This window comes from Pinus tabuliformis, chromosome 1_1 (assembly GCF_031772625.1).
Source record: "Pinus tabuliformis cultivar Carrire ecotype Pingquan chromosome 1_1, CPIR1, whole genome shotgun sequence".
Classification (NCBI taxonomy): Eukaryota; Viridiplantae; Streptophyta; class Pinopsida; order Pinales; family Pinaceae; genus Pinus; species Pinus tabuliformis.
Genome location: NC_142297.1, coordinates 545,296,101 through 545,440,279, shown reverse-complemented (window position 1 = coordinate 545,440,279; position 144,179 = coordinate 545,296,101). Strand labels below are relative to the sequence as shown.

The 144,179-nt window shown below is 37.8% G+C and overlaps 2 protein-coding genes and 1 pseudogene across 5 annotated transcripts; 1 reads left to right on the top strand and 2 right to left on the bottom strand.

Annotated features, from left to right (window-relative positions):
• Positions 1–27,375: 27,375 nt before the first annotated feature.
• Positions 27,376–28,170, top strand: LOC149214262 (uncharacterized). The gene has a single exon (XM_089389347.1). The coding sequence runs from the start codon at positions 27,376–27,378 to the stop codon at positions 28,168–28,170; it is 795 nt and encodes a 264-aa protein (XP_089245473.1).
• A 25,247-nt stretch (positions 28,171–53,417) lies between these two features.
• LOC149214260 (polyubiquitin-like) lies at positions 53,418–109,708 on the bottom strand. 4 transcript variants are annotated; one of them, XM_089392234.1, is made up of 3 exons: positions 109,571–109,708; positions 108,280–109,267; positions 53,418–54,983 (listed from the first exon to the last, which is right to left on the bottom strand). In XM_089392234.1, the coding sequence occupies exons 2-3, from the start codon at positions 109,237–109,239 to the stop codon at positions 53,886–53,888; spliced, it is 2,058 nt and encodes a 685-aa protein (XP_089248360.1). In that variant the 5' UTR covers positions 109,240–109,267; positions 109,571–109,708; the 3' UTR covers positions 53,418–53,885. The 4 variants fall into 4 exon arrangements, with proteins under 4 accessions (XP_089248360.1, XP_089248361.1, XP_089248359.1 ...); XM_089392235.1 differs by lacking the exon at positions 109,571–109,708 and adding an exon at positions 89,456–89,468 and having other exon boundaries at positions 53,418–55,013; positions 108,308–109,026; XM_089392233.1 differs by lacking the exon at positions 108,280–109,267 and having other exon boundaries at positions 53,418–55,061; positions 109,571–109,593.
• On the bottom strand, positions 81,050–82,118 carry LOC149214261 (microtubule-associated protein RP/EB family member 1A pseudogene; annotated as a pseudogene).
• Positions 109,709–144,179: the final 34,471 nt, after the last annotated feature.

Genomic DNA, 144,179 nt, shown 5'->3' with positions numbered 1-144,179 from the left:
ATGCATGAAATTGTGCAAGACCTAAGAGCTTCAAATCATTAAGTGAAAGTCCCAAGATACACCATTACAATGATATATCACTAGCTCCAATAGTGGAATATTAAGCTACTACTTGCTCCTCAAAAGGATGATCTAGCTTGAGAATCCAAGTTGAAAATTCCTTTTCTTGAGCGATGAGGGTGTATTTATAACTAATGAGGTGACCCTCCACCTCCCTTGTGACTTTTGACCTCCCTCATAACTCTTGAGTTCCCATGTGAATTTTGAACTTCTATGTGACCTTTGAGCTTTTACATGACTCTAGGACTCTCTAGTGACTTTTCAAATTCCATGATTGACCCTTCGGCTTCCAGACCTTTTACATTTTCTCATTTTTGAAAATACAAAATTACATTCCACAAATTGTGGCAAATACATGGACAACATAAGACTTTTGTGGTGACACTTTGAGAAGCCATGATTTGGCGATTGTGAGATAAAACTTCATTGTGGTGTATCAATTCCAAGTTCTTATATTTATTGTTATGTCTTCAACTCTTCGTGAAACATATTTATTGTACTTCATATTCACCCTCCAAAGGGTTTGCTTATAATATCAGAGTTTTCCAAGGTCTTCTTGAGTTGTCATATATTTTTCACAGTTCAAAGTTCTTATATCTCTTTGTATGATGATTTCTTGGTGCTTTGTCTCCTCAAGTGTCTTCTTGCAGCCTATCCTTGATGATCCCTTGAACATCATCTTGCCATTCTAGGATGATATTACCTGGAAATGAAGTTCAATCATGACAAGAAAATATCAGTTCTGAAATCACCTAGTCTAACTTGTTTCTCATGAAAAATGTTGATTGTGATGGGACAGTGTGCAAGGGTTGAGGAGAGAGGCCTCCTTGGGCATAGTGTGTAGGATCAAGAGACAAGGAGTGAAGGACTGGGAACTGTAATTGTGTAGTGTGTAGCATCTAAGGGAGAGGCAAGTCAAGGGTTACACCTTGGGCAAGTCTAAGAGGTAGGGAGGCACGTTTGGGCACTGTGACTGCATAATGCATAGTGGTTGAGAGAGAGGCTCAAAGGATTGCGTAGTTGAGTACTATAAGGGTCTAGAAGAGACTTCATTATACACTATGATTGAGCAGTGCATGGGGAAAGGAATATCTTATCAGAATTGTGCATCAGGCAAGTGCAGCCAGCAAAACTTGGTGATTAAGCACTGTAGTTTCTCAATTCGCAGTTGAAGCTAGATTTCCTCTAGGATAGCACGGTGCATAGTTCCAGGAGGCAAGGGATTCAAAATTGTGGCTTAGGAATGCATAATGCGTGGTAGTTGGAGGCTAAAGGTTGGTCATATTGAGCAGGTTGTGAGGATAGAGAAAACTCCCAAAATGACTAAGTGTGAGATCAGTGAGACAGGAAGGTACAAGTATATAACAAGTATTGAACATGATCATGTATGCATAGATGATAAACCACATGACAAGAAGATACACAGTACAAGTAACATGTATTCATTGAAACAACAACAAGATGACACTTATCTCTCCAAGTGTAAGACTTAAGATTACCTTTACAACACAAGTGTTGACTACAAAGAGAAAGTGTGCAATACCTTGGGAATGTGTCCAATGCATGTCCCTATGACAGATAGGGTCCATTAATGAAAGAGAATGCATTGTAGTTGCCTCTTAAAGGTGTCCCAAAACTTCCTTTCACAGAGGAAAACACTTCCCCTAACAAAAGGCAACACTTTGGATTATTTTAAAGAGGGACTTGAAAACTTAGAGAACAAGTATTAGATCAATTTAACAACTTCAAATGATAGTTCACATGAACAAATGGAGGCTCCAAAATTTCAAAGTAGGCAAAATTTGGAGGGTGCTGGAGTAGCGACAATGGGACTATATGTGTTTCTTGCTCTAATTGAGGGATGTGAATATATATGGTCTTCTTCAAGTCATTCTTCACTAAGTTTAGAGACCATTCCACGGGATTCCACAAAGATAAACTTGTTACTCGGATTTTTCACAATGATTCAACTTCAAACTTGTTTCATTGACCCTTCATTCTTTCATAGGGATCTATTTCTTCAATGGTGCTCCTGCCTTTACCATAGATTTGATACCATGTTGACAAACCAAGAGTAGAGTAGATTAGGTTTGATTTCTCTTCTTGATAATTACTTGTGAATGTTATTTTATTTCTTATTACTTATTATGTTCTCTTCATCAAGAAAGTATACAAATTTGCAATAAAAAAGATCACAAAGAGACAAAGAACACCAGAAATTAGGCTCCAAGCCAGGGCAAAACCGCACAAGGGGGAAAACCCAACAATCCTTCCCTTATAGAATCAAATTGAAATGGGATATCCAAGACCCAAGACCAAAACATTAAGTCCAACCCTCCTTCAAGTCACCTCTAAGCATCAAATTCAACACAAGTCAAAATTGATCCAAATTTTGTCATCTTCCCAAAATTTTAGGTCTACAACAGAGGGGTCAAAAATAGATTTGTAGTTGCCTTAAAAAAATCATCCTCAATTCTAGAATCTATCCTCCACATGTGTGAAAATCCCTCTCCTTTATTTGATCTACTTTCTTCTCCGATGGTTCAAAAGAGACTTCTTGTTATGTGCTTGAATGAATGTCCCAAATAAGTAAAATCTATCTTCTATATATACATATGTCCAGGAGGTCAAATTGGTGGCTTTTGGAGAAACAGGCCAATGTGTTCCCAACAAGGGCCGACTTAACAATTTTTGTGGGCTTTGACTCAATATAAAATTCAAAATTATTTTTTTATGTCCAAATGGGACATGAATCAATTACATTTTCTTTGACTCAAAATAATTTATTTTGACTCTTTTTTACTCTAAGAGCATGAAGAACATGATTTAACGAAAAATAAAAATATAATAATATTGAATATATTAAATACGTCAATGATGAAATTGCATTATGAAGACTGGCACTAGTCACATTTTTAACATAATTGAGGCTCTACACAGAAACAATATGTTCTTTTTACATTAGGTGACTTATACATAATTAACCAAAATTTGGAGACATGAATGGAAACAAATCGAGCTTCTAAGTTTGGGAGGTAGATATGTTAAAGAATGGATAAAGTTCATACACAACTTTGGATCTAGTCATCCTAAAATGGAAGAAGGTGAAGATGAACTCAACTAGAGGAAAAACACTACAAATGTGTTTACACTTCTAATTAGGTCACTAGATCATATATATAATGAACTAAAGAGTGGATAGGATATGGTGGTGGAAGGATATATGGAAACTCTAATTTCCTTTAAAGTCTTGGATTTTCATATGGTTAGCATTGAATAATTAAACTTGTATTTGTAATAAGCTTTGGAAAAGAAGTATGAGAGGCCCTAGTTGATGTAATGTATGTAAAGAATGGAATGAAGATATTGATAATTTAATAATTAAATTCCCATATATAGAGAGATGGTTTGGAAGGATTTGAAGACCCTCGCAAAATTAATGGAAATATGGGGAGGAGGAAAAATTCAAAAGGGTTACACAAGTGGTGTACTAATTCTATTATAAAACGTTCAAATATTTACCTTTTATTATAGCTTGGGAGGTGTTGTGGCCACAACACCTCCCCATAATTTTTGAAAAATATGGGGCCATCCATATAAATTTTATTAATATGAGACCTTGAATTTTAGAAATCTCCTTACACATGAGAAACCTCATTGGAAGCTTGGTTGAGCCTTTATGTCATCTTAAGGATTTTTTTCTTGCAAGCTAGTTGCAAGAAGGTAAATTTCATTTCTTTGTTCTTGTTGATAATTAATTAGAGAAATCACAAGTTAACAGGGAGAATGAGGGGTAACCAAACCCATTTGAACTAGTTGGAATCACCATCCCAAACAAATAAGGGTCTAATTGGGGCCATGACCATGTGATCTCCCTTTTATTGATTTTGGTCATTTTAGGCCATCAATAGGAGGATAACTCACAAATTGCAAAATTTTGAATGTAAAATGACTTCACATACATGTTATATTTATAGTATGATTAGACTTGATGGTTTCACATAAGATTCAAAACTCAAAGCCCCACTGGTCTATAATCGTCGTGGATATTTCACTAGACAGTCTATTACAATAGATCAAATAAAATTATACTTAAAAAAATGAAATACTGAGGGTTTATTTCTCTTTAGATTTTTTTGATCTATAAATTGTTGTTTACTATGTGGGAATGCAAATTATAATTATGCAAAAATAGATAAAAACTAAATAAAAACTCACAAACCAAAATGTGACACGGGATATAACCTAGGAAAACCTTTCGAGAGAAAACTCAGTTGGAAGGTGAGGTTGCTCTACTCTCTTTCTCTAAATAGAAAATTGTTGTCAATACAAAGAAGTATGGCATGTGGCATGTGGGTTACTATGGTGCACAAATCCTCTCAGTGTGCTCTCTCCCTAGCCCTATCGACTCCTCTTCTCTTCTATAGAAAAATGCACTAAAAAAGAATGGAACCTCTTTTCCCCCTAGTGGGCCAGTTATAACACATTCGAATAGTGTGCTAGTGGTTAAGATTGACTCCTTAAAATATTAATTGGAGTTACAACAGTGACTCTTTTAGAGTCCTCTTCATCATGATCACATGGATAGCCCATTTTCCATGAGTAATGGGGTTGATGTGGAATCCTCTTAGATTATATTAGACAAAACAGGAAGATCAACTTCTGAGTGGCATAAATTTTGCATACTGACTCTAATTGAGGTTATTTTTGCACCATTAGAAAGGTATATGTGTGTAGAATGGGATTAAAAGATGTTGTTTTAAATAAAAAAAGGTTTTACCTCCAAAAAATAATGTTTCATGCCTCAAAATTCTCCCAAAAGGTTTCAAACCCCCAATTTCCAAACTGGGTCCAATGGTAAAAGTGGTCTTGTGAGATTATTTTTCCATCTTTTCCACTCTAAAAGAATCAAATGGTTGACAAACAATATAATGATACAATCTAGATCACCTAGATTAGTTGTGGAGGAACAAATGGATAAATTGTTGCATGGGCCTACTTCAACGGATCCTATTAAGGAGATCCACTATTATGTGGTGTTGGTCGTGTGATTCATATTAATGATCATCATGTAATCACTTACAATATATCCTTAAGAAAGGGTACTAACAACATGCTGACGTTAATGGCTTTAAAACTACTACTAAATCCGGTAGCAGAAAACGGCACATAGAATTTTCAAATCTTTAACAACTTGCAAAGTCTAATAAAACTAGTTAAATGTACCAAATTCCTTTGAAAATGATATTATTTGGCTTCTTTTTTAGGAGAAACAACTTGCATGTGCAATTGGTACCTCTTTATCCCTCCATCATATGTACAAATAGAACTAGGACATTGAGGGACCCTCAAAAGAGGGAGTACAAATGGAAGTAAGATCTTCAGTCATCAAGGAGAAAGTGGAAAGCCATCATTGAATATATTCATACACCTTTCAATAAAAAATTATCATATAAATTGTAAAGATCTAAATGTGTTTAACTTGTGGAATATTTACGAACATATTTTATGAGAAAATACTAGTTTTCATACTAATTATTATGTTTAGAAAGAGAATTATGGAGTTTTTTTATTATTATTAATGGAGCAAGATATAGTTTAAGATGCTCATATATAATGATCCCTCCACCAGAGGATATATCTGAAATTCAGAAGTGCAACTATTGGATCTAATTTTGTTTGTTGATAAAATTATGAATTGTTTCTTGAGAACTCTTCACGCATTGTCCATGAAGATTCTTATCTTCACAAACCTATTAGCCATCACAAAAGTTGCATCATGATCATGGCATGTGGTTCATATACCTATAATATAACCCATTAAGATAAATTCCCATTAGCATGAACAAATATTATGCAAAGGCATGTGTAAGCCTTGATTCTTATTGATTGTTTTGGAAATTGTGAAAGTAATACATTGTTTGATATATTTATCGACAATTGAAAGGATTTATGACAAGCATAAATATTTTTGTAATATCTCCACTATCTTATGGATGTTATATGACTTGTTTTATTGGATTAATGTTCCTCATAGATAAGCATGTTGTGTTCATGTCCAAGAAAAACATAGTTTCCCAAAGTAAAATATTAAGTTGTCATGGAAATGAAAAGTTTATGATAATTATCCTTAGAGATTATTTGCATAAATACGAGAAAAAACTATATTTTCGTCATGGTGGCTTGAGCAACATTTTCTTTAATATCCATAGGTGTTCATAATAGACAATGATGTGTGCACTAGTGGTTAAACAACCATTTTCATATTCAGATTCATAATTATTATGCTTATTCAACCACTATGTATAGATCATCGACTTCAATGAGCATGAAATCTACAACTTGATATGTCTCTACACAAACTATAAGGGCTCATGGTCAAATTGTATAACAATACCATTATTGCAACAAGAGGCGCTCTCCAGCCTAGTATGGAAGAGATGTTGTAATATCTTGTCCTATTATGCTATGTAAACATTTTGACTCGGTATAATTACATAAATAAACAAATTAATTAATTAATTGAAAAAAGAAAATAGAATAGAATAGTAAAATTAATCATTAAAATAAAATTGAGGTAAAATAGTCAATTTACCGTTGATAGTTTTGAGCTCTAGGTTTTGACTACCCATGGTTTTTCCAATGGTATTATTATGTAAGAAGAAATATTATACATATACATGCACACACACACACACAAACACACACATATGAAATATCTTAGAGAGGGGCTATGGAGAAGAAGCATAAGACCATCAGATTGGATGATTTCGCGTCCCCAGTTTCCAAGAAAATGAGAATGACAAACTTTATTGAATATTCATTCTTCGCCTTTAGCAAAGGGGTTGGTGGTGGTGATAGCAAGGATGAAGAAGAAAAATATCTTAAACCTCGCAGAAACCCCCTAAGTCCTTGCCTCCTCCTCTTCCAAGGACTCATAGTATCATTAATTCTTTCTCTTCTAAGCCACAAGCCTAGTGCGATATATTTTTGCAGCACATGTTTAAAGTACAAGAGAGCCCCATATACAACATAATGCTCAAGGTGTGACCCTTCGTTGAAAATATCTAGACAATCACATCTCATGAAATATCAAACATGTTTTATGAGTCAATGTACAAATCCGATTTAGATTTGGTTGGCATTGGTTCATTTCTTTAGTATTCTTGGGTCGTAAGGCCCGATATAGGTCTACATAACTCATGTAGCTATCCAAATGATGCATATCTACGGGAAAAAACCATTTTTACTAACTGATATAAACTGGGAGAAGGGTCTGAAGAATTGAAATGGGGGGAGGACTTTCCGATATTCATTAGAACACTTAATTGTAAGTCCTCCCTTTTTGGGTTTCGGGTCTAGATTATGTTGTGAATATCAAGCAACAGATAGAGAATCGGTTGGGATATCTTGTAGATACATAGCGTCTCCTTCATGAAGAGAAGCAACTATAGGATCATCTTCAGTTACATGATTACAATATCATAAGAAATTCCACCATCAACTTGAATATAAGGTTGTGAGGGGGTGCTTTGAGAGCTAGGAACCCCAAAGCATTCATGGGGTTCATGGGGTACATGGGGTCAATTATTAGGGAAGATTCAGAAGTGGTTCCTGGAAATGGGAATTGGGGTTACAATAAGTAGATAGGTCCATAATTTTTTAATAAGGAAAAAAAATATTTGTTAATTAAAAAAAAACATTTTAAAAATGGATCAAAATTATTGAAACAAGGCAAAGTTTCATTGTTAAAATTCCTAGGAATGAGGTGGAACTATGATTTTCAATGAAATTTCCATAGAATTTGGAGGAGAATTCTCCCAAAAGAGAGATTAGTTTGGTTGACCAAAATAATATGGAGTTTCAAAGGCATTAAGATTGGGTGTGAAATTTATGTATCACATTTTTTGTTTTTCAATCACTTTTAATTATTTAGTGATGGATTTACAAGAGTATTGTAAAGTTCAAATAGATTTTATCTTTATACTACACTACTACAAGTATGTTGGTCAACATCAAGAAGTCAACAGTTTCTTTTTCCAAAAGAGATGAAGAGGAAGTGAGATTTCTTTTTAGTTATTCCCCTATCAACAAGTGGATTTTCACGAGGTCCTAAACCACTTAGCCTTTTACGTCAAGCCTAATGACTATGGTAAAAATCACCATAGTCATATGGAGTTTCAAAAGGCATTAAGATTGGGTATGAAGTTGAGGAGATTTGAGGCACAAGTTATGGTTGTCTTAGCTATTGAATGAGGCTTATCTAACCAATTAATCAAGGTACGATTTAGAGTCTCATTTTGTTGTTAGATTGCAGTTTTGAGGATCACTACAACAACATATCTAGTGAACATTTCAAGATTCAAGTAGAAAATCTAAAGAGTAACAAAGATAGCAGTGACAAGTCAATGGCACTTAGACAAGTTTGACATATATTGTTGATTGACTTAAAGGTTGAAGCTTGTTTGATATTTGTGACTAAAGGTGGACCTAAGGGGCATGAGCTTGTGTAGTTCTAGAACAAGTTTGAGACCAATAGAAACTGGTGATAGGGAATACTAATGGAACATTGGTTTGTTCCTCGGGAAGCAGGTTAACTACAAGAGTTGTAGTGACAGTAGAATTGTGAATGAATCCAAGTAGTGAGTGTTCAATGACATAGTTTCCGTGGAAGTGTCTTTATATTGATTTGATGAAGAGGACTAAGCATTGTTGTAATTGGGTCATTATCCCTGGTACACAAACCCAAGAGTTTTTTGTTTTATCTTTTATTCTAAAGGGTGGCACGGTGGTGCTAGGAAAGGAATTTGTAGCTTCATTTAAGAGGTTGTTTCCTCCTTCCAATGGGAGCTAGTAAACCTAGGGTTGTATCCCTTCCAATTGTAGATAGTAAACCAAAATTTGTAGCTTCCCTTGTAATATAAATAAAGTTTTCATATAATTATTGTGTACTCTCAATGTGATATGAATGGTTAATGCTTATGATACTAAATTGAAAGAAAAGGTGAAATATTGATTCACCCCTCCCAGTATTTCCAATAGTTGGTATTAGAGTAGGTTCCTTCATCATATTTTAATAGTTGGAAGGGAGATCTTGGGAACAAAGATGGGAAAAGAAAAAAGACTAGACATCCTCCAAGGATGAAAAACTTCATAATAACCTCATGGTAATCCAACTCATCAAGGTACCCAAGTATATTTCTTGGTCGTAGTTATTCATGTGCAAATTTTTGGCATAAGGTTATCGATTGAAAAGCTCATAGCAGGGTTAACTACAAAGGATGTCATCAAAACCCTATAAGCATGTTTACAAGCAGACAAGTCAACAAATTCTCTAGCAAAAGGTACACAACGTTTGCTCCATCATTTAGGTACAACACAACATGTTTTAAAAGCCACAACTTTGGACACATTCCATGAGACTACATATGTGACATGAAGTGTACTCCTAAGCAGACTAGGCAACAAAACAAGCCCACTAGAGTCAAGCAAGAAGAAGAAATATTGTTAGGGGGAGAAATATTGTTAGGGTTCCTTTTCCATTAATGTCAAATGGGGAGAGAAAAAACAATCCAAATTTTGAAACAGGAACCATACCGATACCCATTTTTTTTAGGTAGCAAAGAATCATCCAATTTTTAAAAGCGTTGATTCATAATACACCTCTCTTTTTTTAGCATATTTTTGACACTTTAAATTTTCTTATGTATCAAGTATGAACATTATTTTTAAAATGTTAGTGATTTTCATGCAGATTTTGAAAAGTGTTGATGTAACATCAACCCCTTTTTTTAAAAGACTTATTTTCGACACTTTAAATTTTCTAATGTATTAAGTGTGGATAATTATTTTTTAAATTTAACAATTTTTTAAGTAGTCATCTTCTTCTTCTTCTTCTTCCCTGATATATTTATTTTGAAGTGTTTTTCATGTTTGTGTTTTTCATTTTTCTTTTCATCTATTTTTTAGTGAGATCTTTGTTTTTTTCATAGTATATTTTAAAGTTACGATTTTCTATATATTTATCTATCGTTAATTAATATTTCAATGCACATCAAATAATTTTCGCTAAAATAACAATAATTTTTAACATTTCACATTAAAAAAAAAAAAACAAAACAAAAAACCCACACATTTTGAATATACATATAACAAAAAAAAAAAATACACATTTTGAGATGTTTTTGCTAACAATGACATGTCAAATAAACGATTTTTATGAGATAAATTTAACAAAAGAAAAAGTTTAAAAATAACAATTTTTATTAATTTTATGTCAAAAATAATAATAATCATAGCTTTTTTTTTATAAAATAATGATTCACATAAAAATTAAAGTGAAAAACACATAATACAAATACTAAACATATAACAACAATAATTGAATACTTATTCTTCTCATAAAATGTCAAAATCAAATCATTACAAGTATAATTAATGAATAGTTCCAAAAAATGAATTTGATTTACAAGCATAGCTTAAATTTAATCAATAATATAATATAATACATGCTCATCATCTTCTAGAGTTTCATTATTCCCTTCTTACATAATATTTTATGCTTCAGTTTGGTCATTTTTTACTTCTGACGGATCTTTGATGGATGTGAATCTCTCATGTATCCCTTCCAATCATTCCATCAAACGATGGTTAAGGTTCCTTTATCTTTTTTGCCACACGTGATTCATTATAATCTCCTTTCCAAAAACCAAATTCTTGCATTACATCAGGAAGAAATTGAATATCATTAATCCATTGTTAAATAAAATAGCATCGTAGTGAGTTTTTTTCAATGACAATGCAATTTCTTTATTTTTGTAGGCAACATGCTAATGTCGTACTTAATCATCACGTACAAAAGAAAAAATTAAGTAAATTGGTATAAACACATAAAACTTTAAAAAGAAAATATTGCAATTCAATTTTATATAATAAAACTTACTTTAACTTTAGAATAGATCCAAAACCCAATCTCTTTCATTTGAACATAAATATTTAAGATAGTTAATCAATGACTGTGGTTTTTTATAAATGTTAACTATCTCTCATTTTGCTCCTTTATTTTCATATGTTAGTTTTTTTACAACATCGTGAACTAGCACTTGGCTATGACTCTTTCCATCTACTTGATTCAGAAGCATAGGCTTATAGCTATCATCTTTTGTCCAACATTCAACATGAATGAACTCACAATCACTTATAATTGGCTGATCTCTGCAACCAATAAGATTTGACTTTTTCCTGTAACATGAAATAGTAAAAGTTCAATTAATCTGTCCATAAATCATTTTTTAACATTAATAAAACATAAAAATTCAATGTATTACCATGTAAGTTGCATCCTTGAGTTTGCTTTTCCTTTGAAGCTTGTTAATAACATTCCAAATTGTGTGTGAATGAAATGTCACAAATCTCCAAAATGGTGATGTTGTGACTTCTAGAAATCTTGTAACCACTTTACTAAAAGCTTGATAAGTATAAGGCTCACTATCATATTCAATGTTTGGGATATTGAAACCATGAGGAATATTTGTAATAACTAGGGAATAATCCCTTTTAGGTATGAGTTTTGTAATGTCTTCACAGTCACCATGTATTATTTGATATTGGATAATGTTGATCCCATTCCAAATGAAATGAGTAAGACTAGGATCAAGTTCAACATTCCTAATACGTTGTTTTTTCAGTGTTTCCAACTTAATTTTTTCAATAAATCTTTTGAAACTATCTAGTACTTCATTTGCATCCTTCTTCAATATCTTTAATGAAATACATAAATATATGTACAAGTTATAAAATAAAAATAGTATACATATGAATAAAAATGAATGTATAAATCAACATACCTTTTTAAATGCAAGATAAAAATATTTTAGTGTTGATGTAGAACTTGAATCTGGGTAGTTGTGTACAACATCATCCCAACTATATTCAATTTAATCATTTGTTCTTGTATTTTCATATAAACCTTGTGACTAAAAGATAATGTAAAAAATGTTAATATAGTGATATGTATAACAAATATTCCGGCCAACAATATGTTATATTTAAAAGAAAATTATAATCAAAAAATAAGTAAAAATAATTTAACAAACTTACTTTTGAAATTTCTCGCACATTTCGTTTAATGATAATTCACTTGACTTCACACAGGATAATATTGATTTGACAAGTTTGTCATCCTTCACTCTTTGAATTATTCTCCAAGGTGTGATATTCATATCATCTAGAAGGTGCTTCATTTCAGGACCTAATTTACTGCTAGTACATATCACTGATTTAGACTTTTTAACCTTCTGGTTTTTTATGGCAATGTTCTCCCACATGTCAAAAATATCATTAATAAATTCCCATATCTCTCAAGTTCTAAATGCCAACTGGAAAATGTTATCCATACCTCTGAATATATTTGAATTTACTTTTCCACCTTTTGAATTGATTTTTTCTTCAATTTGATAACCTATTTCCATACAACATTCCTTCTGAAAGGCTAGACTAACCTTTGTCTTATCCCCACCACATTTTTATTCAAATTCACTATGAATAAATATAACCCTTTGGATGAAATTCATAGACATCATATACTCATTATCTGTATTATGATCCCATGCTATTAACTTTACTTCTATATCTGTTAAACCAGTATAAATGATACATCTCATTGTTTCAAAACGTGATTTATTGGGATATTCTTCCATCAATTGTCTTCTAGCCTCTGGAGAATGGTTCCCCCCCAATTACATGTTAGGATATTCCGACACATAGGATATAGTTAAGTTCAACTTGGTCTAGTATAGAGTTAGGTTAGAGTTAGGTAAAGTGTGTTTCTTTACCGTTGTACATTTTGTAACTTACAATCCGACGGTCACGATATGTAGTGATCCGACGGTTCACTCTCACCTCGGTATTACCGACACTTGATCCGTGGCTTGACACCCGATTGGTCCATGAGTTCTATTTAAAGCGCATGGAGGGTCATTGTTCGGGTAATCCGTGCATGAGAGAAGCTTATGTAAATTTTCATTCTTTGATTAATAAATTGCCTGTAGTACCCACGTTGGGACAGGCCGTGGACTGTTTCCCTCCTTGCACTCTGAGGGTTTTAACCACGTCAAAAATACTGGTGTATTGATTTGAGATCTGGTTGTGAGCGGTGTCCTTTTGGTATTCTTTCTGTGGAACTTACCCTGTAAATTCCTACATGGTATCGGAGCTATTTGAGGGCCGCGTCCGTTGGTGATCCAAATCTGAAGCCGGTAGAACTGCATGCGGCTGTCGTTTCCTAGATCTGCTGTTTCTGACTGCTTTCGGGCCGAGAGGACTGCTCTGTTGCGTTCGGAGCATCTGTTCCAGTGAGGAACCCCTTTCGTTTCACGCGAAAAGGTTTCCGGTAGCCCTAGTTGCGTCATTTTTCAGATCGGGAGGTATACAGTGTTTTTTTGCAGTTTACTGTTATTTTCTCTCTGCTTATTTCGGTCTCAGTTTATTTAGCCTTTTTTTAACCGGATCTATACCTTTCATTTCTGCGTATGCTCTTTGCCCTGCGACTCTGTGCGATCTGGGCAAATCAGAAACAGAAAGGAAGGATTTTTCTCATGCGTATGCTCTTTTCCCTGCACCTTAGTGTGATCTCGGAAAATCAGAAACATTGAGAAAAATATTTAGTTTTTCGGCTAAAGCTAACTTTGAGATTTTTTTTTAAAATTTCTAGTTTTTTGGCTAAAGCTAACTTCGAGCCGTAAGGTTCGTTTTTCTTTGCATATTCGTGTTGGGTTTTGTGTTTTGTGTTTTGTAGGGAAAAAGAGTTTCTCAAGGCAAGCACGCAAACCAAGACCCCCCCCCCCCTCTCTCTCTCTCTCTCTCTCTCTCTCTCTCTCAAATTTTTTGTATAGATCAATTGGTTCAAAGCTATTTTAAGAGAGTAGAGGTCTTGGGTTCAAGTCTCCATTTTGTGGGGGCGGATTTTTTCATTCCCGCACATTCGCGCACTTTGCCGGCAACGTCAACATTTTTTTTCAAAAAGCCATAACTTCTTCATCCGGAAGCCTTTTTCAGAGCCGTTTTTTTTAAAACCGCCTATTTTTTCGAGATCTATCCATTGGAACACTTACTTTCAGCATCTTCAGCTTCAGTTTTTTTTAAAATGGAAAGTCCATGCCAAGTCATTCTTGACAGCACTAACTACTTCCAATGGGTAGCCTACATGGAGATTTACTTAGAAGTAAAGGTCTCTACAGAATAGCCACAGACCAAGAGAAGAAACCAAAAGATGAAGACAAGGCGGCAAAATGGGAAAATAGACAAGATCAAGCACGTGGTTTGATAGGGATGTCTGTTTCTCCTGATCTTAGATTCCACATTGCAGAACTTGAGACTCCTCATGAAGCATTAGAAAAACTTGCTAAAGTTTTTGGAATTAAAAATGAAATTAGAGCCCATCAACTTGAAAATGAGTTGCTTACTTTGGATCCTAATAATTTTTCTTGCATTGAAGATTTCTTGTCCAAATTCAAGACCCTTAGATATCTCTTGGAAGGTGTTAAAGTTAAGAAAGAAGATGGTAACCTTATTTATTCCATCCTTACTAAGTTGGGACCAGCCTACTCTGTATTTGTTTCCACTTTCCATTCTACAAGGGAAGCTTTCATTTGTCAAGGACAAAAATACAAGGCCCCTTCCTTTGACTCCTTTTGTGATTCCTTAATAAGAGAACAAGAAAAACTCTTACACCTTGGTCTTCTTAATCTTGGAAACTCTTCCACGAAAGCGTTAGCCGCCCAGCAGCAACCAAATTCAAAGAATCCTAAGAAGTCATATCCTCAAAAGAATGGTCCTAAACCATCTCAGCCTCAAAATGAAAGATCATTTCAGCAAAATGATAAGACCAATAAAAACAAATGGAAGAAGACTGATAGACATTGTAACTTTTGTAATCGAGATGGCCACTTAGAATCTAAATGCTTTAAGAAGATGGAAGCCTTGGAAGCCGCAATGAAGAAACATAACATCCATGTGGAGCCTACTTCAACTTCAACTTCCGGAATGGCACTTTCTGCATGTCATTGTCAATCATCTCAGTCTGGTTATGCATTAAATGTATCTTCTTCTTCTTCTCATTCTCATGAGTGGCTCATTGATTCTGGAGCCTCTTGTCACATGGCCAAAAACAAGCCATGTTTTCTTCTTTAAATGATTGTAACACCAAAAATATATATATTGGTGATGATAGATCTCTTAATGTTGTAGGGACTGGAACTGTTCATCTAGACAATGGTCAGTTTAATGATGTATTATGTGTTCCAACCTTATCCTGCAACCTTCTATCTGTCTATCAGATAACTCATTCAGGTGAAGGTAAAATTGTTGAATTTTCACCTCATGATGTTGTAATCAAGGATCTAAAAGATCCTAAACAGATTCTAGCTACTGGTCTTGCTGATGATTCCAAAAGGTTGTATAAGTTTCACAACTTTGGGTCATCCAATCTTCCCTCAGTATTTGTTGCTCATAATGATGAAGTGAGCAAACTTTGGCATGAGCGATTTGGTCACTTAAACTATCGCTCCCTTCAGCATCTATGTAAAGAAAATATGGTGACAGGTCTTCCTATGGTATCTTGCAGAGATGGTGTTTGTTCCGGATGTGTACTCGGAAAACATCATCGGGACAGTTTTGACAAACGTGCCTCTTGGCACGCCTCAGCCCCTTTACAGCTTGTGCACAGTGATTTATGTGGTCCTCTTCCTGTTGCTTCATTCTCTGGCTGCAAGTACTTCTTAACTTTCATTGATGATTTCTCCAGACGCACTTGGGTATACTTCTTAAAACTCAAGAGCGAAGTATTTAACACTTTTTTGGCCTTCAAAGCCTTTGTTGAAAAACAATCTGGACATCAAATTCTTAAGCTAAGAACTGATAATGGTGGAGAATATGTTAAAAACACATTCATCAACTTTTGCACCGAAAATGGAATTCAAATGCAACATACTGTTCCATACACTCCACAACAAAATGGTGTAGCTGAAAGGAAAAATCGCACCTTAAAGGAAATGGCTAATTGTATGCTGCAATCTAAAGGACTCAGTCTTAGTTTTTGGGCCGAAGCAATTAATTGTGCAAATTATATAATCAATCGCACTCCTACTAAGGTTCTAGAGAATATCACTCCAGAAGAAGCTTGGAGTTCCATTAAACCAGATGTAAGTCACTTTCGTGTGTTTGGAAGTGAAGCATGGGCCCATATTCCAGATGAAAAGCATAAAGCTTTAGAACCTAAGAGTGAGAAATGTACTTTTGTTGGATATTCTGAAGATGTAAAAGGTTATAGACTTATTCCATTTAAGTCCAAAAATGTTATCATTAGAAGAGATGTAAAATTTGATGAAAATAAATCGGCCTGCGAGCCTAGTCCGGCGGATGTGCCACCTCTTCCTATCTCTTCTACTTTTGAAAACATTTCTTCTTCAGATGATGAAAGCGAGGATGATAATCCTCCCCCACCTTCTCAGGATCCTCAACTTCCAAGATGGGTCCGTGCTACTCGGGATGCAGCAGGTGATCTTGCCGGTGATCCTACAGATCAGCGACGTACACGTTCTCAGTTTGAAAGAGCCTCTTCTTTACTGGCTCAAGCTCCAGTAAATCATGATCCTGACACTTTTGCAGAAGCTTCAGGCCATCCACATTGGGAAGCAGCTATGAATGAAGAATATCATTCATTGATGACAAATGATACATGGGATCTTGTTCCTCTACCAAAGGGACGCAAACTTGTTAGATGTAAATGGGTTTACAGAACCAAGTATGGACCAGATGGGAAAGTTGATAAACATAAAGCTCGTCTCGTTGCTAAGGGCTTTTCACAGGTTGAAGGCATTGACTACACTGAAACCTTCTCCCCTGTTGCCAAAATGAACTCTATCCGCCTTGTTCTTTCCCTTGCTGCCTCTTTAAAATGGGAAGTCCATCAGATGGATGTTAAATCTGCCTTCTTGCATGGGGACTTGCAGGAAGAAATCTATATGGAACAACCCATTGGCTTCATACAAACAGACTCCAGCCTTGTTTGTCGACTTAAGAAATCCCTTTATGGCCTCAAGCAAGCTCCTCGGGCTTGGTATGCCAAAATGGATAGCTTTCTTTTAGAATCTGGCTTTTCTAGGTGTCATTCTGACAATACTGTCTACACCAAGAAAGTGGGCAACTCTCTTATCATCCTTGTTCTTTATGTTGATGATCTTATTCTTACTGGTAGTGATCCCAACCTTATAAACCATGTGAAGTCCAGCCTTAAAAAGAAATTTGAAATGACAGACTTAGGACACTTACACTATTTTCTCGGTCTTCAAGTCTTGCAATCCCAAGAGGGTATTTTCCTTTCCCAGTCCAAGTATGCTTGTGATATTCTTCGTCATTTTCACATGGAAGACTGTAAGCCAGCCCCTTCTCCCTTTCAGTCTGGAGTCAAACTTTCAGTCTCTTGTACTTCTCCTGAAGTTGATGCTACCTTATACCGTCAACTTGTCGGAAAACTCTTGTATTTAACCCATACTCGTCCTGATCTTTCCTTTGTTGTTGGCCTTGTTGCTCGTTTTATGCAAAACCCCCGTGAAAGTCATTGGAAAGCAGCTAAAAGAATACTTCGTTATGTTCGAGGTACAGTACAGTTTGGGATTCATTACAGTGCCAAAGCAGCTCCTCTGTTAGTTGGTTTCACTGATTCTGATTGGGCTGGTGACCCTGATGATCGGAAGTCTACTGCCGGTTATGTCTTCACTCTTGGTTCAGGACCTATTACATGGGCTTGTAAGAAACAGGCTGCCATTTCTCTTTCGTCAGCAGAAGCAGAGTATCGTGGTGCCGTGGAAGCTAGTAAGGAAGCCTTGTGGCTTCGTCAGATCCTATCAGAGTTTGGCTTTGAGCAGCAGCATCCAACCACACTTTGGTGTGATAATCAAAGTGCCATTCAGCTATGCAAAGATCCAGTCCAGCATCAGCGCAGCAAACACATTGAACTACACATGCACTTCATCAGAAAGCTCATTCATGACCATGTTCTTGAAGTGCAATATTGTCCAACAGATGATCAGGTTGCAGACATCTTCACAAAGGCTCTCACAGAGGCGAAGTTCACTAAACTTCGATATATGCTTGGAGTTCAGGAAGTTGTCACTAAGGGGGGATAGGCTCTAGTGCCTCCTTCCTTCTCCTATTGTGTCATATTTGTAAATCCTTCAATCCTATCCCAAGTTGTTCTTAAGGGGGGATGTTAGGATATTCCGACACATAGGATATAGTTAAGTTCAACTTGGTCTAGTATAGAGTTAGGTTAGAGTTAGGTAAAGTGTGTTTCTTTACCGTTGTACATTTTGTAACTTACAATCCGACGGTCACGATATGTAGTGATCCGACGGTTCACTCTCACCTCGGTATTACCGACACTTGATCCGTGGCTTGACACCCGATTGGTCCATGAGTTCTATTTAAAGCGCATGGAGGGTCATTGTTCGGGTAATCCGTGCATGAGAGAAGCTTATGTAAATTTTCATTCTTTGATTAATAAATTGCCTGTAGTACCCACGTTGGGACAGGCCGTGGACTGTTTCCCTCCTTGCACTCTGAGGGTTTTAACCACGTCAAAAATACTGGTGTATTGATTTGAGATCTGGTTGTGAGCGGTGTCCTTTTGGTATTCTTTCTGTGGAACTTACCCTGTAAATTCCTACATTACATAATATTTTTATTCAAAACATTTTTACTTTTCAAATGATTATTTGTTAGGAACTTGAATTGGATCAACAAGAACCACATAAGCAACCACATGTGCATATGGATTGTACCTGAACAATGTTTTCAAGTTATGAACATGCAAGTGGTGTGGCTTTCTAATTTGATATTTAGATTTTCCTTCATTTGGCTTATAGAATTGGCTGACATTAAGTTGAAATGTATGATTGCCCTCAACTAAGTTTGTCTTTGTCAAACGACTTCGAATGGCATTTTATTTTTTTCATAATGTCATCCTCTAAATCAGCACCTGGTGTTATGATTTCCCTGCTTCCCTTTGAGCTTTCACTTTGATCTTCATTGTTGCCCACGATTTTTTTAGAATGACCAACTTTTGATTTCTTCCTCCTATGGGTTATCATATTTTCTTCTACATAAGCAATCTCCTCATCATCAACTAGAAGAGAGACATTACTAGGCATTTTTATTTTTGGTCTTTTATGGCTTTTCTCCTTTCCAACATCAATTCTAATCTCATTCTCAATAATGGAAACATATTCTTCAACTTCAACTTCCTCATCTTCAAAAGTAACATGTCTACCTTTACTATATTGATCCACTATAAGCATTCTTTGTTGATCCTTTGTATGTAGTCTTGTAGCATCATGAAGTATTTTTTTTACTTCTTTCTCATATATTCTTCTGACTCTATGTGGAAACCGTTGACCACATCCATAATATCTCGCTCTATAAAATAAACTCCCCCCAACATAATTGAGAGACCCTCAACAAAATTTTGTCAAACAAAATATAATATGTCAACAATAAGTAAGTTATAAAAAATATAATGATACAGTTACAATAACGCAAAACACATAAATATAAATAAGAAAACTTACTTTTTTTGTGCAATGTCGTTTACGATTTGTTTACATATCTTTGTAGAATTTTCATCTGTGTCATACATCGACAATGCAAAATGATATCTAATATTTTCATGTGACTTGGACGGTTTGTAAGTACATAAACAACTTTTGTATTCGACACCAAACATATGTTTAGTACTTTTCCCAACACCTCATAACTTCCATCATCGTAAATCATACCAGCATATAGATATATCTGAAATCTTCTTCACTTTCTTTATCTTTCACATACCATGCAAATTTTTTACGACTCATTTCTGGTGATTTCATCCAATATGAAATCATCTTCTTTTCCTTTGAGGAGCCACTTGTTAGACTTTTCCCATGTGGCACAGGTCGGCTTCATTCAACAATATTCATTGAGGGTCCACTTGCAACTTTAGATGATGTAAATGTTTCCTTTGGTCCAGAAAGATTCACATAGACCTTCCTTGAAGCCATTTTCCTACAAAAGGTATATATATATATATATATATATATATATATATATATATATATATATATATAACTCATATTTTAAGAATAAACAAAACAAAAAATTTAATTAAAAAAAAAAACAAAAAAAAACCCACCTGATTTTGAAATTTTAAACTTTAAAAAAAAATAAAAATATATATATATATATATAACAATTTAACTTTCATATTTAAAAAAAAAAAAAAAAAAAAAAAAACTTTTAACATTTATAATTTTTATATCTAGACCAGGCTCATCCACTGCAGGCATGCCCATGGCATAGCGGCCCCCTGCCTGCTAGGGGGTCGTTGTGTTGCGGGCACACTCAGGCAGGCGTGCCCGTGGCACAGCGGCCCACTTCTTGCCAGGGGGCCACTATGCCATGGGGCGGGGTATGCTTGTGGCACAGCGGCCCCTTGGCAAGCGAGGGGTCGATTCACCCCACCCACAGCATAGCGACTCCCTGGCAGAGAGGGGGTTGATTCCCAGAATCGGTCCACTGCCTTCCAGGGGGTGATTCCCGGAATCGTCCCCTTGCCTTCCAAGGGGTCATTATACCGTAGGCGAGGTGTGCCCATGGCACAACGGCCCCCTAAATACCAGGGGGTCTGCCCGCAGACAGGTATGCCTACGGCATAGCGGTCTCATGTGGGTGTGCATGCAGCACAATGCCCTGCTAGGGGGTCATTGTGCGGGCAAGCGTTCCCACAGCAGCATGCCCGCCCGCACAACAACCCCCTAGTAGGTCATTGTGTTGTGTGCATGCCCGCGGCACAATGGCCTGTTAGGGGGCCACTATGCGGGCAGGCATGTCGATGTGCCACGGGACACCCGCTCTTACAACAACCCCCTAGCAGACCGCATAGCGACCCACGCCCACAGCACAACAGCCCCCTGGCAGGTGAGCCTGACCCAAGTACAAACTTTTCTAAATTTTTTGTTTTGAAAAAAAAAATCTAATTCTTTAAATAAATGTAAAATAAAAACAAAACATTAGGGAATAGGTTTTTTTTTTGGTATCTTGGAGGAACCTAGCAGCCTGCTTGACACATAACTACTAGTAAATCTCTGGGGGTTTATGACCTGTACTCAATGGGATTTGAACTTAGGTCTACCTTGTTTCAACAATTTCCTAAATTTTGAATTAATGAATTGAGTTGTCCCCCAAGACAAAGAAAAATAAATTGTCAGCATAAAACAACCTATTTTCCCCAAATTCTTCTTTAAATGGTCAAAATAGAAGGGAAACTAACCTTTGAAATGCGAAAATATCTCGTTGAATGTCTTATCGATGACAATGTAACTCCTCTACAAAATCGCTCCAATTTATTTTACGAAACCTCCAGAAGACTTGATGTAAGGTAAGGAATAGTAACAACGAAAGTTATTATATAGCGAAGATTATGGGATTGTTTTATCACTTTTTGAATGTGGGATTAAAATTAAAATTAGAAAAAATTAATATATAGTTAATATTATGATGATACACTAACTTTTGTTAAATGTGGGATAAAAAATATAATATAAATTATAAAAATTAACTTAATTATCTAGTAAATGTTAAATAATTTAAGTAAAATATTTATTTTAATTTTGAAGGAATATGTCAAAGGAAAATTTGTGTGGAAAATTTGAATGGAAAATAGAGTCAAATTTTTCAAGACAAAATTCTAGTAGAATGTTTCAAATAAGTTTTAGAAGGAAATTTTTGAGGGAAATATTTGAAATGAAATTTTTGGAGGGAAAATTTTAGCGAAAAATTTTGGGGGAAAACTTTGGAGGGAAATTTTCATTCTTTAAGTTATAAGTTGTCATTGAAAGAGAGTGCATTTGTATCATTCAACATCTTCTGTTTGAAAGTCATGGATTATTTTGATAGTAAAGTTTCTCTTTTTGGAGCATTGTTAGGTTCCTATAATATTAGTGTATTCCCTCATTGTTATTGTCAATGTATCCCCCTTATTGTTATTGTTATGCCCATGTAGTACCCATATTGTTATTATTGTACCCCATAGAAGCCACTATTGTTATTATTATGCCCTTACATTATTATTGTTATGTCATCTCTGATTATATTGTGGCCCCTTTTCCTATATATAGAAAGGAGGTTTTGTCATTTGAATCATCCAAGAATTGTTCATTTATTCATTTATGTAATGTAAAGGAGGTTTCCCCCTCGAAGATGCTAACTTTGAAGTCATTGATCTATTTCTTATTCTATTTTGTGAGTTGGTTGCATAACATTTGGTATTAGAGCTTTAGATTCTAGGGTTTCGCTGCTTCAAACAAGCCATTGTGGCATTTTAGCTATAACTATTTTTCTATGAAGCTTCAGAAGCTGAAATTGAAAACACATGGAGCTAAAATCTTGATGAACCTTGTGTACGAATTTCAGATATTTTATCACTATATTTTCGTAGATTTGATCCGAGGAAGTTAGGGTTTTTGCAAGCTCCAGAATTCCATTTCAAACAAGTGACCTTGGAAAAATCGTCATAACTTCCTCTTTGAGCATTGGATTTAAATTTCGTAAAAAGTGATAGAAATGGGACAGACTATAATTTTTTGGGTATCATTTTCAGAGCCGAATGTCAAAACAGTGACATGTGGCACTCCGTACAATTTTGCTTTATTGAACTAGTCTATAATTAGGTCATCGTGGGAGATTGGGCATAACTCTTTCTTGAAGAATCCAATATCAATCAGAATGTGGGATTGGAAAGAGGACTCAAAGGGATGCATTGAAAACTAAAATGACGGAATACACTAGTATTATAGGGACCTTACAAATATCCCTATGCCCCAAAAAGTGAAATTGAACGTATGGTTGCAGAAACGCTAGAGGCTGGAATAATTCAACCTAGTCAAAGTTCTTTCTCTACTCCAGTAGTATTGGTGCACAATAAGGATGGATCATGGTTCATGTGTTCATATTATAGGAAGATCAACAAGTTCATATTAAAAATAATTTTCTCATTCTTGTCATTGATGAATTATTGGATGAATTATATGGAGCAATTTACTTCCCAAGTTGGATTATTTTTCAAGATATCATCAAATAAGAATTAAGACTGAAGACATACCGAAAATCACATTTAGAACTCATGAGGATCATAATGATTTTTTGGTCGTGCCTTTTTGCCTTACCAATGCACCTTCTACATTTCAAAGTTTTATGAATTCCATTTTCAAACCCTTCCTTAGAAAAATTGTGTTAGTATTTTTTTATGATATACTAATCTACAACATGTCTTGGAAGGATAATTTTCAACATGTTTATAGGGTGCTCAAACTATTGGAGGAGAAACAATTATATGTAAAAACATCGAAATGTTTCTTTGGAGAACAGGAGGTGGAATATCTAGGTCATATTGTATTTCATGACGGTGTTAAGGGAGACCCTAACAAATTTAAAACTATTAAGGAATGGAAAATCTCCACATCCATAAAGCATCTGCGAAGATTTCTTGGGTTGACAGGGTATTATTGCAAGTTTGTTAAGAATTATGGAAGAATAGTTGCACCTCTAATAACATTACTGAAGAAAGATGCATTTTCTTGGACTCTAGAAGCAACTAAGAGTTTTGAACATCTTAAAGAGGCAATGTGCCAAGCACCGGTCTTAGCTACGCCATACTTCACAAAAGCATTTATTATGGAATGCGATGCCTCAAGAAATGGAATTGGTGTTGTTTTAATGCAAGAAGGAAGACCCATTGCTTTTTAAATTCGTCCAATCAAATGAAAGTATTTACACAAATTTATTTATGAGAAGGAAATATTGGAAATACTACATGCACTTAAGAAACGACGACCTTACCTAATGGGAAGACACTTCAAGGTAAAAACGGATCATGATAGTCTTAAATACTTTGTAGACAAATATTATCTTCAGAAGAGCATAAAAAATGGGTTACGAAGATGCTGGCTTATAACTTTGAAATCATCTACAAAAAATGGAAGAAAATGTTGTTTCCGATGCACTCTCAAGAAAGGATGAGGATGTGGAAGCATTTCTTTGTGCCATTTCTATCATCCAACCAGATTGGATAACTAAAGCAAGGGATGAATGGAAAAATGACGAAGAAGTGTGGGCGCTCATTCAAAATTTGCAGCAAGATCCTAGTACATCTGATACATTTAGCTAGGAAAATGATTCATTATGGTACAAAGATCATTTATACCTTTGTAAGAATTCCCAACTCAAACAAAAGATTCTTCTGGAATTGCACACCTCTCCCTTAGGAGGGCACTTAGGAATTTTAAAAACTTACCACAGGGTTAAGAAAGAATTTTTGGGATGGCCCTAAATCTGATATTCAAAAGTTTGTGGTAGAATGTTTGGTTTGCCAACAAAATAAAGTTGAGACAATTAAGACCCCGGTCTATTACAACCTTTAACATAGTTACCGATCAAACAAGAAAATGACCTAGTACCCATCTTTTTGAGGAAGCAAAAAATCACCCGATTTTGAAAAGTAGTGATGCAGAATACACCTTTTTTTTAAACATATTTTTGGCACTTCAAATTTTTTTATGTATCAAGTATGAACATTTTTTTAAAAACGTTAGTGATTTTCATCTTGATTTTGAAAAGTGTTGATGCAACATCAACACATTTTTTTAAAGAGTTTATTTTGATACTTCAAATTTTTTTATGTATCAAATATGAACACTTTTTTTAAATGTTAGTGATTTTCGACTTAATTTTGAAAAATGTTGATGCAGCATCAACCCTTTTTGTTTAGAGGACTTATTTTTTACATTTTAAATTTTCTAATGTATTGAGCGTGGATATTTTTTTAAATGTTTGTGATTTTCATGTTGGTAAAAAATAAAATAAAAATAAAAACATGACCAAAAAAACACCCATAAAAATGTTTAAAAAAAGACAATTAAATTGTAAAAAAAAAAAACAGAAAATTATATATATATAAAGCAAAATATTTCAAAAAAACATATAATTTAAAGAAAAAAATTGAAAATTAAACAATAACAACAACAAAACACATCTATAAATATTTTTTCAGCTAAAATAATAATAATAATAATAATAATAATAATACAACCACATAATAATAATAATAATAATATTTTTTTCATATTTACTATAGAGTTATGGACTAATATTGGGCTCATAAGATTTCGGCTCTGCAACCTGCGATCCGCACTTTGCGGGTTCTGAAGACTGCGATCCCGCTCGCTCTCAGAGATCTCTGATCCCTGCGGAAGAGCCCGCAGAGGGCTAGACTTCGAACTGCGGCCGACCGCCGAGGGCTGGACTTCAAACTGCGGCCGATCTGGTTGGATCTACTGGCTCCCCATGGAGGAGTTGACTCCCCCCCAGGGGTCTTCCCGTCCTCCTCCGCCTTCCGCTACTGAGGCCTTCAGATCCTTGTTGGCCTCTCTGCCCAAGAAGAAACATGTGGAAGCAGCCAAGTTCGTGAAAAAGCTAGAAGATATCCCCGAGATCACCCTTCCGCCTGAAGGTCCGATTCAGGTAGCCTTATCACTGGCAGATCGTGCTCTGGTCGGTCAGTTTACAGGTCTTTGGCCTTCCCCAAAAGCAACGGAGAACTAGGTTGCTACGAACTGGGCTCCTCTGATAAAGAATAAGGTAACCTCTTACTTCCTCGGAAGAGAATACTTCTTATTTGAATTTTCTGAGAAAGAAGACAAGGATCTCATTTTCAGAAATGGCCCCTACTTCATGGGCCCTCAAGGCCTGTACCTAAATAATTGGACGCCAGACTTCGATCCGGCGGTAGATGTGCCCTCAGCAGTCCCGATGTGGGTAAGACTCCCCAATCTTCCCGTACACTGCTGGAACTGGGATTCTTTGAAACATATAGGAAACACTCTTGGGAAATTTATAGACAAAGCCAATAGCAAAGACCAGTACGATTGCGCTAGAATTTGTGTGGAGGTAGATCTGGAGGTAGGGTTACCTGAAGCCATCAAAATCATTGTAGGTCCCTGGACGCACGAACAGAAACTGGACTATGAATAGCTGTCGTTCAAATGCTGGAAGTGCCATGTCTACGGCCACTTCGCCAGAGACTGCCTGTCCAAAGGGGTACAAGAGAAAGGGAAGGAAGAAGGATGGCAACAGGAAAAGCAGCCAAAAACTACACACAGGAATAATGCAAATGCAAATGCTAGAGCTCCCCAAGCGGAGCCTGCTCAGAAACCACCCATGGAAAGCCAAGGGAACAAATTTGAGATCCTTGGATCTGAAATCATGAACACGCAGGAGACAGAAATCCAAAAGGAGATCTCCCCTTCCAAATCCAAAAGTGTACCAGAGAGATCTAAAGATAAGATGTCAGAAGAAGAAGAGGAAACCAAAGAGTTTGAGGAATCGGAGGAAGAAGGGGAAATAGGTGAATCACAGTCTACCCCCAAAAGATCTACAAGAGGGCACATGTCAGCAAAGGAAAAAAGAGACCAAGAAACATACAAAGACAAGCTTCAAGGCAGCCATCCAATGCTAGAGAAACTCCTATCAAAAACCCCAAAGATGAAGAGGATCCAAACCCAGAGCTCCAAAGGAGCTCACCGTAGAAAAAGTAAATAATGAAGATAGTCTCCTGGAATTGTAGGGGAATGGGCACCAAAGTTAAAGAAGAAGCAATGAATAGTTTAATAAGACTGGAAGCCCTGGACATTCTTCTCATCCAGGAGACTAAAATGGAGGATTCAGCCTTCCTCCAGGCAAGAAATTTTTTTTGGAAATAAGACGGAGCACAAGCAACCTCTACTCGTGGAGCATCGGGAGGACTTGGGTCGCTCTAGAATCCAAATAAGTTCTCTCTAATCTCTGAGTCCTTGAACACTCATTGGATTATGTTAAAAATGAAAAACTTAGAATCTAAAGAAATTATCTACATGTTCAATGTATATGCTCCTAACAATGCAGGTGAGAAAAAACTATGCTGAGACTCCATCAAAAGCTTGACAGATCTAGAAAATCTGGAGAATATAATCATAGCCGGAGACCTCGACCTCACCCTCCTCTCGTCATAAAAAAGGGGAGGCAAGAGAATTAGTGGAAGACCTCATGCAAGACTGGGATCTGATAGACATTAAGCCGACCACGGGTAAGTTCATGTGTTCAAACAAAAGAGTAGGCCCGAGTCACATAGTGGCAAGACTCGACAGATTTTTGGTGCAAAGATCCTTTCTACTTCTTGGACTAGAAGCTAGAATGTGCATTCTGCATAGTAGTGTATCAGATCATAAACCTATTAGCCTAGATCTGCTGGCAACAAAGGATCTGGGGCCTATTCCTTTCAGATTCAGCTCTCTCTGGCTTAAAGAGACAGACTTCATGGAAAAGGTCAGAGACTGCTGGAAAGACCCAGTCAAGGGATCAGCCTTCTTTGTTTGGGAGGAGAAACTCAGAAGGGTTAAAATCATGTTAAAAAATTGGGCCAAGACCTTGCCCAACCCTACTACAGAAAGGAAAAAAACTCAAATCGCTCTAGAAAGGCAGCACCTCCACCTTGAAACAGTTGAAATCACTAAAGATGAGTTGGAAAAGGATGCCAAGCTTCAGCAAAGTTTTCATAAGGCATGTCTAGCAGAAGAAGAATATTGGAGGCTCAAGTCCAGAAGTCTCTGGCTCAAATCTGGGGATAGAAACTCCTCCTTCTTTCATAAGCAAGCCCAGGCCAGGAAAGGACGTAATTCCATCACGGAAATAAAAGAAGAAAACAGAGTGCTGAAGGACTTTACAGACATAAAAAAGGCAGCCTCAACTCACTTTGAGAAGCTGTATAGAGAAGACCTAGGAGCTGAGCAAAACGGCATTCTGCTAGATGTTGTCCCTAGCCTTATCACCTCCAAAATGAATCAGGCACTTGAAAGCAAAATCACACAAAAGGAAATCAAGGAGGCTCTCTTCGCAATGGATCCCGACAAAGCTCAGGACCAGACGGCTTTACACCTAGATTTCTCCAAACTTGTTGGCAGATTGTGGAGAAGGAGCTCTGCAAAATGATCCAGAAGTCCCAAGACTGTCAGAAGATTGGAGGCTGCACAAATTCATCCTTTCTCGCCCTCATTCCCAAAGAGAAAGGAGCAAACTCTTTCAGTAGATTCCACCCAATTTCCCTATGCAATATTGGGTATAAAGTGATAACTAAAGTGATAGCTAACAGGTTGAAAAGAATTCTCCCTAAAATAATTCCAGATAACCAAGGTGGATTTATTCAAGGCAGGCAGCTGGTGGACAATTTCGTGCTGGTTCAAGAGGCAATTCATTCCAGCCTACACCAAAAGGAAAGAGGTATGGTCATTAAATTAGATCTAGAAAATGCTTTTGATCGTGTTAGATATAGGTTTTTGTTTGATGTGTTGCATAACCTGGGGTTTGGGCACAATTTCATTAAGTGGATCATAGCATGTATTTCAGAACCTTGGATTGCCCCCCTAGTGAATGGTAGGGCTGCAGATTTTTTCAAAGCCTCTAGAGGGCTGAGGCAGGGGTGTCCCCTTTCACCCCTCCTATTCGTCCTTCAGGCCTCTGTCCTCAGCTTTTATCTAGACAAAAAGCAGCAAGATCAAGACATTGTTGGGTTGTGCATTGCAAGAGGGGTTAAAAGCATCAACCACGCCCTCTTTGCAGATGATACACTTTTTCTAGGCGCAACTTATCCTCATTTAGCTATCAAATTCAAAGAAGTTCTGGATGACTACTGTAAGGTCTCAAGCAGTGTACTAAACAACGAAAAATGTCATATCTACTGCTGGAATGCCCCTGCTTCAACTGTAAGCTCCATTGCCAGATGCCTCGGATTTGTAGCGTCATCCTCTTGGTCCTCATTTAAATATCTTGTTATGCCCATCTTTCACAAGAGGGCTTGGAGCAAAGACTGGTATCCTCAGTTAGACAAATTCAAAGCAAAAATGCAAGCCTGGGGATCCTCGTGGCTCAACATTGCCGGAAAATCAGTGCTTATTAAAGCAGTGCTCAACAGCCTTCCGATTTTCAAGTTCTTTGTCCTCTTGGCACCTGTGGGAATCATCAAAAGGATGGAGGAACTGATCAGACAATTTTTCTGGAAAGGAGGCAAACAAAATGAAAAGAAATTTTCCTTAGTCAATTGGGAAATAGTTACCAGACCAATCCATGAGGGAGGACTGAACTTCAAAGATCTCAGAGCTCAAAATCTAGCCATGGGAGCCAAATTGATCTGGAAAATCATAGCTCCTAAACCAGGTTGGGTACAGGTTGCATTGTGGAAGAAATACTTCAGAGGAACGAGACTCAGATGCCTGGAGCAGCCTAAAAACCAATTCAGAACCCCTTTCAGCATGTTCATCAATAGAATTGGCCCACTGATTAGAAATCACTCCTTCTGGATACCAGGAAATGGAAAGAATATCCAGCTATGGAAGGATAGTATTCTAAACAGACCTCCGATAGCAGATTCTAGAGAAACAGAGGATTTGAAATGCTGGATGTCTACAACGAACATGAACACTCTATGGGACATATCGAGTTGGAAGGATGATGCGTGGGTGGGATGGAAATAGCCCCCAGTTCCTCCCGCCTTGCAATCTAAGCTGAGAACTCTCATCACCAATCTACACGGGTTGGCACCTATACATGCGTGCAGGCTGGATGCGAGAGGATGGGGATCAAAGCGGGTAGGCTACACTGTAGCTCAGGGCTACGCAAAATGCCTGGAACGACCCAACGTGCCTCCCAACCCTGCTCCGTGGGTAGGCATATGGAAAATCGCCTCAATTCCAAAAGTCGATTATTTCTGTTGGCTCCTCTGCCATCAAAAAATCCTCACAAAAGACAGGCTTCAAAAAAGGGGTATTCATGGACCCTCTAGATGCATGCTCTGCAAGGAAAACTCAGAATCCACCTTCCATCTCATGATCGAGTGCAAGTTTGCAGTCTCCACATGGCAGGAGCTTCTTGTTGACTGGAAATACAAATTCATCTTCCCCTCCTCAGTTTTGGAGCTGTTCGCGGGCTAGATAGCCAGATATCCAGGTCCAACTCCAAAAAATAAAACAATCAGGGCAGCGTGGAGCGCTCTGCCTAAATTCATCAGCTGGAAAATTTGGCTGGAAAGGAATAGAAGGATATTCCAGAATAAGGAACAGGATTACAGACTAGTTGTCAACTCAGTGAAAAGCCAACTAGTCGAGTGGCTGGTTGACAAAGGAGATGACTCAAATTTAAGCCAGCGGGACAGAGATTTGGGAACCGCCCTCAACTTCAAGTTCCAAAATTCGCACAGCTCTCCTCCTACCCTCAAAAAATGGCAAATCAGGAAAAACGAAGAAGAATTTAAGGCCTGGTTATCCAATCAACCGCTTCCCTCTCTCTTCTTTGATGGGGCAGCTAAAGGGAACCCAGGAACTGCTGGAGCAGGTGGGCTCATCATTACCCTAGGAGACACTACTTCGCATAGATTTCCTTGGGGATTAGGCCATTCCTCAAGCATACAAGTTGAAGCAATGGCCCTTTTTCAAGGAATCAAAATCCTCAAAGAACTGGGCCTTGAGGAGGCAAATGTTTTTGGAGACTCCCAGGTTATCATTAAAGCAGTGGTAAGCAATTCTAATCCAGAGGACCTACAACTAGCAAGGATAATTACGAGGATCAAAGGCATTACAAAGTCCCTAACTCTGAATTACTTTCATGTTTTGAGATCAAACAATAAAGAAGTGGACATTGAGGCAAACAAGGCAGTTAAGTTAGAGGCCGGTAATATTCTCAGAGACAAGGAGATCCATTGGGAACCAATCCCTTAAAGAGCTATGTTTTATTGCATTCTTTTGCTCCAGTTTGTTTGTATCTTTCAGCTGAGGAAATTAGCAGCAAAAGTGCAATTTACTAAATGTAAAAAGAGGAATCTGTTAAGAGTAGGAGTAATATTCCTCTTGTGGGAAAGCTGTGCATAAATTTGCTCCTCCTTTTGTAACTGAATTTGTGGCTTTCAGCCAATCAGTTAATGAAAATCCCATAACCGTTCTTGTTAATAATAATAATAATAATAAAATCTAACCTGGATGCGGGTGAAATCCAAGATCATTAATGGCAACCCAACGGACCACCGGCGCTCAGACCTGCCAGACGGTGGGTAGCGCTCTATTCCATGCTCACCTGAGACGAACGCATGCCAACCTGCATGCAACATTAAATGGCCCCTCAGGTCGAGATCCGGATGCAGTTGGAAATAATATGGAGCCTCTCGACCCCTCTGTTTATCCTCCCTCCCTCAGCATCTGTCCGCCTCAGGCTGGAAATTCTTGCAGTAGAACTGCCACTAGGAGCCAATGTTGGCTTCTTTGCTATATTGACCTCGGAAATGGGCACCATTACTCCCATTCCAGGCACTGCCCTTTGAATCCTGCACAGGAGCCCTCTGTTCACAACCTGTTCTCCTTCCGGGCCTCTTGTCCAACTGAATTGCATTCCAACCACACTGGTATGGTCCATCACCGCATGAGGAGTCGCAGAGGAGGCACCCGCGGTGGCAGCGCAGAGCTCTATTCCTACCTCTCCCCTCATTCCCATGAGAATTCACCTCCTCCCAGTTTGCCTCACAGACACTATCCCCATACGCGCATTGGACGGGGGCAAGGGCAGGCCCCAATGGCTGCGCACAGTGATTTCCGGCTCCACACTGCAATTTCTCCTCTGCATCCCAGCTTTGTCCCTCACTCGACCCAGTTCAGGTTCCAGAGTAGCCTGAACAGGCCCATCATTACAGCCAATGTGACCATAGTTTTCTCTGAAGAAAATGAGTAGAACAGTGCTCAGGCGAGAAATTCTGAAGAGCCTTCTCAGGAGGAGAGAAATCAGGGAGTGGGTCGTGGTTCGGACAATCGCTTGAAGGATGATAGCAGGGGAGATAGGCATGGCTGTCTGCAGGGTGAAGGAGTTCACGTTGGTGACATTCAGCAAACTGGTGGCAGATCAGCCGAAGCTTCAATTACGATGGAATTAGCTAGCAATTCGAGCAACACCCAGCATGGAAGGGAGCCTCCAGGTGGCGTAGCAAAAGGTGACATGGCGGAGGAGGATGAAGACTGGGACCGGTACGCTTGCCTCATTGTCGAGGAGACACCTGACCAGGATGATAACAAATGACGACACGTGGCATCCGTTGCCACCCACGCGCCTACTCAGACTTCTGCCGCTGACGGGTTTGGTCCAATCACTTGTTGTTTTTGCTATTTGTATGAACGATAAGCGAGTTTGTCATTTTGCAGTCGCATTAGGTGATGCTGTGTTGAATCTTCTTTTGGTTTTTGCCTTAATCATGGGTCCAGGTCTTATGCATGGTTTTCCTTTGGTGACGGTCTCGGGATATATGTATGGTCTTTTTTCCATGTCAAACTGGTTTCCCCAAATCCGGGGCAGTTTAGACCTTCTTGATGAACTTCAATAACAACAGTTGAGGCAGGGCCTCTTTGTAATCATATTTTTGCTTTTATTAAGAGAATTAGCCTTACATAGAAAAAAAAAAAAAAAAAATCTAAACAAAATTATAAAAATAAAAATAAAAATAAATAAATGAATAAATAAATTGAAAAATACAAATAATTAAAAAACAAAAACAAAAAAATCAAATCAAAATCACACAATTAAAAAATATATATAATAATAAAAAATAATTCTAGCCACCCATGGATAGGTGCGGCCAACCCCACCCATGGGTGGCTGGAATATTTTTATTTGTATTTTTTAATTAATTTTTAAACTTTTTTTCTATTTTTTTTTTAATTTCTTTTTCTAACCTTTTTTTAATTGTTTTATTTTGATTTTTTTATTCAATTTTTTTTATTGTTTTTTAATTTTAATTTTTTTAATCTTTGGGTTTCCATGTAGCTTTTGAATTGTTTCCATAAATGCAGTAGCAACTGTACTGACTTTAAATGGATGAGATCATGCACAAAAGTGTGTATACTTGGTAAGTCTATCAACTACCACCATGATGATGCTCTTTCCTTCGGACTTGGGTAAACCTGTGATAAAATCCATTGAAACCTCCTCCCAACGTTGAATTGGAATGGATAAAGAAAATAGTTACTGATCAAATGAGAACTATTACCTTCAAACGGGTATTCTAGCCCAAAAACCCCCAAAAAACATGAAAGAACAACCTAAAAATGAAAATTGTGAATCGTAGAACGATGTTTTTTTGGGGTAAATTTTCAACATTTTTTTTAAATGGAAGTAAAAATACATTTTTTTTTTTTGAAAAAACACCTTTAAAAAAAAATGTTGATTATGGAATAACAAAATAAAATCGGGTTACAATTTTGACATTTTTTTAGCAATGTAATTAAAGATAAAATATATGGACTTTGAAAAACTGTAAAATTCCAAGAATTTTCGGACATGATGTTAAAAATAAAATATCATATCTCAAATCGTGATAATTCCAACAATTTTCATCCATGTTGTTAAAGATAAAATATCCTTTAAAAAAGCCTGAAATTGTAGTTGTTTTCAACTATAGCATTAAAGATAAAATATCATGGATTGGAAAAACATTAAAATTTTGACAATTTTTCAACCATGCAATCGACACCGACCCTATAGAAAAAAAATAAAAATAAAAACCAAGATAAAAAATAAAAGTATAAAGAAATAAAAATGAAAAATACAAAAGAATACAAAAATTCAAATATTGAAAAAAATAAAAACAATAAAAAAAAAAACACAAAAAGATAATACAAAAGAAAACCATTTTTAATATCGATAAAAAGAAAAAAAAGAGAAAAAATACAAAAAATAATAAAAAGAAAAGAAAAAATTAAATATTAAAAAAAAACAATAAAAAACCAAAAAAAAAAAATCAAATATTGAAAAAAAAATAAGGAAAAAAAATCAAATATTAAAAAAAAATGGAAAAGATATCAAAAATTCCAAAAAAAAGAAAAAACATGACAAAAAAATCAACTATTAAAAAAAAGACCAAAAAAAAAACTAAAAAATTAAAAAATAAAATAAAGTAACTTATAAATATAAAAAATAAAACCGAAAAATCATAAAAAAAAAAATAAAATAAAAAAACAAAAATAGGAATAATTTAATTAAAAAAATTAACAAAATAAAAATAAAAAACATTATTATTATTATTATTATTTTTAAAACAAAAAAAATACATAACTAAAAAATAAAATTAAAAATTAAACAAATAATTTAATTAAAAAATAAAATTAATAATTTAAAAAATAATTAAAATCAAAATCAAAACAAAACAATTAAAAATTAAAATAAAAAACTTGTAAGTGACAAACATCCCATTTTCACTAGAAATTTTTGGATGGAATTATTTTCTTGTCTGGGTACTCAATTAGCTCATAATTCATCTTATCATCCTCAATCTGATGGAAAAATTGAGATAGTGAAAGGATATCTTCGTTTCTTTGTATCTAATAAACATATATAATGGGTCAAGTAATTACTTCTGGCTAAATGGTGGTATAACACTTCCTTCCATATTACAGCAAAAATGACCCCATTTATGGCACTTTATGGATATCATCCACCGTCCATCACATCATCTTTAAGAGAAAATTCTAAGGTTCACACAGTAGAAGATCACATCGAGCATCAACAAGTTCTCCAACTCTTAAAGGATAACTTCACTTTGGCGTAAAATAGAATGAAACAACAGGTAGATCAACATCGCAGCGAAAGAAGTTTCGATGTAGGAAACTAGATAGTCTTACGGCTACAACCATACAATCCCTCAAGCAAGCTAAGAAGAAAAATAAAGTATCACCAAAGTATTATGGTCCTTACAAAGTGTTACAAAAGATTGGTACTATGGCATACAAATTGGAGCTTCCTACATCTTCCCAAGTGCACCCAGTTTTCCATGTTTCATGCTTAAAGAAGGTTATAGGTGAAAAGCTCTTAGTTCAAACAATATTGCCAGAACTTGACAAGGAAGGAAAAATCATATTGGACCCTGAAGCAGTCATGGAAACAAGAACTCGACAGCTACGAAATTGATTAATTTCAAAGTATCTCATCAAGTAGAATAACTCACCCGCTGAAGATTCCACATGGGAGAATGAGAATATTATACAGAAGCATCTAAAACTACTCAAGCGTTGAGGACAACACTTTTTAAAGGAGAGGGGCATGTTAGGTCCCTATAATACTATTGTATTCCCTCATTTTTATTATCAGTGTAGCCCCCTTATTGTTATTGTTATGCCTATTTAGTATCCATATTGTTATAATTGTGCCCCATAGAAGCCCATTATTGTTATTATTGTGCCCTTACATTATTATTGTTATGTCGGCTCTGATTATATTGTGACCCTTTATACTCCTATATATAGAAAGGAGGTTTTGCCATCTGAAACATCCAAGAATTGTCTGTTTATTCATTCGTGTAATGTAAAGGAGGTTTCCCCCTCAAAAAGGCTAATTTTGAAGTCGTTGATCTATCTCTTCTTCTATTTTGTGAGTTGGTTTCATAACAAGTATCAACATCTTTGTCGTGTAACAATTCTATTTATATTGATGAGTATAACTGGAATTCTTTCACTATGAATATAGAGTCAAATTTTCCACTTATTCCTAATCCTAAGGACTATGAGAGCAATAGTGACGAAAGGCATGATGAAGAATTTCCAGTAAATAGAGAGTCACGTTTTCCATATAGTCCTAATCCTAAGAACTATGACAACAGCAGTGACAAAAGGCAGGATGAATAATTTCCATTAAATAGTGATGAAGGGTAGGATGAAGAATTTCCAGTAAATAGAGAGACACATTTTCCACTTAGCCCTAATCCTAAGGACTATGAAAGCAGCAGTGAAAAAGGGAAGGATAAAGAATTTCCAATAAATAGAGAGTCAAATTTTCCACTTATTCCTAATTCTATGAACTATCAGAGCAGGATGAAGATGATGAAGAATATCCTCCAAGTCAGTATTTCAAAAACACAAATGATGGTAGTGAATAATTTCCTCCATGTGAGGATGGTAATGAATATTTTCCAAGCAATGATGGTGACCAATTTCCTAACTATGTTCAGAATGATCATAGTGAGGATAATATTCCTCCTAATGATGATGAAAATGTTTAGAGAGAGGATGATGAAATGATGGAGATTTTGCCAGCAAATAATGTATCTAGGAGTAGGATTAGACCTTTTCATATCAATCCAAAATATCCTAGTTATACAAGGGGTGGGACAAAACATCTTATGAGAAGAAGTTCTATTAGTGCTCTAATTTCAAGTGAATTTTGTCAAAAGGATTGCTTGAAACATATTGATTTCAAGTTTTCTTTGGAGAAAAGGAAGAGATATTTTTGAATGAATAGAAGCATGCAAAATTCATATTTAGTGGGGTGCATGCAATATACATTGTTACGTTATGATTATCATCTTGGGTCTTTATTGCTCTGTGAAAAGGCTTTCAAAATGTTTCATTCAATTGGTAATTTTCATCTATCAAGAATCCAAAAAAAATGGAAAAATATCCCACATTTTATTAGAAGTACATCATAAACGAGATTTTGGGCCATTAGAAAACACTGTATCGTCATGGATGCAAGACTTATTTTTAAGTCATGGAGAGTGTATGCCAAATGAAGACATAATACATATTCCAAATAATTTCTCAAGACGAGAAGTCTACAATTTTATACAAAGAATATGTCGAAGGTATTAAAGGAGATGGTAATTTTAATACATGTAAATATTTTATGAAGTTTTGGAAGACACAATTTAACAATGTTCGTGTTCCTAAGATGACAAGGATGGGGGTTTGCAGTACATGTGGTTCTCTTAAATAAAATAAAAAAAAGGGATAAAAGTCAAGGGGTGGAAAGAGATATGTATTCATAACATTATTTTTAAAAATTATAGAGTTATCAACTATGAAAATGTATTTATTAATAAGTTTATTTTATGTTATGTGCAGATTCCATGGTCAAAGCACTTCAAAAGTGTTATGATAATACAAATAAATATTTGGGTTTGAGAATTGATGGTATGGACTAAAATAAAACACTTCTACCACATTTTTTCCGTACAACAAAAAATTTACAGGAGGAAAATTATAGTCAATTTCACATGGTCGGTTGTATGGTCTTTAATGGAAAAATGTTGCAAAGGGTTTACTTCACAACTCCAAATATTCATAACGATGCAAATCTGACAATAACCATAATTCATGATGTGCTCTCTCATTGGTCTCATAATCTTCTAGAAGTTTTGTATTTACAATTGGACAACACTTTTCATGAAAGAAAAAATCATATTGTTTTTGGATATCTAAACATGTTTGTTGAATTGATAATTTTTCAGAAGGTAAAGGTTGGTTTCCTTCTTGTTGGGCACACTCATGACCATATTGATCATATGTTCAATGATTTTTATGTAAGATCGAGGAGGAAGGATGTTCGGATCCTGTCATCATTAAGTGAATGTATTAGGAAATCATACATTCCAAAGCCTATTTCTCGTGTGTTGGAAGAAACTATTGACATGCGAAGGTTTATTCTAGGATCGCATAGTGAGGAGATATGCATTGAACAACTTAATGACGTTAGCTTCCAACATCAATTTCGTATCAAAAAATTTGTTGGGAAAACACTTATATGGGGCAAGAAATATTCAACTACTGCATAATGGGGGTCATCATCAAGTTTTGCATTTTTCAAGTTCATTCCAGATCATCCAATATTTGCATAAAAAATAATGTTATTACAATCAGTCGCTGAAATTCATAATGCACGAAGGTAGAAGAGAGATATAAATTATTCGAAATTCCTGTGAAAAAAAAAACTACTATTAGATATACATATGGAAAATATGATGGATGAGATATTGTTGATTGACATAGGGTGGAAGATGTTAGCTTCCCTATACTATGGCTCTTATTGCTTGATATAGGGTGGAAGATGTTTTCTCCCCTATGAAATGAATGGGGGTGTGATTTTCTCATAGGACTTTCCTCATTGTCATTTTATTTTGGGTTGATATTGAGCTCTCCAATGTGGTTTCATGTTGAGATGTGCTCCCTAATGATAAGCTCTATGATGTTTCCTAGGTGGCAGCGTTGGGCTCCTGCTGGTAGTGATTCTGGGTGGTAGCAATGGCTCCCCGATAGATAGAGAGTAGTAGCTTAGGCTCCCCTCCGATGTCAAATTCTTCTTTTTTTAGATTCAATAATGTTCAGCATATGAGAGACACAATCAAGAGATAAGTAGGGATAACCAGAGATAGGTCGAGATGAGCAATGATGTCACTTGATGAGGAGATACTTGCAATTGGATATGATTTGATGACAGGATTCTTGCGATGCTTACATGATGTAGTTAGAATTTTTCCCTAGATGAGAGGGAGTGTTAAATTGGAAGCTCGGTGAAAAATTCAAACCATGGGATGAAATTCCTTTTTTCAAGAGGGCCAATTTTGATTATTGAAGCACTCAATTTGGACAAGGGAAAGTGTATTTTCGAATTAAAGCCCACATGTGCACATTTTGATCATGTTGGCCCTAAAGCAAAGTGGACACCCATTGGAGGCTATAAATACAAGTCAATTGACCCTATTTTGGACACCATCATGAAGCGTTATTCTATTCTCTTCTTTGTTTTTGGCTTGCACAAGCTTGGGGCAGTTCACATAGATTGGCTCGCACAGGTCTGAAATTGCATGGTTTGAAGCTCGCACATGTGATATAGAGTTTTTGGTTCCCAACCACATGTATGCTACAAATAAATTTTGATAGTAACCGCAGTCATGCTACAAATAAATTTTGATAGTAACCGCAGGCATGCAAGCCTATATGTGCGGCTAAAGGGTTTCAGTCGCACGCACAACAATCTCTCTGTGCGGTTGGGACCTAAGGTTTGAATTTTATAGTTGACTGAAGATTTCAGGAGTTGACCGCAATGTTCGGTAGATGACCGCAGACAGCGACAGTTGATTGTAGGATTTTGAATCTTTGTTTTGATTATTAACATTTTTGGGTTCATCTCATGGATTTTGTTTAGTTGATTTTGTTGGATAGGACTATGGTTGAAGATATGTCTCATGGTACTTTCTTTTGTTGAATCATTCAATAACAATCTAATAAGAAGAAGAATTTGAAAGGGTTTTCCCCGTAGTTGGTTTCGCCTTGGTCTCCAACCAATTTTGGTGTCTCTATTTGTAAATGTTTTTATTCTCTTCTTCCTTTATGTTATGTTGCATTGATGATGATATTATTCTTTCTATATAATTGCATATGTTGTTGAATAATGTTGTAAATCTGAATAATGTTATAATGTTGTGGGGTGAATTTAATATGTAAATGATGAAATGCAATTATTTAAAGCAAAGAACAATATAGCCTAAGAAAATTTAACATCTAGAACTATATTGAATCATCCGATTTTATCTCGATTGAGGAGTTGAGTTGAGGAAATTTGAGGCCTAAGTTAGGGTTGTCCTAACTATTGAATGAGGCTTATCTAAGTAGTTAATTGAGGTATGAGTTAGAGTCTATTTTGTTGTTATATTTCATTTTTTAGAATCATTATAGTAGTATATCTAGTGCACATACCAAGATTCAAGTAGAAAAACCTGAAGTGTAAAAGAGATAGCAATGACAAGTGAACGAAACTTGGACAAGTTTGATAGAGATTGTTGACTAACTAAAAGGTTGAAGCTTGTTTGATATTTTTGGCTAAAGGCGGACCTAAGGGGGATGATCATGTGTAGTTCTAGAACAAGTTTGATACTAGTAGAAGTTGGTGATAGGGCAGACCAATGGCACATCTTTTTGTGCTTAAGGAAGCAGGTTAAGTACAACAGTTGCAGTGACAGCAGAATTTTGAATGAATCCAAGCAATGAGTGTTAAATGACATAGTTACACTGGAAGTGTCTCGATAGTGATTTGTTGAAGAGGACTAAGCATTTTCGTAATTGGATCACTATCCCTGGTACGAGAACCCAAAAGTTGTAGGGTGGCAATGTGGTGCTAGGCAAGGAAGTTGTAGCTTCCTTCAGGAGGTTGTTGCCTCCTTCTAGTGGGAGCTGGTAAACCTGGGGTAGCATCCCTTCCAATTATAGCTAGTAAACCAAAAGTTGTATCTTCCCTTGTAATATAAATAACTTGTTCATATAATTCTTATGTACTTTCGATATTATATGAGTGATTAATGCTTATGATACTAAATTGAAAGAAAAGTTGAAATATTGATTCACACCCCCATAGTATTTCCAACAACGCACATCCTTTCCACACATTATCCTACTCCACACTAAAATCTAGAAAACCAATGACCATATCCCGTAAAAGTGGTAGATCCCTATAGTGTGGATGCCCCATCCTCCTATGCTAAAGCTCACTCTAGCTATTACTATCATGTACAAGGGCCTTCGCCGACTATCCTCTCAAGAGATACAAGTTTCTCTCTCTATTTCCTATCATTTTCCTCATGCTAGGATCATCTCCTTTCAACATGGTAGATACCTCACCTTCCATGAAACTGACCTCAGGTCCTTTATCCTCCATAGTTGATATAGAAAGCAAGTTATTCTCCAACCTAGGTACTTACAATACTTCCTTCACCTCCATAGGATTCAAAGGGTCCAGCTGGAAATTTATGCTACTAATACACTCCAATACATACCTGGTATTATCACCATACTCCACATGAAAATCATGGTATTCCTTAGCCATATTGGTGAATAGGTCATGATATCTTGTCATATGAAAAATAATTTTTGTTGTCCATAAACCACACACCACGTGTCATGGTGCCTGAAGGACATGACACCAATGCAAACTCCTCAAATTTCTCATCTAACTCATCTATTTGCATAGATGCAGTTGTTGATATCTTTCCTTTTCCTTTCTTCTCGTTGGTGAATTATCCAACATAGTTACCATACTTTTGACATGCAAAACATTTGACTTTGCAATGTCCTTCTCTCTCCCTATGAAGACCCTCCTCCACTATGATTCTACTTAGCTTTAACCTTGTCCTTCATTAAGCTAAGAATTACTAGAAAGAGATAAATTAAATTTACTTAGAGAGGCATTAAACCAACTAGCAATAAATGACAAAATAGAAACACAACCTTTTGTCCTAAAAAAAACCCCAATTTGAGAATAAACTAGCTAACAAAATTATATTAGTGTGCTTGGCTAAGACCCTGCCAAGTCAACCAAGTGAGCCCTCACCACTCACCTATGTGGCACATTATAATGAAGTCTTCCCAACCCTTTTAAATGTTTTATCACATGAAATCCACAAGCACGAAACCATGTATGAAAAACCACCATTATTGACCAAGTAACTTTGACTATGTAACCAAGTCAAGTTCTGCATAACAATCCCCCTTTAAAACTTGACTAGGGGTCTCCCTTGGCTAAATCTAGCCAAACCAGCCAAATGAGATAACACTAATCACCTCTAGGCCCTACACCCCTCAAAATGTATATCCAAGGTATTCGATAATTCAACATTCCCAGCCCCCCTATCACCTAGGTCTAACTCCATACTTTACTAGTAATTGTTGAGGGGTACGCATGCCTTATCAGGTCTTCCAATCGTATGTTGATTTACATGCAATTAAAAAAAATTGACTCCATTATAATAATTTACTTATTTTTTAAGTTTTTATCCTGACACTTATAAATGTCATCATCCTCTCACCTTCAACAACATACTCTCAACCAATGTTTTCAAACATGTTTTTTTCTATTAGTCCACTTAATTACAATCTCTTTGATCCAAGGGATTCTCTTCTTACCCCACTATAGTAACATTTCAATTGTTTTATCCATGTAAAATTTCTAATGTGCAATAGAGAAACCATTGCCTGCTACTAATTCTCGATATTTCATAATCATCAGGAAAAATAAATCCTTAGAAATAGAGGCGTCCCCCTAAAGCCAACACTTGGCTTTAATACCATGTTAAAAATATCAAAGAGAGATAAATTAAATTTACTTGGAGATACATTAAACCAACCAACGACAAACCACAAAACATAAACACAATGTTTATCCCAAAAAACCCAATCTAGGGAAAAACCAACTAACAGAATTCTATTAGTGCCCTTGGCCAAGACCCCGCCAAGCAGACCAAGTGAGCATTCATTTCTCACCTCAATGGCTCATTAAAATGAAGTCTTCCCAAGCCTTTTAAGGGATTCATTGCATGCAATCCACAAGAACAAAACCATGTGCCCAAAACCACCATTTTTAACCAACTTTGACTCTTTCACTAAGTCAAGTTTTACCTAACACTTTTCTTGTTCAGGAAGAGAAAGTTCCTCATCTCCACCTCCACCTCTATATTGTCGACCATATATTGAACTCTCGCATATCTCCTTTTAGATGAAGTCATCCCACAACTTGGTCCAATCAAGAAGCTTGTCTCTAGCTAGGATACAAGGATACATGTTACAAAGGTATCCCACCATCCGGTACGACCACACAAGGCTATCTCGGCAAGTTCACCCTCATCCATGACTTCCCAAATAATTAAAATTTCATCATGATCCTATTGGATTCTTGTGAAATATGAAGCTACAATTTCAAATATGTTCATTCTTATGTTTCTTGATTTCTCTCTCAACACCATCTTCTTATTTTTGTTGTGACATTGGTACAAGTTCATCAATGTTGACCACATTTGGTGGGTTGTATGCTTCTATGATATGTGAGGGATTATGTAATCATTTGCAACTACCAATATGATCCCTCTAGCCTTCACATATTTAAAATTGTATCCAACTACTTGTGTAGGGTACAAAGGAAATTGGATCACTTTTTCTACAAGTTCCCACAAGTTATTTTCCATCAGAAAAATGGTGATCCTCTCCTTCCACAGACTAAATTTTGCATCATGCTCCAACCTATCTTCAACTCTCCAACTTGATGATGTCATCTCATTGGATTGGTTTTAGCCACAAAACCCTTGTTGCAAAACAAAAATTGTGTTAAAACCCTTGTGTTATATGATCTCCCCCATAGATTTTCTATTTCTTTGATACCATGTTAAATCTCTAATACCATATATGATTTATTTATACCTCAATAGTTGTTTTATACATGAAAATATTTACTCAATAAAATATGAAAACTATTGGAAAATAAAATCATTAGTATTTTAACATTTATAAATTAAACTTGCAAAAAAAATAAAATAGGGAATCAATAAGACACACTACAGCAGAAAATTTATGCTCAAAACAATTTTCCTTCATTTATATTACTCGAGAAAGTTAAGGCCCGAACCCATAGAGGATATAAAGAAAATTTATATGTGTTGAAACTTGTAAAATCATCCTTAAGGAATTCAACCTTCTTGGAACTCAACCCTCCTACAAATTTTCGCCCCAAAAAATCAACCTCATCTATAAGCTAATTATGCCTCTCGTTCTACTCCATATAACCCCTACACACTAGATAAAAATTGGCCACCAAATAATTTGGCCTACCTCCATAATTCAACCCTCCTCTTCAGTGATTTGTTCTCTCTCTCCTAGACTTAGCCTCTGTTATGAAAGGATATGATCGTTCATAAAGGGACACTTACCTAGGTATACAAAGAAATCCCTCATTGTAACATTCATATCCTTGTACATTCATCTTATTAATAAAAATATTACTACAATACATTGTGTATTTTACATTTTAAAAGCACAAAAACTCTATTTTTTGTCACTTCAAGTGGTATGAATGACAATCTAAGGCTTTGACACAAAGTTTCTAAGGTTATAAGGCGATACTTAGAATATTTCCATGGCTTTCAACATCTATTTCAAAAGAAATAATAATAATAATAAGGGTGATGTTATGTGCACCGCCTTCTATTTCAACATTTATTTTAAGGTTTTTGTTTGCAACTTTACATGTGACAATTGCAAAATTTTGTAATTTTAACTCTAAGGGAAAGAATAAAAATGAGTGTTATTGGTAGCACCATTTTTTGAAATTAGGGTAAAGATAGCAACTCAATGTAACATCTAAAAAATGAGAACTCTAGAGGGTTCTTGTTAAGTTGGTAATATTGTCTTGCCCTTAGTTTTTTTATCTATTGAAAAGTTTGAAGTCAAACATAAAACTCATTTGTTCAAGTAGTCTATGCATTGAAGCAATGATTAATCTCTCTCATAATCTTGAAATTGTAGATGAACTTGTGAAAGTTTAGCCCAAAATAGCCACCCATCCATCACCTTCGCTAACCGAGTCATACTTGATTCTAAAATACTCTTATTTGATTAGCATTTTTTGTTTTACACATATTAGCTCGTCGTATTCTTTGTTTTCGCATGGGTGATATTCATCTACATTCAATTTTTTCTTAGTTCAAATTTCGTTAACGATTTCTTACATCACTAGTAGAGTTCATCTTTCAACCCTCGAAATTACTTGCATGACCCCCACCTTCCTTGGTGGTTTCCATGCAAACTAATTTTGAGAAACCCTACCTTTTACAAATCCTAACTAAAATTCAAATCTCTATTATGATAGCATATGCCTTAATTTGAGGTTAATATCACCATCCTTAAAACTAACCTTCATTTCAAATTGCTAAAAGGTAGTTATTAATTCATTTAATCTAATTTTTTGAGCTAAACATCACATGCCCTATTTCTATTTTGTCCTAACCTATAAGAATTTATATGGGAACCAAAGGATAATTGTGGCAAAGAAAGGTGCACAATAGAAAGTGATAGTGGGCCAACAAAAGAATCCAATTGACATCATAGATGTTAATGAGGAAACAACAAAATGTGTTTTCATAGATAATGAACATAATGAGTCATTAAAGTTATGTCATTGTATTTCATTTCAACTTATAACACAATATAAAGAGGGGATATGCATCTTTCCTCAAACTAAATATTTCCAATGAATTCATTTTTCCCCAAAATACAAAATTCCGCTCTAATCAACTCTCTTTTTTTCTTTTCGTTTTGAAATTTTGACAACCTAAGATTTTTGTGAGAGAATTTTTAGAAGAAAATTGTGCTTATGTTTTTTATTTTTTGATGTTTCTAGTGGACACTCCACACATCATCAAGGACAAGAAAGCATTTGATGATAATGGTTGGTTTCCCTTTCTTCTCTTTACTCCCTTTTTGTCTCTCTTAAGAGTTTAATAGTTTTATATTGATTTCAACCCTTTAACCCCTAATCTCTTCAACAAGTATTTTCTTACGCTACCTTATTTTATCATCTTCTCTCAACACTCATTTGAATTATCAAAGGAATTCTTGTCCCTAATGATGGGTGGAGTGTCCTCCCAAAGAATTGGACAATAAAAAACATAACATAGTTTTCTTCCAAGAAACTCTTTAACAACATGCCTAACCATGCAAATTTGCATGCTTTGAATCTAGGTTTTCTTTGAATGGGCTAAAATCCATAAAGACAAAGTTCCATAGTCAAAGCTACCATCAATCAAGTGGAACTTTCACTTCTAATGAGATCCCTAACAAAATTGGGGATGAATTTTGACACAAAAAAGAATGAGATTGTTCACTTATTAACATACTTCTATATTAATAAATAATTAATTGAAAAATATATTATAAAAATTAGATTATATATAAATATATGGTGTCTTGAATGCAATGATAATCAACATCCATTTGGATTTGGGATAAGAAAAGACCCCTCTTGAATATTCTCTTCACTCGTTATCTTATATGGTTGTGAAGTTTGGGGTTGCAACATCTCTATACAATCAAAAAGAAAGAAAGAACCCAAAAATGTTTTATAACTTATAGTATTAAAATTAGAGGCAATACACACTACCATATCCTCCTCGTAGAAGTGATCGTTTCCCCTATAGATCGTTGCTATGACTAAGTACTTAATGTACAAAAGAAAAGATATAAATATGGAAGGTAAGAGGATTCCTCGGATTGGTTCATACTCTATCAAAAACCACCTATGACTCGAGCAATGTTGGCATAAAAATGCCAAGGCCTGCAGAAATCATGAGGAAATAAAGGAGGATATTGCTCTACATATTTATGAAAATATTAAAAATATATCACATCCAAATTTAAAGATAAATTGTTGTGCAATAAGATTTGAAGGATCTTAAAAAATTGAGATATTATAAAAAGGAGATCAACCCTAATCTAGATTATCAAGGGTGTATCTCTAACTTAAATAGCCTAAGGAAAAAAATCAACATTATTAAAACAAGAACAAACTTTCATGAGATCCATCGTGAAAAGTGGCATTAGAAAATTCCTAATACATCATAGTTGAAAGAATTTGTCATCTTTCTAACACTAATAGGGTCAAATATGAAAAACACTATAATTTCCTATAAACACCCACATTTTTTTGAGTTCTTGAAGCTTTCTTCATGAGTTTCATCTAGGACTATAGAGTTTCTTGTAGGACGATGGAAAAAAAAAAATGTTGGACTATTCAAAGGACTCACGGAAGGGGGTCCTGATTTGGTCTACTCCACCTACTGTCTCATCATATCATTTCCCTCCAGTTATCAATCACCATATATAAGGGTCTACTCATGATCACATTTCCATAGTGGTTTCTTTAACTCCATCGTGCCCTTACCCAATCCTACAATCAACAGTTGTCAAGGAATTATTTCACATTCCCACTTCCAAGGAAGGGCTCGATACCCAAGTTACCTCGATGACACTTCCTTTACCTGGAATTGCACCTTCTTCATTTGCATCTTTTCCCTCCCTTCAGTCACCTATGGATGCAGCCTTTACCCTTGGCAATTTTTTAATGGCTCCTACCTCCTCGCCAACCTATTGTTAGTTTGTGTAGCATCAGACAAGTGTTCTACTCTCAAATGATGCTAAGAGGCTAAGAAACGCTAGATCTCCAAAACCCAAAAAAGGTTTTGCGAGATAAGCTTGGGAAACACCTTAATTAAATTAAGGTGTCATAATTAAATTATTTCCTAAGTCTAACTTAGAAAAATGGTAAACTAAATATAGGTAATTAAGGATGTACGAGATTGCTCTAGAGACTTCTATTGATGAAGTCTAATTGATCTTAGTCATCTATGAAAATTAAATTGTGGTCGTTGAGACTCCAACGAGAGATTATAATAGCAGGTCAAACGGCGTGGAGATAACCTCAGTCTGATCGAGTTGTAAGAGGTAGATCGAGCTACCCACTTTGTATTCTTCATCAAGGACGTTTTTTGAGCTAGGGAAGAGCATTAGAGAGAGGAAGCAACAAATAATTTGGGAACAGAATTCCAGAGAGTTTCCGAGTGGTTTTCTAGTGTCCAAGAGGCAAGAAAGGGGAGGTAGAATACATCTGTAGAGGAGGTCACACAAGCAGTGTGAATTGCCAAAAACCCAAGTACAAGTTGCCCGAAGAGCCACAGATCAATGGCCAGAGGTCGGATATATTTCCAGAAGGAGGTGCAAGTGGTTTCCAATAACAAAGGGAGGCAAGATGACTCACTTTGAGCTAATTTCTAGGCAATGTGAGTTATCCAGAGCCAGCAGTGCAAGTTCCATGCTGCAGTGTGAGTAGCCAGTGTGGAGTTCGAGTAGGTCAAAGGAGGCCAAGTTGATTAGTAGAGGATATCTTTGATCTCCATATTATTTTGCCAGTTTATTTGTCGTAGCATTGCCAATTGAGCATCCATATTGTAATTATTCTCAAATTGTTGCATAATAAAATAAACCCTCATCTGTGGCACCGATTTTCCATTCAAGCTTTTGTTGGGGACATTTAATCTGAAAATATCGGTGTTTATTTTATGTGTTTGCATCTATTTTTCAATTCCTAATTCTTTATTCTGCAACGTGCTTTTATTATGAAGACTGCATAAGTGATTTATTTGTTATTTGTTGTAAACAAATAAACTGCTAATCAGTTATAAGAATAAACTCCAATTAGTGCATTTAAGGAAATTTCACATGGTATTAAAGCTTTATTGATCAAATCATAGGCTCAGGGGCAAAAGGAAGAGAGATCATGCAGTTTTAGAGGGAGATTTGAAGAACTTTCTCCAAATTTGTGCAAGTTAGCTAGAGAATGTGAATTGTTGGGCAAGAAAATTGATTTTTAGAACTAGAGAGGAGGAAGAGTTTGATTTGTCCAAACGCAGTAGCAACAGGGAGTGGATTTTTCGGATAGAGGCTTCTTATGCGCAGATCAGTGATTTCACAGAGTAGAAACAGGCACAGGGATTTGCAACAAGGGTTTGCAATTGCAAATCTGTGCAGGGAAGGAAGAGAAAAACACACAAGCGAGATTTCCAGACATTTCTCAGTGGGTCTCAAGTTTTCTAGTTACAGGGAAGGAGGTTGTGATATCAAGCAGTAGATGGTCGTAGTAGACTTGTCAGTCTAGTCAATTCAAGTTTTAGGGTCAGTAGTGTGTGTGCCACATTTCAAAGGACTTCCGAGAGGTAGAGTGAGTTACCCAATAGAAGAAGCAATGAATGCAAAATTTAGGAAGGACATCGGAGCCAGGTGCAGGAGAAAATCTGTGCATTTCCGGGGAGAGTATGAATGTAGTAGAAAGGCCAAGGTAGGCTACCAGAAGGGGGAGATTTATAGCAGATATTTCTCCAATTTATTTGAGTTTCGCAGAAATGGCCACAACAAGACCAACGATCATGATAGAATTGACGGAGCCTCTAATTTTGGCATCTGGAAAAGCCATAATGCAATTCCTACTGGATGAGCATGGCTTGAAGGAGTTTGTGACAAATGTCATGGCAGAGCTAGCAGATCCACAACAGTTTGTAACCTTCAAGAAAAAGATGGCCAAGACCAAGAGGATGGCCCTAGATGGAGTTTGGGATCACATTGTCCCACGTATTACAAATAAAAATACAACAAAAGAACATGTGGGATGTCGTCGTGAAGTTATAGGAAAATGATTCTCAAGGAGAAGCTAAGGACAATTAAAATGCAAGAGGGAGAGGATTTTACTTCCTACCTCACCATGATTTAAGGAATCATATATGAACTTGCAATTGTAGGAGAGAACCCTGCAAACAACGAGCTAATGTGTACATCTCTCAATGGGTTCTCCAAAGAGTGGTTTACATTCATCCAAGTCATTTCTGTGTGAGACACACTTCCATGATGGGTGTGCCTATGGAGTGGCTTTACTCAGGAAGAGCTAAGGATCAACCTCACAAAAGGTACTATTAGCAACAATAACATGGGACCGAAGGTGGAAAAGGAATAGGAGAACGTAGCCCTTGCAGATAAAGGGGAGGCAAAGAAGGGTCCCAATTAAGGACAAAACTCAAAAGGAGGAGAGGAGGACCCATCAAAAGTCAAATGTTTCGAATGTGGTGAATTTGGTCACTATGTCACCTAATGTCCCAAGAAGAAGGACATGAAGGGGCAACATCAGACAACAACTTTGGCAAATATCGATGAGTTGACCTCTAGATTGGAGGAATTCACATTGATAGCATCGATACCTCCAGATGGAGTATGGGACTCCAGTATGCCAAATTGGGCAGGGTTCATGGGTGAGAAACATGCAATCTAGTTCAAATCTAGTTGTTTTTCACATGGATCAACACATTTGCTACAAGAGACCACAACCAGAACTATAGCAAGAAGATCAAGATGTTAGCAATGTGCAATCAGAAATTGAGGGATAGTTGTAGAGTTATTTGTAGTCAAATACTTGAGAGGTAGTTACAAGGCCAGTTGGGTGTAGTCATATCCTTGATAGGCAGTTCAGAGAAAGTTGCGGTCAAAGACTCAAGGGAGAGTTACAGTGCTAGTTGCAGTGGCACAACAAATCAAGAGGGAGAGTTTCCAATTGCAATTGCAAGAAATTACAAATAAAAATACAACAAAGAACATGTGGGATGTTGTTGTGAAGTTGTACCAAGATCCATCTAAGAGTAGGAAAATGATTCTCAAGGAGAAGCTAAAGACAGTTAAAATGCAAGAGGGAGAGGATTTTACTTCCTACCTCACCAGGTTTCAAGGAATCATAGATGAACTTGCAATTGTAGGAGAGAAACTTGCAAACAACAAGTTGATGTGTACGGCTCCTCAATGGGTTCTCCAAGGAGTGGTTTACATTCATCCACATCATTTATGGGTGAGACACACTTCCATGATGGATGTGCCTATGGAGTGACTTCACTTAGGAAGAGCTAAGGATCACTTTCGCAAAAGGTACTATTAGCAACAATAATAAGGGACGAAAGGTGGAAAAGGAATAGGAGAACGTAGCCCTTGCAGGTAAAGGGGAGGCGAAGAAGGGTCCCAATTAAGGACAAAACTCAAAAAGAGAGGAGGACCCGTCGCAAGCGGAAGGACATGAAGGGTCAGCATCAGACAACAACTTTGGTGAAGATCAATGAGTTGACCTCCAGATTGGCAGAATTCACATTGATAAAATCGATACCTCCAAATGGAGTATGGGACTCCAGTATGCCAAATTGGGCAAGATTCATGGGTGAGAAACATGCAGTCTAGTTTAGATCTAGTTGTTTTTCACATGGATCAACACATTTGCTACACGAGACCACAACCAAAGTAGCAAGAAGGTCGAGATGTTAGCAAATGTGCAATCAGAACTTGAGGGATAGTTGTAGAGCCATTTGTAGTCAGATACTTGAGAGGTAGTTACAAGGCCAATTGGTTGCAGTCATATCCTTGATAGACAGTGCAGAAAAAGTCGCAGACAAAACTCGAGGGAGAGTTACAGTACTAGTTGTAGTGGCACAATAGATCAAGTGGGATTGAGTTTCCAATTGCAATTGGAGGAAATTCGTGCGATTGGTGAAGTGTGAATTGGCCAGATACAGGTGGCAGGGACAGTTCTAGACAAAGAGAGACTCCATGAGAGAGTTTTCAGCCAAGGTGGCAGTGCGAATTAACCAATTGCAAAGTGCAAGTGTAGTTCTAGCTAGAGAGGGACTCCATGAGAGGGTTTCTAGCCCAAGAGGGATTTCCCTATTCTTATTCAAAGGGAGATCATGACCAATACACAGTTGTAGTGGTGGCAATAGTGCAAAGGCATTGTAGTAGCAGTAGCACAGGTGTACCAGCAGCGTGAGATCAAAGATTGATTCAGAGTATGCGCACTGATTAATGAACAGTTTTTCCAGGTTGACTTTGTCACAATGATTACCAGTGACAAGGAGTAAAATCAGTTTGTAGATGTGAAGAAAGGAGGTACAACAAAATTCATACATCAACATTGTGGAGTAATCTAGTACAACATGTTACCACAAAGCAACAAATCACAGATATACTCAAAAAGGCTCTAGGGGCAACCAAGTTCGTCTACTTTGGAGAACAGATGGGTGTAGTGGAGAACACCTTCCTCACTAAGAGGGAGTGTTAGTTTGTGTAGCATCAAACAAGTGTTTTAGTCTCAGATGATGCTAAGAGGATAAGAAACACTAGATCTCCAAAACCTAGAAAAGGTTTCACGAGATAAGCTTAAGATGTTAATTAAATTAATTTGCCATAATTAAATTATTCCTAAATCTAACTTAAGTAAAGTAAATTAAAGATAATTAATAAGGATGTTCGAGATTTCTCTAGAGACTTATATTGATGAAGTATAATTGATCTTAGTCGTCAATGGAGGTTAAATCATGGCCATTGAAACTCCAACAAGAAATTATAAGAGTAGGTTGAAGGGCTTGGAGATAGCATTAGTGTGATAGAGTTGTGAGAGGTAAATCAAACTACCCAATTTGCAATCTTCAACAATGGCATAGTTTGAGTCAAAGGGAGAGCATCGGAAAGAGGGAGCAGCAAATAATTTGGGAGCAAGATTCCAAAGAGATTCCCAATGATTCTCCAGTGCCAAAGTAATAGGAAAATGTATGACAAATACATCTAAAGAGAAGGTTGTACAAATAGTGTGAATAGCCCCACAAACCCGTGTGAGTTGCCAAAAGAGGTTTGATTCGGTTGTCGAAGGTCAGAGCAACTTCCTAAAGGTAGAGCAAGTCATTTCTAGAGGCAAAGTGATAGAGCATGTCATTTCTAGAGGCAGAGTGAGGCTAGACAGCCCAATTGGAGGCAAATCCAAGGTTGTACTAGTTGCCAATTTTGGGTGCTAGAAAGCCAAAGGAGGCCAAGTTGATTTGCAGAGGAAATCTAGGACCTACAAATTATTTAGCTAGTATATTTCTAGAGGATAGCCAATGGGGCATCCAATTGTAATAATTTCCAAATACATTAGTCTTCTTATTGCCTAATTTATAATTTCGTAGCATTTTTATTGTGAAGAATGCATTAGTGATTTAATCATTATTTGCCAGAAAGAAACTAGTAATATAGTGGTCCCACTCTAAGTGTGCTTGCTTTATTGGTTGTTGATATTACAACTCAATACAAAAGAGATATGTTAAAAAAAATTCACTCAACAATGAGTTATAAATAATTTTATATCAACTTTTACATGTAAGCCATTCCTTATGAAAATAAACATAGAAGTCATTCCTAATGAAAACATGTTGAAAGCTAAATGAAAACATGTTAAAATAAAATGAGAAAGCTAAATGAAAAAGAAGTTTTGCACTGCTTACCCCTCAGCCCCTGAAACTTATATTTTCTATAAATAAAAATTTCTAGCTTTTTCCTCTGGTTAATTAAATTAAAAAGAAAGGAAAAAAGATTTAGATTTTTGCTCTTGAAAAATTAAATTAGTAGATAAAAACAAAAAATGAATCAATTTTGAAAGTAAACTGTTTACTGGCTTGGTTATAACATTAAAATTAAATGAAAAATAAATCAATTTTGAAAGTAAATTGTTTACTGGCTTGGTTACATAGGTCGAATAAATTTACAACTTACTAAACAGGAGATGTAATCAGAGCTGAGATTCAATTGGGGTTTGATAGTTTGTCATGACCTCGAACAAATTTCTTTATGGAATTCAACAATTCGACTTTCATAACTGAGCTTTCATTGCAGGTTTTTATCCCTAGTTCTGAATATTGTAAAGAAAGTCATGTAAATTATTCACTAAGAGTGTGGAACCTTATTCCGAACTTTAATTTAGACTTGACCAAGCTTTAGTATAAAACACTTCCAAAATCACCCTGAAAATTAAGCACACATGTTGTAGCATGATATTTGGAGATGATGCATGCGAGAAAATGAACACTGTAATTAAGAGAGCACATATGTTGTAACACGGTATTGCAGATGAACACTGTCACAATAAAGCAACATACAGTGTGCGGAGAAAAAGGACATAATGCAAAGAATGCTAAATATGAAACAACCAGAAATGAAAACAACCTTTAAAGACAACAGAAGGGATGGAATTTCTTGAAAAGGCAGCTTTTATTTGATTCAAAGAAAATTTACTTACTATAAAAACGCACAGATGACAAAAGATTTCAAAGGAGTCGCTATCCCTGCAATTCGAATCAACTTTTTAACACTCCAAAGACAAACAAAGCACAAAACATTTGAAAGGAGTACCTATCACTGTAATTCGAAGCCAACATCTAAAACCGAATACACGATGACATTACAGGGCAAGGCTTTAACGATCACTTCAACAATCCCCGCAATCTCAAGGGCGACGCACAGATCACAAAAGATTTCAAAGGAGTAGCTATCCCTGTAATTCTAATCAACTTTTTAACACTCCAAAGACAAACAAAGCACAAAACATTTGAAAGGAGTACCTATCACTGTAATTCGAAGCCAACATCTAAAACCGAATACACGATGACATTACAGGGCAAGGCTTTAACGATCACTTCAACAATCCCCGCAATCTCAAAGGCCACCACGCAGACGCAAGACAAGGTGGAGGGTTGATTCCTTCTGAATGTTATAATCCGCCAGGGTTCGACCATCCTCCAGCTGCTTCCCGGCAAAGATGAGTCTCTGCTGATCTGGAGGAATACCTTCCTTGTCTTGAATCTTAGCCTTCACGTTATCAATCGTATCAGAGCTCTCAACCTCCAGTGTTATGGTCTTGCCTGTCAACGTCTTCACAAATATCTGCATACCACCGCGGAGGCGAAGGACAAGATGCAGTGTAGACTCCTTTTGAATGTTGTAGTCGGCTAGAGTCCTCCCATCTTCAAGTTGTTTCCCTGCAAAGATCAATCTCTGCTGATCCGGAGGAATCCCCTCTTTATCCTGAATCTTCGCCTTCACGTTATCAATAGTGTCTGAGCTCTCAACTTCGAGCGTGATTGTCTTGCCGGTCAGGGTTTTGACAAAGATCTGCATCCCTCCTCTGAGTCGGAGAACAAGGTGAAGAGTCGATTCCTTCTGGATGTTGTAATCGGCGAGAGTGCGTCCATCCTCGAGCTGTTTTCCAGCAAAGATCAGCCTCTGCTGATCGGGAGGAATCCCTTCCTTGTCTTGAATTTTAGCCTTGACATTGTCAATTGTGTCAGAGCTTTCGACTTCCAGAGTGATTGTCTTTCCGGTCAGGGTTTTGACAAAGATCTGCATCCCTCCTCTGAGGCGTAGGACAAGGTGAAGAGTCGATTCCTTCTGGATGTTGTAATCGGCGAGAGTGCGTCCGTCCTCAAGCTGTTTTCCAGCAAAGATCAGCCTCTGCTGATCGGGAGGAATCCCTTCCTTGTCTTGAATTTTAGCCTTGACATTGTCAATCGTGTCAGAGCTTTCGACTTCCAGAGTGATGGTCTTGCCAGTTAGGGTTTTGACAAAGATCTGCATTCCCCCTCTAAGACGAAGGACAAGGTGAAGAGTAGATTCCTTCTGAATGTTATAGTCAGCGAGGGTTCGGCCATCCTCAAGCTGTTTGCCAGCAAAGATGAGCCTCTGCTGATCAGGAGGAATTCCCTCCTTGTCCTGGATCTTGGCCTTCACATTGTCAATAGTGTCCGAGCTCTCCACCTCAAGAGTTATGGTTTTTCCGGTCAATGTCTTCACGAATATCTGCATTTTGAACTCTAAAATTTACAAACAAAACACCTGCACAAAGGAAGAGCACAATCAGACAATCCGCAAAACCCTAGATCCTTATAATATAACATATAATCAAAGAATCATACAGAAAAAGAACACAAAAACATGAAATAAATAATGGAGCTGGGGAACTCCCTTAAAACTGCACAAATCTACAAAAGGGTTTACACGTTTTACGCATTTCAGGAAGAACACTCAGATCTGCAACCCTCGAAACAAATAATTTCAAGAACAAATGCAACAAACTGAAATCTTGCAATAAAGACAGACCAATCGATTAGGATTCGCGGAGGCGAACGATAAGATACCTGAAATAAAAGCGGTTCGCCTGTGTTTATGAAAAATCCCTCAACGCTCGATTGAAATCACAATGAGGTAAAGAGGAGGGCAGATGGGTATTTATATGCATATAGCCGACTACCCTTCCATAACCAACCAATTACAACGCGATACGTGTCAGTCGGTCAGATGAAACCAGATGTCTCCAGAAGTGGAGTTGGCGGGTCAAAGGCAACCGCACACCATGAACGAAGAGTCCGCCAAAAGAAGTCTTCCCAACCGCTTACCATGAACGAAGAGTGCTAAAAGAAGACTTGACCAGGCGTGAGATAAGGGTTAAGGGTTACATGCAGCGCGATTCCTAAATCCAATACTATTTAAAATTTATTACGCCCTAACATGCGTCGCAGATAGGCAGATATAACACGCGCCCGGATGACTATAGAAAAAAAAAAAAAACGCCGTGTTACACGGGGCTATCTCCGGCGCATGTCAGGCGCAATAAATTTTCTATAGTGTTGGATTTAGGAATTGCCTACATGCAGGCTTTAAAATTGACACCCATATACACGTTTTCATTGTCTTTAGTCGTCATATATGGTTTATTTCAAAATAAACACGTCATTGGTAACTTGCCAATAATTTTAAAAAGTGTCATAATGACAGGCACATCGGAAAATGACTAGTTTCAAAAATAAATATATATATAAATAAATAAGCTAACAATGACATGTTGCATAAAAATTTTAGAATAATATGACCGGGCCACCCAATTGAATATAAAATTATTATACGAGCAAGTGGCTACCACTCAAATCAACTTTCTAGATGTCAGCATGAAAGGCGTGGCGAAGAGAAACGCAGAGGAAGCATGTCCATAGGATTCACATCTCAAACCATGCCCACAGGAATGTACGATTTTACGTTGACTACATTTACTGTTTTTATTTATTATATATAGCTAGAAACATCCTACATTTATTGTTTTTATTTATTATATATATAGCTAGAAACATCTCCTCCTCACTAAGGAGGGGTTTCGATGTAAGGTGCGCCACAGCTATTAATCTATTAATCTGCTATTTATATTCATGACTAAGGAGGAGGACTTTCGATGTAAAGTGAGCCATAGCTATTAATATGCCATTTATATTATTTTATGATACATGAGCAATGGAGCGCACCATGGAGAACTTATGACGTTTATTACCTAATCGACGTTATGAAATCAGAAATTATTTTGATAATATCCATCCTTTCACAAACTTCCAGTCATAGTTTTAAAACTCCAACTCCGACTCCGACTCGGCCGAGGATCGACTCCGACTCCGACTCCGAAACGGTAATGACTCGGCCGGCTCGATTTCAATGACTCGGTCGTTGTAAAAAATACATTAAATATTTATTTTTTTTATAAAAAAAACATAATTTTAAAGATTTTAAACATAATTTTAAAGATTTTCATTCATGTTTCCAAACACACAGCATTATAATATAGATGGAAGACAACATATGATCAAAGTAGGCTCATGAACCAATCCATTATATCAAGATGGTACCCAATGGCAATACATAATCAACTGTCATACATGATCAAAGACTCAAACAAAAAACACATAACCAAGGAGGCTAGAAATGGCCTCTACAACAAAAGTAAATTGTGACGGTGACCAGACTCCAGTACTAGTACTACTGGCTAGTAGCTACTGCCAGAGGAGCCAAGATCATGTCGATCAATCTCTGGATCATCATCATCAGAGTCAGACAGGGGGCCCCATGGCTCCTCCTCATCATCATCATCTCCAACTGCAACTGTAGAAGTGGTACCACTAGCAGGCTGTGCAACTGCAGCAGATGCAAGCTGAGATAGAGTAGATATGCGGCTACGCTTCTGTCGTGGCTGAGCAGAGGAAGCACCTACAACTAGAGTCCTTGCTGGCTGTGAGACTGAGGCTGGTGGATTGGGATCTGCATTCAACTGAACAGGCTGAAGTTGAACAACATGTTCAAGTTCAACTGATGTCTCCATATCTAAATCTAAATCAAGATCCTCATTAGGATCAAACTCTGCTGGACGACTCTCCACTACCCAATCTGATGTTGGATCAATGTCTTCCAACACAATGGGATCTGAATCAGGTCTTTTGTTCAGCAAATGGTTTCGTCTGAGCCGAAGGTTGTATTGGACATAAACTAGATCATTTAACCGTTTTTTATCCAAACGGTTTCTCTTCTTTGAGTGAATCCTCTCAAAGACAAACCAATTTCGCTCACATCCAGATGCGCTGCAAGTTTGACTCAAAATACGAATTGCAAACCTTTGCAATTCAGGACAATGGCCACCAAAGGCCTCCCACCATTGTGCTGCAAAAAACATAGGAGTGTAATGAGTTAGCTCAACAAAATTACAAATTATATCTAACTTTCAAATTATAAACGATTTAACAAACTTTTAAAAAAAAAAGTAAAACTATTAAGAATTTGAAAATTGAAATTTTTGTTTACCTGGCTCATCTACTTCTCTTGCAATCTTTGCTAGGTTCTTCCCAAAGGTACCTGATGCATTGCTGAAGATATTGGCTTGTCGGTGTATCTCCAGTTGATCAGACTCTAATGGGATCATGCGATCAATGCAATCAATCAGTGCATCTCTGACCTCCCCCCTCAAAGCTCCTGACTCCTTAGCTTTATAATGATATCGTGGGTTCAAAAAATACCCAGCAGCATGTATAGGGCGAGGGAGTTGATTGTTCCATCTTTCATCAATGATTGCCCAAATGGGCCCATACTTTGCCACTCTATCCTTGTATACTGTCTTTATTTGCTCCTTTGCTTGATCCATAGCCTCATAAATGAAGCCCATAGCCAACCTTTCCCCATCCACCAACCGCAACACCTTAACTAGTGGCTCAGCAAGCTTCACAATCTCTGTTGCCTTTCTCCAAAAAGTTTCTTCGTGGACTTTCCTTTTCAATTCTTTGCCTTCCGGATTGTTAGACCAATTGCTTTGATTCGTTTCATCACTGGAAAACATCTTTTGCAAGTTTCTATGTTGGGAAAGCATAGATTGCAATGTCAAAAAATGTGTAGCAAATCTAGTGATGGCAGGCCTAATAATATCCTTGCCCCCAGTGTGTTTCCTCATGAGGCTCAAAACTAATGTATGATTGTAGATAAATTTTGTTATGCTTTTGGCATGATCTATAGTGTTTTTGACCCAATCTAATTTTCCAATATCCTCAAGCATGAGGTCTATGCAATGTGCAGCGCATGGGGTCCAAAAGATGGTCTTGTGTTTTTCCTCTAACAGTTTACCAGCAAGAACATAGTTAGAGGCATTACCTGTGATGATTTGAACAACATTAGCCACCCCCACCTCCTCAAAAACCTGATCCAATAGCTTAAACAACAAGTGGCCATCTTTTACCTTATCAGATGCATCAACTGATTTTAAAAACATGGTTCCCTGTGGGCAGAAGACAAGAAAGTTTATGATGGTACGGTTTCTTTGATCAGTCCATCCATCTGACATGATGGTACACCCTGTGCTTGCCCATGAATCCATGAACTCTTGCAAATACTCATTAATGGATTGAATTTCTTTCTGCAAACGAAACCCCCTTAGCTCATGCATAGTAGGGCCTTTGAAGCCTTTTCCAGCAGCATGTATGGCATCAAACATACGCTCATAATATGGTGAACGAGCAGCATTAAAGGGGATATCAGCATCATACCACCATCTAGCTATGTACTCACAAGCAGTCTCCCTCAATTCTTTCTTCCAATGGTCATCTAAAGTGGGTTGCATTTGAGTTTTACTAACTTCGGGACCATGTGCATCTGATGGAGAGGAGGGAGTGAAATAACTTTTGATAGTCACATCACCCTTTTTCATTCTACCCTTTCCCTTATCTTGAGCAGAACCAAAAGAGGGAGGAACATATTGGAAAGGGTTGGATGTATCAGTTTGAGGGATAGAGGAAGAACCCTCAAAATCATAATGGGGGTTGGTAGCGATCATTTTTTGTATCTCCCTCTTCCTCCCAATTTCAGCCTGTATGTCTCTTTGCCTAGCCTTATCTTCTTTAAATTTCTCAAAGCTGGCCAACAAATTCTTCCTAATCTCCCCAATTTCTGGTGAGGTACATGGGGTAATTTGGCCTCTAATCCCTGCCAAGTGTTGTTTCAGCCTATTAATGCCCCCAGGACCTTCCTTAATTTTCCTATGGCAAAATTTGCATTGCATTTGACTATCAACCATTTCAACATATGCCAAAGCAGGATCTCTTGCTCTAGGTGCCATTTTTTGACTAGGAAATGAAAACAAACAATCTGAAAATGAAAAATAAAAAAAAAAAAAAAAAAAAAAAAAAAAAAAAAAAAAGAAACCTTGATTCAATGTTCATTTATTTGACAAAAAACACTCTCTAAGCTTTCTAGATATGCACCTAAAATTTACTAAGCAAAAACAGATTTATAGAGGTGAAAAAAAATACCTCACTCCAGCTACAATGTTCCTCCAATACTCCTCACTGCTGCTCCAAAACAAGCTCAAGAACTGCTCACTAACTCTCAAAGAAGACTCTGACTCAAATGCATAAGATTACTGTGAGTGAATGAGAGCACTTGGGTGTGTTAAATAGGGTTTGGGAGGGGGAAATGGACCCCAAAAATCATTTAGCAAATTCATATAACTGCTTGGAGTCCAAACCAACCAAAAAACAATTTAAAAATCCATTAAAATTTTATTAAATCGCAGTTTGACGTGATGTTAGGTGTTTTTTTGCGACTCGGCGGAGTCATAACGGAAACGGCCGAGTTGGCCGAGTCATGGCTGACTCGGCCAGTGGAATCGTTCCAAAGGCCGGGTCATAGAAAAAGGTATTGGCTCGGATCAACCCGGCCGTTTCGGTTTCGAAACGGCCGTTTCTTAAAACAATGCTTCCAGTTGCTTCAAAACGCCCAGCCGCTTTCAACATTGTTTGTCTGGAAGGCTTGTTAAAATGCGTGGGAGTTTGAGAATCTGAATGGGAATCTCGAATGTAAGGTACTGTGAATCTCGATCGAAAGATACTGCGTTCATAAAATAGCTTATGATATTTTAGTGTGTATGCCAGGACCATGTGTAAAAGGTGACAGCAAAATTTGCGAAAAAAATCTGTGAAGAGTGTGAAAAAATTCTATAACATGTACAAATTTTCACGCTTTATTGAGTGCTTGGTATATCTCATTACCGAGCATAAACCCTTTTGATTTATATTTTCAATCGTCAAGAATCTCAATTTTACAAAGTTTATATTCTTCTATCATCACGGTTGTGGACTTTGCACTTTCATGGCTTGACAAGTGATTAGGAGAAGGGAGCATTCTATATTGATTGTGAAAGGAAGAAGGAGGAATGCAGTTTAAGAACCGGATCGAAAAGTATGAGCTAGGATGGACTATGGGAGGGGAATTTCGCCAAAGTCAAGTGCACCATTGTGGAAACAGGACAGAGCTATGCCGTGAAAATATTGGACAAGCAAAAAGTTTTCCATTACAAGATTGTTGATCATGTAAGAGAGTTGAATATGTCGATTCCCCTCGTGTAACAGGGAAAAGAAAACATTATTTTGTTTTCTTTATTTTCTTATAATAAGTCTCCACAGTTTTGTCGGCATTTTGGTGATCAATATCATTCATGTGCAGATCAAGTGTGAAATAAGCACTTTGAAGCTCATCAGCCATCCATATCTCGTGAGATTATACGAGGTACGCCACTTCAGATTGGGAAATTCTTGTCTGCAGAGGTTTATTCTTGAGCTTAATTTAACTAGGGGTTTGTGTATGAAACAAACAGGTATTGGAAAATAAGGAGAAAATATACATGGTTCTTGAATTTGTCACAGCCGTGAATTGCTCGACAAAATTGAGAGTGTGATCTCCAATGGTATTACAATAATTGTCTACAGTTTTTTCTTGTCATGTGATGTTAGTCTCCCTTTTCCGGGCATGTGCAGTCATGTAACGATGAGCTGGAGGAAAGCCAAGCAAGAAAATATTTCCAGCAACTTACTGATGCCATAGGATATTGCAACAACAAGGGTGTTTATCACAGAGATTTGAAGGTATAAATATGCAGCAAAAACTTTAGTCTCTCTGTGACTCTTCCATAACATAAAAGAACTAATTCGTGATGCTTCAGCTCGAAAACATTTTGTTGGATGCCAAGGGAAATGTCAATATATCTAACTTCGGCTTCAGTGCTCGGCCTCAACATTGTAGGGTATGTCTGGACTTCAATAAAATGTGGGAACTGGAAATAATTTCGATGCAAAGTATTGAGAAGGTTATTTGATGCCAGGAAGACGGGTTGCTGCATAAGACTTGTGGTTCCGAGGTACCTGCATAGCCATGAACCTATAATAAAGATGCCAAATTAATTTAAATTGCAGTATATTTTGTTTTCCCGCTTGTTAAATTTTAGTACTTGTGAGTTCTTGATACAAGAATTTGGTTTCTTGTGCAGGTGATTGCTGGCAGAGGGTATCATGGTGCTACAGCCGACGTTTGGTCTTGCAGAGTCATTCTCTTTGTTCTTTTGACCAGTTGGATGCCATTCGAGGACAAGAATCCAGCAGTGTTGTACTCTACAGTAATTCATTGAAACATCAGGTTAGAGAAATTCCCAAGTCTGTGTTTGTATATGTTTTAAAGTTAGAGATTTTTTTGTTCACAGAAGAATCTAAAGCTCAGTGAAGTATTAACTTGCAACAATAACAATATTCACTATTTTCATGTGAGTAATTATGGATATGATTTGACTAAAGTTAAATGACACTGGTAAACGCAAATTTCATGAGAGTAATTATGGATATGATTTGATTAAAGTTAAATAAAACTGGTAAATGTAAATATTAGAAGTTATATGAAGTGCACTTTAAAAATAAAACCGTGACGAAAAAATCACTTGATGGGTAGGGGGACCCGTCAAATTTAACTCCTGGTTACATGCAAGGTTGGCATTTAGATTCTTCTGGGCTTATTATATAAATATAATTTTATGATTTTTTTGGTTTTTATTTTTCTTTCCAAGTTTAAGAGTGATGTTTTTATAATAAATTAACTTTTTACAAATAAAGGTTTTATTAAAAAAATATTTTTCAATAACACGGTTATGTTAAAAAAATTCACATATTTATGATAAAATAAGAAAAAACAAAAGGACCATAACAAACAAATAGCTTATTGAATTCTGAATTTTGGTTTGAAATTATATGGAACACTCACAATAAAATATTTATAACTCTGAAATCAAATGTCGTAGATATGACTAAAGAGATCTTATGTGACATATAAGATGACCAACAAAGTAAAACTATAAGATGGTCTATGCCCCATCCTCTTCACAATCATAATCACGTGGAATCAGTATGGAGGTCCATGATGGAGAGTTTGAAGTCAAGCAAGCACAATGTATTAAAAGTGTTTTAATATTTCATAAGTGGCAGTAGATGTTGTTCTTCATCAGCCGATCTTTCAAAGCTTTTAAGTGATATGTTGAGACATTAAAGATTTGGTGCAGACTGTAGTTGAAGCTACACTTCCATTGTTCCATAGGTGACATGTGACATATGATAACTTTCATAAGGTAGTGTTATTGACACTCTGACATGTCCTATGACAAGCCCCCCGCCCAAATAAGCCAATAAAGATGGGTGGTGAATACACTCAGAGAAAGCAAGTGGCAACAAGCAGGATTGTGGTTCAAACTCATTATGACAAGGAAGAGGTTTTGTGCTTTCAACTACGTAATGTTTTGGGCTAAGTAGGTTTGATGATGTACTAGCACACTCAAGAAATGATTGTTTGTTTCATTCAAGTGGGATCGTTAATGATTTTTGCATAAGAGATAAATGCATGTTCATTGGATTTCAAGGAAACTATTTGGACTTGGATTCTAATCCAACTTACCCTGATCAAATGAACAAATTGTGATTTATTGAATGACATTCCTTCCAAGGAGTATGAAATATGTTTTTTTCCCCTTTTCCCTAAGGTGAACATAGTGAACGTCTAGGTGACACCTACGATAATTAAATCATACTAGATCGAGCACCTGATGAGATCTCATCATGAAAAAAACATTTTAAACCAAGCCAAATTTGTTATGTTGTGAGCATATCTATATCCACTATATATATATATGAATGAAAATATTTGGTATAAAGTCTTTGTACACTAGATGCTTATTTCAAATATGTCTTTCATAAAACACAATGTTGATGGATAGAGGAGTAAAACACAAACAATGACATTAGTTAAATATATACACAATTTTTACAAATTTTATAAAAGAATTGTGTTTATAAAGTGGAATTGTTGACAAAAAAATTAGGTCTAGAGTATGTCTTAAAATTGTTTTTGTTTGGCTAAGAGTTTGAGTTTATGAGACATAAAGAAACAAGTTAATGGAGGTAGAAGTAGAGGCATTTGGTAAGAGTGAAAACCAGACCCAAACCACTAGTAGGGTAATTCCAGGGTAGTGGTTTTTTGGAATAACTATGATGAGTCAACCTGCATTATGGATGCATTATGGATGGCAGCTAGGGATGATTATCCATAATGTGAGTTTGACAATTGAATTATAATATTTTTTCCCAATATGTTAAAAAAACTAGATAGAAAATATTAAAATATTGTGGAGAACAATTGGCTATTGTTTTAACTAAAACATTTTAAAGAAAACATACTCATTTTCCCTAATATATTAAAGAAAAGAGGAGACAAAAATATTAAACTATTGTAGAGCAATTCACTAAATATATTTCAAATATGTTTTTAACAAAATCATGAATTGTGTTTATTAAATTCTAATTGCTTAATTTTTAAAGGATTTTTAAACCTATTAAATTGATTTATACATTGAAAAAAGTGATTTAAACAACACAAAACTACAATTTCATTAAAAACTAAATTACTTAATTCCAAAAAAAAAACTAAAATTAAAATAGTTAACAATAATCGTCACTAAAAATACACAAATATAAAATAAACATTTTTCAAAATTTTAATTTTCTATATCAAACACATAAAAAATAATAACAATAATTATGTTAGATCTAAGACTTTTGTGATTCATAATGTACATATAAGTCTTTCGGATTAATCATATTGATAGGATTTGGTCGACTTTTTGAACCAACTAATGTGATCCATCCTCAAGACAAGGTGAAAGAATCAATGGATCTTAGGAATAAATAGTATGGATGCATCATTGCCCAGAATTAGTTGTTGAAAAATAATCATTGGTAAATTAGTTAAATTAGTTAATCAAGTAAGTAAAATAATATTAATTAGTTAAATTAGTTTTTTTCCGTAAAGAAAATTCATAATTTCATAAAGAGAAATTACATGTTGTGGATGCCCGAAGGCATATGCTGTAAACGTGGCTTTTTGTCCACTGTCAAAAACAAATATATACATAGAAACCCAAAAGGGTGTGTTGTTCAATATCAAAAAGCTGTGAAAATTAGGGGTTGTTGCCCCTCTGTAGTCCCTCATCTATATATGGCCTGTGAAAATAATGATAGATCCCTGCAGGTGTATGTTTGGTGATCATCCACTCTCCTAGAGGATGATGCATCGCTTCTTTCGATAGCCTGTCAGCAGTTTCATTTCTTTCCCTGTAGATATGAGAAACACAAATCTGATCAAAGAATGTTTTGAAAAAAACAATTTCTTCCATAATAGTTCTCAAAGAGTAAGCAGAGCAAATAGCTGTATTGTTAAACCAATCAGTCACTATCTTTGAATCTCCATAAATTTGTATATTTCGGCATTGTTTCAGAATAGCAAAGTATAGCAGATGGCGAAGTGTTATCAATTCAGCATGATTTTTGGTGCCAGGTCCTAGTCCCATACAAATCTGGAAGTAGTGTGCTTCAGAAAGGTAGAAGCAAATGCCACCCCCACAGCCATGCTATTGGGCAGCACCATCATAATAGGCCCACGGGATCGATCTGTTTATCTGTTCCTGTTGTATAATTCTAGGTCTCTTTTGGCTGTCATCGTTTGGAAGTTCTTCATATGCAGCACAAATTTGTGGGGGGATAATGTTGAGGATGAACTTATTTGGGCCCACTCAAAAACTAGGCAATACACACCGAAACAGGGGTATGACATAATAATAGCAGACAAAAAACCGGAGGTCTTAAGAAGCTGGTGGGATACCTTATGGAAATTAAAAGCTCCTCCATGCACCAGACTGTTGATGTGGAACATATTAGAAGATAAGATCCCCACTGGATCCTATCTGAAAAGAAGGGCATTTTTGGGTCCTACCCGGTGTGTACTTTGCCTCCAAGAAGAAGAATCGACCCAGCATCTTTTCCTTACTTGCCCAACCACCAGGAGTATATGGTCACAAGTCCTACTATCTCTAAATATGACTATGAACTGGCAGGGGGTCGATATTACAATGGCTTGGGAAAACTGGTGGAGTACAGCGGCTGTGGCAAAATCAAGGAACCTTCCTCTCCTAGTCTCATGGTACATCTAGCTCAAGAGAAATAATATTAGTTAATCAGATAAGTAAAATAATATTAATTATTAGAGATAGTAGAGTAGTAGTCACAACAGGCTGCAAATGGTTCTCTTTGAGTTAAGTCCTGAGATACTTTTCATCATTTCCAAACATCCTCCACACACAAAGGTAAGAAACGAAAGTCTTGTTGGAAAACTGTGCAATGTGGAAGCTTATCAGTACTTATTTTCCTTAACCTCAATATTTGCTTGTGAACTTAATTAATCTTCTTTATGTTCTTTAGTTAGGTATTTTCATCAAAAAAATATCAAGAACAAAACAATAATAGAGGACACAAAAATTAGGCTCTCGGGCAGGGAAAAACCCCTCTAAGGGGAAAACCCAGAAAACTCTTCTCTTCTTCTAGAATCTGCTTCAATTGAGACACAAAGACACAAACCTTGGGCCAAGTCCTTCTCCAAGTACCAAGTCAACCCTCCAACAAGTTTTTCCCTGAATTTGCACCAACCAGCTTCAATACTAGAACTTCGACCTGCCAGCTTCAATACTACAACTTCGATCCTTCACTTTCAGCCTTGCAGCTTTTATGGAAACCCTGGTTTTGCCTCCTCCTGAGACATTCCTAGAGCAAGACAACTCTTCTCAAGGTCAATGAGGTCAATGTAGGGTTTTCCTCCTTCCAACTACAAGATTTTGCACTTCATCCTTTTGCAACTCAAACCTACAACTTCACCCTCCTTCTACAGCACCAAAAACCCTAGAACTTCACACGTCTGAGAGAGATAGAGCCCAAAAATATTATTTTCCGTCCTTCTTTCTTCTCCTAGACCTTCGCTCTTCTTTTTTGCTTCTCCCAACTTCCGATCGAACTCCTTTCTTGATATATCAAAATTGTGGATGAGTGAGTACCAAATGAATTTGAACTTGTCATTTTTATAGCCTTCTCCAAGGGTCAAATTCCCTCCTTTATGCCGACTTATAATTGTTAGGGCTAACTTGTACTTTTGGAGTTTCCCAAACTTTCTAGACTCAAAATAATTCTTTTTACCATTACATTTTTCCGTAAGGGTCTTGTAAACATGATGTTGACTCCTTTGACTCATGAAAATAAATCCTAAGACCTAATAAACCCTAGAAGCATGAAAAACAAGAATTTACCTAGAAGACCATCAATAAAGAGCATGAAACACATGCTTTAATAATAATAACTTTTTATTTTCTTATATTGTTTGTTACAAAGGATACATATTGAAATGAGTACAACAATTATGAAGACCTAAACTAGTTGCATTTTCAGCACTACCTCTTAACTAGGGAGGTATTCATAATTATACAACATCATTCTCAAATTGAAGAGTTCTCATAAGAAGAGTCAGATTGATAAGCCATATTGTAAGCAACATCATTATGACCAACATTATCTCTGAGGGCTAACTAGACAAGCTCTACTTTAATCAAGAGTATTATGTTGGGAAGCTTTGCGTGTGATATCGCACTACCTTTGCAAGGTACATACCCCATCCGAATGTCTACAAGGTATGTCCTTTTAGGACTATTCTCATCTTGTATCTCCAATCCTAAGTCCTCAAAGAATATTGGTCCTCTTTAACCACTCTTCTCTTCGATACCTATCACATCCTCAAAGACTATCGATTCATTTCCTTTCTTGGATGTTTTATCCTCAAGGAAAACGCAGATGCTTATCCAATCCTCCGTCATTATTTCTTCGTCACTTGAAGAAGAGAATGCACGTGTCATGTCTAACATCACTCCATCTCAACCAGATAGTACATCAGGCCTATTCTCCTTTTGACTAGAGAATAGATCCCTACTCCTATTCAAGGAGACTCCTTCTACTCCCTCTTAAAACTAAAGGAGATCCAAACTTCTTTTCTATTTGCGAAGTCAACATCACAAGCCTTATAGATTTTCTTCATAAGAGTACCAGCTTCTTGATCTTCATAGTTGCATGGCTCCCTCTCTTCTTCCCATCTCAATTTTTCTTCCTTTCATGGTATGAAGGAGTCATCTTCACTCTTCAATTGTGTGACAGGTTCCAGGTGATTCTTCTTGTTCATCACTTCTATCTTCGTCATCATAGATGAAGGCATTATATTGAGCCTTTCCAAAATTCAATCTTTTCATAGCTTCCTCTTGAAAGTGATATTCCTTTGACCTTCATGTTATCTTCTTGCACTGCTATCTTTTAACCCCAAGATGTCCACATCTTGACTTCACAGTTGTTGGGTACTAGATATTGAGCTCCCCTTAATATTATTCATCCATACATTTGAACTTGCCACAACTGCGATCACATATTCCTGCAACATTCTTCCAGGTAGCAAAAATAATATGTTAACAAGATAACCAACAATAATGAAAATCAAACTTACCTCGTCATGATGACCTTCTCGTTTCATCAACATCCTCATGGTCCATCTCCATATGAATCTTCCTTCATGCATCACAGTGCCCAAGGATCGAACTTGATTACCAAGTTACAACTTTTTCTTCTAGAAATTATATTAGATTTTAATCATTATTTTACATATTCTAGAGAGATCCTTAAGTAAGTCAAATTCTTCCTTTTAAACATCATACAATCATACTAAGCATGTTACAAGATTCTACATGAATCTTATCCAAGAATCGCTTCTTATCCCATCATCTAGCTCTATATATATATATATATATATATATATATATATATATCACAAAGAGCCTACATCCTTATCCCTAATCCATTGCATTCCTTCATCCCTTTACCAGTATTACTTCCACATTACACGGAATGTATACTAACTTTATCATAGTGCTTCTCTCAAGAACCTTTCATAATGATGGTTCTTCTAAGATCATAATGATCCATCAAAGCAAGATGATTACCTCTAACATAATTTTAGATAATCCCTGGATGAAAAGTATGCAAAAATGGTCTATTTATCTATCTATAAAGACTATATGACTTCTATAAAGCAACTTAACCAAGTAGACTCTACTTATGCAACTATCACATGCTTCTCTCTATGATGTTATGCAAAAATCAAAACTTTTCTAAACAATGCATGTTATCCTAAAGGAAAGGCCAATTTTACCAAGAACCAACCAAGATTCCTTTTCTAATAGTAAAGGTCCTTCACTTATTCCTTCTTCGGCTTCTTCTCAGGTTCTCCCATTTCCTCAGCTACATGTGATTCACTCCTTTCCTTTCTCTTGTTATTATGTAGGCTTGGATAGCCCCTCTTAAAGCGTCCAAGCCCATTTTGCTTAAAGCATTGAACCTTGGACATATATTTCTTCTTGGACTTTCCAAACTTTCCCTTCTTCGGCTTCTTGACTAGAGCTAGAAAGGCTTGAGACTACTCATATGATCCAATGTCATATTTTACCTTGATCCTCGATTCTTCCATAATGCATTGAGCCCACAACTCATCAAAAGGCGTTGAATCTTTCTTGGAGTAGATGCTTGTTGCAAAGATGCTCCATTCTAGTGGCAGTGCATTCAATACACAGATCGCCACTTCTAAATCAAATATTGTTTCACCAAGTCCTTGCATATGGTCTCTTAGCTCTTTCATGAGAAAGGATTCCATATCCTCATCATTTGATTTCTTAATTTTATATAACTTATTCCATAAAGACATCTTTTTTCCTTATGTACTTATAGAGTACAAGTTCACTGGCTTCTCATACATAGCCTTTGAAGTTTTTAGATTTGCAACAAATGGAACAAGTGAATCTTTAATGCATTCAATTATGATCCTTTGAGCCCTTACTTCACCTTTTTTGTAATTTTCTAGTTCTTGTGTCTTGTCTTTTCTATGTTCAATAATTTCCCCAGTAACATACTCAATTACTTTTTTTTTTGTGAGTGTCAGGTCAACCCTTTTCTTCCATGCTAGATAATTAGATGCTCCAACGATCTTATTTCTCTCCTTGTAGAAAGAACCAATATGACCTCTAGATTTAGACATGATGTAATAATATGATACTTTCTTGATACCCAAGATTCTCCTTTACGATGTCTCCAACCTTCTTGATGCCTTCAAGATCCTTAAAGTGGCTTCCTTGAAAGATGTTCGCTTAGATGCTTCCAACAATAGCTTCCAAGAGTGATGAATTATAAGATCTTTTGATGCTTCCTTTAAAGAGGTCTACCAATGAGTCTTCAACTTCAGTATTTTCTTGAGAGTTTATTTTTTCCTTCCCTTTGAAAATTAATTCCTTATAGTGTCCTTCCAATTTCCTTCCTTGTTCACCTTAGATTTCATACGATGTTGGGAAAAATGTGCAATGTGGCAGCTTATCAATTCTTATTTTCCTTAACCTCAATATTTGCTTGTGGACTTAATTAATCTTCTTTATGTTCTTTAGTTAGATATTTTCATAAAAAAAAAAACAAGAAAGAAACAAAAACAGAGGACATAGAAATTAGGCTCTCATCTAAAGCAAAAACCCTCAAATGGGAAACCCCAGAAAACTCTTCCCTTCTTATAGAATTTGCTTCAATTGAGACACAAAGACCCAAACCCTAGAACAAGTCCTTTTCCAAGTACCAATTCATCCCTCCAGCAAGTCTTTCCCTATTTCCACACCAACTAGCTTCAATACTGCAACTTCGACCTACCAGCCTCAATACTGGCACTCATACTACAACTTTGATCCTCAACTTTCGGCCTTGCGACTTCTATGGAAACCATAATTCTACCTCCTCCTGAGACCTTCCTAGAGAAATACATCTCTTCTCAAGGTCAAAGAGATCAAGGTAGGGTTTGCCTCCTTCTAGCTACAAGATTTTGCACTTCGTCCTTCTACAACTCAGACTTGCAACTTTGGCCTCCTTCTGCAGCACCAAAAACCCTAGAGCTTCACATGTGTGAGAGAGATAGAACCTAAAAACACGATATTTCATCCTTATTCCTTCTCCTAGATCTTTGCTCTACTTTTCTATTTCTCCCAACTTCACATCAAACTTCTTTCTTGATAGATCGAACTTGTGGATGAGTGATTACTAAATGAAGTTGAATTGCTCCTTTATATAGCCTTCTCAAGGGGTCGAATTCCCTCCTTTGGGTTGAACTGTAACTTTTAGGGCTCACATGTACTTTTGGAGTTTCCCAGACTTTCAAAACTCAAAATAATTCCTTTTACAATTATATTTTACCCGGAAGGGTCTTGTAAACATGATGTTGACTCCTTTGACTCATGACAATAATACCTAACAAACCCTATAAGTATGAAGAACATGCTTTTACCTAGAATACCATCAATAAAGAACATGAAACCTGTGGTTTAATAATAATAACTTTTTCTTTTCTTCTCGTGTTTATTACATAGGATACATATTGAAATGAATACAACAATTATGAAGACTGAAACTAGTTACATTTTCAACAACTTTATGCAAGACTGGTCAGGACAAGATTACCAAAATTCATTGTTAACAATAGTCTCCAAAAACATGGTGTTATCAATCAAGCAATCATGTAACAATAACATCAACCATCGACATATTTAGGGCTAAACCACCTCTTCAAAATATCATCTATAAGACTGAATGTTGCTACTTTGGAAAATATCTCAAGTTCTAGTTATGATTCACTAATAGGGTTGACAATGCTTCTCTATTGATCTTCCAATACCCCATTGTCCTTAAATAATTATGGTTTCTTCCAAGTACTTCTTTAAAATTTCATAGAAAAAATGCAACTATCACAAAGAAGTCAAGCATCAAAAGTGAGTCACTTGTTGTAGTGAAAGAGTCCTCAAGGAGCAAGCTATACTCTTTTGTCAAAATCACTTAGACTTGGACCTAGCCCAACTACTTATTCAGGGAACTAAACCTTCATGATCTTCCTGCCATGACCTCATCTATGTTTTTCAAACTTTCAGTTGTAGAATATTTAGAGAAATTCAAGGACATATGATGAACTACATTTCCAATATGTTATAAAAAGACAATTTTGCTTTTGATGTGTCCTATTAGATTGTTTGTGAATCAATTCAAATGAATTGATACATCCCTTATTTCTATGTCTTCTTGCCTTTACAGTTCATTTCAATGCTCTAATGCACTAATGTACAAAATAAGATGATGGTGGCCCTTTCTTAGTTGCTTTGATTTCTTCTTCATCTACTATAGCTAAAAAATCTTCTCCAGATGATATTTGCTTGCTTGGCTTGCAATAATTTTCACCTTTATTTTTTAGGTTTACTTTACTCTTGTCAGCCTTTTCAATGCCCCACAACATATCTATGCTCTCATCTTGGTGTGCAGGGTTCTTTGGACTAGTTTGTTTATCAAGCAGATTCTTTGGTTGTTTGGTTGATTGAATTGTTATTTATTTTGCCTTTGTGAATCTAAACAATATGTTGTCAATGTCAAAACCACATCTCTTGACATCAATTTGTTACCATGGAAGAATGGTTGTGCTTTTGATTTGGTTGCAAGCCCATTATATTAGCTTGTAATGCTAAGAGCAAGGCTCAATCCATCTATGTATAAATATGTTATTGGCATTTCCTATTTAATATAGTACTCTACTCTCAAATAAGGTGTTGTCCAATTTGCTTTGTAATTTCGGCCAAGTCTTCTTCTGCGTTAATCTACGCACCACTACATCCTTTATCTCTCCAAAATAATAATATGCCCTGGTGAACAAATGTTGACATCACTACGAAATTGATGATAATATGCCCTATATTATGCATGAATGATCTATCAATAAATCACCACCTCCGTCTTCGAGCACAATGACCTGTAACAAATATTAATGGAGGTTATTTTATTGCAGATGAGTCCATTTTTTTAACTCTGCCAGTTTCATTCATCCACAAATGGCCTCACACTAGTGCAAACCAAGAGTGATCTTCTATTTGCTTGATTTTGTGCATCAATGGTAATAGAGGCACCCACAACGCAATCTTTCTCCATCTCTGTGTAGTTCACTGGACCAATTGTCTACACACTATGACTTCGACCAAAGTTTTGTTGAAATTTGGTACCGGAGGACAGGTGGTTCCCTTAGGCTTTGATCTTTGGCCTAGGGAAAAGTGTCCAAAAGAATTTAATTTTTCTCCTAAAGTGACTTTATAATTTTATAAAGTTAAATCTAATTTAAAAGTGACTTTAAGTGATAAAGTTATTAAGTCTAATTTTAAAGTGACTTTTATAAAATCAATGAAAAATTAGAAAGGAAAAGTGACTTTGGAAATAAATGACTAAGTGGGTCTTTATTAAAGTGGGGTGAATTAAAAAATAGGAAGTGAGATTTAAATGAGCATTTAATCTCAACCATTGATCTAAATCTATTTCAGCCATTGGATTTAGAGATCACCCAAAAGTCACTTGGAGTTATATTAAAGGAGGAAAAGGTCATTCATTCTGTCATGAGCAGATTGGGAGAAGGAGAGCAAGAGAGCAAGAGAGATTTCTTAGCAGGGATGAGAAGGAGACAGCAGCTTGGCACACATTCCAAGGCGGCAGTTGAGCAGATTGGTACAGCTGATTCAGCACATAGTGAAAGGCAGATTTTTGCACAAAAATCGAGGAGCAGTTTGCTGATTTTTCTGCACACAAAACGGAGGCCGTACAACATTTATTGATGTCCTGTTTGTTGTAATTTCCAGATTGTTGTGAGGCACGGGAAAGGAGATAAGTTGTAAATTTGCTTGCTGATTTTTTGCTGAATAATTCTCGCTGTAAAAAGACAATTTTCAGAAATAAAGAAGAGCTCTCAAACTGGTTTTCCCCAAGAGTTGTAGGGGGTTTTTCCAGGGTCAAGTTGACCAAAAATATCAGTGTTTTAATGGCTGTTTTTAATTGCTGATTTTTATTTCTGCAATTTCCAGCATTCTGAAAAATTTCCAGAATTTGTGTTTTCAGCCATATTTATTTTTTTCAGTCTGTTAAATGTATGGTTATGGGAATGGGCATTTAACTACATGGGAGAAATAAGGTGAAACTGAAAACCGGGGTGGGAAAACATAAATTTCTTCATGGTATCGGAGCTTGAGTGCTGAAGGGCAGTTTGGGACAACAAAAGGAAAAATTACAGTTGCTGATTTTTCACTCAGAAAATTCCAGCAAGCTGATTTTTTCATAAACGGCAGTTTTATCTTTACTACAACAGTGCTATTTTTCAGTTTTAGGACAGCAGGATGTCATTGGGATTGAGGGTGGAGGATAGGTTGGATGGGCATACAAATTACAGTGTTTGGAAGGAGAGAATGCAGAGTATCTTTGAGGAGGCAGAAGTCTGGGATACCATGGTGCATACCGCACAGAACCCTGTTGTTGTGCCCACTGATGTTACTCAGTTGGCTGAGTATAAAAAGAGGAACAATAAAGGTAAGAGGCTGATTCTAGACGGAATCAAAGACCATTGCATTCCTCATGTGAGAGGAAAGAGCAATGCCCATGAGATGTGGACAACATTGTCCAATCTCTACCAGAGTACCAATGAGAACCGAAAGATGGTCCTGAAGGAGAAGTTGAAGAACATTAAGATGGGGAATGATAGTGCAGCTGGATATCTCACAAAGATTACCAATGTGAGAGATGAGTTGGCAGCGATTGGAGAGGCCATTCCATCCACTGAGTTGGTGCGTATTGCAGTGAATGGCCTCCCCCGTTCATGGTTTAACTTTGCTGATGGGGTTTGTGCACGTGAGACCCTTCCCACATGGGAGAGGTTTTGGGATGATTGTATTTAGACAGAGATCAGGAAAGGACAGTTTGGGGCAGCCAAGCCAGTTGAACAGGATGAGGACGTAGCACTGGTGGCAGGAGGCAAGAAAGGCAAAGGGAAGAAGCAGGCTTCCACAAGCAGTGGTGGGGGCAAAGGCAAAGGTAAAGGTAAACAGGGTAACTCACAGAAGGACTATTCCAAGGTGAAGTGTTGGAATTGTCAAAAGATGGGACATTATGCAGTTGTGTGTCCGGAGAAGAAGAAGAAGAAGAAGGGGAAGAACCAGGACGTGGCAACTTCAGCAGAGATTGAGGACTTTGCTGGTCGTTTTGACCGAGAGTTTGCGTTCACTACGTGTGAGTCCTCTAGTACAGGATCACCTGCCACACAGGTTCAGAGGGAGCATGCTTTTCCCTCGATTAGCGGAGCATCTACAGGTATTTGGTATGTGGACAGTGGGGCTTCACGTCACATGACAGGAGTTCGGGAGTACTTCTCAGAGCTTTCAGAGAGTGGCACTGATATTGAGGTAGTACTCGGTGATGACAGAGTTGTTAGAGCAGTCGGGGTGGGGACAGTGACATTTCAGAGGGAGTCCAAACCTCCCTTGAAGGTGTCAGAGGTTCTTTATGTGCCAGGGATGAGGAAGAACCTCATATCCGTCTCAGCTTTGGAGGACAGAGGATATGAGGTACTGTTCAGGGGAGGACAGGTGTTGATGTATCCCAGGGAAACTCCAGCTGATTCAGCTAGAGTGATAGGTGTACGCCATGCAAAGGTGTACAAGTTTGCATTCCAACCCCTTTTGGCATTGAGCAGTAGTACCGACAGCAGAGCTAGCAGTTCTGAGCTGTGTGAGATTTGGCACCGCAGGATGGGACATATGTATCATGGAGCCTTGAGGACATTGTGGGAGATCACTACAGGTGTGCCAGATTTCAGTACTGATCACTTTGATACTTGCAGAGGTTGTGCGATGGGCAAGTTTGCCAAATCCCCTTTTCCCAGCAGTGACAGCAGAGCGACGGGGATACTTGATTTGATTCATTCCGATGTGAGCGGTCGGATGTCTCATGTTTCCTTGAGTGGATATGAGTACTAAGTGTTATTCATTGATGATCACTCCAGGAGGACCTGGATTTATTTTTTGAAGACCAAGAGTGAGGTCTTCAAGCGGTTTCAGGAGTTCAGAGCTCTTGTGGAGACTCAGACAGGTCGAAAGATCAAGTCCTTGAGGTCGGACAATGGAGGAGAGTACACCCTTGGAGAGTTTGTTGACTATTGTGCGGAGGCAGGCATTAGGAGGGAGTTCACTGTTCCTTACAACCCCCAGCAGAACGGGGTTGCGGAGAGGAAGAACAGATCCATCATAGGGGCTGCCAAAGCCATGATACATGATCAGGGGTTGCCATTGTTCTTGTGGGCAGAGGCCTGCAACACAGCTGTTTACTTGCAAAACAGGAGTCCGCATCGTGCCTTGGGGCACATGACTCCGGAGGAGGCTTTCTCTGGGAAGAAACCTGATCTTGGTCATCTTCATATCTTTGGATGCATTACATACTCCTATATACCCAAGGAGGAGAGGACCAAACTAGAGCCCACCGCAGAGAAGGGTATCTTTGTGGGCTACAGTGAGACCTCAAAGGCCTTTCGGATTTACATTCCTGCACAGAGGAGAGTTGTTGTCAGACGGGATGTGAAGTTCGAGGAGGACAGGGCCTTTAGGAGGTCACGGGAGTTAGAGTATCTGGATCAGCCAGACCCTCAGCAGCAGTTGAGTCAGTCGCAAGGATCCAGTGGGCAGGGATCAGGAGGATCCGGAGGTACATCTATGAGGATGTCAGGTCCATCAGTGAGCAGTGGCTCGCCGAGCCAGAGGGGTGGTGCTCCGGGCAGCATGCAGAGCAGTTCACAGAGCAGTTCACTAGGGAGTCCACTGATGGACAGTTCACACGGTACCTCAGCTTCTACAGGTTCAGGTGCAGGCAGGAGGACAGCAGACAGACAGTCAGGAGTTCAGGCTACTGATGGTGATGAGGAGGAGGAGTTTCATTCTCCTATAGGAGAAGCATGCTCAGGGAAGAGGAAGCCCAAGTGGCTTCATGACACCTTGAGAGATGCCACATCTGTTGCTGAGCCGAAGAGGCCGGTCAGAGAGAGTAGACCACCTGAGAGGTTCTGTAGCTATATGGCGATGGTTACCAGCATCCTTGACTCTGAGCCTTCTAGCTATGAGGAGGCAGCTAGCCAGCAGGTCTGGAGAGAGGCCATGCAGGAGGAGTATTCTTCTATCATGAAGAATGATGTTTGGGAGGTGGTGCCGAGGCCTGAGGGCAAATCCGTGGTTACTTCCAGATGGCAGCATTGAGAAATTCAAAGCGAGGTTTGTGGCTAGAGGGTTCTCCCAGGTAGAGGGAGTTGATTATGAGGAGACCTTCGCTCCCGTGGCTCGATATACTTCGATCCGCTCCATTATATCGATAGCAGCAGAGATGGGTTGGAAGATCCACCAGATGGATGTGAAGACCGCATTTCTCAATGGCTTCATACAGGAGGAGGTGTACATTGAGCAGCCACAGGGCTTTGAGGTACATGGGAAGGAGTCCCATGTGTGCAGATTGAAGAAGGCCCTTTATGGCCTGAAGCAAGCTCCCAGAGCTTGGTACTCCAGGATAGATGCATACTTGCAGGGGATGGGTTTCACAAAGAGTGAGGCGGATCCGAACCTTTACTTTATTGTGATTGGTGAGGAGCCTCTCATTCTGGTGCTGTATGTGGATGACTTGATCATTACAGGTGCAGAGAGACTCATAGAGCACTGCAAGAGAGATCTTGCGGCGGAGTTTGAGATGAAGGACATCGGCTTGATGCATTACTTTTTGGGTTTGGAGGTGTGGCAGGAGGAGGGGCATTTCTTCCTGGGGCAGGGGAAGTATATTGTGGACATCCTTAGCAGATTCCACATGGAGGATTGTAGACCCATGTCGACACCGATGATCACCAACTGGAAGAAGCTTCATGCTTCGGATTCCGAGTTGGTGGATCCCACATTGTACAGGCAGTTGATTAGTTCCTTAATGTATTTGGTCAACACTAGACCAGATATCTGTTTTGCAGTCAACACGATGAGTCAGTTTATGTGTGAGCCTAGGAAGGTTCACTGGGTGGCTGCAAAACACATTTCTCGGTACTTGCAAGGGACAGTGGATTATGGTCTGGACTACAGGCAGGGAGATGGAGTGAGATTGGCAGGGTACACTGATTCTGATTGGGCAGGTTGTGCTTCTGATAGGAAGAGCACTTCAGGGTGTTGTTTTGGGTTGGGTTCAGCAGTAGTGACATGGTTCAGCCGGAAGCAGCAGTCAGTAGCACTGAGTTCAGCGGAAGCAGAGTATATGGCAGCTAGTCTAGCTAGTTGTGAGGCCATCTGGCTTCGCAAGATGTTGTTTGGCTTATTTGGTCAGCCGTTGAGACCTTCAATGATTTACTGTGATAATCAGAGTTGCATTAAACTCACGGAGAATCCAGTATTTCATGACAGGTCAAAGCATATCGGGATCAGATATCATTTCATCAAAGACTATGTTCAGAAGGGAGCTGTGAAGCTTGAGTATATTTCCACTGATGAGCAGGTTGCAGATATCCTTACCAAAGCCTTACCACGGGGCAAGCATGTCTACTTCAGAGACAAGATGGGTGTGGTGAGGAACACCTTCCTCGATAAGAGAGAGTGTTGAAATTTGGTACCGAAGGACAGGTGGTTCCCTTAGGCTTTGATCTTTGGCCTAGGGAAAAGTGTCCAAAAGAATTTAATTTTTCTCCTAAAGTGACTTTATAATTTTATAAAGTTAAATCTAATTTAAAAGTGACTTTAAGTGATAAAGTTATTAAGTCTAATTTTAAAGTGACTTTTATAAAGTCAATGAAAAATTAGAAAGGAAAAGTGACTTTGGAAATAAATGACTAAGTGGGTCTTTATTAAAGTGGGGTGAATTAAAAAATAGAAAGTGAGATTTAAATGAGCATTTAATCTCAACCATTGATCTAAATCTATTTCAGCCATTGGATTTAGAGATCACCCAAAAGTCACTTGGAGTTATATTAAAGGAGGAAAAGGAGGAAAAGGTCATTCATTCTTTCATGAGCAGATTGGGAGAAGGAGAGCAAGAGAGCAAGAGAGATTTCTGAGCAGGGAGGAGAAGGAGACAACAGCTTGGCACACATTCCAAGGCAGCAGTTGAGCAGATTGGTACAGCTGATTCAGCACATAGTGAAAGGCAGATTTTTGCACAAAAATCGAGGAGCAGTTTGCTGATTTTTCTGCACACAAAACAGAGGCCGTACAGCATTTATTGCTGTCCTGTTTGCTGTAATTTCCAGATTGCTGTGAGGCACGGGAAAGGAGATAAGTTGTAAATTTGCTTGCTGATTTTTTGCTAAATAATTCTCGCTGTAAAAAGACAATTTTCAGAAATAAAGAAGAGCTCTCAAACTGGTTTTCCCCAAGAGTTGTAGGGGGTTTTTCCAGGGTCAAGTTGACCAAAAATATCAGTGTTTTAATGGTTGTTTTTAATTGCTGATTTTTATTTCTGCAATTTCCAGCATTCTGAAAAATTTCTAGAATTTGTGTTTTCAGCCATATTTATTTTTTTCAGTCTGTTAAATGTATGGTTATGGGAATGGGCATTTAACTACATGGGAGAAATAAGGTGAAACTGAAAACCGGGGTGGGAAAACAGAAATTTTTACAAATTTCATGCTACTTTAGGACAACTTGGGCATGAATGGAATAATACACAACCATCTTGGGCCTTCATTTGCGTCAAGACAACTGGAAGTATGATAAGAAATGAACACTTGATCTAGAACTATACCTAGCTAGCAGGAATTACAGTGTGTGAGCAGGGATTCTTTCGCTGACACGAGAACTCTATCCTCTTGAATAGATAATGGATATTGGCCCTAATCTACTCTAAATACCTTTGAAATCAATGTCAACTCTGCCAACAGTTGCAAAGCTTGAATATATTTTATATTTATATTTCACTACCATTATGTTGGTCAACGTTAAGAATTCAATTGTTTCTTTCTCTAGGGTACATGAAGAGGAAGTGAGGTTTATTTTCAGTTACTTTCATATCAACAAGTGGTTTTTTTAGGGGGTGCTAAAATACTTAGGCTTTTACCACAAGCCTAATGATTATGGTAACATTCAATAGAAATGGCTTATTGTTAAGGTTTAGAATCTATAATCAATGAATGGATATAACAAGGGGGTAAAATCATATTAGTCAAGTCTATGTTAGAGGCCATACATTTCCATTGTGAGTCACTTCTGCCTATTGATCCAAAACCTTTTGCTTATAGATGCGTTAAAGAATTTGTTGGACACCTAATCCTAAATGGGTTAGTGTGGAAGTTGAATGGACAAAAGCAGTCCAAGAGACCTTGGGATCTGAAACTCAAGAGTCACACATTGTACTATAAATGTATATCTGATGTTAATAAAAAAATGTACTCATTGATTTATCTTTCACATTGTCTTTGCTGTCCATGTGTGTTTAACATGGTATCAGAGCCACTTGTTTTTCTGTGGCCTTTTATGTACATGTCAGTCCTGCACCCTTGCCCATAATCCTGAAATAGTAAAATTAGCGTCCTAGATCTGCAAATTCAAATGGTTTATATCAGCCTGGTCCCCATTACCTGCGTCTGAGCTGCCTTGAATAGCGCTGATGTGGTCTTCATTACCTGCGTCTGAGCTGCCTTGAATAGCGCTGATGTGGTCTTCATTATCTCTGTCACTGTGTACATTTTTGTTGCTAACGCGCCACTCCTAACTGACATCTCTGTCCATTGCTCCTGTGTTGCTCACCTCTGCCATATGACTGTGTTTAATACGTTTTTTCTAAATTCCTCACAGGCAAGAGGAACAGTCTAATCAAGTTGGTTGCATGCAGCCGATTGTAACGAGCTGGTGATTTTGGTCTGACGATTCAATTCCATATCGTCCAGTTGGTTCAGCGGATTCCATACGAGTAAAGAATTGAGTAGATCCCTTAAATTTAAGGATTTCTGACCAGTTCAGGGGTTTAATGCAGTCGTTGTGTATCTCATTGTCCCATCTTCCGCTATAAGCACGCAGAGAGAAATTGACGGTGCAGATGATAAAACCTCTTTTAAGTCTTTTGTGACTCTCGTTCATGTTCCAATCTTTGCTCAGTCGATTCCCGATGCAGAGAAGAATGGAGGAGTTAACATTGAAGAGGCAACCAGTTGCAGCAGATCGCTTCTTTGTATTTGTTTATGTTATGGACGTAGATAGTTGATTACATGTGCAGTTTTCATCAACATTCAACATATTCATTACCAGATAACTGGTTGAACGTTGTATGTGATTATCAAGGGAGGGAGTTAAGAGGTCTCTCCGCATGGATCATACCAGTGCTGATAGGATTCCTCCAGATATGAATCAGATAGGAAATTATTTTATCATCTGATTAACACATCTTCAAAGGCGAAGTACTTTGGTAAATATCTGCATTGTTGGAGTCTTCACATGAGTTCCGTCGCTGTCTAGGAGAAAGGCTGGACTTCACAGCATCTTCCACCTCAGGTGTCCCTGCTGATTTACGTTTGTTGATCTCTCTCCTTGCCTTGTTCTCATCGTTTTCATCAGATCGATTGGATGACCTGTATATTATTGCTTGTGCCTCAGCAATTACAGCTGGGCTATCATCAGCAGCATATAGAATCCTCTGTATTGCTGAAACAATAGGTAATGGTTCAACATCTGGATTTTGACAAAGTATTTCTATATCCCTCAGCTTTGCAAAGTAAAAGTCTCTTTCCTTCTCCAAGCTGTCTACCAAAAGCTTCAACTCTGTGATCTGCTCGTTTAGAACCTGAACCTGTGCCGGGGTCACAGGGGGAATGTTGGGCGTTGAAGACCCATAAAACGGTGGTTCAGTTGAAGTTGTTTGGAAGGGTGCAGACACATATCCAGTGCTAGCAGCATTTGACCCCGTTCTGGAATGTTTAGTCCCTACATTCGCAACTGTAACTGAAGGATCATTTCTCCGAGAGCTAGCAACTGTGGCTGTTTTAGACCCCAGTGCATTGCCCTTGCTTGAAGGGTTTACTGGAGCTGCCTTCTTGTTAACTTATCTTCCGCCTTTGCAAGACTCTCTCCGTTCAAGTGCATTGTAACTATTCATGACTCCACCATTTACCGAATCACAGTATCTCTTTAACCATTGCATGAATTCTAGATTGTCCAGTGGGCGCCCCTTCACTAGTTTGTTAACATCAATGTACTTGTTAATCTTCAGCTTGTTGAACACGTCCTGCAGCACTTTGTAATTTTGAATCATCTCATACTCTGTCTTTGCATCAAAATTGACCTTGTGCATGGGAACCACACCAGGGTGTACAGCATCCATAAGTTGACATTGAACTGCTCCAGAAGCAGCCTCTTCAACTTTGCAGAGGGAGAGTTGCAGAGTGGTGTTGATCCATGCAAGGAGCTCGTTCCTTCCAACGAAGTAGGCCAAGTCCATCATTCCAATGTTATTGATTGGCCTGGCACTAAGGAAATATTGTTCTATGCAGACTGGTCTTGATTAGGATTTCTTATTGAAAAATTCTTTCATTGGTTATACAGAGTTTTGGCTATTTAGGTGATAAAAGATAGCAGCAGAACCAGGATAATCAGCAAGAAGGCCCTTGCCTCAGAGAAGGCTGCAGGAGCTGGCATCAGAGAAGGGAAAACTATTCTTGTCTCAGAGCCTGACTCGAATACAAAGAAGGCTTGTTGCTCACAGCAAGATTATATAATGCCTGAAAATACGATATTAGAGCTCAATCTCATTTTTGTATTTTGTTGCTGCAAGCTATTATTTGTTTGAGGAGCAATGTACATGACATCTACATATTTATTTAAGGACGGTGAAAATATTTGTTATTTATACGGCAACAGAAGTAACAATTTGCAGAGTCCACCTATATTAAACAATAAAGTTTGAATTTACCATAGCGCATTGAATTTTATGTGGGGCATTGGATATCAAAGTCTTTTTAAAGATTTTTGGTGGCATTTATCATATTATATTGAAGACAAAGCGACCGAGAGCTTTTAATATCATTGCCACAGGAGGAATTTGTTTTCTGTTCTGGAAGATCATCATTTTCACACCACAGCAAGCCATTTGTAGTTTATGAGATTATGTACAACTCTTTCTCTAGCGATCTGTAATCCCACAATTGCAGCTGCTCCACATGCTATCATCAATAGTTACAAGAATGTATTAGCAGTCGCTATTGAAGTTGACTATTCTTTTCCACTGGCCGAGAAAGTGAAGGAGTATTTGAAGGATCCAAACAAGTTTGCAGTTGCTGCTGCCCCAATTGTGGCATTGTATTTAAAACTCATTATAGTGCATTGATTCCTTGATTCCACTGCTGCATAAAGATTTTGGTGAACTGATTGTAATCCTTTATATTGCACACTGATCATTTGCTGACATTTATAAAGGATATTGCTGTGTACTGTGAGTAGATATTACTTTTCTGCATTAAGTAATAGTTTTGATCAGACATTGAAGAAAAAATGGCCAGAACCAGTGAAGTATTACAGTTCCTTAAAACTCTGATATTATCTACTGTTGATGACACATTACAAATCAGCAAAGAATCTCTCTCAAAAATTCAGACATGTCTACAAAATGCACAGGAAAAGATCGATTTTTTGCAGCTTGAATCACAGCTACAGCAAGAAGAGCTACATCAAAATAGACACCATTCTGAACCTGTTTTTGTTCAGAACATTGAGACAACCACCCATCAGCAGCATGTTAATAATGTTACAGTTCATTCAAATAAAGCAGCAGTTGTATATGCAGATGCAGAAACTCACTCTGCACTTCCCAAGCCCATCATCAGACCTTGGGAACAGCTTGTCCACAACAAGCACAGAACTGGTCTTGGATATGACAAGGACTTGTCCTTTCATATTCCAGACTATGCCAAGCCCATTCAGTTTCAGAGTGCCGGATTTATTCATGACAGTTCACCTCCTCCTCATGACAGTTCACCTCCAGCTATTCCAGATTCTGCCCCTCTTCCACAGCAACAACGACAACAACAACAGATTGTAAAATGCCAACACTGTGACCGAGTTGGCCATTTGAAAGATCATTGTTTTGATCTTCATCCATGTAAGCACTGTCATAAAACCAGTCATTCTTCACACAGATGCTTCAGAAACAAACGTCCTGCAAGAACAAAGATTCATCTTGGATGGATCACTTCTTGGCAATGGGCATCAACAGCCAAGAAGATATTCCAAACACATGTCAGAACTTGTTCCAGAGTATTGAACAGTCTTGCAATTGAGTTTTCTCCATCTTCTCACCTTGTATCTGACAGGGGGGGAAATAATGGTCATCTACAAGCTTCAAAGCCACATCAAGCGAGCCTGAGCCACAACTTGCCACACCAGTTTCAGAGTTGTAGCCAGAGACAAAGATGCCTGAACATGCCTTCAGTTGGCAATCTGGGACACTTCCTCTAGCAGAGGACTCCAGCTTCTTGCCAGTTTTGGAAGAGTTCCAGGAATTACAGAGTTGTTGGTCATCCTTAAACCATCACAGATTAAGAACACTTCCTCTAGCAGAAGACTCCAGCTTCTTGCCAGTTTTGGAAGAGTTCCAGGAATTGCATTAAGCATTCCAGAGTTGTTGGTCATCCTTAAACCATCACAGGTGAGACCTCCCTTTTATGGTTGAAGGTTTCCCTCTTTAAAACAATAGGATCACTTCCTCTAGCAGAAAACTTCAGTTTCTTGCCAGTTTTGGAAGAGTTCCGGGAACTGCACTAAGCGTTCCAGTGTTGGTGGTCATCCTTAAACCACCGCCCTTTTTACCAACATTTCATAGAGCACATTCGGCCTAGTGCTGCCATGCATTTTTTGCACATTTTGTATTACAGCTCTCTTCTTGGACTCATACATAACCCTTCGGATTAAGGGGGGGAATGTTGGACACCTAATCCCAAATGGGTTAGTGTGGAAGTTGAATGGACAAAAGCAGTCCAAGAGACCTTGGGATCTGAAACCCAAGAGTCACGCATTGTACTATAAATGTATATCTGATGTTAATAAAAAAATGTACTCACTGATTTATCTTTCACATTGTCTTTGTTGTCCATGTGTGTTTAACAGAATTACATGCATAAATTATAGCTTAACATAGAAAACTTAATGTGCACATTAGAGAAGAGGAGAAACACATAAAGCATGAAAGAAGACAACAAGACTTGATAACGGAGTTCGTCCGACTTGGACTACGTCTTCGGGCCCTGCTCGATCAATGGGGAGGCCTTCATTCATTAAGTGGCATGAGAAAGAAGAGTACAAGCATCAGTTACAAAAGAGGAGTTTTATACCTCCATACTGATAGATGGTCGAAAAATGCATAACTCTGATGGAGAAACAGACAACGCCATTACGTTCGTGGCGTTGAGAAGTGTTGAAACCATATAAAATTTGTCAAATTCTGACAAAGTGAAAATTCGGCCCTCCTGCAAAATTCTGCCTCGAACTGCATGCATTGCCTCCTCCTTCCTGGGCGCACTGACAAACTGTTTAAATAAAACATGGCCGAAAGATTTTCCCAAGTGGCAGTTAGCTGAGTTGGTTTAGGGGTCTGGTTAATATGGAGGAGGTCGGGCGGTCAAACCCCACCTCCTCCTTTTTACATAACAAAAATTTTTTTAAAAATAAAAATTGGTTGGATCGGGCCCGCCCACCGTACCTCCGCTATCATGGTTGTTGCACTTCCCTTTTGGGCATGGTTGGGTCCATGCCCCAAGGGCCGGCCCACCACCCACATTTAATTGCAATTGTCGTGGGTTGTTTGTGGCCCATTCCGTGAGTGTTGTGGTGATTCCATGGGAGGGGTCGGGGGTTGTGGCCCACCCCTCCACCACATATGTTTTTTTTTCTTTTTTGATATGCAGTTATGAGTTGGGTTGGCGAGGTTGGTGGCCCACCACTCCCTTTTTTTATATTTTTCTTGTTAATAAAAACAAAAATGTGCATTTTTGGGAATTCGGTTTTTTACCGAAGGGGTCTTTTTAAACAGGCAACGATTTTTCCCGGAAACTGGCCGGAGTTGGCCGGATTTCGTCCGCCGAAAAAGTTCAAATTATGCCTTCATTAATCCTGCTCAGTCATCAAAAGTCAATCCAAATTTGACTGCCTCTATCTCCTTCATCCGGACTCGGATTGGAGTGTCGTTCACACCGTTGGAATCAGGGCGACGAGCACTTCGATCTAATGTCAAGTTCATCGCCTTTCTACCACTTTGAATTTTGAGCCTTTTCCATGCCACTAGTGTCTAGAGATCCTCCTAGATCAATCCTCCCCATTGAGGGGCTTTTGGACCCCCAAAAGCTTTATCAGTCAATTGGCAAGTGAGGGAATTGTTCCCTCACTCTTTCTTTTTCCAGCCATTTTGCCTTGCTAGGGTGCATCCCCTTGAAACCAACTCGAAGGTATTCCACATCTCCTCATCATGAAGTCCTGGTTCTTCTATCAAGGATGATATCTTCAGGTAACTCATCAAGATACTCTGGTGCAAAGTCATCAACTATAGGAACTGTGCGCAGAATAGAATGAAACAATAGGCAGATCAACATCACAGCAAAAGAAATTTTGATGTAGGCAACTGAGTATTTTTACAGCTACAACCAAACAAACAAATGTCCCTCAAGCAAGCTAAGAAGAATAATAAATTATCACCAAAGTATTATGGTCCTTGCAAAGTGTTGCAAAAGATTGGTAATATGGCATACAAATTAGAGCTTCCTGCATCTTCCCAAGTGCCCCCAGTTTTCCATATTTCATGGTTAAAGAAGGTTATAGGTGAAAAGCTCCCAGTTCAAACAATATTTCCAGAACTTGGCGAGGAAGGAAAAATCATATTCAAACCTGAAGCAGTCACGGAAACAAGAACTCGGCAGCTATGAAATCAATCAATTTCAGAGTATCTCATCAAGTGGAAGAACTTACCCACTGAAGATTCCACATGGTAGGATGATAATTTTATACAGAATCATCCAAAACTACTCAAGCGTTGAGGACAACACTTTTTAAAGGAAAGGGGAATGTTAGGTCCCTATAATGCTAGTGTATTCCCTCATTTTTATTATCATTGTAGCCCCCTTATTGTTATTGTTATGCTCATTTAGTACCCATATTGTTATTATTGTGCCCCATAGAAGCCGACTATTGTTATTATTGTGCCCTTACATTATTATTGTTATGTCGGCTCTGATTATATTGTGACCCCTTAGACTCCTATATATAGAAAGGAGATTTTGTCATTTGAAGCATCCAAGAATTGTTCATTTATTCATTTGTGTAATGTAAAGGAGGTTTCCCCCTTAAAAAGGCTAATTTTGAAGTCATTAATCTATCTCTTCTTCTATTTTGTGAGTTGGTTTCATAACAAGCATCAACATCTTCATCGCATAACAATTATATTTATATTGATGAGTATAACTGGAATTCTTTCACTATGAATATAGAGTCAAATTTTCCACTTATTCCTAATCCTAAGGAATATGAGAGCAATAGTGACGAAAGGCATGAGGAATAATTTCCAGTAAATAGAAAGTCACATTTTCCACTTAGTCCTAATACTAAGGACTATGACAGCAGCAGTGACGAAGGGCGGGATGAATAATTTCCATTAAATAGAGTCACATTTTCCACTTATTCCTATTCCTAAGGACTATGAGAGCAACAGTAATGAAGGGTGGGATGAAGAATTTCCACTAAATAGAGAGACACATTTTCCACTTAGTCCTAATCCTAAGGACTATGAGAGCAGCAATGAAGAAGGACAGGATAAAGAATTTCCATTAAATAGAGAGTCAAATTTTCCACTTATTCCTAATTCTACGGACTATCAGGGCAACACTGACGAAGGGTAGGATGAAGATGATGAAGAATATCCTCCAAGTCAGTATTTCAAAAGCACAGATGATGGTAGTGAAGAATTTCCTGCATGTGATGATGGTAATGAATATTTTCCAAGCAATGATGGTGATGAATTTCCTAACTGTGTTCAAAATGATCATAGTGAGGATAATATTCCTCCTAATGATGATGAAAATGTTTATAGAGAGGATGATGAAATGATGGAGATTTTGCCAAAAAATATTGTATCTAAGAGTAGGAGTAAACCTTTTCATATCAGTCCAAACTATTCCAGTTATACAAGGGGTGGGACAAAACATCTTACGAGAAGAAGTTCTATCAGTGATCTGATTTCAAGTGAATGTTGTCAAAAGGATTGCTTGAAACATATGGAGAAAAGGAAGAGATATTTGTCAATGAATAAAATCATGCAAAATTCATATTTAGTGGGGTGCATGCAATCTACATTATTACGTTATGATTATCATCTTGGGTCTTTATTGCTCTGTATAAAGGCTTTCAAAATGTTTCATTCAATTGGTAATTTTTGTCTGTCAAGAATCCAAAAAAAATTGGAAAAAGATCTCACATTTTATTAGAAGTACACCATAAACGAGATTTTGGGCCATTAGAAAATACTGCACTATCATGGATGCAAGACTTATTTTTAAAGCATGGAGAGTGTATGCCAAATGAAGACATAATACATATTCCAAATCATTTATCAAGATGAGAAATCTACAACTTATATAAAGAATATGTAAAAGGTATTGAAGGAGATGGTAACTTTATTACATATAAATATTTTATGAAGTTATGGAGGAGGCAATTTAACAATGTTCGTATTCCTAAGATGACAAGGATGGGGGTTTGCAATACATGTGCTTCTCTTTAATAAAAAAGGGATAAATGTCAAGGGGAAGAAAGAGGTATGTATTCATAACATTATTTTTAAAAATTGTAGAGTTATCAACTATGAAAATGTATTTATTAATAAGTTCCTTTTATGTTATGTGCAGATTCCACGGTCAAAGCACTTCAAGAGCATCACGAACAACAAACAAGTGAAAGGAAAAAGTTGTACAAGCATTGAAAGAAGTGTTATGATAATACAAATAAATATTTGGGTTTGATAACTGATGGTATGGACCAGAAGAAAACACTTCTACCACATTTTTTTGTACATCAAAAAAATTACAGGAGAAAATTATATTCAGTGTCACTTGGTCGGTTGTATGATATTTAATGGGAAAAGATGGCCAAGGGTTTACTTCATAGCGCCAAATATTCATAATGATGCAAATCTGACAATAACCATAATTCATGACGTGCTTTCTCATTGGTCTTGTAATCTTCTAGAAGTTTTGTATCTGCAATTGGACAACACTTGTCGTGAAAGCAAAAATCATATTTTTTTTTGGATATCTAAACATGTTTGTTGAATTGAGAATTTTTCAGAAGGTAAAGGTTGGTTACCCTTTTGTTGGGCACACTCATGACCATATTGATCAGATGTTCAGTGATTTTTATGTAACATTGAGGAGGAAGGATGTTGGATCCTGCCATCATTAATTGAATGTATTAGGAAATCATGCATTCCAAACTTTCTAGACTCAAAATAATTCTTTTTACAATTACAAGTTTTCCATAAGGGTCTTGTAAACATGATGTTGACTCCTTTGACTCATGAAAATAAATCCCAAGACCTAACAAACCCTAGAAGTATGAAGAACAAGATTTTACCTAGAGGACCATCAATAAAGAGCATGAAACCCATGCTTTAATAATAATAACTTTTTATTTCCTTATATTGTTTGTTAAACCCAATTTGAGAATAAACTAGCTAACAAAATTCTATTAGTGTGCTTGGCTAAGACCCGGCCAAGTCAACTAAGTGAGTCCTCACCACTCACCTATGTGGCACATTATAATGAAGTCTTCCCATCCCTTTTAAAGGCTTCATCACATGAAATCCACAAGCACCAAACCATGTATGCAAAAACACCATTGTTGACCAGGTAACTTTGACTATTTAACCAAGTCAGGTGTTGCATAACAATCCCCCTTTAAAACTTGACTAGGGGTCTCCCTTAACTAAATCAAGCCAAACCAGCCAAGTGAGATGAAACTAATCACCTCTAGGCCCTACACCCCTCAAAATTTATATCCAAGGTATTCGATAATTCAACATGCCCACCCCCTATCACCTAGGCTTAACGCCATACTTTATTAGTAAGTGTTGAGGGGTATCCATGCCTTATCAGGTCTTACAATCGTATGTTGATTTACATGCAATTAAAAAAAATTGACTCCATTATAATAATTTATTTATTTTTTTAGTTGTTATCCTGACACTTACAAATGTCATCATCCTCTCACCTTCAGCAACATGCTCTTAGCCAATGTTTTCAAACATGTTTTTTTCTATTAGTTCACTTAATTGCAAGCTTTTTGATCCAATGTATTCTCTTCTTACCCCACTAGAGTAACATTTCAATTGTTTCATCCATGTAAAATTTCTAATGTGCAATAGAGAAACCACTGCCTGACACTAATTAATCAAAGAGAGATAAATTAAATTTACTTGGAGATACATTAAACCAACCAGCAACAAATCACAAAACATAAACACAATGTTTATCCCAAAAAACCCCAATTTAGGGAAAACCAACTAACCGAATTCTATTAGTGCCCTTGGCCAAGACCCCACCAACCAGACTAAGTGAACCTTCATCGCTCACCTAAATGGCCCATTAAAATGAAGTCTTCCCAAGCCTTTTAAGGGATTCATTGCATGCAATCCACAGGCACAAACCATGTGCCCAAAACCACCATTTTTAACCAAGTAACTTTGACTCTTTCACTAAGTCAAGTTTTACCTAACACTTTGCTTGTTCGGGAAGAGAAAGTTCATCATCTCCACCTCCACCTCTATATTTTCGACCATATATTGAACTATCGCATATCTCCTTTTGGATGAAATCATCCCACAACTTGGTCCAATCAAGAAGCTTGTCTCTAGCAAGGATACCTATTACAAAGGTATCCCACCGTTTGGTATGACCACACATGGCTATCTCCACAAGTTCACCCTCATCCATGACTTCCCAAACAATTAAAACTTCATCATGATCCTATTGGATTCTTGTGAAGTATGAAGCTACAATTTCAAATATGTTCATTCTTATGTTTCTTGATTTCTCTCTCAACACCATCTTCTTATTTTTGTTGTGACATTGGTACAAGTTCATCAACGTTAACCACATTTGGTGGGTTGTATGCTTCTATGATATGTGAGGGATTATGTAATCATTTGCAACTGCCAATTTGATCCCTCTAGCCTTCACATATTTAAAATTGTATCCAACTGCTTGTGTAGGGTACGAAGGAAATTGGATCTCTTTTTCTACAAGTTCCCACAAGTTATTTTCCATCAGAAAAATGGAGATCCTATCCTTCCATGAACTAAAGTTTGCATCACACTCCAACCTATCTTCAACTCTCCAACTTGATGATGTCATCTCACTGGATTGGTTTAGCCACAAAACGCTTGTTTCAAAACAAAAATTGTGTTAAATACTTTTGTGGTTGTAAAACACTTGTGTTATATGATCTCCCCCATAGAGTTACTATTTCTATGATACCATGTTAAATCTCTAATATCATATATGATTTATTTATACCTCAATAGTTGTTTTATACACAAAAATATTTACTCAACAAAATCTGAAAGCTATTGAAAAATAAAATCATTGGTATTTTAACATTTATAAATTAAAATTGCAAAAGAAATAAAATAGGGAATCAATAAGACACACTATAGCAGAAAATTTATGCTCAAAACAAGTTTCCTTCATTTATATTACTAAAGAAAGTTAAGGCCCAGACCCATAGAGGATATAAAGAAAAAGTATATCTATTGTAACTTGTAAAATCATCCTTAAGGAATTCGGCCTTCTTGGAACTCAATCCTCCTAGAAATTTTGGCTCTAAAAAATCAGCCTCCTTTATAAGCTAAATATGCCTCTTGTTGTCCCTTCATATAACCCCTACACATTAGATAAAAATTGGCCACCAGATAATTTGGCCTCCCTCCATAATTCAACCCTCCTCTTCAGCGATTTGGCCTCTCTCTCCTAGACTCAGGCTCTGTTATGAAAGGACATGATCGTTCATAAAGGGACACCTACCTAGGTATATAAAGAAGACCCTCATTGTAACATTCATATCCTTGTACATTCATCTTATTAATAAAAATATTACTACAATACATTGTGTCTTTTACATTTTAAAAGCACAACAACTTTAATTTTTGTTGCTTCGGGTGGTAGGAATGACAATCTAAGGCTCCAACACAAAGTGTCTAAGGCTATAAGGAAATACTTAGAAGATTTCCATGGCTTTGTGGATATTGAAACACTGATTTTGTCTAAGTCTACACCTAAAGGTGCCCGTGGCTTTAGAGGAGCCGCGAACATAGCTAGTGCGAGTTTTTTTCCCAAGTTCATAGTATGCAGAGATTGGTTGAAGGGAAACTGTCCAGAGAGTAACGACACCTATATGAAGGGTATTCATCAATAAGACTTTTTTCAAATGCCCATGTGCCCTTCCTTTCAGAAAAAAGAAATGTGCCCCACAGGGGCTCGCCATTGCAAACAACATTTACCAATAGAGTGCATCATGTACAAGATGGGATTTTGTCCCAACGGACCCAATTTTTTATTCACCCATGTCAGGCGAGACAATTCTCCATCATCCATGGGTGATTTGATTGATTTCCGCCTCCAAGCTGCCCACCGACTCCTAGCACCCCAATCTCATCCTGCACCACAAGTACAAGAACCTACAACATTCCCATACATTAGGCCACATTTTCATAATGCACCATTCCCGATGTTGGCCACACTTTCATAAACAACCCCTTGCACAACAATATGCACATTTCCCAGCCTTTGGATCACACTCTCAAAATGAACAATCTATAGAATACATTCACTAGTCCCACCCAATTTTTAGGGTATCCATGGCATAAATATCCCCGTGCACACCCAACAATTCCATCTGTTCAAATTGCCTAAGCCTCCGAGGAAATTTAGATGGAAATTTTGATTGTACACCAAAATAAAGTGTTCGGAAATAAACGAGAATTATATACTTGTGGTTGTTCTGCAACCCTCGCATAAGTTACTGTTAGGATATTCCGACACATAGGATATAGTTAAGTTCAACTTGGTCTAGTATAGAGTTAGGTTAGAGTTAGGTAAAGTGTGTTTCTTTACCGTTGTATATTTTGTAACTTACAATCCGACGGTCACGATATGTAGTGATCTGACGGTTCATTCTCTCCTCGGTATTACCGACACTTGATCCGTGGCTTGACACCCGATTGGTCCATGAGTTCGATTTAAAGCGCATGGAGGGTCATTGTTCGGGTAATCCGTGCATGAGAGAAGCTTATGTAAATTTTCATTCTTTGATTAATAAATTGCTTGTAGTACCCACGTTGGGATAGGCCGTGGACTGTTTCCCTCCTTGCACTGAGGGTTTTAACCACGTCAAAAATATTGGTGTATTGATCTGCGATCTGGTTGTGAGCGGTGTCCTTTTGGTATTCTTTCTGAGGAACTTACCCTATAAATTCCTACATGTTATCGGAGCTATTTGAGGGCCGCGTCCGTTGGTGATCCAAATCTGAAGCCGGTAGAACTGCATGCGGCTGTCGTTTCCTAGATCTGCTGTTTCTGACTGCTTTCGGGCCGAGAGGACTGCTCTGTTGCGTTCAGAGCATCTGTTCCAGTGAGGAACCCCTTTCGTTTCACGCGAAAAGGTTTCCGGTAGCCCTAGCTGCGTCATTTTTCAGATCGGGAGGTATACAGTGTTTTTTTTGCAGTTTACTGTTATTTTCTCTCTGCTTATTTCGGTCTCAGTTTATTTAGCCTTTTTTTTAACCGGATCTATACCTTTCATTTCTGCGTATGCTCTTTGCCCTGCGACTCTGTGCGATCTGGGCAAATCAGAAACAGAAAGGAAGGATTTTTCTCATGCGTATGCTCTTTTCCCTGCACCTTAGTGTCATCTCAGAAAATCAGAAACATTGAGAAAAATATTTAGTTTTTCGGCTAAAGCTAACTTTGGGATTTTTTAAAAAATTTCTAGTTTTTTGGCTAAAGTTAACTTCGAGCCGCAAGGTTCGTTTTTCTTTGCATATTCGTGTTGGGTTTTGTGTTTTGTGTTTTGTAGGGAAAAAGAGTTTTCTCAAGGCAAGCACGCAAACCAAGGCCCCCCCCCCTCTCTCTCTCTCTCTCTCTCTCAAATTTTTTGTATAGATCAATTGGTTCAAAGCTATTTTAAGAGAGTAGAGGTCTTGGGTTCAAGTCTCCATTTTGTGGGGGCGGATTTTTTCATTCCCGCACATTCACGCACCTTGCCGGCAACTTCAACAATTTTTTTTCAAAAAGCCATAACTTCTTCATCCGGAAGCCTTTTTCAGAGCCGTTTTTTTTAAAACCGCCTATTTTTTCAAGATCTATCCATTGGAAAACTTACTTTCAGCATCTTCAGCTTCAGTTTTTAAAAAAAAATGGAAAGTCCATTCCAAGTCATTCTTGACAGCACTAACTACTTCCAATGGGTAGCCTACATGGAAGATTTACTTAGAAGTAAAGGTCTCTTCAGAATAGCCACAGACCAAGAGAAGAAACCAAAAGATGAAGACAAGGTTGCAAAATGGGAAAATAGACAAGATCAAGCACGTGGTTTGATAGGGATGTCTATTTCTCCTGATCTTAGATTCCACATTGCAGACCTTGAGACTCCTCATGAAGCATTAGAAAAACTCGCTAAAGTTTTTGGGATCAAAAATGAAATTAGAGCCCATCAACTTGAAAATGAGTTGCTTACTTTGGATCCTAATAATTTTTCTTGCATTGAAGATTTCTTGTCCAAATTCAAGACCCTTAGATATCTCTTGGAAGGTGTTAAAGTTAAGAAAGAAGATGGTAACCTTATTTATTCCATCCTTACTAAGTTGGGACCAGCCTACTCTGTATTTGTTTCCACTTTCCATTCTACAAGGGAAGCTTTCATTTGTCAAGGAAAAGACAACAAGGCCCCTTCCTTTGACTCCTTTTGTGATTCCTTAATAAGAGAACAAGAAAAACTCTTACACCTTGGTCTTCTTAATCTCGAAAACTCTTCCACGAAAGCGTTAGCTGCCCAGCAGCAACCAAATTCAAAGAATCCTAAGAAGTCATATCCTCAAAAGAATGGTCCTAAACCATCTCAGCCTCAAAATGAAAGATCATTTCAGCAAAATGATAAGACCAATAAAAACAAATGGAAGAAGACTGATAGACATTGTAACTTTTGTAATCGAGATGGCCACTTAGAATCTAAATGCTTTAAGAAGATGGAAGCCTTGGAAGCCGCAATGAAGAAACATAACATCCATGTGGAGCCTACTTCAACTTCAACTTCCGGAATGGCACTTTCTGCATGTCATTATCAATCATCTCAGTCTGGTTATGCATTAAATGTATCTTCTTCTTCTTCTCATTCTCATGAGTGGCTCATTGATTCTGGAGCCTCTTGTCACATGGCCAAAAACCAAGCCATGTTTTCTTCTTTAAATGATTGTAACACCAAAACTATATATGTTGGTGATGATAGATCTCTTAATGTTGTAGGGATTGGAACTATTCATCTAGACAATGGTCAGTTTAATGATGTATTATGTATTCCAACCTTATCCTGCAACCTTCTATCTGTCTATCAGATAACTCATTCAGGTGAAGGTAAAATTGTTGAATTTTCACCTCATGATGTTGTAATCAAGGATCTAAAAGATCTTAAACAAATTCTAGCTACTGGTCTTGCTGATGATTCCAAAAGGTTGTATAAGTTTCACAACTTTGGGTCATCAAATCTTCCCTCAGTATTTGTTGCTCATAATGATGAAGTGAGCAAACTTTGGCATGAGCGATTTGGTCACTTAAACTATCGCTCCCTTCAGCATCTATGTAAAGAAAATATGGTGACAGGCCTTCCTATGGTATCTTGCAGAGATGGTGTTTGTTCCGGATGTGTACTCGGAAAACATCATCGGGACAGTTTTGACAAACGTGCCTCTTGGCACGCCTCAGCCCCTTTACAGCTTGTGCACGGTGATTTATGTGGTCCTCTTCCTGTTGCTTCATTTTCTGGCTGCAAGTACTTCTTAACTTTCATTGATGATTTCTCCAGACGCACTTGGGTATACTTCTTAAAACTCAAGAGCGAAGTATTTAACACTTTTTTGGCCTTCAAAGCCTTTGTTGAAAAACAATCTGGACATCAAATTCTTAAGCTAAGAACTGATAATGGTGGAGAATATGTTAAAAACACATTCATCAACTTTTGCACCGAAAATGGAATTCAAATGCAACATATTGTTCCATACACTCCACAACAAAATGGTGTAGCTGAAAGGAAAAATCGCACCTTAAAGGAAATGGCTAATTGTATGCTGCAATCTAAAGGACTCAGTCTTAGTTTTTGGGCCGAAGCAATTAATTGTGCAAATTATATAATCAATCGCACTCCTACTAAGGTTCTAGAGAATATCACTCCAGAAGAAGCTTGGAGTTCCATTAAACCAGATGTAAGTCACTTTCGTGTGTTTGGAAGTGAAGCATGGGCCCATATTCCAGATGAAAAGCATAAAGCTTTAGAACCTAAGAGTGAGAAATGTACTTTTGTTGGATATTCTGAAGATGTAAAAGGTTATAGACTTATTCCATTTAAGTCCAAAAATGTTATCATTAGAAGAGATGTAAAATTTGATGAAAATAAATCGGCCTGCGAGCCTAGTCCGGCGGATGTGCCACCTCTTCCTATCTCTTCTACTTTTGAAAACATTTCTTCTTCAGATGATGAAAGCGAGGATGATAATCCTCCCCCACCTTCTCAGGATCCTCAACTTCCAAGATGGGTTTGTGCTACTCGGGATGCAGTAGGTGATCTTGCTGGTGATCCTACAGATCAGCGACGTACACGTTCTCAGTTTGAAAGAGCCTCTTCTTTACTGGCTCAAGCTCCAGTAAATCATGATCCTGACACTTTTGCAGAAGCTTCAGGCCATCCACATTGGGAAGCAGCTATGAATGAAGAATATCATTCATTGATGACAAATGATACATGGGATCTTGTTCCTCTACCAAAGGGACGCAAACTTGTTAGATGTAAATGGGTTTACAGAACCAAGTATGGACCAGATGGGAAAGTTGATAAACATAAAGCTCGTCTCGTTGCTAAGGGCTTTTCACAGGTTGAAGGCATTGACTACACTGAAACCTTCTCCCCTGTTGCCAAAATGAACTCTATCCGCCTTGTTCTTTCCCTTGCTGCCTCTTTAAAATGGGAAGTCCATCAGATGGATGTTAAATATGCCTTCTTGCATGGGGACTTGCAGGAAGAAATCTATATGGAACAACCCATTGGCTTCATACAAACAGACTCCAGCCTTGTTTGTCGACTTAAGAAATCCCTTTATGGCCTCAAGCAAGCTCCTCGGGCTTGGTATGCCAAAATGGATAGCTTTCTTTTAGAATCTGGCTTTTCTAGGTGTCATTCTGACAATACTGTCTACACCAAGAAAGTGGGCAACTCTCTTATCATCCTTGTTCTTTATGTTGATGATCTTATTCTTACTGGTAGTGATCCCAACCTTATAAACCATGTGAAGTCCACTTACACTATTTTCTCGGTCTTCAAGTCTTGCAATCCCAGGAGGGTATTTTCCTTTCCCAGTCCAAGTATGCTTGTGATATTCTTCGTCATTTTCACATGGAAGACTGTAAGCCAGCCCCTTCTCCCTTTCAGTCTGGAGTCAAACTTTCAGTCTCTTGTACTTCTCCTGAAGTTGATGCTACCTTATACCGTCAACTTGTCGGAAAACTCTTGTATTTAACCCATACTCATCCTGATCTTTCCTTTGCTGTTGGCCTTGTTGCTCGTTTTATGCAAAACCCCCGTGAAAGTCATTGGAAAGCAGCTAAAAGAATACTTCGTTATGTTCGAGGTACAGTACAGTTTGGGATTCATTACAGTGCCAAAGCAGCTCCTCTGTTAGTTGGTTTCACTGATTCTGATTGGGCTGGTGACCCTGATGATCGGAAGTCTACTATCGGTTATGTCTTCACTCTTGGTTCAGGACCTATTACATGGGCTTGTAAGAAACTGGCTGCCATTTCTCTTTCGTCAGCAAAAGCAGAGTATCATCGTGTCGTGGAGGCTAGTAAGGAAGCCTTGTGGCTTCGTCGGATCCTATCAGAGTTTGGCTTTGAGCAGCAGCATCCAACAACACTTTGGTGTGATAATCAAAGTGCCATTCAGCTATGCAAAGATCCAGTCCAGCGTCAGCGCAGCAAACACATTGAACTACACATGCACTTCATCAGAAAGCTCATTCATGACCATGTTCTTGAAGTGCAATATTGTCCAACAGATGATCAGGTTGCAGACATCTTCACAAAGGCTCTCACAGAGGCGAAGTTCACTAAACTTCGATATATGCTTGGAGTTCAAGAAGTTGTCACTAAGGGGGGATAGGCTCTAGTGCCTCCTTCCTTCTCCTATTGTGTCATATTTGTAAATCCTTCAATCCTATCCCAAGTTGTTCTTAAGGGGGGATGTTAGGATATTCCGACACAGAGGATATAGTTAAGTTCAACTTGGTCTAGTATAGAGTTAGGTTAGAGTTAGGTAAAGTGTGTTTCTTTACCGTTGTACATTTTGTAACTTACAATCCGACGGTCACGATATGTAGTGATCCGACGGTTCATTCTCTCCTCAGTATTACCGACACTTGATCCGTGGCTTGACACCCGATGGGTCCATGAGTTCTATTTAAAGCGCATGGAGGGTCATTGTTCGGGTAATCCGTGCATGAGAGAAGCTTATGTAAATTTTCATTCTTTGATTAATAAATTGTCTGTAGTACCCACGTTGGGACAGGTCGTGGACTGTTTCCCTCCTTGCACTTTGAGGGTTTTAACCACGTCAAAAATACTGGTGTATTGATCTGCGATCTGGTTGTGAGCGGTGTCCTTTTGGTATTCTTTCTGAGGAACTTACCCTGTAAATTCCTACAGTTACATGCCACAAATGTCAAAGGTAGGGGTTTGCGAGGTGCAGAGGTTCCACCTTCGATTCCTGTAAAGTACAAATGTAAGCGTTAGCCATCTGAATTTTTGTTATACTGTAGTAATTTATTGCCACGAGAGACATTTGAAATTCATGTGGAGTAGTCAAAATACATCGAAGGCGTGGAGTAGTTAAACTACACCAAAGGCACCTGTCACGACCATATGATAGGTGGAATGCATCTGTCAGGACGAACATGTCCATACGAATCCCTAAGGAAATTGTTGGCATATATATATATATATATATATATATATATAATTTAACTAATAACTTTAACAAATTATGAAGTTCTTTATAAAATAATTATAAATTAACTTTATTATTATAAGGTTATATTATAATATTTTTTTTATAAAGTTATATATATAAAATTTTAAAAAAATGAATTGAAAAAGGAGAATGGATAAACTTGTGTCAAGAAAGCTACTAATGGTGGATTACATATGCCAGAAATGACGTATGCAAACTAAGGAAATTGTCAACGACAAGTTTTGAGGAGAGATATGTTCCTAAGGACATGACCATTCATAAACAAACACTTGCCTAGGTATATAAAGCAGGCCCTCATTGTAACATTCATATCCTTGTACATTCATCTTATTAATAAAAATATTACTACAATACATTATATATCTTATATTTTAAAAGCACAACAACTATAAGTTTTGTCGCTTCAGCTTCCCTGAAATTTTCTGTCCAAATTCTCCTATTGCAATCCTTTTCCCTTCTCTCCATTCTTGAGGTCTTTCACTCCTTTAGAAAATCATTCTCTCAATAATATCAATGTAATTGTGTCTTCATTCTCTCTCATAGGTTCTCTTTATGATTTCTCCATGAGACAAATTCATATACTCCAAAGTGATTGAGGGCTAGGATTAAATCCTAACTTTCTTTGATCAACAGTGGAGATTAAGTCTAAATTACTTAAATAATTAATTATTTATCCTTAAAAAAACATTAGCCCAAAGTCAATATTAATTAAATAATTAATCAATGTATGTTTTCCTAAGTTAAAAACTTAGGAAGTAGATTATATTAGTTGCTCCTCTCAAACAACCACCTAAAGAGGAATTTTTCTTCTACATGCCAAACACTAGCCTATGTAAAAGACCTTCTAAAGTTACAAAATCAACAATTTTAAGCCCAAAAAATAAATAAATGAGCTACTTATTGCACCATGTTTTGATATGAAGGTTGATTTTGTGGTTTTAGTTCATAATGATACGAATGTCAAGGCCATAGGTTTGAACAAGTTTCAATGCTAACCTCAAAGAAAAAGGAATGTTACTACAAGCACCATTTTCAATTTCATAGGTCAACTTTAAGATTTTTGTTTGAAATTGTATTAGCTTTTGAAACCATGATTTCAATCAAGTTGCAATTTTAATCAACACCCTTGAACCCCACCAAAAAAAATAATAATAATAATAATAAGGGTGATGTTATGTGCACCACCTTCTATTTGAACATTGATTTTAAGGTTTTTGTTTGCAACTTTACATGTGAAAATTGCAAAATTTTGTAATTTTAACTCTAAGGGAAAGAAGAAAAAAGAGTTTTATTGGTAGCACCATTTTTTGAAATTGAGGTAAAGATAGCAACTCAATGTGACCTCTAAAAAATGAGAACTCTAGAGAGTTCTTGTTAAGTTGGTAATATTGTCTTGCCCTTAGTTTTTTATCTATTTAAAAGTTTGAATTCAAACATAAAACTCATTTGTTCAAATAGTCTATGCATTGAAGCAATGATTAATCTCTCTCATAATCTTGAAATTGTAGATGAACTTGTGAAAGTTTAGCCCAAAAATAGTCATCCATCCATCACCTTCGCTAATCGAGTCATACTTGATTCTAAAATACTCTTATTTGATTAGCATTTTTGTTTTACACATACTAGTTCGTTGTATTCTTTGTTTTGGCATGGGTGATATTCATCTAGATTCAATTTTTTCTTAGTTCAAATTTCATTAGCGATTTCTTACGTCACTAGTAGAGTTCATCTTTCAACCCTCGAAAAGAACTTAGATCTAAGTGTGTTACTTACATGACCCCCAATTTCCTTGGTTGTTTCCCTGCAAACTAATTTTGAGAAACCCTACTTTTTACAAATCCTAACTAAAATTCAAATCTCTATTATGATAGCATATGCCTTAATTTGAGGTTAATATCATCGTCCTTAAAAACTAGCCTTAATTTCAAATTGCTAAAAGGTAGTCATTAATTCATTTAATCTAATATTTTGAGCTAAACATCAAATGCCCTATATCTATTTTGTCCTAATCTATAAGAATTTATATGGGAACCAAAGGATAATTATGGTGAAAAAAGGTGCACAATAGAAACCAATAGTGGGCCAACAAAAGGATCCAATTGACATCATAGATGTTAATGAGGAAACAACAAAATGTGTTTTCATAGATAATGAACATAATGAGTCATTAAAGTTATGTCATTGTATTTCATTTCAACTTACAACACAATATAAAGAGGAGATATGCATCTTTGCACAAACTAAATATTTCCAGTGAATTCATTTTACCCCACAATACAAAATTCCGCTCTAATCAACTCTCTTTTTTTCTTTTCATTTTGAAATTTTGACAACCTAGGGTTTTTGTCAGATAATTTTTAGAAGAAAACTATGTTTATGTTTTTTATTGTTTGATGTTTCTAGTGGACACTCCACACATCATCAAGGACAAGAAAATATTTGATGATAATGGTTGGTTTCCCTTTCTTCTCTTTAATCCATTTTTGTCTCTCTTAAAAGTTTAATAGTTTTATATTGATTTCAACCCTTTAACCCCTAATCTCCTCAACAACTATTTTCTTAGTCTACCTTATTTTATCATCTTCTCTCAACGCTTGTTTGAATTATCAAAGGCTTTCTTGTCCCTAATGATGGGTGGAGTGTCCTCCCAAAGAATTGGACAATAAAAAACATGAACATAGTTTTCTTCCAAGAAACTCTTTAACAATATGCCTAACTATGCAAATTCGCATGCTCTGAATCTAGGTTTTCTTTGAATGGGTTAAAATCCATAAAGACAGAGTTCCATAGTTAAAGCTTCCATCAATCAAGTGGAACTTTCACTTCTAATGAGATCCCTAACAAATTTGGGGATCAATTTTGACTCAAAAAAATTTGAGATTGTTCACTTATTAACATACTTCTATATTAATAAATAATTAATTGAAAAATATATTATAAAAATTAGATTATATATAAATATATATATATGGTCTTGAATGCAATGATAAATCAACATCCATTTGGCTTTGGGATAAGAAAAGACCCCTCTTTGATATTCTCGTCACTCATTATCTTATATGGTTGTGAAGTTTGGGGTTGCAACATCTCTATATAATCAAAAAGAAAGAAAGAAACCAAAAATGTTTTATAACTTATAAAATTAAAATTAGAAACAATACACACTATCATATCCTCCTCATAGAAGTGATCGTTTCCCCCATAGATCATCGCTATGACTAAGTACTTAATGTACAAAAAAAATATAAATATGGACGGTAAGAGACTTCCTAAGATTCCTTCATACTCTATCAAAAACCACCTATGACTTGAGCAATGTTGGCATAAAAATGCCAAGGCCTACACAAATCATCGGGAAAATAAAGGAGGATATTGCTCTACATATTTATGATAATATTAAAAATATTATCACATCCAAATTTAAAGATAAATTGTTGTGCAATAAGATTTGGAGGATCCTAAAAAATTGAGATATTATAAATAGGAGATCAACCCTGATCTATATTATCAAGGGTGTATCTCTATTTTAAATAGCATAAGGGAAAAAAATCAACATTATTAAAACAAGAACAAACTTTCATGAGATCCATTGTGAAAAGTGGCATTAGAAAATTCCTAATACATCATAGTTGAAAGAATTTGTCATCTTTCTAACACTAATAGGGTCAAATATGAAAAACACTATAATTCCCTATAAACACCCACATTATTTTGAACTCTCAAAGCTTTCTTCATGAGTTTCATCTAGGACTATAGGGTTTCTTGTAAGACAATGGAAAAAGAAATGTTGGACTACTCAAAGGACTCACAGAAGGGGGTCTTAATTTGGTCTACTCCACCTATTGTCTCATCATATCATCTCCCTCCAGCTATCAATCACCATATATAAGGGTTTGCTCATGATCACATTTCCATAGTGGTTTCTTTAACTCCATCGTGCCCTTACCCATTCCTGTAATCAACAGTGGTCAAGGAATTATTTCACATTCCCACTTCCAAGGAAGGGCTCGATACCCAAGTTACCTTGATAACACTTCCTTTACCTAGAATTGCACCCTCTCCATTTGCATCTTTTCCCTCCCTACAGTCACATATGGATGCAGCGTTTACCCTTGGCAAATTTTCAATGGCTCCTACCTCCTCGCCAACCTATTGTTAGTTTGTGCATCATCGGGCAGGTGTTCTACTCTCATATGATGCTAAGAGGCTAAGAAACACTCGATCTCCAAAACCCAAAAAAGGTTTTGCAAGATAAGCTTGAGAAACACCTTAATTAAATTAATATGTCATAATTAAATTATTTCTTACATCTAACTTAGAAAAAATGGTAAATTAAATATGTAATTAAGGATGTTCGAGATTGCTCTAGAGACTTTTATTGATGAAGTCTAATTGATCTTAGTCATCTATGAAGATTAAATTGTGGTCATTGAGACTCCAACGAGAGATTATAATAGTAGGTCGAACGGCTTGAAGATAACATCAGTGTGATCGAGTTGTAAGAGGTAGATCGAGCTACACACTTTGTAGTCTTCAACAAGGGCGTTTTTCGAGCTATGGAAGAGCATTACAAAGAGGGGGCAACAAATAATTTGGGAACAGAATTCCAGAGAGTTTCCAAGTGGTTTTCCAGTGTCCGAGAGGCAAGAAAAGGGAGGTAGAATACATCTACAGAGGAGGTCATACAAGCAGTGTGAATTGCCAAAAACCCAAGTGCAAGTTGCCGGAAGAGCCATAGATCAGCGACCAGAGGTCGGATATATTTCCAAAAGGAGGTGCAAGTGGTTTCCAATAACAAAGGGAGGCAAGATGGCAGTTATCCAGAGCCAGTAGTGCGAGTTGATTAGTAGAGGATATCTTTCATCTCCATATTATTTTGCCAGTATATTTGTCATAGGATTGCCAATTGGGCATCCATATTGTAATTATTCTCAATTTGTTGCATAATAAAATAAACCCTCATCTATTGCACCGATTTTCCCTTTTAGGTTTTGTCGAGGACGTTTAATCTTAAAATATTGGTGTTTATTTTATGTGTTTACTTCTATTTCTCAGTCCCTGATTCTATATTCTGCAACGTGTTTTTTTTATGAAGACTGCATAATTGATTTATTTGTTATTTGTCGTAAACAAATAAACTGCTAATTAGTTATAAAAATAAACTCCAATTAGTGCATTTAAGGAAATTTCACATGGTATTAGAGCTTTATTGATCAGATCAGAGGCTCAAGGGCGAAAGGAAGAGAGATCATGTAGTTTTAGAGGGAGATTTGAAGAACTTTCTCCATATCTGTGCAAGTTAACTAGGGAATGTCCAGATAGAGGCTTTTGGTGAGTAGATCAGTGATTTCGCAAAGTAGATATGGGCACAGGGATTTGCAACAAGGGTTTGCAATTGCAGATTTGTGCAGGGAAGGAAGAGAAAAACACACAAGCATGATTTCCAGACATTTCTCAAGTGGATTTCAAGTTTTCTAGTTACAAGAAAGGAGGTTGTGATATCTAGCAGTAGATGGTCATAGCAGACTTGTCAGTCTATTTAATTCGAGTTTTAGGGTCAGTAGTGTGTGTGCCACATTTCAAAAGACTTCTGAGAGGTAGAGCGAGTTAGCCAATAGAAGAAGCAATTAGTGCAAAATTCAAGAAGGACATTGAAGGCAAGTGCAAGAGAAAATATGCGCATTTCCAAGGGGAGTACGTATAGTAGAAAGGCCAAGGTAGGCTACCAGAAGGGGGCGATTTATAGCAGATACTTCTCCAATTTATTTGAGTTTCGCAGAAATGGCCACAACAGGACCAATGATCAAGATAGAATTGACGAAGCCTCTAATTTTGGCATCTGGAAAGCCACAATGCAATTCCTACTAGATGAGCATGGCTTGAAGGAATTTGTGACAAATGTCACGGCAGAGCTGGCAGATCCACAACAATTTATAACCTTCAAGAAAGAAATGGCCAATACCAATAAGATGGCCCTAGATGGAATTTGGGATCACATTGTCCCGCGTATTACAAATAAAAATACAACAAAGAACATGTGGGAGAACATAGCCCTTGCAGGTAAAGGGGAGGCGAAGAAGGGTCCCAATTAAGGACATAACCCAAAAGGAGGAGAGAAGGACCTGTCGAAAGTCAAATGCTTCGAATGTGGTGAATTTGGTCACTATGTCACCTAGTGTCCTAAGAGGAAGGATATGAAGGGGTTGCATCAGACAACAACTTTGGCGAAAATTGATGAGTTGACCTCTAGATTGGAGGAATTCACATTGATACCTCCAGATGGAGTATGGGACTCCAGCATGCCAGATTGGGCAAGGTTCATGGGTGAGCAACATGCAATCTAGTTCAAATCTAGTTGTTTTTCACATGGATCAACACATTTGCTACAAGAGACCACAACCAAAGTAGCAAGAAGATCGAGATGTTAGCAATGTGTAATTAAAACTTAAGGGATAGTTGCAGAACTATTTATAGTCAGATACTTGAGAGGTAGTTACAAGGCCAATTGGGCTCAAACATATCCTTGATATACACTGCAGAGCAAGTTGCGGTCAAAGACTAGTGGTGTCAATAGTGCAAAGGCATTGTAGTAGCAACAACACAGGTGTACCAACAGTGTGAGATCAAAGATTGATTCAGCGACAAGTATTCGCAGAAGGACCAGAGTATGCACATTGATTGATGAACAATTTTTCCAAGTTGACTTTGTCACAATGATTACCAGTGACAAGGAGTAAAATCAGTTTGAAGATGTGAAGAAAGGAGGTACAACAAATTTCATACATCAACATCATGGAGTAATCTAGCTACAACATGTTCCCACAAAGCAGCAGATCGCACATATACTCACAAAGGCTCTAGGGTCAACCAAGTTCGTCTACTTTGGAGAACAGATGGGTGTAGTGGAGAACACCTTCCTCACTAAGAGGGAGTGTTAGTTTGTGTAGCATCAGACAGGTGTTCTAGTCTCAGATGATGCTAAGAGGCTAAGAAACACTAGATCTCCAAAACCTAGAAAAGGTTTCATGAAATAAGCTTAAGATGTTAATTAAATTAATTTTCCATAATTAAATTATTCCTAAATCTAACTTAAGAAAATTGGTAAATTAAAGATAATTAATAAAGATGTTTGAGATTTCTCTAGACTTATATTGATGAAGTCTAATTGATCTTAGTCATCAATGGAGGTTAAATCATGGCCATTGATACTCCAATGAGAGATTATAAGGGTAGGTCAAAGGGCTTGGAGATAGCATTAGTGTGATAGAGTTGTGAGAAGTAAATTGAACTACGCAATTTGCAATCTTTAACGAGGGTACAGTTTGAGTCAAAGGGATAACATCGGAAAGAGGGAGCAGCAAATAATTTGGAAACAAGATTCCAAAGAGATTCCCTATGATTCTCCAGTGCCAAAGTGGTAGAAAAAGGTATGACAAATACATCGAAAGAGGAGGTTGTAAAAATAGTGTGAATAGCCATAAACCCGTGTGAGTTGCCAAAAGAGGTTTGATTCAATTGTCGGAGGCCAAATCAACTTCCAGAAGGTAGAGCGAGTCATTTCTAGAGGCAAAGTGAGGCTAGACAACCCAATTGGAGGCAGATCCAAGGTTGTACTAGTTGCCAGTGTGGGGTGCTAGCAAGCAAAAGGAGGCCAAGTTGATTTGCAGAGGAAATCTGGGACCTCCAAATTAGCTAGTATATTTCTAGAGGATAGCCGATTGGGCATCCAATTGTAATAATTTCCAAATTGTTACATGATAAAATAAACCCTCAAATTATTTAGCTAGTATATTTCTGGAGGATAGCCAGTTGGGCATCGAATTGTAATAATTTCCAAATTGTTACATGATAAAATAAACCCTCTATTCCACTGGTTTTCCCTTCCAAGGTTTTCATTTTCCCAAAGACATTAGGCCATTGGTTTTTCCTTCAAGGTTTTTCCAAAGACATTAGTCTAAATATCTTGGTATCATTTTTATTGTGTGTGCATTTATTTCTCATTTCCTAATTTATAATTTCATAGCATTTTTATTGTGAAGAATGCATTAGTGATTTAATCATTATTTGCTGCAAATAAACTGCTAATATAGTGGTCCCACTCCCAGTGTGCTTGCTTTATTGGTTTTTGATATTACAACTTAATACAAAAGAGATATGGTAAAAATATTTCACTCATCTCTTACATATAAATCATTCCTTGGGAAAATAAATATCAAGTCATTCCTAATGAAAACTTGTTAAAATCATAAAAGCTAGATGAAAAGAGAAAATAAAATGAGAAAGCTAAATGAGAAGAAAGTTTTGAAATGCTTAACCCAACAATGACAATATTTTAAGCATACCTCAATATGTAAAACAATGGTAGAATAAATTTACAACTTACTAAATAGAAGATGTAACCAGAGTTGAGATTCAATTGGGGTTTGATAGTTTGTCATGACTTCGAACAAATTTCTTTGTGGAATTCAACAACTGGATTTTCATAACTGAGTTTTCATTGCAGGTGTTGATCCCTGGTTCTGAATATTGTAAAGAAAGTCATGTAGATTATTCACTAAGAGTGTCGAACCTTATTGCGAACTTTAATTTAGACGCCAAGCTTTGACATAAAACACTTCCAATCTCATCCTGAAAATTAAGCACACATGTTGTAGCATGATATTGTAGATGACGCATCCGAGAAAATGAACACTGTAATTAAGAGAGCACATATGTTGTAACATGGTATTGCAGATGAACACTGTCACAGTAAAGCAACATACAATGTGCGGAGAAAACGGACATAATGCAAAGAATGCTAAAAATGAAACAACCAGAAATGAAAACAACCTTTAAAGACAACAGAAGGGATGGAATTTTTTGAAAACGCAGCTTTTATTTACTCTAAAAACGCACAGATCACAAAACATTTCAAAGGAATAGCTATCCCTGTAATTCGAATCTTAATTCATTCAGAAACAACTTTTTAACACTCCAAAGACAAACAAAGCACAAAACATTTGAAAGGAGTACCTATCACTGTAATTCGAAGCCAACATCTAAAACCGATAATACATGAAAACATTACAGGACAAGGCTTTAACGATAACTTCAACATTCCCCGCAATCTCAAAGGCCACCACGCAGACGCAAGACAAGGTGGAGGGTTGATTCCTTCTGAATGTTATAATCCGCCAGGGTTCGGCCATCCTCCAGCTGCTTACCGGCAAAGATGAGCCTCTGCTGATCCGGAGGAATGCCTTCCTTGTCTTGAATCTTAGCCTTCACGTTATCAATCGTATCAGAGCTCTCAACCTCCAGTGTTATGGTCTTGCCAGTCAACGTCTTCACAAATATCTGCATACCACCGCGGAGACGAAGGACAAGATGCAGTGTAGATTCCTTTTGAATGTTGTAGTCGGCTAGAGTCCTCCCATCTTCAAGTTGTTTCCCTGCAAAGATCAATCTCTGTTGATCCGGAGGAATGCCCTCTTTATCCTGAATCTTCGCCTTCACGTTATCAATAGTGTCTGAGCTCTCAACTTCGAGCGTGATTGTCTTGCCAGTGAGAGTTTTGACAAAGATCTGCATCCCTCCTCTGAGACGGAGAACAAGGTGAAGAGTCGATTCCTTCTGGATATTGTAATCGGCGAGAGTGCGTCCATCCTCGAGTTGTTTCCCAGCAAAGATCAGCCTCTGCTGATCCGGTGGAATCCCCTCCTTGTCTTGGATCTTGGCCTTGACATTGTCAATTGTGTCAGAACTCTCAACTTCCAGGGTAATTGTCTTCCCGGTCAGGGTTTTGACAAAGATCTGCATCCCACCTCTGAGACGGAGGACAAGGTGAAGAGTCGATTCCTTCTGGATGTTGTAATCGGCGAGAGTGCGTCCGTCCTCAAGCTGTTTTCCAGCAAAGATCAGCCTCTGCTGGTCGGGTGGAATCCCTTCTTTGTCTTGAATTTTAGCCTTCACATTGTCAATTGTGTCAGAGCTTTCGACTTCCAAAGTGATGGTCTTGCCAGTGAGGGTTTTGACAAAGATCTGCATTCCCCCTCTAAGACGAAGGACAAGGTGAAGAGTGGATTCCTTCTGAATGTTATAGTCTGCGAGGGTTCGGCCATCCTCAAGCTGTTTGCCAGCAAAGATGAGCCTCTGCTGATCAGGAGGAATTCCCTCCTTGTCCTGGATCTTGGCCTTTACATTGTCAATAGTATCAGAGCTCTCCACCTCAAGAGTTATGGTCTTTCCGGTCAATGTCTTCACGAATATCTGCATTTTGAACTCTAAAATTTACAAACAAAACCTGCACAAAGGAAGAGCACAATCAGACAAATCCGCAAAACCCTAGATCCTTATAATATATCATATACTCAAAGAATCAAACAGGAAAAGAACACAAAATCATGAAACAAATAATGGAGCTGGGGAACTCCCTCAATACTGCACAAATCTACAAAAGGGTTTACACGTTTTACGCATTTCAGAAAGAACACTCAGATCTGCAACCCTCGAAACAAATAATTTCAAGAACAAATGCAACAAACTGAAATCTTGCAATAAAAACAGCCCAATCGATTAGGATTCGAGGAGGCGAACGATAAGATACCTGAAATAAAAACGCTTCGCCTGTGTTTATGAAAAATCCCTCAACGCTCGATTGAAATCACTATGAGGTGAAGAGGAGGCAGATGGGTATTTATATGCATACAGTCGACTACCCTTCCATATCGAACCAATTACAACGCGATACGTGTCAGTAGGTCAGATGAAACCAGATGTCTCTAGAAGTGAAGTTGACCGGTCAAAGGCAACCGCACACCATGAACGAAGAGTCTGCTAAAAGAAGTCTTCCCAACCGCTTACCATGAACGAAGAGTGCTAAAGAAGACTGGACTCTGGCGTGAGATAAGGTTTACATCCAAGGTTGGAATTCCAATTCCTTTTATTCGTCATGTAATTTTTATTTTTTTCTTAGGTTTTTATTATGTTTAAAATTTTGTTAATATTCTTATAATAAATTAACCTTTTACTAATAAAGGTTTTATTAAAAAATTATTTTTCAATAACAAGTTATGTCAAAAAAATTTCACGTATTTATTATAAGATAAGAAAAAATAAAATGACCTTAGTAAACAAATGGCTTGTTGAATTTTGAATCTTGGTTTGAAATTATATGGAACACTTACAATAAAATATTCATAACTCTGAAATCAAATGTATATATAAGATATTGTTGACATCTAATCCTCACGATTGGGTGAATTCATGTAAATAATTAAATTAGGAATGTGAACAGTCATCAGGAGATGAACTGAACAGTGACACCCTTTTGTATATAACAATAACATACCTGATGGAATAATACGAATCAGTTTTACTGCCTATTGGAGTTACTACCTGGTCTGACATGGTATCAGAACCAGCTCCTTGTTTTAGCTATTATGCTCCTGTAACTCCTATGTCTTGTCATGTCATGGTATAGTCCTGAGTTACCTTCCAGCGTTGCTCTGCCTCTGCCATATTCCCTTCCAGCGCTGCTCTGTCCATAACACGCTGCTCTGTCATATGCTTTTTATTTCTAAACGTTGTACGCCTGTCTGTCATATGTGTTTTTCTGAACACTGGCCCTGTCACAAGCGTTGTTTAATGTATTCATTGTGTAGCATTGAGTACCAACGTTCCATCAACCATCGCTCATTCTATTGAACGCTTTCTATTCATTCATATTTATGCTTTGATACCTTAAGAAGTCTTGTTTCTATGCACAATGTTTAGAACCTCTGCATCATTTGGCTATATGCACTGGTTAGAGAACATGGGTTGAATGATTGCGCTTTGAGCAAGCCGCTGGTTCGTGCGCTGTATTGAAGGGAATCTAAAACGTTGAAGCTATCTCAGTGCGTATTCTTTATGCATGTGTTATAGCTCCTGCAATACGTCTAAGATATATACATCGTGCTACCTCTCTATGTTTTAGATTCTCTATAGTGTAGTGTCGTATCATAGCCTGGCGTGGCCTAGCAAAGCTCCTGAACGTTGGTTATGAATGCTCTGTCATAGTCTTTTTGAACGCTGCCTGATATCAAAGCCTGATATATCTTTTTGAACGATGCCTGCTCTTTCAAATAATATTTGAACGTTGCTTAATATATCTTTTTGAACGTTGTCTGATATATCCTTTCAAATAATTAAACGTCGGCTTTGATATCTGACATGGTATAAAACGCCGGCTTTGGTATCTGGAAATGCTGGTGGCAAACTTGCTTGTGGGGTTATCGGTCTTCAAGGATGAATATGAACAGTGGAAAGCATACATTTGAACAAAAAAAAAAAATTGTAGCAGCAGTCAATCACACTTGTATGCTTCATTATATGGTAATGTCATATGTAATTACGCTTGTATGCTTCATTATATGGTAATGTCATATGTCATATGTAATATAATGGGCGTATATTACATTTAAAGTGTTAATGTCATATGAAATATAATGGGCGTATATTACAGCATTGAAGTGATATGTAATATGTAAATATATTACATTTAAAACATTGAAGTGATATGTAATACATAATATTTGAATGAAATGTTGGATGCTTTTAGCAAACATTGGAGGGATTTGAAGAAAATAAGTTTGGAGAAAATATATTGCATAAAGTTGTAGCGTGAGGAAGAGATTTGAAATCTTTTGAGAATGCCCTTTTGAGTACAATTTTATTGTATATTGGCAAAAGTATTTTTCTATCAGCAGAAGTATTTTTTTTTACAGAATGCATTCAATCATCTCCATGGTAGGAATAGTTCTCACTGGCAAGGAGAACTATCCTGAATGGTCCCGGATGATAAAACACACCCTCATCTTCAATGAGTTGTGGAAAGGAGTGTGTGTCGGAGAAGGAGACAATGACCCAGTACAGCCTACCTCAGAGAAAGAGCTCGTCATTTGGGAAAACAAGAACAACAAAGCCTATGCATTAATCGTAGCATCTGTAAATGAAGAGGTGAGTCACCATATTTCGTCATATTCAACTGCCTTTGAAGCCTTACAAAAGCTAAAAGAACTCTATGACTCACATTTTGCACTTGAAGTTGTTCAACTCATGATTAAACTCTTCACTCTTGAACTGCAAAATAATGATCCTCTTGCTCTTGCATCTGAAGTAAAGTCTATAATGCATGATATCAATTCCACTAAGGTTGAGCTGGATATCCCTCTTATTGCTTTTCTTAAGGCACTTTATCCTACTTACTCCAATTATCTTGAGTCTTTGTAAGCAAATGGAAATCTCAAAGATATAGCCTTTGACTCTCTTGTGAAAAAGTTTGTTGAAAGAGAGAAAGCTTTTGGAAAGAAGATAGCCCCTGAATCTTATGAATAGACTGTGTGCCTTGCTCATAAAGAAAAGCATCCTGCTCAAGATTCTACAAAAGAAAGAGGTGGACGAAGAGGAAGAGGAAGATATTTCAGAGGCAGGGGGGCAGACATTCTCAAGGAGAAAAGGCAGATCTGCACTGCATTCGCTGCAAAAGAAATGGATCACATGATGCCTCTACATGCAAGCTACCATGGGACAAAATTGAGCAGAAAAGAAACCAACAGAAATGTAAAATTGATGATACAGACAAAGGTAAAGCCCTTGAATCCGCTCACTATATTGAGGCACAATGTAACATTGGAGTAAATGAAGATTTGTTTAATGCTTCACTTGCTTCCTGGAAAAATGATTGGTTGCTTGATTCAGGAGCAACCTGTCACATGACTCATAGAAAAGGTTTTTTTGAAGATTTCACTGACAATGTTGATGGAGCAGTATACTTTGCAGATCAATCAAAAATCAAGCCATCAGGGCTTGGCACAATCAGGCTTAAACTACCTGGTCTTCCAGACTTTCTTCTGGATCATGTTCTATATCTCCCACAGCTCAAGAGAAACTTGTTGTCCTTGGTCCACATCCGCCAGCAAGGTCACTCCATTCATATGTTTGATGGCAAGCTTGAGGTAAGAAAAGCATCTGACCACTCACTTGTCATGAGGGTAATAGAAGAAGAAAGGCTTCTCAAACTGCAAGGAACCTCTGCTCATGCACAACATTTCTCATATACTTCTCATCATGAAGAAGGTACACTTCCATCAAGTTTATTATGGCATGCTAGATTTGGACATTTAAACTATGACAGTCTCCGCTTATTGAAGAAAAATGGTGTTTCTGGTTTGCCTACAATTCCTAGGAAACTTAAGCAATGTGATGCTTGCATTCTAGGAAAGCATAGCAAATAGTCTTTTCATGATTCACATTCAAGAGCACATAGGAAGCTTGAACTCATTCATTCAGATTTATGTGGTCCAATGCATGTTCCTTCTGCAAATGGAAATAAAAATATCATGACATTTATTGATGACTACACCAGAATGTGTTGGGTTTATTTATTGAAGAACAAATCTGATGCTTTTCAAACATTCAAGAATTTTCATAAATGGATTGAAAATGATGCACAATCTCATATTGGGTCTATTTGCACTGATAATGGAAAAGAATACACATCAAATGAATTTGAAAACTATCTTTGCCAACATGGGATCAAACATCAAACAACTGTGCCTTATAATCCCCAACAGAATGGTGTAGTTGAAAGAATGAATAGAACAATCTTGAATATGGTACGATACATGTTTTTCTTCAAAAATGTAAAGATAATGTTTTGGGCTAATGATGTTCTATGTGTTGCATATATAAAGAATAGATGTCCATCTAATGCCATAAGAAACAAGACTCCTTATGAATTGTGGTATGGACATGTTCCTTTGGTAAAAAATCTCAGGGTCTTTGGTTCCACCTGTTATGCTTTGATACCAAAGGTACATAGAAACAAACTTGGTTCTAGAAGTCGTAAGTGTATCTTCTTGGGGTACTCAAACACCTCTAAAGCATACCGCCTCTATGATGAAGTAAATAAAAAGTTTGTTGTATCTAGAGATGTAATTTTTCTTGAATCATCCAAATCTGAAAATGTTGTCGAGCGGCAACTTGATCGCTTGGATAGATTCGCAAAAACAAAATCATTTCAAGAATTTGATAATCAAATTCCACATCTTGAAGGGGGGATTCCTATTCTAGATCAACATGTGGAATCTTCTTCTGAAGAACACTCTCCCCCGCATGAAACTCCAACAACGGATGATGCTTTAAGTGATGTAATTGATAGAATTTGGAGACTCAATCTTGATTCAGTCCCAACTCAATCAACAGAGCAGCCTGGACCATCTCAGAAAGGTCCCCCAAAGTGGCTGACGAAGACACTTGAAAGTTTTCATCTTGATGAAATTGGAAAAACAGGAACCAGAAATTCAAACCGACAAAATGGAGGTGATGTAGATGACTCTAATTCACCTGTTGATATGGATGTTTCTTATGATTGTGAATTGAACTTGTCTACATATTTTGAACCAACTTCCTTCAAAGAAGCTGCTTCTCATGATGAATGGAAAGAAGCGATGCAAAAGGAGTATGATGCCCTCATAAAGAACGGCACTTGGAAGCTGGTTGATCCTCCATTTGGAACCGAACCAATTGGTTGCAAGTGGGTCTACAAGAACAAGTACAAAGCTGATGGCTCACTTGACAAGCACAAAGCTAGGCTTGTGGCAAAAGGTTTTGCATAGAAGGAAGGGATCGATTATGAGGAGACCTTTGCCCCCACAGAAAAATGGGCCACCATCCGAACACTCTTTGCACTAGCAGCTCAGAACGGTTGGAAAGTCCATCAAATGGATGTAAAAACTGCTTTCTTGAATGGAGATCTAAAAGAGAATTTTTTAATGTCCCATCCTGAAGGATTTGCTGTGAAAGGACATGAACATAAAGTATGCAAACTTGTGAAGTCCTTGTATGGCCTCAAACAAGCACCGCGAGCTTGGTATGAAAAACTAACTGAGCATCTTCTGAAACTCAGTTTCAATCATTTTGATCTTGATGATGCAACTTTATTTGTCAAGAAAGTTGGCAAAACAGTTGTATATCGTGTGGTATATGTAGATGATCTTTTAATGACAGGGAACAATGAAAGCTACATTGCATCCATAAAGAAGGAATAGGGGAAAAGTTTTGAAGTGACTGATTTGGGCTATGTTCATTACTATATTGGCATTGAAGTAACCCAACATCCAAAGTCCATATTTCTTTCTCAAAAGAAATACATTGGAGATTTGTTGAACAGGTTTGGCATGACAGAGTGCAATCCTCTTACTACTCCAATGGAACAAAACTTAAATCTCACATCTATTGAAGGAAAGGAATTTGAGGATGCAACAAAGTATAGACAACTTGTAGGAAGTCCCAACTACCTAACTACTACCAGACCAGACATTTCATTTGCTGTTGGAATCCTCTCGAGGTTTATGCAAAAGCCTTGTGAGGGACATTGGTCTGCTGCAAAAAGAGTTCTAAAGTACTTGAAGGGAACTCAAGACTTTGGAATCAAGTACACATAGGTGGATGACTTCAGTTTGATCGGATACTCTGATTCAGACTTCGATGGAGACAAAGAAACTGGGGTATCTACTTTAGGATATGCTACGAGTCTTGGATCAGGAGTTGTCCCCTGGAGATCACACAAACAATTAGTTCCATCAGATTCCACAACAGAAGCAAAATATGTGGCAACAGCTGAAGCAACAAAAGAAATTGTGTGGCTCAGGAAAATTCTTGAAGATTTGTAGGTAAAACAAGTACAATCAGCTCCACTCATGATTGACAACACCTCTGCAATAAAGTTGGCCAAGAACCCAAAGTTCCATGATCGAACAAAGCACATCAATACTAAATATCATCTGATTCGACATCATGTTGAGGCCAAAACAATCCATCTCCGTCATTGTTCCACAAATGAGCAAATTGCAAACATCTTCACCAAAGTGCTTGGAAGAGAAAAGCTTGAAAGATTCAGAATGATGCTTGGACTCACCAACATCCCTTCATATTAAGGGGGGGAATGTTGACACCTAATCCTCACGATTGGGTGAATTCATGTAAATAATTAAATTAGGAATGTGAACAGTCATCAGGAGATGAACTGAACAATCACACCCTTTCGTATATAACAATAGCATACCTGATGGAATAATACGACTCAGTTTTACTGCCTATTGGAGTTACTACCTGGCCTGACAGATATGACTAAGGAGATTTTATGGAGAGTTTGAAGTCAAGCAAGCACAATGTATTAAAAGTGTTTTAATATTTCATAAGTGGCAGTAGATGTTGTTCTTCATGAATCAATCTTTCAGCACTTTTAAGTGATATGTTGAGACATAAAATATCTGGTACAGACTGCAGTTGAAGCGACATTTCAATTGTTCCATAGGTGACACGTGATTTATGATAAATTTCATAAGGTAGTGTTATTGACACTGTGACATGCCCTGTGACAGGCCCCCCGCCCAAATAAGCCAATAAAGATGGGTAGTGAATACACTCAGAGAGAGCAAGTGGCAACAAGCAGGATTGTGGTTCAAACTCATTATGACAAGGAAGAGGTTTTGTGCTTTCAACTATGTAATTTTTTGGGCTAAGTAGGTTTGATGATGTACTAGCACACTTAAGAAATGATTTTTTTTTTCTAAGTAATACTATTCTATTGATATGAAACAAAATAAAAATACAACGAGGCGCTAGCCTCTGCAGTGCTGAACAGAGTTTGTCAAAAAATATCACAACCTAAACGCGACTGCCCCATCGAGGGGGAAACCAGTCCGTGAAACCAGATAAAAAAACCCACACAGGGGTCACAAGTTTTGATATCAAAAACCCGCACAGGGGATCTAGATTGAAAACTAGCGAATCAAACCAGAAGGAAAGTTTTCAAAAACAAAACATAGCAAAAATCAGACAACAACATATGAAACCTCCAGCTGGCGGAAGGGCGACACCTGGCAGCCCAGTTGTCAATCAGGATGGACCCCCTGGAGGTCGTCTGTAGCAGGCTCTTCCACAATTCGACACGCATACTTGTACCACTCCTCCTCCTCTGCTGACGTGCCGCGCAGTATTCCACAAACTGGTTGAGTGCCAGCAGAGTTGCCCTCTGTTGCATGCTTGCCTGACGTGTCGCCCTGGGCGACACTGGTTGCCTTCGTGTCTCCTACTCTGCCTTCGGTGGCCAGCTGGCTGCCAACCAGCTCCTCTCCATGCGGGGTGGCAGAGTTCTCAACCATCTGCTGCTTTCTTGGGTCTCGGGCATTCTTGTTCCGCTGAGCGGCCCTCTGCTGCTCACCGTTGTTCCCTAGTTGAGCTTCCTGCGATTCAATTTCCTTAGTGAAGGTAATGGTGACAGTGGCGGTGATGACGGGTCTGTGTAGAGTGCTATGGAAGCGGAATTGAGTCGTACAAGGAGCGGGGTGAGGGGGAAGGGGAAAATTAGCAGTATGGACGACTGTGTTCATTCTGCGGTCACCCTGGGGCTGAGCCCGCCCTCTGCCACTACGCTTGTCTGGATACCTGCCGGAGAAGATGCCATGGGGATGAGTAATATCTAGAGAAGAGGAGGGAGAAGGAGATTCAGGGCTGAGCGTAGCAGGAGGACGAATGCTTCCGCCACGACTACCCCCTCTTCTACTGCGCATGTGGTGTCGAATGTCGTGCCATGACTGAATTAGTCTCAGAGCTAACACTTGGGGAATCAAAGGAATTACTGGGACTGGTATGGCTGTTCAAAGGGAAAACAAAGGGGTTTTGAGCATGAATCAACTTACAGTGCGTCATTTGGAAGAAACGATACCCATTACCCACATCCACGCAACTGAGCAACCACATCGTCTGCCAGTGACAGTGCGAGAGCATGGCTCTACAGCTTGAGGAGGGAAAGTGTTATTTATCAGAGGAGGGAAGACTGAGTTATGGTCTATGGAGGCCATTTCTTTATGCTTGTTACAGAATTCTCGACTTGAGCACCATATTAATGGTGCCTGCAAGTCACCATGAATTCGCCTTACTCTGGCCTGCGAGGGGACACAGGCGGCCATGTGGCCAAGCCTCCCGCTGTCCTTCCATCTAATCAGCATTAATGGCATTATGATCACCCGAATCCGGGTCACACTTAAGAAATGATTGTTTTTTTCATTCAAGTGGGATTGTTAATTATTTTTGCATAAGAGATAAATGCATGTTCATTGAATTTCAAGGAAACTATTTGGACTTGGATTCTAATCCAACTTACCCTGATCAAATGAACAAATTGTGATTTATTGAATGACATTCCTTCCAAGGAGTATGAAATATGTATTTTTTCCCCTTTTCCCTAAGGTGAACATAGTGAACCTCTATGTGACACCTATGATAATTAAATCATACTAGATCGAGCACCTGATGAGATCTCATCATGAAAAAAACATTTCAAACCAAGCCAAATTTGTTGTGTTGTGAGCATATCTATATCCACTATATATATATATATATATATATATATATATATATATATATATAGATATGAATGACAATATTTGATATAAAGTCTTTGTAGACTAGATGCTTATTAATCACTTATTTTTGTGGACATATATTTAAGGAGACTAGGAAATAACCTTTGTTGAATGGTCTCAGATCCATTTTATGTGGTTGTATGTTCTTATGCTATAGGTGTTTTTGCACAAGTTGGATGTATTTTAATTCCTACTTGAATGAAAATATGTTTTTCATTCTTTGTGTGCACATTCAAATTCACTACAGAGCTCCCTTCAATTCGAATGATCCACTCACATGCACCTCAAGCTGCATCAACAAGGAAAGGAATCAATCAAAGGTGAAAATGGGCCTAAATAGATTTACCCATGAAAATTGAAAGCTTGCAATATTAATGGCACAAAAGCAAATAGAGAAAGACTAAGAATGTGAAGTCTAGGAGTAAAAATGCACAAAATCTTTATCTACAAGTTTATAATTTCTATTTGTAATAATTCTTAAAGCATAAAAAGAGCCAAACAAAGGTCATTTCTAGATAGTTTTGTCGAAAAGGTTTCCAAAGTAAGGTAAATTGGATTTTAACGTATTCCAAATAAGTCTTTCATAAAACACATTGTTGATGGATAGAGGAGTAAAACACAAACAATGACATTACTTAAATATATACACAATTTTTACAAATTTTATAAAAAATTGTGTTTATAAAGTGGAATTATTGTCAAAAAAAAATTAGGTCGAATATGTCTTAAAATTGTTTTTGTTTGGCTAAGAGTTTGAGTTTATGAGACATAAAGAAACAAGTTAATGGAGGTAGAAATAGACGCATTTGGTAAGAGTGAAAACTAGACCCAAACCACTAGTAGGGTAATTCCAGGGTAGTGGTTTTCTGGAATAGCTATGATGAGTCAACCTGCATTATGGATGCATTATAGATGGCAACTAGGAATGATTATCCATAATGTGAGTTTGACAAATGAATTATAATCTTTTTTCCCAATATGTTCAAAAAAACGTAGATAGAAAATATAAAAATATTGTGGAGAACAATTGGCTATTGTTTTAATTAAAACATTGTAAATAAAACATACTCATTTTCCCTAATACTAAGGATAGACCACATTAGTTGGTTACCAAATCCTATCAACAACACTGAGGATAGACCACATTAGTTGGTTACCAAATCCTATCAACAAAAATTATATTTATTAATAAATTAAACCAAAAATAACTCAAAGTAATCCCAATATAAAATTTTAATTCATATAAATAAACATTTTTTCTAAATTTAAATTTTCATATACATCACATATAAAAAATAATAATTATCACATCTATTAATAAATTCAAACCAAAACTAATATATTTTCATAAAATAACCGTCAAAATAATAAGCCGTCAAAAACACGTTCTTCACTTTTCGAACCACGTAAAAAACATGTTCTTCACTTTTCAAACCACACGTCATGTCAGACGTTTTTTAAAAAAATTCAACGTAATTAACGGCTAAAATGGCCTCTAACGGGCAGAATGCCCGTCAAATTCCAACCCAACTTACATGTGACACTTTGATGTTGAGAATTTTGTTTATCGAACTTTATCTTAAATGGTTATGGTTGATTTTACGGTGGAACAATAATTTAATGGAAAAACCGTCCTCATTCAAAACGAGGGTGATTTGCTACTCAATATCATTTTAAATAGATGGTTCATAAAAAGCCATTGCATTAAAACAAGTAGAAGTTTTATGATACCTTTGCTTTCATGCAAGTTGTCCCAACAACATTTCCATTGTGGTGTTGTATTAATTTTAGCTCTAATTTCAATCTTTGGTTTATTGTTTGTATTTGCCAATACCACAAATACATAAGATAGAAGAAAATAAATAATGGAAATGGATTATTTGTACAATTTTAATATTAATTAATTTTGTTTTGTGATGTAAATGCAAGCATTTTCTCTTTTTTTATTATCATTTTTTAAGTATCCATCTACAAGAGGTTTTAATCTTTTTTTTTTCTATTTTGCAACCGATAATTTGTTGGAAGCACCCACTCCCATTTCTTACATCTATTTTGTAGGCTCCTACCTATAGTAAGCTTCAACCTATCTTTTCTTTTGCAAGTTATAACTTGCTAGAAGCACCCATTCCCATTTCTTATAGGCTCTAACCTATTCTTTTTCAAGTTACAACCTGAAATGAGACACCAATCTCCTGACAAGATTACAAATTTACTTTGTTGATTTACCTAGTCTTTGAGTTATGAGTTCTTCTTTTTATGTGGCTTTGTTTTGTACTCTATCTCTGCCCCCTTTATAGTTGTTTATCTCCTCTACTCCTCTTACTCTTCCTTTATTGGCCAGGTAATTCACGAACTAGGTCTCTCACACTCCAATCAAATTTCAATTATGCATTCCAAATATTCATCTGTATATAACTTTTTGTCTCTTTGTATTCTAACATAGGGATTTGAAACTGAAAAGGTGGTCTACTCATTTGTTTCATATTCTTCTCAAAGTTGGAGCCGACATTTGCATAACCAAATGCTTAGCGGGGAAATGAAAGGTCTTCCAAATGAATAGTATTTCAAATGTATGTTTGTATTCCAAATGCCTCCTACTCGAATATACACACAAAATTAAGTCAATGAAATTTCAAACTCCTCCTTTCATAAAAGATACAGTCACCATACAATTTGTATGCTTTGAATGACCCCACTACTAACATCTTGATGAACCATGATGATACTCTAGCCATCTTTGGTCTTTTATATTTCTTTCAGTCCCATTCACATTTCAGCACTTTCTTTCAAAGTTTGGAGCCTCATAATAATTTTGAGATCACTTATAATTGGGTCTGATATACTACACCAACAAATTATGGGACACTTCTGCAACTGTGATCCTAAGCCACTTCTACATTTGAATTGATTTCATATACAGACTTATTTCTCCTATAAGGAAACCATTGCATAAACCTTTCATTATGTTTACTAGAGTAGTAGTCACAATAGGCTGCAAATGATTCTCTTTGAGTTAAGTCCTGATATCATTTTCATCATTTCCAAACATCCTCCACGCACAAAGGTACAGAAACATAACTCTTGTTGAAAAACTATGCAATGTGGAAGCTTATCAATTCTTATTTTCCTTAACCTCAATATTTGCTTGTGAACTTAATTAATCTTCTTTATGTTCTTTAGTTAGATATTTTCATCAAAAGAATATCAAGAACAAAACAATAATAGAGGACACAAAAATTAGGCTCTCGGCCAGGGAAAAACCCCTCTAAGGGGAAAACCCAGAAAACTCTTCTCTTCTTATAGGATCTGCTTCAATTGAGACACAAAGACCCAAACCCTAGGCCAAGTCCTTCTCCAAGTACCAAGTCAACCCTCCAACAAGTTTTTCCCTGAATTTGCACCAACCAGCTTCAATGCTAGAACTTCGACCTACCAGCTTCAATACTAGAACTTCGACCTACCAGCTTCAATACTACAACTTTGATCCTTCACTTTCGGCCTTGCAACTTTTATGGAAACCCTGGTTTTGCCTCCTCCCAAGACCTTCCTAGAGCAAGACAGCTCTTCTCAAGGTCAATGAGGTCAAGGTAGGGTTTTTTCCAACTACAAGATTTTGCACTTCATCCTTTTGCAACTCAGTCCTGCAACTTCAACCTCCTACTGCAACACCAAAAACCCTAGAACTTCACACGTCTGAGAGAGATAGATCCAAAAAATATTATATTTCGTCCTTCTTTCTTCTCCTAGACCTTCGCTCTTCTTTTTTGCTTCTCCCAACTTCAGAACGAACTTCTTTCTTGATATTTCGAAATTGTGGATGAGTAAGTACCAAATGAAGTTGAACTTATCCTTTTTATAGCCTTCTCAAGGGGTCAAATTCCCTCCTTTATGCCGACTTATAATTGTTAGGGCTAACTTGTACTTTTGTAGTTTCCCAAACTTTCTAGACTCAAAATAGTTATTTTTACAATTACATTTTTCCGTAAGGGTCTTGTAAACATGATGTTGACTCCTTTGACTCATGAAAATAAATCCTAAGACCTAACAAACCCTAGAAGCATGAAGAACAAGATTTTACCTAGAAGACCATCAATAAAGAGCATGAAACCCATGCTTTAATAATAATAACTTTTTATTTTCTTATATTGTTTGTTACAAAGGATACATATTGAAATGAGTACAACAATTATGAAGACTTAAACTAGTTACATTTTCAACACTACCTCTTAACTAGGGAGGTATTCATAATTGTACAACATCATTCTCAAATTGAAGAGCTCTCATAAGAAGAGTCAGATTGATAAGCCATATTGTAAGCAACATCATTATGACCAGCATTATCTCTGAGGGCTAACTAGACAAGCTCTACTTTAATCAAGAGTATTATGTTGGGAGGCTTTACGTGTGATATCGCACTACCTTTGCAAGGTACATACCCCATCCGATTGTCTACAAGGTATGTCTGTTTAGGACTATTCTCATTTTGTACCTCCAATCCTAAGTCCTCAAAGAATATTGGTCCTCTTTGACCACTCTTCTCTTCGATACCTATCACATCCTCAAATACTATCGATTCATTTCCTTTCTTGGATGTTTTATCCTCCAGGAAAATGCATATGCTTATCCAATCCTCCATCATTATTTATTTGTCACTTAAAGAAGAGAATGCACGTGCCATGTCTAACATCACTCCATCTCAACTAGATAGTACATCAGGCCTATTCTCCTTTTGACTAGAGAATAGATCCCTACTCCTATTCAAGGAGACTCCTTCTACTCCCTCTTAAAACTAGAGGAGATCCAAACTTCCTTTCTATTTGGGAAGTCAACATCACAAGCCTTATAGATTTTCTTCATAAGAGTACCAGCTACTTGATCTTCATAGTTGCATGGCTCCCTCTCTTCTTCGCATCTCAAGTTTTCTTCCTTTCATGGTATGAAGGAGTCATCTTCACTCTTCAATTTTGTGACAGGTTCCAGGTCATTCTTCTTGCTCATCACTTCCATCTTCTTCATCATAGATGAAGGCATTATATTGAGCCTTTCCAATATTCAATCTTATCATAGCTTCCTCTTGAAAGTGATATTCCTTTGACCTTCATGTTATCTTCTTGCACTGCTATATTTTAATCCCAAGATGTCCACATCTCGACTTCACAATTGTTAGGTACTAGATATTGAGCTCCCCTTAATATTATGCATCCATACATTTGAACTTGCCACAACTGTAATGACATATTCCTGCAACATTCTTCCAGGTAGAAAAAATAATATGTTAACCAGATAACCAGCAATAATGAAAATCAGACTTGCCTCGTCATGATGACCTTCTTGTTTTATCAACATCCTCATGGTCCATCTCCATATGAATCTTCCTTCATGCATCAGAGTGCCCAAGGATCGAACTTGATTACCAAGTTACAACTTTTTCTTCTGGAAATTATATTAGATGTTAATCATTTATTTTTTATTTTTTTTTGTAAGCTAAGGAGAGACCTTCTTTTTCTATTATCGCAAATTGAAATCACTACATGCTTGTGGTGATCTCAACCCGCCCCGAGGGGAAACCGGGTTTCTTGACCACCTTAAGTTTTTAATAGCCAGCCAAAAATAATAGGTTCTCATTCTGTCTTTCCATGCTTTATACACATCAACCTTATAGCTACTAAAACTGTTTTTTGTCTGCATATTAAAATAACAAAAGTCCTACAGATAACTAACTATAACTAGAGAGAGACTTTATAGAAACCTCTAATTATCATGCTATCTCTACTGGTTCACTGTGCCTGCCTGTTGCTCCTTCTCCTTCTTGATTCCCGATCCACTCGCTTGTAACTGCTGCTGAATTTCGTCCATCTTCTTATCCTGCATGAACAAGGTGATTTGGATGTTCCTTAGCTCCTTTTTCAGATTAGGAATCCCCTGGGATAATTCTGCCATTTCCATGGCTACTTGTTCCATAGCCTTGGCAAGCAGTCTCTTCATAACCCAATAGACGTGAAGAGATTGTTTGTATAATGTCATTCGGCCACGCGTATTGCCTGGATCCGGGAGAAGATACTCCCAGTCCTCTAATTCCGACTCCGACTGAGCCTGAATTGCCTCCTCTTCCATCTGCTCGATAATCCTCCTGATTTTTGGATTGGTATGCTGGCAATAAGCCCTTTCAGCGAACTGCACTCTCCTTCCTATCGCTTTCCTCCCCCTCCTGCCCTTCCCTGTTACGCTGGCCTCTCCGACTCCTGTCGTTCCTCCTCTGCCTCTTCTTCCTCGCCCGCTTCTCTCTCCAGCTCCTCCCCTTCTCCTATATCCTCCCCTGCCTCGCCGTCTTCTTCTTCCTGCCGGACTTCCGTCATCCTCTCCTTCCTCCTGTTCCTGGTAGCCCCCTGCATCATCTCTTCCTCTTTTCATAGCCTTGGTCCCCTCGGCCTTGTTTTCCTCCCTCTGTCTTACTCCTCGTCCATCTTCCTGCGGTCATTCTGCTTCCCTCAGCCATAATCTCCTTGCACTCTGGCTTCCTCCTCTTAATTTCTGCTCTCTCTTCCAAATTCCTAATCGTTCTCCTTCTTCGTGCTGTGTTCGTCGTCGCTTTGCCAACTTTTCCGGTTCTTCTGCATGCACCTCTCCTGTTCCTTCGTTTTTGCCACCTCTTCGCGCTTATACCTCCCCTCCTCCTCCACTTCTTGTGGACTGCCTCCCTTTTCATCTTTCTGCCCATTTCCTCCGCGCTAGATGTTAATCATTATTTTACATATTCTAGAGAGATCCTTAAGTAAGTCAAATTCTTCCTTTTAAACATCATAAAATCATATAAGCATGTTAGAAGATTCTACATGAATCTTATCCAAGAGTCGCTTCTTATCCCATCATCTCTCTCTCTCTCTCTCTCTCTCTCTCTCTCTATATATATATATATATATATATATATATATATATATATATATATCACAAAGAGCCTACATCCTTATCCCTGATCCATTGCATTCCTTCATCCCTTTACCAGTATTACTTCCACATTACACTGAGTGTATACTGAATTTATCATAGTGCTTCTCTCAAGAACCTTTCATAATGATGGTTCTTCCAATATCATAATGATCCATCAAAGCAAGATGATTACCTCTAACATAATTTTAGATAATCCCTGGATGAAAAGTATGCAAAAAGGGTCTATTTATCTATCTATAAAGACTGCATGACTTCTACAAAGAACCTTAACCAAGTAGGCTTTACTTATGCAACTATCACATGCTTCTCTCTATGATGTTATGCAAAAATCAAAACTTTTCTAAAAAAATGCATGTTATTCTAAAGGAAAGGCCAATTTTACCAAGAACCAACCAAGATTCCTTTTCTAATAGTGAAGGTCCTTCACTTATTCCTTCTTCGGCTTCTTCTCAAGTTCTCCCATTTCCTCGGCTACATGTGATTCACTCCTTTCCTTTCGCTTGTTATTATGTAGACTTGGACAGTCCCTCTTACAGTGTCCAAGCCCATTTTGCTTAAAGCATTGAACCTTGGACATATATTTCTTCTTGGACTTTCCAAACTTTCCCTTCTTCGGCTTCTTGACTAGAGCTAGAAAGGCTTGAGACTACTCATATGATCCAATGTCATATTTTACCTTGATCTTTGATTCTTCCATAATGCATTGAGCCCACAACTCATCAAAAGGAGTTGAATCTTTCTTGGAGTAGATGCTTGTTGCAAAGCTGCTCCATTCTAGTGGCAGTGCATTCAATACACAAATCGCCACTTCTGAATCAAATATTGTTTCACCAAGTCCTTGCATATGGTCTCTTAGCTCTTTCATGAGAAAGGATTCCATATCCTGATCATTTGATTTCTTCATTTTATATAACTTTTCCATAAACACATCTTTTGTCCTTATGTACTTATATAGTACAAGTTCACTAGCTTGTCATACATAGCCTTGGAAGTTTTCAAATTTGCAACAAATGGAACAAGAGAATCTTTAATGCATTCAACTATGATCCTTTGAGCCCTTACTTCACCTTTATTGTAATTTTCTAGTTCTTGTGTCTTGTCTTTTCTATGTTCAGTAATTTCCCCAGTAACATACTCCATTACTTATTTTTTTGTGAGTATGAGGTCAACCCTTTTCTTTCATGCTAGATAATTAGATGCTCCAACGATCTTATTTCTGTCCTTGTAGTAAGAACCAATATGACCTTTAGATTTAGACATGATGTAATAATATGATACTTTCTTTATACCCAAGATTCTCCTTTACTATGTCTCCAACCTTCTTGATGCCTTCAAGATCCTTAAAGTGACTTCCTTGAAAGATGTTCTCTTAGATTCTTCCAACAATAGCTTCCAAGAGTGATGAATTATAAGATCTTTTGATGCTTCCTTTAAAGAGGTCTACCAATGAGTCTTCAACTTCAACATTTTCTTGAGAGTTTCTTTTTTCCTTCCCTTTGAAAATTAATTCCTTATAGTGTCCTTCCAATTTCCTTCCTTATTCACCTTAGTTTTGATACGATGTTGGGAAAAATGTGCAATGTGGCAGCCTATCAATTCTTATTTTCCTTAACCTCAATATTTGCTTATGGACTTAATTAATCTTCTTTATGTTCTTTATTTAGATATTTTCATAAAAAAAATATCAAGAACGAAACAAAAACAGAGGACACAGAAATTAGGCTCTCATCTAAGGCAAAAACCCTCAAATGGGAAACCCCATAAAACTCTTCTCTTCTTATAGAATCTGCTTCAATTGAGACACAAAGACCCAAACCCTAGACCAAGTCCTTTTCCAAGCACCAATTCATCCCTCCAGCAAGCCTTTCCCTATTTCCGCACCAACTAGGTTCAATACTACAACTTCGACTTACCAGCCTTGATCTAAATTGGATCCTTGAAAATTATCAGAGTTTCTATGATTGTTTCAAATTATGTCAAACTCCAAAATCTTGTGAACAACGAGCTATCAGGAAGGATCTCTGGATAGTGGAAGTTGTATCCAACACGGAACAACGAGGACCCTTGGTCAAAGCGTGTTGACTGTTGGCCCATGGAGACCGCGCAGTGGCGCAAACTAGCAAATAGGGAGTCCAGATCAGAAAACAAAGGTCGTTTCTGATGCGTGATTAGCACAAAGCAAGATAAAAACCTCAGAGAAGGAAAATCCCGGCACCTGGTCATGTGAAAAATAGGTAAAACCGTGGGAAAAGCGCTAAAACCGACAGGCGGGTCCCGCGCTCCAAAACCGGCGGAATATCGGAGGCATTTCGAGTGGTAAGCAGGTTTGGGAGAGGACCAAGCAATGCCATACACTGAATGATGTGTGTCCAGTGGATGAGAGAGAAAACCGCTCTCATCGCAGGGTAACAGTCGAGCAAGTCACATGAGCGATAAAAGTCATGACCGTAGGATTTGGAGGCCCCAAATCAAACGGCGGAGATTGCACCCGATGGGAGACGGATTTGACGGAAGAATAAGATTAGGCATATGACATTTGGGGTCCGACATGACTGCTGAGCGGGTAGATGAATCATTTCACAGAATAACCGAAATAACGACCGTTCAAGGAAGAGCCGACACCCAGTTTGTAAGGAGACAAGTGCCGACCTCTTTGTGAAACGTTACACAGTGGCAATGACATAGAAGCAAGGAATTCCAGTGGACAGAGGCAGGCGATCCAAAGAAATGGAAGAGGAATCAAACAGTCAAGGGACGAATTGGCTTTAAGCCATGAATAGACAGAGAACAGAGGGGAGATAGAGGAGACAGAATAGAGAGTGAAGCAAGAAGCAGAGAACAAAGAAGTCGAGCTGACCTACAGAGCTAAGGCAGCATCGAGTAGATAGAACCGAGAAGGCTTGAGAGGTTCAAGCAATCCCTGTGAGGATATTTGTCGGGAACTGAATACTAAATTGGACTCATCCCATTAAGACCAGTTGAGGTCAAGACTTAGTAAGGGGGAGTCTATGCACTCTAGTGGCTTGGGGAATCCAAATACCACCCTACCAAGCATCATCTGTTACAGGAGACTCAAATCGAGCTCCTCATTGTAAAAACTCTACTTAAAGACACAATAAAAAATTCCACCACTGAAATCTGGACCAAGAGACGTAGCCCAAGAGGATTGGGTGAACTCCTTATTAAATTGTTGTGTTTTGCATTTGCTTGTTGTGTTTCTCTTACTGCTTTCCAATTGCTTGTGTATTTCACAATCTTATCGATCCGTTGCTTAAAATAACATAAGCACACATCAACACATGAGTCCGTAATACCTTAATTAATTTTCTTGAGGTCATCTAGGGGTGATTTCAGATCAAGTGGTATCAGAGCTTTAGGTTGTTAAGGTTAGAAAAACCTGTGCTGGATTTAGCTATTGAATGCTAACTAGACCAAAGCTTAAATTAGGAAAAGAAGAGTTGGTCAAAATTAATCCTGAAATTGGAAGAGTCTATCCTCAGAAGACAATGTTGGAGGAAGGTTCTGTGGGGCCAGACCCTCAATTTATAGATAGTTTTCGGGCCATAAGGTCCATGGTAGAGGAAATGTATAGGGATTTTATAAAACATAAAGATGAAGATTCATCAGGCTCCAAACAAGATAAAGGAGAAGAAGAGTCTCTCCTCCATGACCACTCAAAAGGCAAAGGGAAAGAAGAAAGATTTCTCACACCTCCTAATAGCCCTGAACATAGAAAGAAGACATCTTTGATTAAACTAGATGTTAAATTTGATTTACCAATATATGATGGAGAGTTGAATGCAGAAAAGTTGGACAATTGGATTAGACAAATTGATGTTTATTGTAGAGTGCATAGTATTGATTCAGACAAGAGCAAGATTTAGTTGGCCAACCTGGGCCTTGGAGGCACTGCCTTGGTTTGGTGGGAAGGCAAGACCCAAGCTGACATGAAGAGATATGGTAAGACTCTTTCTATCTGGAGTGAATTTGTTTCTGCAATCAAAAAGCAGTTCTATCCACTGGCCTACATGCAACAAGCCATGATGAGATGGCAAACTCTTCGACAATTGAAAGGGAAAAAAGTACATGGTTACACCCAAGAATTTAGGAAGAGAGATTTGATTCTAGGAATCTCATTAGACTCACCTGTGACTCTATTGAAGTACATCGGTGGTCTACACAGCTACATGAGGCACACTATCCTCATGTTTAATCCCACTAGTATAGATGAGGTATATGTTCAAGCTACGCATCTAGAAGCTAGAGGAAAGAATGGAAACCCAGAAGTTGGGGGATCATCCCAACCCACTGCAATCAAGAATAAGGAGAAATGGAAAGCAAGGAAGGCCAACACTGCACAAAAAAGCAAGTCTTCATGCACTCACTGTCAGAAGGATGGGCATGATGATGAGCACTGTTGGATTCTGCATCTGGAGCTGAGACCTAAGAAGTTCGAGGGCAACAAGAAGAAGACTGCTACAACTATTCAGAAAGATTTGGGGTTGGACTCAAGAGATGAAACAACCATTGCAACCACAGGTATAAAAGGTGAGAATTCTGAAGCATCTACTAGTAATTCCACACAATCTATTATTGATGAAGAAAATGAGAGAAAAATACATGAGCTTTTCCATATTCGAGTTATTTCCAAACATCAAAAGATTGATACTTTGTTTGATAGTGGCTCACAAGTAAATTTAATTTATGAAGCAATTGTAAAGAAGTTGAGATTAGTGACTACAGCTCACAAGAAACCATATCCATGAGGATGGTTAAGTGATAAAGCAAAACTACAAGTGACTAGACAATGCAAACTTAAGTTTTCTTTTGGGTCAACATTTGTAGATGAGGTTGAGTTAGACATAATTCATTTGGATATATGTGGAATTGTTTTAGAAAGTCCTTACTTGTATGAAAGAAAAGCTATTTTCTATAGAGCTAAGAACAAGTATCTACTCGTTAAAGATGGAATTGAATACTTTGTAAGAGCTCATAAGCTCAAGAATAATTATACTCTCATAAAATCAGGGCAGATGAAACGAATGATAAATTCATGCAAACAATTTTTACTGATGGTTGTAAAGGAAAAGAAACTTGATAAAACCAATGTATTTGAGGGTTTTGATGCTAAACAGCAAGCTGATTTAGAAAAAGTTGTTTCAGAGTATGATATCTTGTTTCAAGAACCTAAAGGTCTGCCACCCAAAAAGGAAATAGTGCATGAAATTAATTTGCAGCAAGATGCTCCATTGCCTAACATTGGAATGTACAGGTTATCCGCTTTAGAGAATGCAGAAATCAAGAAGAAGGTGCAGGAGTTGCTCGAGAAGGGGTTCATCTGACCTATCACATCACCATGTGGATCTCCAATCGTTTTGGTGAGAAAGAAAGATGGCTCGTGGAGAATGTGCATTGATTACTGAGCACTGAACAAGATAACAATCATTGAATTAAGGCTTCTGTGATCCATATCAAATTTTTGAAAATTCTTCGGTGAAAATCACAAATAAAAAATCGTTATCCCCTTCCTCACATAGATAATCTATTGTATCAATTGAAAGAAGCTGTTTATTTTTCCAAGTTAGACTTGCATAGTGGATATCATCAGGTCAAAGTTGCAGAACAAGATGCATGGAAGACTACTTTCAAAACAAAGCAGGGATTGTATGAGTGGCTGGTTATGTCTTTTGGCTTAACTAATGCTCCTGCCACTTTCATGAGAATAATGAATGATGTACTCAGACCTTTTCTTGATGATTTTTTTATTGTGTATCTGGATGACATTCTGATATTTAGCAAAATATGGGAAGAACATTTAAAGCATGTTAAGCAGATACTAGATGTTTTGAAAAGAGAAAAACTTTATGTTAAACTCTCGAAATGTGAATTTGGCAAAACATCTCTGAATTATTTGGGACATATAGTAGGGGGCGGTGAATTGAAGATAGATCCCTCTAAGGTGGCAGTCATTATAAACTGGCCCAAACCCAAATCTACTACAGAAGTTAGGAGCAACACAATATTGGAGAAAGTTCAATTCTAACTTTTCCTTAATTGCAGCTCCCTTACATGCTTTAACAGGATTGAACAAGGTGTTTCAGTGGGGAGGCAAACAGCAGAAAGCCTTTGACACCTTGAAAGAAAAGATTAGTAAAACACCAGTACTAGCACTGACTAATCTTCAAAGACCATTTGAAATCCAAACGGATGCCAGTGACTATGCCATGGGAGCAGTGTTGATACAGCACGGTAAACCCATATGTTATCATTTTGAGACATTCAATTCTGCAGTCATTACCTATCCTACATATGATAAAGAATTGTATGCACTAGTACAGAGTCTGAAAAAGTGGAAACATTACTTAATGGGAAAAGAAACAGTTATACATACTGATCATAAACCACTTCAATATCTACACTCCCAAACTAAATTGCAGTAATCAAGACACTATAGATGGATGGGTTTTCTACAACAATTTCATTTAGTCATCAGATATAAAAAGGGCATACACAATAAAGTTGCAGATATGTTATCTAGACCCATTATAAATGCACCTACTATACTTAAGCATAATTATGTGTTACATGAGAGCTACATTGAACAATATGCTCAAGATATAGACTTTAAAGATGTATATGCAACTTTAAGTCAAGGCAAACGAGTGGAAGAATTGGATTATCATATTAAGGGCCGACTCTTATATCATTGTGGGAAGCTATGCATTCCACAAACTGAAAGAGTAAAGATAATTCGAGAAACACACACTTCTTTAATATCAGGTCACTTTGGGGTAAGTAAAACAGTTGCACAGCTGCAAAGATTTTGTTATTGGCCAAAAATGAACGAGACAGTTTCTAGATATGTAAGAGGGTGTACTATGTGTTCTAAAAGAAAGCCCAGCAATATAAAACTAGGCTTGTACACTCCATTACCAGTTCCTTCTCATCCTTGGGAAAGTGTTTCCATGGACTTTGTTGGAGGACTACCTGAATCTAGGAAAGGTCATGATTATCTGTATGTTGTCGTGTATTTTGACACCTTGTAATAAATAGATTACAACTGAACAAACTGCAAAACTATTCTTTCAACATGTATGGGTTCATTTTGGATTACCCACTTCCATTGTATTTGATCGAGACACCCGATTTGTGGGAAAGTTTTGGTCAAGTCTGTGGGAATTGATGGACACCAAACTGAAGAAAAGCACAGCTTTCCATCCACAAACTGATGGCCAGACAGAAGTAGTCAATAGGACAGTGATCCAGTTACTCGGGGGATATTGTAGCAAGCATCCTAAGCTTTGGGATGAACACTTGTGTTATGTGCAGCATGCTTACAACCGAGCCAAACATTATTCCACATAGAGATCTCCTTTTGAGACCTGTTTTGGTTTCACACTAAGGTCTTCCTTGGATTTTGTCTTTGGTAAAGACACAACAGTTAAGGGACACAGCGATGTGGACAAGGCAACTAGGTTCATTGAACAAATCCAAGAGATCCACCAGGCAGTACAGGAACAGTTGGAAAAGAGCCAAGCCAAATACAAGGCAAGGCATGACAAGCATTGGATGGAGCATAGTTTCCAAGTTGGTGATCAAGTTTGGCTGTATATCAGCAAGTACAGAATGCAAGGTAAAGGTAAAAAGCTAAATCCTATCAGGTATGGACCTTTCAAGATACCTGAGAAGATTGGTGAGAATTCTTTTTGCCTTGATCTACCAGCTTACATGCACATCTATTCAGTCGTAAATGCAGACAGCTTGAGACTATTTGAACCTTCGTTAATTGAAGATCCTGAAGAACAGAGTCAATTTCCTTCTATTAATGACCTGCTACCTGAATATCTTAATGAATTGCAGGAAGACACAGTTCTGGACAGGAAGGTGAGAATGACGTGCAGGGGAGATGTTGAGTACCTCAGAATTGGGCTCAGGGGTTCAAAGCCAAGCAGTGCAAAATGGATAGAGATTAGATAGGTGAGAAAGTTGTACCCTCACTTAGTCGATGCTTGAAAACCAACCTTTGGTGTCCAAAAGCTTTTTCAGTGGCAAGGTCGTGATCCGAATTGGATCCTTGAAAATTATCAGAGTTTCTATGATTGTTTCAAATTATGTTAGACTCCAAAATCTTGTGAACAACGAGCTATCAGGAAGGACCTCTGGACAGTGGCAGTTGCAGCCAGCACGGAACAACGAGGACCCTCGGTCAAAGCATGCTGACCGTTGGCCCATGGAGATCGCGCAGTGGCGCAAACTAGCAAATAGGGAGTCCAGATCAGAAAATAGAGGCCATTTCTGATGCGCGATTAGCGCAAATCGCGCATCACAGGATAAAAACCTCAGAGAAGGAAAAGCCCGACACCTGGTCATGTGAAAAACAGGTAAAACCGTGGGAAAAGTGCTAAAACCAACAGGCAGGTCCCACACTCTAAAATGGTGGAATATCGGAGGCATTTCAGGCGGTAAGCGGGTTTGGCAGAGGACCAAGCGATGCCATACACTGAATGACGCGTGTCCGGTGGATGAGAGAGAAAACTGCTCTCATCGCAGGGTAACGGTCGAGCAAGTCACCCGTGCGATAAAAGCGATGACCGTAGGATCTGGAGGCCCCAGATCAAATGACGGAGATTGCACCCGATGGGAGACCGGATTTGACAGAAGAATAGGCTGAGGCATATGAAATTTGGGGTCCAACATGACCACTGAGCTGGCGGATGAATCATTTCACAGAATAACCGAAATAACAATCGTTCGAGGAAGAGTTGGTGCCCAGTTTGTAAGGAGACAAGTGGCCACCTCTCTGTGAAACGTTACACAATGGCGATGACACAGAAGCAGGGAATTCCAGCGGACAGAGGCAGGCGATCTGAAGAGATGGAAGAGGAAGCGAATAGTCAAGGGACGGATTGGCTTTAAGCCATGAACAGACAGAGAACAGAGGGGAGACAGAGGAGACAGAATAGAGAGTGAAGCAAGAAGCAGAGAACAGAGAAGTCGAGCTGACCTGCAGAGCTAAGGCAGCATCAAGCAGACAGAACCGAGAAGGCTTGAGAGGTTCAAGCAATCCCTGTGAGGATATTTTTCAGGAACTGAGTACCAAATTAGACTCATCCCATTAAGACCAGTTGAGGTCAAGACTTAGTAAGGGGGAGTCTGTGTACTCTAGTGGCTTGGGGAATCCAAGTACCACCCTACTAAGCATCATCTATTACAGGAGACTCAAATCGAGCTCCTCATTGTAAAAACTCTGTTTAAAGACACAATAAAAAAGGCCACCACTGAAAGCTAGACCGGGAGACGTAGCCCAGGAGGATTGGGTGAACTCCTTATTAAATTGTTGTGTTTTGCATTTGCTTGTTGTGTTTCTCGTATTGTTTTCCAATTGCCTGTGTATTTCGCAATCTTATCGATCCATTGCTTAAAATAACATAGGCACACACTAGCACATGAGTCTGTAATACCTTCATTAATTTTCCTAAGGTCACCTAGGGGTGATTTCAGATCAAGCCTCAATACTTCAACTCATGCTACAACTTTGATCCTGTAATTTCGGCCTTGCGACTTCTATGGAAACCATAATTCTACCTCCTCCTGAGACCTTCCTAGAGCAAAACATCTCTTCTCAAGGTAAAATAGGTCAAGGTAGGGTTTTCCTCCTTCCAGCTACAAGATTTTGCACTTCTTCCTTCTACAACTCAGACTTGCAACTTTGGCCTCCTTCTGCAGCACCAAAAACCCTAGAACTTCACATGTGTGAGAGAGATATAACCCAAAAACAAGATATTTCATCCTTATTTCTTCTCATAGACATTTGCTCTACTTTTCTGATTCTCCCAACTTCACATCAAACTTCTTTCTTGATAGATCGAACTTGTGGATGAGTGATTACCAAATGAAGTTGAATTGCTCTTGTATATAGCCTTCTCAAGGGGTCGAATTCCCTCCTTTAGGTTGACCTATAACTTTTAGGGCTCACATGTACTTTTGGAGTTTCCTAGACTTTCAAAACTCAAAATAATTCCTTTTACAATTATATTTTACCCGAAAGGGTCTTGTAAACATGATGTTGACTCCTTTGACTCATGACAATAATAACTAACAAACCCTATAAGTATGAAGAACATGCTTTTACCTAAAAGACCATCAATAAAGAACATGAAACCTATGCTTTAATAATAATAACTTTTTCTTTTCTTCTCTTGTTTATTACATAGGATACATATTGAAATGAGTACAACAATTATGAAGACTGAAACTAGTTACATTTTCAACAACTTTATGCAAGAGTGGTTAGGACAAGATTACCAAAATGCATTGTTAAGAATAGTCTCCAAAAACATGGTGTTATCAACCAAGCAATCATGTAACAATAACATCAGCCATTGACATATTTAGGGCTAAACCACCTCTTCAAAATATCATCTATAAGATTGAATGTTGCTACTTTGGAAAATATCTCAAGTTCTAGTTATGATTCACTAATAGGCTTGATGTTACACAGTAATTTGTCACCATTGGTCACCGTCCCTGTTACCCCTTTCCCGTACTTTGGAGGACTCATTTCGGGACCTGTGAGCAGTGACATAACTTAAAAACACTTGCATTATGTTCCCCTAAGTATGGACTTCATGTGCCCTGAAGACACCTCCTGCAAAATATCCCTGAAAAGTGCCCTTTTTCCATTAGCGCAGGTCCACAGTGTACTACCCGCGCCAATGAGGGAGATCCTCAAAAGAAGGCGCGCCCATTGGCGCTCTGTCTTAGAGTAACACCCGCGCCAACCGAGTTTGGAAAAGATTTTTAACAAACGCGTGCCCGGATGTTTTTTCCCTTCAATTCATGAAGTCTTTTGAGGATAAAGCTAATCTTCTAGATGTCGAGATTCATCATCTATCCCTTACATCTATCCACAACGGCTTTTTGGAGATAATGCCAATCCATAATGGGTGTCTTGATGCATTGTATCTTCCTCCCCTTCTCCATCTATAAAAGTCTGTCCTCATGCATTTGACAAGGGAGTTTTTGAGTAGTGGTGATAGTGCTAGTAGCGATAACGCTTGTCTTGAGTGATAGTAAGAGTCTTGGAGCATCGGGAGGTTATGCTGTCAGAAGTCTGAGCTGTGTATTCATAATCAAAGAGAGAGAAAGGTCTATTGCAAGACATATGTAGCTGCTCGCCCAGCCAGAGGAGAGATTCAACGTCAGAACTTTGGTTGTATTTTTCTCTGTTGATTATTCATTAATAAACGACTATCGTTATGGTTCCGATCTTATTGTTCATTATGATAATGTTTGATCTATGTCTTTTCTGACCGATATATAGTTGTATTTAGTGGATTTTATGCTTGTATTCGCTTCGTTCTTTGCATGTGCAGGTATCCATTCGCGGAGATCATGAGGATCGTGACCTGCCGGAGCAAGGGAGCGAGAGTATCAACTCGACTACAACACTAGCATTGGACTCCAGGTTGGTTCTCATAATCCACTTTCAATTTGCAACTAGGAACTTGCATGGTAGCGTTAATTGATTGTTGCTAGACCCATTTTGGGCTAGTGGGATCGCCTCTGTCCGCAGAGGGGATTTACCTCTCCAACAATTTGGCGACTCCACTGGGGAAGCTATTTGTTGATTGCCTTGCACTTTGGTTTTCTCTTGTTTGATTGCTTGGATAGCTTTTTGGGTCGAATTTTTAAGTTATTTCTTGCTGCCTAGTCTGCCTGGATACTATCGATCAGACCTTGAACTGCTTGTTTTTATTTTTATACTAGCAAATTTGATTAGCGCGACTTTTTCCCTGACAGTCGCGCCAATTGGCGCAATTTTCCAGTGTACAGCTCGCGCCAATGCTCAATTAGCGCAGTTTTCTTCCTGACAGTCGCGCCAACCCTGTGAACTTGTTCATTTTGCTTGTTTACAGCCTTCCAAGCTTGGGTTTCCTGTTTTGTTCAATCATCTGAATGTATCAGAGTCTTTTTTGACTGGTTTTGAGTCTTTTTCTGGCAAATTATTAATTTGATTTCCTTTGATCATTACTTGGAGGTTTGTCTCGATCTTTTCACAATTTTGCATCTTTTTGCTTTTGTTTTTGCAAAAAAAATTCCCCCTCATTCGCCGGGGGGGGGGCTAAATTGTGTATGAGTGTTAATCGCCTTTGAGTGTTTTTAGTTTATGATCTTTGGAACTCTCACCCGTTTTTCTTGGTTTGCACTTGATTGGTTCTTAGATTACATTAGAATCATCGTGTGTTTGAGAATTCTCTTGCATAGATCACACTTGCATAATTAGAATTCTCATTTTCATGATATGAATGAAAAGTGTGCATAGATTACATTTGCATACTTTGGGTTTGCCAGTTTCTGTTTCGGTCTTCTCTTGATCCAGTCAACTTTTTGGATACTTTTTTGCATCTGTTTGGTGGTTGTTGAAGCTTGTTTTTGGGTTATTCGAGCAATTTAGTTCTTTTTGCTTGATTTCCATATGGCTTCGTTTTGAGCCTAGATCACATGGCTCATTGAGATTTTGGAGTTTTTCTTGGTTTGAAGGATTGCCTTTCTTTTCAAAGACTTGATTGTGTCCATTGAGTGAAATTTGCTTTTTTTCTCTCTGTTATTGTTTCTCAAAATTTACTTAGTGCATTTTGCCAATAAAAGAAAAACGAACAATCTCTTTTGTGTTATATTAGTTAATGGAAATTAAAGTTTTTCGTTGTTGTTAGTGATTAATGACTTTAAAGAAAAGTTTCTTTTATTGCCATTAGTTGCATTAGAGTTATCATTGTTTGTTTTATGATCATTTTGTTCGATTGAAAGATCTCAACTCTCTCGTAGTTAGCATTCATCGAATGAAATGATATATTTTGGCATATAGTTTGCATCTAGGAAATTTTGAGATATTACATACGGTAAGGCCTGAAAATCGAAACCTAATCAAAGATCAACCATAAAATGAACTGAATGAATCTAACAACGCATTGGAACTTAACGCACACATTTAGAGGTCTAGGCTAGAGACATGTTCCGGCGTCGTTAAACCTAGTCACTGTTGTTTCACATTATGGTTGGGTGATTCCTCCTTTTGTGACTCGATAGTGGTCTAGCACGGATTTGTGCTCCCACGTACCGTCGAGTATATGTGGAGACCCCACTAGGTTATCATCCTTTATCCACAGGAAGCTGTGTCTGCCGCCTTACAAGCCGTAATGCACTGAACACAGCATTCGGGAAGATTGACTGCCGTACGGGAAGTCCTTGGTTTTCATCTGATTGCCAAGGTGTATAAGCAGTTTTACGGATTGTTTGGTAAACCCTTTGCCTAGAGTCTCCAGAGTAGTCACTTTTGATCCTTTTCGGACTCCTTAAAAGAAAAGGTGCCAGTGAGCGTCTTGTCACTTCGTGCTCATTAAACATTCGAAGGAGACTAGAGTCACCTTTTTGTCCTTTTCTCGACTCTTAAAACATGAAAAGGTCAAGTTAAGTCCGTGTGTCTTAAAATTTATTCGGCCATGATTCACATTTACCCAGTTAGATCTTGTTTGTGTTAGCTTGAGTAGGGTTCTTTCTCGTTTTCAATGGCATCCTTCCCTGAGTCTACCGGCCAAGGTGTTCCCCCGGATGGAAACCCTAGTCCATTTCCTTCTTTTGGAAATATCGGTGCTCCGTATATGGCAACTTTGTCTTTGCCTGGGTTAACCATCGGTTTGCCCATATGGTTGTTTTCGACCTCGGTAGTCCCGAGTGTGATGACTCCTGTTCCACCGTCTCCTCCACCCGAACAACATCATGTTGATTCCAAGGTGGACCTCTCCCCTTCTTCGCCTATTTCTGCGTCCTCATCTTCTACTTCGTCTGGCGAAAGTCTGGATTCAAGTAACTAGGTGGCTAAGAAGAAGAAGACTCCTAAGCGAGAGGTTAAAAGTACAACTCAAGTCGAGCCACCTTCTGCTCCTCTGCGGAAGGTCAAATTTCCTTGTAAGTTGTGCAAGGAGGACCATCTTCTTCGCGATTGTCCTGGCATTCCCAAGGTCTTAGAAGTATGGTCTCGCGATCCGGCCCGCCCCTCATCGTCCTCTGGAGATCATGGCGATGTTACCTTATCACCTGAAAATGGTAAGGGAAAAGGGAAGATTCGAATCCCCTGTAGACTCTGTGAAGGCAATCATCCCCTTCACCTTTGTCCACTCATGGATAAAGCCTCCGTTGTCTTGGAAAGTCTTACAGCTCCCTCACCCCAACTTCCCGTTGGTTATCAACGTCTCTCTGCAGTCGCAGATCGTCCCCCTGCTGACCAAGAGATTGATTCACATTCTTCTCTTGTCCAGGCCCCTCTTCCCGAACCTGGCTGTGCCCAGCCTGTTCCAAACCAACCATTGGTTGGAAAGAGTGTCGACTCAAGTTCACCTCCCGTCGACCACTCTGTTTCGGAAGAGCATCACACCCATGTTCTTCTCGTCTCCTCAGATTCTCCTGAGTCCGGAAATGACTCTCCTATCCCAGCTGTTCCCGAGAGTCCTGCTTCGCTCCCTTTAGAGCAGGGGGGCAATCATACGATTCCCCCACCAAGTAGTTCAGTCATTTCCTTCGACTGGAGTCGTTTGACTACCTCCCGCCTTCCATCCCATGTGCCTTTCTGGATCACGGTACACGCCTATAATAAGGTGATACCTGGCACTGTTTTGGATGAGGGTGCATCTGTCAGTCTTATGCCTGCCACTACTTGGCAAGCTTTGGGTTCCCCACAGCTTCAGCCAGTCGCACCGAATCTGACAGCTTTTGACGGAGGAACTACTCAACCATTAGGGATCCTTCCAAAGTTCCCTATTACTTTGGGAGGCAAAACCGTCTATATAGACGTATCGGTTACCCAAGGTGCTTTAGATTTCAGTCTTCTCCTTGGCCGTGACTATGTATATGCCATGGGGGCCCTGGTCTCTTCACTTTTCCGTGTGGTTTGCTTTCCACATGATGGAAGAATCGTGACTATAGATCAATTATCGTTCGTTCGTCCCCGGGTGCCTCTTGCGCAGTCGTCATCCCCTCCTGGATTTCGTCCACCAGTTGCATCTGCCCCACCGCAGATCAACTACGTGGCCACCTATCCCGTGCCTGTATCCAGCGATGCCGCCGTCGTGCACAGTGTCCTGGGGGCATTAGGTCCTGACTTCCGAGATGTGGTCCTTCCACCGAGAGTGGCACTCTTGGAAGCCCCAAATTCCTATTCATTATGATGAAGTTCGGGCAGAGCATAGTTCGTTTTCCTATGTCAAGCTCCTTAAAAAAATGAAACTAGGTCTGGCGGAGTATAGTCCCTGATCTTGTGTCAAGCTCATTAAAAAATGAAATAAGGGTTATGAGGATAGTTCTTTTACTGTGTCAACCTCATTAAAAAATGAAACAACTCCCTTTCCAAATCGAGTCTTTGATTAAGATCTCGTAAAATCCAAGTCGAGTCTTTCCAAGATCTCTAAAGTGAACCTTCATTCCATCCACTTTGTTGAATGCAATGAAGCTTGGGGGGCATGTACCTCGATTTGCGTTATTATGTTGGGGGGCATGCGAACTTATAACAAGCATAGTTTTTCGTTTCAAGCTTGTGTAAACATGAAACCGAATCCAAGCAGAGTTCTCCATGGTTCAAGCTTGTGTAAAAATGAACCCATACCTGATTTACATCTCGTTATTGCCTTTTATCTGCTAAATTCTGTTAGATGAGCCTTGGTTGTTTCATTCCATCGCCACCATCTCTTTGGCCGATCATATGCTTTCACTTGGTTTTTTATCTTTTCCTGAGGAACCGCAGCGATGAGTGGTTCTATTAGCCAGCCTCTCGACCATCATATGTTTTAAGCAGTTCCGCCATTACCGGAACCAGTTGCTACTCGTTATACCAATCGTTCCTCTAGGACGAGTCTCCTTTAAGCTCTTTTATGACTCGTAAAATATGAAAAGATTGCCGAGTATTTTTTCCCTTTTGACTCGTTAAAAAGAATAAAATGGAGGTCTACTTTCAGCTCTTTTCCGACCGTTTAAAGACGAAAAGATTGCCGAGTTATCCCTCTTGACTCGTTAAACGTTAATAAGAGGCGGTCGTTTTAAGTTCTTTTTGTTGACCGTTAAAACATAAAAAGATTACCGGGTTTTGATCGCTTTTTTAATTTTTCAGGTCGAAATCACTATTTATGAAAAGTACTCCTCGATCGTAATGGTCGGGCAGTTCTTTCGAGCATTGTTTTATACTTTTTTGGGCTCGAGAGACACAACTTTACGAAAAAGGACACCCTTGGAGTTTCCTTTTCTGCTGTCTTTTCAAACTCTCTAAACATGAAAAGACGCCGAGTTATTCCTTTGTCAGACTCGTTAAAACCTGATGACATCGGATTCTGTCGAAATGACGCACCACAAGCATATGTTATCCCCATCAAGCTTGTTAAAAATAATTGGGGTACTCGCCAGAAATGGCGGGGGAAATTGGAACCATAATTATTGTCGTGTCAGCAGTATGTCGCTCTTGAACATGGCACTTGTCTGCTTTCATGTCTGGGTGGGGATATCTCATCTCATTTTTCACTTGCCTCCGTGGATTTGGATAATCCTGTTTGACCTCTCATCTGTTCATTGCCTCGTCCCCATGACCTCTGATCCATTGATGTCAAATACTACCAATTCCACTATCGTGCCGCCGATATGTTCAAGACAAGTTGACCTCTGCAGAAAAACAACCCCCCTATGATAGCTCACATAATCCTGATTCACAACATTATCTCTCTGTCTCGTGTCGTTGATGTGGGAAACATCATGGCCCACCTTCGATCAAGGTCACTTTCTGTCGACTTCAGCTCATTATCCAGGAAGTTGATCTAGAGACTCCCTTCCGGTGCCTTGGAGACTGCATGCCTCAATGGCAAGTTCTTCGTGTTCGACGTGAGGTTTTCATCATTGGCCTCCGATCGAATGATTCTACGGGTGTTCGACGCCATATGACTAATTCGCACGCCGTAGATTATACCTATAGTACCTTGAGGGCCATTGTCATTATTGGTGGTACCTCTCGCGTCTGTTAACAGTTTTAATTATTGACTGGTAATCAGACGATGTTCATGCATGTTCGACTTCAGCTCATATATTCGCATGCTTGAACTTGTACTTTTGTTCGGGTCGAGATGGAACGCAAGACCCTGGATTTTGTCTGTTGTAATCCAGGCATGATTTTTGTTACATGACTCATTCACTGGATGGCTGCGACCATACCTGAGTCTATTCATTGATCCTAACCAGATGGTTGCGCCCATACTATGGATCTAAATTATTATGTACTCTCTTATGGATGGCTGCGACCATACCACATATATCATGTACTTGAGCTATCAGTTGTATCTCTCGATGCATATTCTCGGCGGCAGCTACATGTGTTCTTATAAAGCATTTCACCCCTCTCTCTCTCTCGGGCCTCATGCTTTAGGGGGCATCTGTTACACAGTAATCTGTCACCATTGGTCACCGTCCCTGTTACCCCTTTCCCGTACTTTGGAGGACTCATTCTAGGACCTGTGAGCAGTGACATAACTTAAAAACACTTGCATTATGTTCCCCTAAGTATGGACTTCATGTGCCCTGAAGAAACCTCCTGCAAAATATCCCTGAAAAGTTCCCTTTTTTCATTAGCGCAGGTCCACAGTGTACTACCCGCGCCAATGAGGGAGATCCTCAAAAGAAGGTGCGGCCCATTAGCGCTCTGTCTTAGAATAACACCCACGCCAACCGAGTTTGGAAAAGATTTTTAACAAACGCGCGCCCAGATGTTTTTTCCCTTCAAGTCATGAAGTCTTTTGAGGATAAAGCTAATCTTCTAGATGTCGAGATTCATCATTTATCCCTTACATCTATCCACAGCGGCTTTTTGGAGATAATGCCAATCCATAATGGGTGTCTTGATGCATTGTATCTTCCTCCCCTTCTCCATCTATAAAAGTTTGTCCTCATGCATTTGACAAGGGAGTTTTTGGAGTAGTAGTGATAACGCTTGTCTTGAGTGATAGTAAGAGTCTTGGAGCATAGGGAGGTTATGCTGCTAGAAGTCTGAGCTGTGTATTCATAATCAAAGAGAGAGAAAGGTCTATTGCAAGACATATGTAGCTGCTCGCCCAGCCAGAGGAGAGATTCAATGTCAGAACTTTGGTTGTATTTTTCTCTGTTGATTTTTCATTAATAAGCGACTATCGTTATGGTTCTGATCTTATTGTTCATTATGATAATGTTTGATCTATGTCTTTTCTGACCGATATATAGTTGTATTTAGTGGATTTTATGCTTGTATTCGCTTTGTTCTTTGCATGTGCAGGTATCCATTCGCAGAGATCGTGAGGATCATGACCTGTCGGAGCAAGGGAACGAGAGTATCAACTCGTCTACGACACTAGCGTTGGACTCCAAGTTGGTTCTCATAATCCACTTTCAATTTGCAACTAGGAACTTGCATGGTAGCGTTAATTGATTGTTGCTAGACCCATTTTGGGCTAGTGGGATCGCCTTTGTTCGCAAAGGGGATTTACCTCTCCAACAATTGAAAATGGATTATGAGAACCAACCTGGAGTCCAATGCTAGTGTTGTAGTCGAGTTGATACTCTCGCTCCCTTGCTCCGGCAGGTCACGATCTCCGCGAATGGATACTTGCACATGCAAAGAACGAAGCGAATACAAGCATAAAATCCACTAAATACAACTATATATCGGTCAGAAAAGACATAGATCAAACATTATCATAATGAACAATAAGATCGGAACCATAATGATAGTCGTTT

Bases quoted from the DNA above. Each gene is read 5' to 3' on its own strand.
- LOC149214260 (XM_089392234.1), bottom strand. From the start codon at position 109,239: ATGCAGATATTCGTGAAGACATTGACCGGAAAGACCATAACTCTTGAG. The intron at 54,984-108,279 runs GTTGAGAGCTCT...ATAACTCTTGAG, and splicing joins GCAAGACCATAACACTGGAG to GTGGAGAGCTCGGACACTAT.
- LOC149214262 (XM_089389347.1), top strand. From the start codon at position 27,376: ATGTGCATTCTGCATAGTAGTGTATCAGATCATAAACCTATTAGCCTA.